At 51.0% G+C, this 123255-nt stretch overlaps 7 protein-coding genes and 1 pseudogene across 9 annotated transcripts; 3 read left to right on the top strand and 5 right to left on the bottom strand.

The window, feature by feature from the left end:
* Window positions 1–1606: 1606 nt before the first annotated feature.
* Window positions 1607–1759, bottom strand: LOC121145039 (annotated as a pseudogene).
* Window positions 1760–7324: 5565 nt separating this feature from the next.
* NPR2 (natriuretic peptide receptor 2) lies at window positions 7325–26124 on the top strand. 3 transcript variants are annotated; one of them, XM_040963173.1, is made up of 22 exons: window positions 7325–8096; window positions 8849–9054; window positions 14524–14637; window positions 14930–15065; window positions 15316–15410; window positions 15594–15726; window positions 15942–16026; window positions 16466–16586; window positions 16753–16827; window positions 17017–17094; window positions 17291–17395; window positions 17503–17574; window positions 21666–21825; window positions 21937–22092; window positions 22198–22366; window positions 22516–22662; window positions 23041–23164; window positions 23322–23390; window positions 25082–25256; window positions 25337–25435; window positions 25600–25691; window positions 25822–26124. In XM_040963173.1, the coding sequence occupies exons 1-22, from the start codon at window positions 7430–7432 to the stop codon at window positions 25885–25887; spliced, it is 3144 nt and encodes a 1047-aa protein (XP_040819107.1). In that variant the 5' UTR covers window positions 7325–7429; the 3' UTR covers window positions 25888–26124. The 3 variants fall into 3 exon arrangements, with proteins under 3 accessions (XP_040819107.1, XP_040819106.1, XP_040819108.1); XM_040963172.1 differs by having other exon boundaries at window positions 7430–8096; window positions 16457–16586; XM_040963174.1 differs by lacking the exon at window positions 16753–16827 and having other exon boundaries at window positions 7430–8096.
* Window positions 26125–26258: 134 nt separating this feature from the next.
* On the bottom strand, window positions 26259–28740 carry SPAG8 (sperm associated antigen 8). The gene is given in 7 exon segments (XM_040963586.1): window positions 26259–26496; window positions 26585–26647; window positions 26764–26878; window positions 26958–27003; window positions 27204–27378; window positions 27493–28408; window positions 28504–28740. Coding segments are annotated over 7 exon segments (1536 nt in total). The 5' UTR covers window positions 28548–28740; the 3' UTR covers window positions 26259–26319.
* Window positions 28741–29326: 586 nt separating this feature from the next.
* HINT2 (histidine triad nucleotide binding protein 2) lies at window positions 29327–31269 on the bottom strand. The gene is made up of 5 exons (XM_040963175.1): window positions 31147–31269; window positions 30010–30150; window positions 29801–29905; window positions 29626–29698; window positions 29327–29515 (listed from the first exon to the last, which is right to left on the bottom strand). Exons 1-5 carry the CDS (start codon window positions 31225–31227, stop codon window positions 29424–29426), a joined length of 492 nt encoding a protein of 163 aa, XP_040819109.1. The 5' UTR covers window positions 31228–31269; the 3' UTR covers window positions 29327–29423.
* A 3157-nt stretch (window positions 31270–34426) lies between these two features.
* On the bottom strand, window positions 34427–41169 carry FAM221B (family with sequence similarity 221 member B). The gene is made up of 7 exons (XM_040963694.1): window positions 40921–41169; window positions 40005–40431; window positions 39679–39819; window positions 35537–35647; window positions 35173–35370; window positions 34877–34996; window positions 34427–34546 (listed from the first exon to the last, which is right to left on the bottom strand). Exons 1-7 carry the CDS (start codon window positions 41167–41169, stop codon window positions 34509–34511), a joined length of 1284 nt encoding a protein of 427 aa, XP_040819628.1. The 3' UTR covers window positions 34427–34508.
* Window positions 41170–44958: 3789 nt separating this feature from the next.
* Window positions 44959–68863, top strand: TMEM8B (transmembrane protein 8B). Its single transcript, XM_040963161.1, has 13 exons — window positions 44959–45496; window positions 48139–48328; window positions 48675–48882; window positions 54872–55005; window positions 55199–55467; window positions 56059–56384; window positions 58770–58863; window positions 59048–59171; window positions 59261–59403; window positions 59605–59783; window positions 66701–66847; window positions 67000–67116; window positions 67356–68863. Exons 1-13 carry the CDS (start codon window positions 44959–44961, stop codon window positions 67689–67691), a joined length of 2805 nt encoding a protein of 934 aa, XP_040819095.1. The 3' UTR covers window positions 67692–68863.
* Window positions 68864–78279: 9416 nt separating this feature from the next.
* On the bottom strand, window positions 78280–79221 carry LOC121145044 (olfactory receptor 13J1). Its single transcript, XM_040963722.1, has one exon. The coding sequence runs from the start codon at window positions 79219–79221 to the stop codon at window positions 78280–78282; it is 942 nt and encodes a 313-aa protein (XP_040819656.1).
* Window positions 79222–103520: 24299 nt separating this feature from the next.
* Window positions 103521–104623, top strand: SPAAR (small regulatory polypeptide of amino acid response). Its single transcript, XM_040963655.1, has one exon. The coding sequence runs from the start codon at window positions 103743–103745 to the stop codon at window positions 103968–103970; it is 228 nt and encodes a 75-aa protein (XP_040819589.1). The 5' UTR covers window positions 103521–103742; the 3' UTR covers window positions 103971–104623.
* Window positions 104624–123255: the final 18632 nt, after the last annotated feature.

Here is a 123255-nt window from a genome sequence, read left to right as displayed (position 1 = left end):
GCATGGAACCAAGCGCCGCGGGGCCATCTGCCGCTGCTTCCAGCTGTGTTAGCAGAAGCGGAGCTGTTGGCAGTGGAACTGGCACTCTGACATGTGATGCCAGTGTTACAGGTGAAAGCTTTACCAACTTGCCACAACACTGGCTCCCAATATTTTGCTTTTAATACTTTCTACTGATTAACAAATTGTGTGTTATATGAAGAAAGGAGTTTGTTTTTCATGTTTAATTTTGATTCTGTGATACTGACAATACATTTAACTTTTTAATCAAATGTTTGTTTTTATTTACTGCTGGCTGTGCTGGCGTCTTCTATACAAACCCTACCTTGAGTCCTGGCTGCTCTGCTTCTAGTCCAGCATCCTGCTTAGGGGTCTGGGAGGCAGCAGGTGACAGCTCGAGTGCTTGGGGGCCCTGCTATCCATGTGGGAGACCTGGGTAGAGTTCAGGCTCCTGGCTTTGGCCTGTCCCTGCTGTTGCAGCCGTTTGGGGGGTGAACCATTAGATGAAAGATTACTTTCCTCCTCTGTTTCTCCCTCCCCCTCTCTGTTGCTCTGTGGGAGATTGCCCCTGGATTTCTGCCTGCTTGGCTATGTGGACGGTCATAGGCACGTGGCATACCGTGTTCCTGGGGGAACCTCCTGACAATGGTTTTGGCTGAGATCTCAACCTGGCATGACCACTGGTCATATAGGCAAGAATGGTGGGCTGCACCCCAGTCTCTCTTCTCTGTCCTTGGACGAGCTGTTCTGGGACTTCCTTGATAAGCAACTCTGAGAAGTCAGGTACAGTCTGTGTTACTTGCCAGCCTACCTGGTATACATGAACCATAGCCTACCTGCCAGCTGTGAGTGTTATATGTGACCTGTGACATGACTGGAGGGTCTAGAGAGATAGATGTACTTTCTAGTCAATTGCAGTGCCATTTTTGTGTGGGATGACTGTTGTGAGATGCCCTACTGCCTTTCCCTTTCGTAGTCTATGTAAGTTTGTGCTTGCATGACAATAAAAGGACATGCTCAATTATACTGTCTCCAGTGGCTCATCCTAAAGAACACCATCGCCTCATGCCCTTGGTAGTCATAGGGGCCTTTCAAAGAAAAGTAAGTAATAAATTTCTAAATATTTATTTATTTGTATTAAAATTTTTTATTTATTTGTATTGAAAAGGTAGATTTACAGAGAAGGAGAAACAGAAAAAGCTTCCGTCTGCTGATTCACTCCCCAAATGGTCACAATAGCCAGAGCTGAGCTCATCCAAAGCCAAGAGTCAGGACCTTCTTCTAGATCTCCCATGGCAGGTGCAGGGGCCCAAGGACTTGGCTTATTCTCCACTGCTTTCCCAGGTACACTAACAGGAAGCTGGTTCAGAAGTGGAGCAGCCAGAACTTGAACTGGCATTCCCCTCTAAGATGTCAATGTTGCAGATAGTATATTTTTTTCAGAAGACTTCACATATTATTACTGAACTCACCCACTAGTCACAGCCCTCACCAAACAGGTTCAGCTGTCCCGACGATGGTGACATCTTCAGCCTGATACTGTCAAGAAGATGGTAATGTTGTTACAGCACAAATACGTGTGCCATCTATTCAAATGCAGTTCCTCTTAGAGCAGCTTGGTTCTTCTCCAGTTTCTCCTTTTGGAGTTACACCTGATGATTTTATTGCCAATTTTCATTCAAATCGTTTGGGAAATGTAGTGATTTTGTGTTTGTATTTTGGCTAGGAATCTTTTGATCCTGAACTTATGAGATGACATGGTAGAGAAGGCTCAAGTACACGCATCACAATGACAGAGTGAAGGAGGAAGCACAAAGAGTGTCTTAATCCACGGGCTTCAACTTAAGTTCCCTTTTTTGTTTGTTTACTTGTTTATTTGAAAGGCAGGGTGGAAAAGAGAGAGGTTGGGCTTGGCGCAGTGGCCTAGTGGCTTAAGTCCTCGCTTTGAATCTACCAGGATCCCATATGGGCTCTGATTCTAATCTCAGCAGTCCTGCTTCCCAACCAGCTCTCTGCTTGTGGCCTGGGAAAGCAGTCGAGGACAGCCCAAAGCCTTGGGACTCTGGACCCATGTGGGAGACCTGGAAGAAGTTCCTGGATTCTGGCTTCGGATCGGCATAGCACCGACCGAAGGTGTCACTGGGGAATGAATCATTGCACGGAAGATCCTCTCTGTCTCTCCTCCTCTCTGTATATCTGCCTTTCCAATAAAAAATAACAAATAAATCTTAAAAAAAAAAAGAAAAATAGGGAGTTTACTTTTCTTCTTCTACTCCTCCTCCTCCATTTTTTCCCTTGTTTTTCTTTGTGTGTGTGTGTGTGTGTGTAGGTAAATGTTTTGATGACTTGCAAAGCTTTCCATTTATATTTTTCTGGTTTTTTTTTAATACCAGGTTGTTGAGGCATCATATATACTTATTAAACCCAACCTTTGTAACATATTCTAGAAGTTTCAAAGAATTCATCCTACTCCTGTTCTCTCTGACTACACTTCCTACAGGACATCCTGATCCAGACTCAGCCTGCCATGCTAATGCCAAAGTTTAGCTCTTACAGAATGGAAAAGGCAGGAAACCTATTAAGCTAAGGCGCTTATTCTAATTTCTGTATATATTCCCCAGGGCATAGCAGGTAAAGCTACCATCCCAAATAGGCACTAGTCCAAGTTCTGGCTGCTCCACTTCCTATACAGTTCTCTCTTTATGGCCTAGGAAGGCAGCAGAGGATGGCTCAAGTCCTTGGGCCCTTGTACTGCCATAGGAGACCTGGAAGAAGCTCCAGGCTCCTGGCTTTGGACTTGTCCAGCTCCAACCATTGAAGCCATTTGGGGAGTAAACCAGTGGATGAAAAATATATCTCTCTCTAATGCTTTCAAGTAAATAAATAAATCTTTTAAAAAGTTTTCCTTAGACTTGAATGCATCTATATTTTTATTGGTTACCCCCAAAATCTTTTAAAGCCTGAGAGAGCTTGTTACAGGAGGATCCTGCTGGGGTGCCGGGCACCCTGCAGGCAGGCGGGTCTGGGGTGTAAGTATGTCTGGAAGTTGGGGGTCTGCAGTTGGACTGAGGCAGGACCAAAGCTCCCTGTGCTCCCCAGTTTGCAGGCCACCACCCAGAGCATCCCTGAAGGTGGCTCAGGAACTCCATCGGAATGGAAAGGGCCAACGAGTTCTAGTCCTACCATCCGCTGCTTCACCTGGAGCCCTTGGGATCTCATCCGGTCTTCTGTTTTGCATTTAAATTTTTATTTGAAGGAAGGGTTTGGCAGCTAAAAATAACAGCCTGCAAAACAACTTCCACGGGAACCATTTAAGGATTTTAAGCAGGGAAGTGACATAATTAGGTTTTTGTTGCAAAAGGTTGCTTTGGCATCTGGACACATTGTGGAAGCTGGATTGGAGGAAGGTGAGAGCCGAGAGCCTGAGACTTGAAACAGACCGAGGTGGCGGTCACAGGGCTCACAGGGACTGGCAACTCGGGTCGCCATCTGGGCATCGCAGCACCCGCCGGGGTAGGAGGGGGTCTTCCTGGTTTGCCAATTCTCACCTCACTGCTCGTCCTGTCTGCATTTCCTGCTTGGCCCACAAGGGCCCTGGCCTTTGTGACCCTTGCCATGGAATACGTGGCGTGCAGTCCCAGTTTGCGTCCGAGTCCTACTGTGTTCCTTTAAAGAACCTTAGGTTTCTGCAGGATACCTGTTGTCCTACCCTTTCTTTCCCTCGTTCTCTTTCACATGCTCTCTCTCCCTCCTTGTTTAAAGAAATATTTATGTATTTGAAAGGCAGAGTGAGAGAGACAGGAAGAGACAGAGAGATCTTGTAGCCACTGGTTTACACCTAGTTGTCTGTGACGGCTAGAACTGGCTCGGGCCGAAGCCAGGAGCTGGAAGCTTCTTCTGGGCTCTTGCACATGGCTGTAGGGGCCCGAGCACATGGGCCATCCTGTGCTACTCTCCCAGGCGCTTGAGCAGGGAGCTGGAGCAGAAGTGGAGCAGAACCAGGACTCAAACCAGCACCCATATGGGATTCTAGTGTGCAGCCAGCAGCTTACCCTACAGCACCACAGTGCCGGCCCCACCCTTGTGTTTCTCCCAGCTCCTCTTCGACCCTCCTGCTCTCAGCTGGCCAGCCGAGCCATCCTGTCCTGCCACAGCTTAGCACCTCATTCTGTTTGTCGTGGTGGTGAGCACAGGCCCACAGCAGGGCAGTAGCCCCTCTTTCAGCCTTCGATTCCTCTAGAAAATTCTAAGCAGGGTTAAAGATAAGAACAGTGTGGAGTCCACTTCGTTGGAGAATGTTGGATTGGTCGTGTTTGCTCGACTCTTTTACGAGTGAGATGTTTGTAAGAGGAATGGGAATGACAAGATGCGGGAACACCTTTCCCTTCTGCCTCTGGCTTTTTTTCCCCCTCAGTGAACAATTTTGTGAAGGAACTAGATTTTTTTAATGTGAGAACGTAACAGGGCACCTTACACAGGAGACTCTTTGCTCCCAGGGGTGGTGAGGGACTCCCGGGGCTCAGCTGGTTTTAGGAACACGGGTAAGAGAGGTGTGCATCTCGCGAGGGGTGGGAGAGAAAATGGGACCAGGCCTGGATGGAGGGCACAGGTGAAATATTTTTACTGAAAAGGCAGATTTACAGTGAAGAGAGACACAAAGAGAAAGATCTTCCATCTGCTGTTTCACTTCCCAAGTGGCTCTCTCACAGAGCTGTGGTTGGTGACTTGAAAAGCAGTCATTGGGCTGATGGAGTCTAAAGTTGGGCAATCACATCTTTTTCAGCTTGTCCCACCACCCCCTGGGCTGTGACAGCTTTCCATTCCTTGCTCAGATAGGCCCAAAATATTAAAAAAAAAAAAAGATTTATTTATTTGTTTTTATTGGAGAATCAGACATACAGAGAAGAGGAGATGGGGGGAAGATCTTCTGTCCAATGATTCACTCCCCAAATAGCTGGAGCTGTGCCGATCGGGAGCCAGGAGCCAGGAACTTCCTCCAGGTCTCCATGTGCGTGCAGGGTCCCAAAGCTTTGGGCTGTCCTCGACTGCTTTCCCAGGCCACAAACAGGTAGCTGGATGGGAAGTGGAGTTACCGGGATTAGAATCAGAGCCCATATGGGATCCTGGTGTATTCAAGACGAGGACTTTAGCCACTAGGCCATCACGCCTGGTCCCAAACTATCTTTTTCCTAACAACTTAGGGGAGCCTGGAACCAGAATTCTGAAAGGAGCTGTCCTAAGGCTTGGCTTTCCACTGGGCTCCAGGCCAGAGACATGGCCACCGGGGATAGAGAGGAATGTGCCTTTGGCCTCTGCACCCCGGCGAGATTTCAAATGTGTGCCCTCAAAGGCTCACGGTGGGTTCTTCGGCTGTCATTGTATTCCTGCTTTTTAGCTCGTGCCAGGCAGTCACTTGGAATAAACAGACCCAGTGCCCAAGAATAAAGGCACCCTCCTGCACTTCCCCGCCAGCACCACCAGGGGCCGCCTTCACCTCAGAGAAACGGGGCCGGCGCCCGCGCGGCGCAGCCCGTCGCCTGCCTCCCTCGGCTCCCCGAGCCCTTCGCGTTTTTGGCACTTGAAAAACCGGGTGGAAGCGGGGGAGAGGAGCGGTGGCTCCCAGATACGGGCCGGGCAACGCTGCTGCGTGCGTGTCCTTGATGACAGCTCGAGAAAGCTCACGCCTAGGACCCTCAGCCGCCCCTCACAAGTCAGCTGTAGATCCACACCCCAAGACTTGGATTATCTGGGGCGGGGTGGGGCTGGAGCTAGGGTCCCGGTGAGCCAGAGGTGGGGTGTCAGGAGTTTCCATCGCTGTCGGGGAGCGGGGAAGGTTCCGCATCGTCACTCCTCCGCTTTCCTGTCACACTAGCCTAGTCGTGTCTGTGGCAGACAAAAGAGCCACCAAGGCCCCCGAGCAGATGGCGCGCCGGGGGGAGCCGAGTGGGCCTTGGGGGCACGCGCGCAGGCCACCGGGGGCAGCGGGGAGGGCTGGACGCCTCGCGTGGGGGAGAGCCACGGACGTCACGGGGCTCCCCAGGAGTGTGTGTGGGTGCAGGGGTCGTGGGCCACCCCCACCCCGGGGCGCTGAGAGGGGGGCACACCGCCCCGAGGAGCACGCCGGGTCCCCTGCCACCAGGAGGGTGGCACGGCTTACTGGGGAGAGGGGGTGTTAGTGGCCAGTATACCGAAAAGAATTCGGGGTGTGCATGTGGGGGATGGTGAGGGGTATCCTGCTAGCTTTCTGTAGACAAGTGCGTGTGAGGGACCCGGGGAGCTAGAGCCCAGCTCGGTGTGTGTTTTGGGGGGGCGTGGAGAGGACAGGCCCTGGGCGTCGCTGGAATGTGCCAGATGGAAAGGGGCTTCCCCGGAGGCCCCGGCAGGGAGGGGACGCCCAGGGTCCGAGGGCCTCGCCGGCCTGCCAGGCCCGGGCCTGGAGCCCCCCGGGCGCGCACCCGGCGGCCGGTTCAAGTCGGAGGTCCCCGGGCGGCCGGGCGGGGGGCGGGGGGAGACGGCGGGCGCCGGAGGGTGGGGCCGGGTGGGAGGAGGAGAGGCGGGGCGGGGGCGGGCGGCCTGCCCGGGGAGTCACACTCGGCCGCCGCCGCGGGCGCAGCGAGCTCGGAGACGGCCCGGGCCGAGGCGACCTGACCCGGACGAGCGGCGCGCGCGGGGGGCCCGGGCGGGGGGCGGGAGGCGGCGGCGGGCAGGCGGGCAGGCCGGCCGCCGGTCCCCAGGAGCAGCGCGGAGCCCGGCGGCGGAGCGGGGGGACACGGGCGCGGCCGCCGGCGCTCCGGAGGGGCCCGTTAGTGGCAGCAGGAGCTTCGGGAGAAAAGCCTTCTCGGGAGTCTCGCCCCTGCCTTTCCCTCCTCCCCTCCGGCCCAGGCCTAGCTTCGCTCCCTTGCCGGCCCATGGCCCAGACCTTACGCGCCGCGGACGTCCTCCCACCTTGTCTCCCCTTGGTTCTTGTTTTTCGCTGCTTGCTGGCCTCCCAGCGCTTTCGGGAGCCGTGAGGTCCTCCTCCCCCCCCAAGGCCGCTTCCTGGGACCAGTCTTCCCTCCACCCCACCTCCACCGCCAGCCCCATCCTGGCCTCAGAACCTCCCCCGCCCTTTCCTCCTGAGCCACTTCCCTGTCGTCCCCATCCCGGTCGCAGACTCCCTGGATCGCCCCCCTTCTCCAGCTACGCTCCACTCTCCCTGGGGGCTCAGTCCTGGCCCTAGGCTGGCGGTTCAACCCGGGCTGGGGGGCGTCCTCCCCTCCTCTACTCCTGCGGGGTTCCCGTTGTTATTTTCCGTGCCCTCCCAGCCTGCTTGTCCTATCCCCACTTCTCTCCCTGGCCCTCTCCCCCAGGCTCTGGCCTGGGTGCCTCCCGGCTAGACCAGAGCGGCCCCAGAACCTGGGGCTGGTGGTGGGGCTGCTGCTTTATCCCCATGGCACTGCCATCACTGCTGCTGTTGGTGGCAGGCCTGGCAGGTGGCGTGCGCCCGCCAGCGGCGCGGAACCTGACACTGGCGGTAGTGTTGCCCGAACACAACCTGAACTACGCCTGGGCCTGGCCACGGGTGGGTCCTGCCGTGGCCCTGGCTGTGGAGGCACTGGGCCGGGCACTGCCCGTGGACCTGCGCTTTGTCAGCTCAGAACTGAATGGTGCCTGCTCCGAGTACCTGGCCCCACTACGTGCCGTGGACCTCAAGCTGTACCATGACCCTGACCTTCTCTTGGGCCCGGGTTGCGTGTACCCAGCCGCAACTGTGGCCCGCTTTGCTTCTCATTGGCGCCTGCCCCTGTTGACGGCTGGTGCTGTGGCCTCTGGCTTTGCTGCTAAGAATGAGTATTACCGCACCCTGGTTCGCACTGGCCCTTCAGCACCCAAGCTGGGTGAGTTCGTAGTGACGTTGCATGGGCACTTCAACTGGACGGCCCGCGCTGCCTTGCTGTATCTGGATGCGCGCATGGACGATCGGCCTCACTACTTCACCACGGAGGGTGTCTTCGAGGCCCTGCAGGGCAGCAACCTGAGCGTGCAGTACTATGTGTACGCCCGGGAGCCAGGAGGTCCGGAACAGGCCACCCACTTCATCCGGGCCAATGGGCGCAGTGAGTGTGGCCCCGGGCAGGGGAACTAACTTGTGGAGGTGGGGTGGTGGAGGGAGATGGGCAATGAGGAGCTGGCATGGTGGTTGGGAACAAAGGCAGATGCTGACAGAGCACCTGTGTGTGATAGTGCCATGTGTTTTGCGGGTACTATTGGCAGATGTAAACAAGGCATGAAAGAGTGGGGTGGGGTGCAGCTTGGACCAGGGAGAAGTTAGGGCTGGGGGCAGCATATGGGGTTGGGGAGCAAGAAGGGGTACCCTGGGGCAGCTCAGTTTACTCAGCAAGGCTCACCCATCTGGCAAGCAGAGGACTCCCAGACTGTAGCACTGGGACATCTTGGTGGCCCCAGAAAAAATACATAGAATAAGCGTGGCTTGGGGCTCGGCAGATTCAATTGGGAAAGAACAGGCTAAGTTTGCACCAAGACACTCGCAGCAGCCAGTGCCTCTGAGCCCAGGGAGGAGGCAGGAAGTGGGGAGGCCACCAAGTGAGGGGGCAGCAGCAGGCAAAGCCTCCGGGAAAAGGAGGGACTGGAGAGTGGCTGCTCCATTCTGGAGTGTGAAGTCAGGCTGTCTTCTGCCATATGGTGCAGATGGCCCCAGGGCCTTGAGGACCTACAGTGGCTCCTGGGGAAGGGATGGGGAACATCTGCTGGAGGGCAGTGGTAGTGAATAGGCTGAGGTGCCTTTGCCCTGACTCAGGGAGGGTGGGGTGGCAGATGCTTGCTCAGCTGCCCTTCTGCCTGCCCCCAGTTGTGTATATCTGTGGGCCTCTGGAGATGCTGCACGAGATCCTGCTGCAGGCCCAGAGGGAGAACCTGACCAGCGGCGACTACGTCTTCTTCTACCTGGACGTCTTTGGGGAGAGTCTGCGTGCAGGGCCCACCCGCTCTGCCGGCCGGCCCTGGCAGGACAATCGCACCCAGGAGCAGGCCCAGGCCCTGCGTGAGGCCTTCCAGGTATCACCGCAACCACATCTGACCATGGGACCGGCATCAGGGCAGGCAGGGTGCTTGGCCAGAGCTTCTTGGTCTTACCGGACCCCCCGCCTAGGAACCCTAAGGGCAGAGTAGCAGCTGTGGGCCACAGAAGCATATCTGAATCTAGTCTCCCTCTGGGACTCTGTGCTTTGCTGCTTGAGACTGACTTAGGCCACCTGCAGAGGTTTCAGATGCTGGCTTTGCTAAATGCCAGCCAGCAGGAGCCTGGGCTGGGGGCCCAGGACAGGACCTTGAGCCGACTCCCCTGGCAGTGCCCCCACCCATTTGGAGAGATAAGGTGTCACGTGGTACAGTTAGGAAGAACATGTGCAGGGGCAGGACCAAGTGACTGGACCTGGAACAGGGTGGCTGGACCAAAAGGTTCAGAGTGGGAAGGGTTGTCGCTGGGGTGTGAGTTTGGGAAGCCCTTTTGGACTGAAAGTTGACATCCGACGGTGACTAAGATGCCCCTGGAATGGGTGGGGGCATCCAAGCTGCCAAAAGGAAGAGTTGGCTCTCATTAGATGCACAGGATACCATGGGGCTGATGGGATAAGGAAAGCTCTGGAACTTGCATCTGGGGTCTTCATAGCATTTGTCCCGTTGTTAGGGTTGATCTAGTGACAGAAGTCAGGTAGGGTGAGAAGGGAAGACGAAAGTCAGCGAGTCCACCTGCGAGAGTTTAGAGACGTGTGAGGCAGTGTGCAGCCAGAGCTGGGGTGTTGAGAAAGTAGGGGTAGAAGAGCGGGGTTCCAGAAAGAATGTGGAGGGACGCCTGGCATGACGGTGCTCCCTGCACTCCTCTGCTCCCAGTTGCAGTGACTTGTTCCCTGCTGGATGGCGTGCTGAACCCTCATGGCGGTTAAGGTGCTCCGTGCTTTGTACTCGGCCCTACCCGCGATTGTAGTCTTGACTCACTGGGCACTCCTGCAGAGCCCCCCACTGGCAGGCCCCTGATCCTCAGGCCTCTGTGCTCTGTTCATTTTGTCTGTGCTGCTCTCCTCTCCTCGCCCCAAAGCTCTGCCTTACACACAATCCCAGGAATGGTTCCCAACTCCCCTGCTGATTTCCCATTGATTTAAATATGGAAGTATTTGCTGTTTATCCATGCAAGCCTTTCCAAAGATGATTTGAAGAAGTAATGAAATAGCCTTAAGCTCCTTTTCATCCTAAGTTAGCTTGTTTCTTTTTTTTTTCTGTATTTATTTTATTTATTTGAAAGGTGTAGTTAGAGAGTATCTTCCATCTGCTGGTTCACTCCCAAATGGCTGTAGTGACCAGGGCTGGGCCAGACTGGAGCCAGGAGCTTCTAGGTTTCTCCTGTGGGTGCAGGGGCCCAAACACTTGGGCCATCCTCTGCTGCTTTCCCAGGCTATTAGCAGAGGGCTGAGTCAAGAGTGGAGTAGCTGGGACTTGAACATGTGCCAGTATGGGATGCTGATGTCACAGGTGCCACAATGCCAGCACTATAATGAGTTTTTGCGGTTGTATGTGAGGGCTGGACCCAGGTAGTCCTTGCCCTGGAGTAAGTAAGGTTTTCTGTGGCTGTGATTATGCATTTGGTTGGGGCTGACAAGTGAGTCCTCCCAAATGACATTATCTGTTGGCATGCCTGAATGGGAGTCTGTGATGGTCACACTTGAATGGAGACAGTAGCAGGGACAGTAGCCTTCTTACCTTTGTCTGGGTAATGGTGCCATGTTCTTGAAGAGTAATGGTGCCCTTATTATCCCTTTTGGGGGACAGTCACTCCCTGGGCTTGCCAGGGTGCCCTGTGCATCAGTATGCCCACTGTGGAACTAAGCCTATTTCTCAGTGTATGTTTGCATGTCTGAAAGCTGACCCATCCCATTGGTGTTTGCTAAGCACCTGAGAGGTCACCACTGCTGTGCCAGGTGCTGGTGGGCAGGGAGAACAGATGAAGTCCATGCTTTTGGAAGATTATGTTTGGCAGGATAGACAGAAAGTAGATAAATACACAGCAAATACTGTTACAGGAATATATTGTGATGTGTTATTGAAAGACGAAGAAGAGAGTTGTGTGAGAAGAGCATAGCCAAGGGGTTATGCCTTGCCTGGCATGGTCAAGGGTGGGCTGTGGTTCTTCCTGATGTAGGGCTCCAGAACCTTCTTGTGTGAGAATTCTTGTTTGCCAAGGGACCCCAGTGCTTAGCGTAGGGGGAGGATTCAGTTATCTGTTAATTCTCAGCTCCCCATCTTGCTTTTGGCATGACTTGAACAGAACAAGGAAGAGGGGGACTTTGTTACAGCACAAGAGGAAGGCACTGGGAAGTGAAGACCATGTCGAGAGGCAGACCAGGGCGTCGGATGGAAAGAGGAGGGAAGCGGCAGCAGACTGCTTATCCTTCCCCAGCGTGGAGGCAGGGCAGCTGTGGAGGGAAGCTGGGAGGCCAACACCAGTCAAGGGTGGCAAGAGCCCTTCCCCAAAAGACATTGTCCTGCAGTCTCAGACCAGGCTGGCCTGGGAAAGGGGGCCAGGGACCTGTGGCTCCTGGGACAAAGAGCCATGTCCGAGTTGCATAGCAGCTCCCAGAGGAGAAGGCTCTGCAATGAAGGGTGTTGATGCGCTTTCCCTCTTCCGTTCAGTCATAACCACAAACAGGTATTTGTGAAGATTTATTTATGTATTTATTTGAAAAAGCAGAGTACACAGAGGAACTGGGCGGGTCGAAGAAGGAGCCTAGCATCGGCCCCAATAGGTATATATAGATGCCAGTGAAGGTGTGTGATGGGAAGAGGGAGTGTGGGTCTAGGAATTAACCTAGCTAATAATAGTGTTGGCAGATACTGGACACCAAGGTCATCAAGGAAGGTAGGGGAGAAGAGCAGACACAGTGCAAGGGCCGACATCAGTGGCTGGGCCCTGGGGCCTCAGAGGATGACTGGCAGAACTCATTATGCAGGGACCAGGAGGAGAGCACCTCACCAGCAACAGTGGAGGGTGGGGGAGGCACGATCTCTTCATGCCGAACATCCCTTATCTCTCTGGGCCATCATTGGCAGCACCTGCCACTGTGACCCAAGCAGGTCTTAGAGTGGGAGGTGCACATGTGTCCCCTGCCAGTACACCTTGCCAAATGCAGGCCTGGCTTTTGCCCATTGCCAAGACCAGCATTGACAGCCCTTGCTCGTTGGCTGTCCATCTGGGGTGCACAGCTGCCTAGCTTCTCCTTCTTCTAGCTCCTCAGTAAAACCATTGGGTTTTGTTTCTATGTTTGTTTTGGTTTGGTTTGGTTTAGATTTTATTAAGTAGCTAGGAGCCCCAACAAAACAGTGTGGCCTAACATTTCAAAGCATGGTCTTGGGATTCTGGGGGCTGCTGAGATCCTTTAGGGAGTCCTATAAGGTAAAACCTGGAAAATAATACTACATCATTCTTTGCCTGTGTCATTCATTCTTCTGTGATTGTACAGTGGAGTTTACAAGAGGTTACATGTCGTGGGATAATGTCATCTCTGACAGCCATGCTGTTATCACTTTGACAAATACGGATGGCTCCTGTGCTACTTTTTTAAAAAGATGTATTTGTTTATTTGGAAAGCAGAGTTACAGAGAGCAAGAGAGAGAGAGAGAGAGAGAGAGATATTCCATCCATTGACCTTACCCCACATGGCTGCAGTGGCCAGAGCTGGGCCCAAGTCAAACTGGACCCCAGGAGCTTCATCCAGGTCTCCCATTGGGTGAGCACTTGGACCATGTTTCACCAGTGCCTTAACAGGGAACTGGATTGCAAGTGGAATAGCTGGGATGGGTACTGCTGGTGCTCATATGGGATGCCAGCTTTGCGAGAGGTGGTTTAACCTCCTGCACTACAATGCTAGTCCCTTGTATGTGCTTGTGTCTTTATGATTTATGAGTTTTAATTTATAGATGAACTCCACATATACAAAAGGGTTTTTGGGGTCCTCAGTATAGTAAGAGTGCCAGGCAATCCTGAGACCAGCTGGTTGAGAGCTGCTAGCCGAGCAAACCAAATAGCCAGAGTTATTAAGTGTTAAAAAGGTATAAAATGCCCTTACCATCAGCCTTAAATGGATTATAAATTGTACTAAACTTGATCTTTTCTATTACTTTTGCTGACTTTAAATGTTGGTCAGCAGTGCCCTGTTTCTCATTCTTCTTATATTCTGGAACAAATGTTGCCTAAGGAACCCTTCCTTCTGAGGCTTGATCCACTTCTCTCTAAGATGTACTGAATTATGCTTGAAAGGCAGAGATACAGGGGCAAAGAGAGACAGAGGCATCTCCCATTTGCTAGGTCACTCCACAATGCCTGGAGTTGGACCAATTGGAGGCCAGGAGCTTCTCCCAGGTCTCTAATGTGAATGCAAGGACTCAAGAAGTTGGACCATCTTCGACTGCTTTCCCTAGCACCTTAACGGGAAGCATGATCAGAAGTGGAAAAGCAGAGACCCAAACTAGTACCCATATGGAATGTTGGCACCCCCAAGTGGAGGTTTAACATACTATGCCATGGTACCAGCCCCCTCTTCTTTTTTATTTTGTCTGAGATGGGAAAAATTAGAAGTGTCTGATCAAGCACACATATACTCCAGCAATATTATCCACATCTTGGAGAAAGCTCTGGTCTAGTACAGCGAGTGCATGTCAGAAGCTGGCTTCTGTATCCTCATTCCAGATAGGTACGGTGATCGTCTGGATGTAGGTGATGTGTCATAGCTCACATGTGCTTTCTGTGGCAAGCATGCACAAAACAGGAAGAATGGCTAGATTTCAAGAGACCAATTCACAGAGATACTCTGCACAGATGTGTTGAGCTGAAGTCCTCCTGACGTGGGAAGGTTCAGTGATGGGGACACACACCTGTGTGGCCCCTGGGAGCTGGGCAGGTGCTTTGATGACAGATGTGCAGACATGGGCTGTTTGCTTATCTGTGATGGTGTGACAGTGACACACGTGTCTGAGATAGATGATGATGCTTGGGGTAGGCGTGCTGCACACGTCAGGAGAGTGAGCTCACAGGTCTTCACAGGAGGAGTCCCTGTGTCAGGATATTTCTGCCCCAGTTGTCCCAGGACCTGGGATTCCTTTCATTCAGGCTCACAGGATGATGTCAGCATTTGGTTGGAAACATGGATGGCTATGAACACCCCAGAGGGGAGCTGACAATCAGATTGTGAGCATACAGGAAGCTGAGGATGGGACTTGGCTGTTATTGCCAGGTCTCCACCTTTGCAGAACCAGTGGGGCCTTTCACGGAGGAATGCTGCTAAGCACACCACACAGGTGTGAGCACTTGCCCGCACATGTGTGCACGCACACACACACATGTGGAGTCTAGTATCCTTGGAGCCTTCCAACTCACCCATGTATGTTTTAGATCGTGTCTGTCTTCCCCAGTTTCTCCATCTCCCCCAATGCCCATCCTGAACCCCGTTCATGCTCCCCCCTGTTCTGCTGGTACAGACTGTGCTGGTGATCACCTACCGAGAACCCCCAAATCCCGAGTATCAGGAATTCCAGAAGCGTCTGCTCCTAAGAGCCCGGGAAGACTTCGGCGTGGAGCTGGCTCCCTCTCTGGTGAGTAGCTCCCTTCCCTTGAGAGAGTGAGGGACCCACTTTCCAGAAAGAACTCCTCCTCTGAGCTCAGTATCAAGGGTGGGCAGTGAGCAAGCCCCATGGGGCAGGAGGGTCTGTCCACTTCCATCTGGGGCCCCTCCTTCCCAGGATTAGTGAAACAGGGATGGTGCTTTAGGAAGGAGGGGAAAGGTACAGCAGAGGGGGGAAGAGTCAGTAGGGGGACCTAAAGATGGGGCCAGAGGGTTGGAGCAGGACCCTTGGCAGGGTGTTTGCAGAGAGCCACCATCCCCAGATGAACCTCATTGCTGGCTGCTTCTACGACGGCATCATGCTCTATGCCGAAGTCCTCAACGAGACAATCCAGGAGGGAGGCTCCCGGGAGGACGGACTGCGGATTGTGGAGAAGATGCAGGGGCGAAGATACCACGGTAGGTTCCTTGTGGGGAGGCACTGATGGGACCCTAAGGGCTGGTGGCGGGCTTGAGCATGGACTGGATGGACAGCGGAAGAAGCAGACCTGGAGCTAGTTGGGGGCTGGAGCATGTGGCATGGGTGAGCTTATCTCCGGGGAACTGGGGTGGGGATGGGCTCTGAGGCACTTGGAGGTACTGAGGGATGGGACAGGGGATTAGGGTAGAGCTCAGTGGAACAGGGGGCCTGGGCTCCTTTCCATTTAAGGTGTGACTGGCTTGGTGGCGATGGACAAGAACAATGACCGGGAGACCGATTTTGTCCTGTGGGCCATGGGAGACCTGGATTCGGGGGACTTCCAGGTGATGGGGGAGGGGGCAGGGAAGGGAGCAAGACCCTGCACAAGTCAGTCTTCAAGGGTCAGGGAGGCAGTGACACCTCCTAGCTGGGTGGGAGGCTATTGATGGGGGGAGGGGCAAAGAGAGGTCCAGCAGGTGGGTGCCGGGGGAGCAGGCCCGTGGGCCCAGTCTTCTGCTTCCTCACAGCCTGCAGCCCACTACTCAGGAGCCGAGAAGCAGATCTGGTGGACAGGACGGCCCATTCCCTGGGTGAAGGGGGCGCCACCCCTGGACAACCCCCCCTGTGCTTTTGACTTGGACGACCCATCCTGTGATAAAAGTGGGTGTGTGCAGGGAACGGGAGCTGAACTTTCTGCCCCGCCCCCTGCACCCTCTCCCCGCCCTCACTGGCCGCCCACCCTGGGCTGTAACTTCTCTCTCCACCCTGACTCCTTTCCCTCAGACACCTGCCAGCTCCCTGCCCTTGAGCCTGGTCCTGGCCAGCTCTTTAGTCCCCTCCCCCAGTCTTTCTCAGGGTCTCCTTCTGCCCCTCAGCTCCTCTCTCTACGCTGGCCATCGTGGCTCTGGGCACAGGAATCACCTTCATCATGTTTGGTGTGTCCAGCTTTCTCATTTTCCGGTGAGTTCTGGGCTTCTCGCTGAGCAGCACCTCCCAAGGCCTCCCCAACCTCTGAGGACAGGGGATCCTGATCACTCGGGAGAAGAGCAGCAGGTGTCCGTTGAGACCTAGCAACAGCTTCTCTCTGTCGTGGCCTTCTGAGCAGCAGTTCATTCCACTTGGGGTTGGGTTTTAGGCTGGCTGTCCTAACTGGTCATTTTGAGGGGGGCTGAACTCCAAGGTGATTTTTTTTCTTCTCCTCAGTTGCACCATGTGTTTGGAAGTGTGCCCAGGGCACACACTGGCATGTAGAGAATGCCACATCCTTCTAGGGTGGCCTCCCTCGCGGCATAGCGGCTGCAAGAGGTGCCAGGTTGCCTGGCCACTGCCATTGGCATTGCTGGCTGTGGGGGTGGTGGGGCCAAGCTGGCCGGTCAGCTGAGGTGTGCAGTCCTTACAGGAAGCTGATGCTGGAGAAGGAGCTGGCCAGCATGCTGTGGCGCATCCGCTGGGAGGAGCTGCAGTTTGGCAACTCGGAGCGCTGCCATAAAGGTGCAGGCAGCCGTCTGACGCTGTCACTGGTGAGCCCTCGCCCCTGCCGGCTGGCCCTCTGCCTCCCCGCCTGCCACTATCCGTTCTCACCCTGGACCTCTCCCAGCACATCGGCCTATAATGCCAGCCCCTGCACTCCCACCACCATCTAATGTTCCTTTCATCCTTCCGCCTCCATGTTGCCCTTGGCCCCAGCGGGGATCCAGTTACGGCTCGCTCATGACAGCCCATGGGAAATACCAGATCTTTGCCAACACCGGTCACTTCAAGGTGAACAGTCGTCCGCTTGTTCTGGTCCCCCACCATCTCATCCAGTCTCATCCCCATCTGCCACCACCTCTGTCCCTCTGATGACCCCTCTGTGTGCCCTGCTGAGCTCCTGGGTGACCGGCTGCTCTCCAGTGCTGTCCAGACATGCCTGACACTCGCTTTCCCCTTCCTCTTCCTCCTCACCATCAGGGAAATGTGGTCGCCATCAAGCATGTGAACAAGAAGCGCATTGAGCTGACCCGTCAAGTCCTCTTTGAACTCAAACACGTACGTGATGCAGTCTGGCTGGAGGATGAGGGTTAAACATGGTTGGGGTAGGGAAATTGGCTAGAAGGGCTGGGTGATCCTCGCAAAGTGATCTTGGCGTTTACATGCAAGTGATTTTAAGCTGTAGGTACAACAAGAGAAAGGTCTTCTTGTCACTCTTTTGATTCTCTTGTCCTTCCCGGTGGTTTTCTGGCAGATGAGAGACGTCCAGTTCAACCATCTCACTCGCTTCATCGGGGCCTGCATCGACCCTCCTAACATCTGCATTGTCACTGAATATTGCCCTCGGGGGAGTTTACAGGTGACAAGACAGGGCTAGGGAGTGTGGCTCCACGGTAGATGGACTGTCTGCCAGGTGACAGCTAGTGAGATGAGAACAGCCATAATCTATTCCGTGTCCCTTACCAGGATATTTTAGAAAATGACAGCATCAACCTGGACTGGATGTTCCGTTACTCGCTCATTAATGACCTTGTGAAGGTAAGTCTCCCCCATGCCCACCTGATGGCTCTCTTCCTTCTCATCCCTGATGGTCATGTTCTCTCCGTCACGTGCCATGGCTGGGTAACCATGGTTAAACCAGAGATTTCAGATGTGTAATGGCAGGCAGGGGAGTGAGCTTTATCTGCTGCCAGGAGGCTGATACCTTCGGGGAAGTCTTGTCTTTCAAGTTAGATATCTCACACCTCTCTGCATTGTCTCCGTGACCTCCAGAAATGTGTATGTGACAATCCCTCGGCTGGGGGCAGGGTGGCATCTAGCTGATGAGGAGGCCTGTATCTGAGACCTAGGTTTTTGGTTCCATGCCTGGCTCCACTTCTGACTCTGTCTTCCTGTTGGTGCAGACGCTGAGAGGCAGCTGTGATGGCTCACGCAGTTGGGTTTCTGGCCACTCACTTTGGGAGACGTAACTTGAGTTCCTGTCTCCTGGCCACTGTGGGTGGGCATGGGGAGCGAACCAGTGGATAAGTGTGTGCCCTTCTTTCCATTCTGTTTTTTTTGTTGTTGTTGTTGTTGTTGCTTCTCTGTCTCCCTAATAATAATAATAATAAATTTAAAGTTCAAATCCCTTGGCAGAGAAATGATGAGTGGGGTGTCTGAACATGCTTATCTCTTGTTTTTCCTCTCATCATTGGACCCTCTGACCTGTATTTGGCATGTCTATTCCTTTGTTCAGAAAACTGAAATTTTTGAAAGAAAATTTATTTGTAAAATAAACCAAAAAAAATTGTACTAAGCCTTTAGTATCCTGCCATTATACTAGGTTTTATCTATTTTCAAATAACCTTGAAAGGCCTATGTGTTAATGGAGGTCTAAAATTAAATTTTTCCATGGGTTGGACAAGTGGGCAGGTGTTCTAACTTTTTTGTTGTTATTTAAAGACTTTATTTTATTTTTATTTGAAAGGCACAATTACACAGACAGAAAAGGAGACCATGAGATCTTCCATCTGCTGGTTCATTCCCCAAATGGCCACAGTGGCGAGTTGGACCAGGATGAAGCCAGGAGTCAGGATGTTCTTCTGGGTCTCTTACATGGGTGAAGGGGCTAAATGACTTGGGCCATCCTCCACTACCTTCCCAGGCACATTAGCCAGGAGCTAGGGTGGAAGTGCAGTAGCAGGGACTTGAAGCAGTGTCCCTGTGGAATATTGGCATTGCAGGCAGAGGTTTAACCTACTGTGTCACAGTGCTGCAACTAAAATTCTTTTAAAAGTTGTATTTTTTACTTATTTGAAAGGCAGAGTGACACAGAGAGAAGGAGAAAGAGAGATAGATAAACAAAAAGATCTCTCATCCACTGATTCACTGCCCAAATGGTCACAACAGCCAGGGAGCCTAGAATTCCATCCAGGTCTTCCATGTGGATGTCAGGTGCGCATGTACTTGGGCATTCTGTTGTTGTTTACCCAGGAGCAATAGCAGAGAGCTGGATTAGAAATGGAGAAACCAGGGGCCCGGCGGCATAGCCTGGTGGCTAAAGTCCTCACCTTGAACGCACCAGGATCCCACATGGTGCCAGTTCTAATCCCAGCAGCTCCACTTCCCATCCAGCTCCCTGCTTGTGGCCTGGGAAAGCAGTCGAGGACCGCCCAAAGCTTTGGGACCCTGCACGCACCCATGTGGGAGACCTGGAAGAAGTTCCTGGATCCTGGCTTCGGATTGGCGCAGTACCGGCTGTTGCGCTCACTTGGGGAGTGAATCATCGGATGGAAGATCTTCCTCTCTGTCTCTCCTCTTCTCTGTATATCTGACTTTGTAATAAAAATAAGTAAATCTTAAAAAAAAAAAAAGGAAAAAGAAATGGAGAAACCAGAGCTTGAAGATGTCATCTGATATGAGCTTCTGATGGTCCAGGCAGTGGCTTAACCCCTGGGCCACAATGCCAGCCCTGAACAAGTGGGTTCAGAAGCTGGTCCCAACCAAGGAGCAAGCCTAGAGGATAACCACTCACTGCCCAAGGCTGGGTTTGGTTTGCTGCCAAATTATCATGAAGTTATTTCAAAAAATATTTGTATGTGAGAGAGAGTAAGTCAGCCATCATATGAGAGATAAAGTATTAGGTCAAGCCGACATCATAGTCAACTACAGGTGTGATGATAAATACAAGAAAAATGTGACCCCTGACAACAGCAATCGATGGAAAAGCGACTTTGAATAGAGCCAGAAGCCTGGCCATTTCTGTGATGTTTCCATTGAGTGAAATTCACAGATCTGGTGATTCCTGAAGGTTTTGCTGATGACCAGAAGAAATAAAAGAGGAGTGGTGAGGGGGATTAGGTCATTGCATGCAACTCCGGCATCTCTTATGCACACTGGTTCAAATCCACTTTTGATCCAGCTCCCTGTTAATGTGTTTGGGGAAGCAGTGGGAGACAGCCAAAACGTTTGTTCACCTGAAGGAAATCTGGATGGAGTTCTGGGCTCCTGGATTCAGCATGATTTAACCCTGGCCATTACGACCATCTTGGGAGTGAATCCAAGGAAGGAAGAGTTTGTTCCCCACCCTCCTCCTGTTTTCTCTACGTCTGTCCTTTTCTCTGTGTGACTGTGCCTTTCAAATAAGTAAATAAGTAAGTAAGTAAGTAAATAAATATACATAATTTTATCTTCATCAACAAAAATAAATGAAAGGGAAGAATTCCCATAGACTAGAATGATCAATTTTTTAAGGCCAGAACTAACCATTTGGACTGTGTTTAGGATCAACAAACAGAACCCTAAGTCCTTTTTCTGCCCCACCTAGAACTGATGTGGAGGGGTCCCAGCGTTTTGGCTTGGGAAACACTACTTTAAGACCAGGCTTCTTCAGAGGCCACAGCCAGGCCAAGTTCTCTCCTCTCTGGTCCCACTGTGTCTTCTGCCTTAGCTTAGCAGTCATCATCTACTTTTGACCACTTTCCAGGCTGCCCTGATTTATCATTTACCCCACCTTTTCTTGGAGCCAGCACTCCTGTAGTAGATCATAGTCCTCCACCCCAACTGGCTTGCCTGCATATTCAGCTCCTCTTGGTGCCTAGGTCAAACCTTGGCTTCCTGGTGACCAGCCCCATTGCAGACCTCATCTTATTCTTGCTGTTCAACCTCACAGTGAATGTGCCTTTCACTATTGTCCAGTGGAATCGCCTTTCTCAGGAGACTGGTTCCCTTTCTAGGGTAATAATTGATAATAAGCTGCTCTTATCCTTCCTCTTAAGAATGTTTCCAGAGCTAGTGCCATGGAACAGCAGATAATTTCTCTGCCTATGGTGCCAGCATCTCATGTGGATGCTGGTTCTAATCCCAGCTGTTCTGCTTCCCATCCAGCTTCCTGATAATGTGCCTGGGAAAGTAGCAGCAGATGGCTCCAGCACTGGGCCCCTGTACCTATGTGGGAGACCCAGAAGAAGCTCCTGGCTCCTGGCTTCTGACCTATTCAGCTGTGACTGTTGCAGCCATTTGGGTGGGGAGTGAACCAGCAGATGAAAGATTTCTCTGTCCTCCTCTCTTTTCTGTTTCTGTAAATCTGCCTTAAAAAGAAAAGACTGTTTCCTATCCCTGGGTGTCTATATGTAGCTGTCAGCTAGTGAGGAGGGATGTCTTTCCTGTTCTGCTAACTTCCTTGGGTGGAAATTGTGCAAAGGATGCTGTCTGAAATCAGTTTGCCATGTTTACTTATTTGAGAGGCAGAGAGAAAAGAGTAGGGAGCGAGGCAGTAAGAGCAAATTCCCACCTGCTGATTCACTCCCCAAATGCACTGTAGAACCTCTAGCTGGTAGCTGGAGCCTAAGTCTGGAGCCATGAACTCGCTTGGGGTCTCCCACATGAGTGGCAAGACCCCAACCACTTGCACCATCACCACCAACCTGCAGGTTGCAGGCTCTGTATCGGGAGGAGAGTGCAGTCAGGAGCTGGAGGCATTCTGAAAGGGCATGTGGGTGTCTTCACTGGTGGCTCTCATGCCTGCCCCTCAACCTGCCACGTGTAAGACCTCCAGATCTTTAAAGAGCTGCCTAGAGACCACCTTCCGGAGAGGGGCTATTCTACGTCACAACCGACCCAGTTCCACATCTTGACTTGTATTCTGCTAGGGTATGGCCTTTCTGCACAATAGCATTATTTCATCCCATGGGAGTCTCAAGTCCTCCAACTGTGTGGTGGATAGCCGTTTTGTGCTCAAGATCACGGACTATGGCCTGGCCAGCTTCCGGTCAACTGCTGAACCTGACGACAGCCATGCCCTCTATGCCAGTGAGGCCTGCATATGCATTATTGGGGAGCATTATAGAAATGAGCTGGGTGGACTTGGGGGTGCATTGTTTGGGAGGCCCAGCTAGCCTGTTCCTTTTATTTTTTTCTCAGAGAAGCTGTGGACTGCCCCAGAACTCCTCAGTGGGAATGCCTTGCCAACCGCCGGCATGCAAAAAGCTGACGTCTACAGCTTTGGCATCATCCTGCAGGAGATAGCACTTCGGAGTGGTCCTTTCTACCTGGAAGGCCTGGACCTCAGCCCAAAGGGTGCGAGTCAGCCCACTGCTCTGGGCCTCTTCTTCCCACCAGCCCTCCAGCATAGGGGGGTCCTCTGTTTCTCATCCTAACCTTTCATCACCGCCCCCCCCCCAGAGATTGTCCAGAAGGTCCGGAATGGTCAGCGGCCATATTTCCGGCCAAGCATTGACGGGACCCAACTGAACGAAGAGCTGGTTTTGCTGATGGAGCGATGTTGGGCCCAGGACCCAGCTGAGCGGCCAGACTTTGGACAGATCAAGGGTTTTATACGCCGCTTCAACAAGTGAGAAAGTGTAAAAGGGGCAGGGGCTCCCAGGGCTTTAGTGGGTGAGGTAGGACTGGGAACAGGGTTGCGGGGGTGGGCCAGGAGTCCTGGGAGTCTTGGCAAGGGTGTCAGATCCTGTTCTCCCCCCACACACCCCACCTACCCAGGGAGGGTGGCACTAGCATACTGGACAACCTCCTGTTGCGCATGGAACAGTATGCCAATAACCTGGAGAAGCTGGTGGAGGAACGCACGCAGGCCTATCTGGAGGAAAAACGCAAGGCTGAGGCGCTGCTCTACCAAATCCTGCCCCAGTAAGACATTTGTCCCCCTTCCAGAATTTTCCTTTGTGCCCCTTCTCCATTGGCTTCTGCCTCATCAGGATCCCAGGAAAGCTGCACCCCGATCTTCAGAACACCTTGTTGGTGTAGGTGCTCTGGGCTGCTTTCTCTCTTGGCTTCTTGACCCTTAGGACCCTGTGCTGGCCTCAGTGTGTGTGTGCTCAGCAGCCCCACCTTGATCTGCACAGGGATTCCATTGCCACACCTCACTGTCCTTGCACCTTGCCTGGCTTGTAATGTGTTCCCAGCCACTGTCCCTTTCTGTTGCTGTCCTACTGCAGCCATGCCCCCCTTGCTGCTTTCCACCCTCTTTCTCAGAGTTTGGCTCATAGCTGCACCTTTGCTTCCTAGCTCAGTGGCCGAGCAGTTAAAGCGGGGAGAGACCGTACAGGCGGAGGCCTTCGACAGCGTCACCATTTACTTCAGTGACATTGTTGGCTTCACAGCACTGTCAGCAGAGAGCACTCCCATGCAGGTGAGCAGAAGTGGGCAGGGCCAGGGCCAAGGAGCCTGGCTGGGAGAGATATATGTTTGTTCTAGAATTCCTATTGTCTAATTAGGGCCCATGGATTAATTATTCCTGAAAAGTTGGGTACAAATCTCAAAAACCTCTGCTTGTCCATCCCTGTTAGGTGGTGACACTTCTTAATGACCTGTACACCTGCTTTGATGCCATAATTGACAACTTTGACGTCTACAAGGTGAGAGTGGAGAGAGCCTTCCTATTGAGACCACATGGGCAATGGGCCTACCTGTCCAGATGCCCATGTCCCACATCAGCAGGCGTGGGTTGGAGGCCCGGCTTTGGTACCTGTCTCTAGCTCATGCAGACCCTAGGAGGTAGTCATGATGGCTCAAGTTGTTGGGTCCTGGCCACCCATGTGGGAGACCTGGATTGAGTTTTTGGTTCCTGCCTGTGGCCCATCTCAAGTCCTAGCCCTGATGAGCACTGGGAAGTGAGCCTGGGGTGACAACCTTCTCTGTCTCTTAGATTTAACAGCCAACAGAGAAGTAACCTGTCTCTGTGGACCTGACATAGCCTATCTCCTCCATAGCTGGTTCTTGCTTCAGGATCTCCTGCAGTCTCATGCTGGTGTGCCCTCTGCGGGCAGATGCGCTCAGCACTGCAGCTCTTTGCTCTAGTCTGGTGTCTTGGGATGGTGTAGGCTTCCTTAATCAGAACTGTTGTGTGATTGAGTCCCTTCCCCCAACCCAGGCTGATGCAACTTGTCGGTCATTTCTTGCCAGTCTCCTCCAGACATGGAAGAATCACACAGGGGGAGGTACAGCTTGGTTTAGAGAGGTGAAGGGCAAGAGTGAACACATGTAGTCAAGCTTGTTGAAGTAATGGAACTGACAGAGGGCAGGGTTCATTGTCCTCAGGAATACAGAAGATCTGATCTTGAGTAGTGGCTCTGTCACTGTTGCCTTCAGTAAGGAATAGAATCTCCTTGAATTTCAGTTGTTTTATCTGTAAGATGCGAATAATGGATTTGTTCTTTTATTTGTGAGGGAGGGGAAAGATGGAGAGGGACAGAGAAAGACACAGATCTCATGTGTTCCAGTCACTGATTTACCCCTGAACGCCACAGCAGCTGGGACTTGGGCCAGGCTGGAACCAGGAACCTACAACTCATTTCAGGTCTCCCATGTGGGATGGGCAGCAGGGAGGGGTGTACATCATCAGGAAGCAGAAACTGGGGCTTTAAACCAGGCATTGTGAGGTGGGACTCGGGCATCCCACGTCTTACCTGCACCACACCTGCCCACTCCTGCACTGATTGAATGGAAATGTCTATTACTGTGTTTACACATGGTGGTCTACCATTTTGGTTGTTTCTATAATAAAGAATATGTATAAGCCAGTTACCCAGATCCATTAGTTATGCCTTCCTCTATGTGATACATTTTACAAAGATATATGTCCTTATGATGTATTTTCTGAACCATGTGAGAGTTCCATAGTACCCCTTTAACCCTAAATGGTTAGTATTTCCTTAAAACAAGGACTCTCCTCACTAAGTTTTGTTAAGTGTCTCAAGTTGAGTGTGTGCCTTCCACCTCTGACAGCCTTTATGCTCTTCACTTGAGCTTGCTCCCTCACTGCACCTCGCATGACAGCACAGCCCCTGGGTCCAGGTCCCGGGACAGGTGGAGTGACCTTCCATTCAATCAAAGGGTTCTGAGTTTTCCCCAGGGGGTGAGATGAAGAGGGAGAGGGGGTAAAGATTTTGTGACCTCCCCACTACTTCCTTACAGACCCTCAGGCCATGACATGTAACCCCCTAGGTAATCTTCTGGTCCCCAGTGGTATCCAGCTCATCTCCCTCTCCCTCCCCTGCCCCATGAATACAGAGAGAGGTGACCCCTTTTAATGCTTGCTCTCAATCAGGTGGAGACCATTGGGGATGCCTACATGGTGGTATCTGGCCTCCCAGGCCGAAACGGTCAACGCCATGCACCAGAAATTGCCCGGATGGCCCTAGCATTACTAGATGCAGTTTCTTCCTTCCGTATCCGCCACCGGCCCCATGACCAGCTGAGGCTACGCATAGGAGTCCACACGGGTAAGGCTGACTCTTGCCTGCCTTAGCCCTGGTCTCCTCTGCCTCTTCCCCAGGCGCTCCCAACCTCTTTCTTCTCCCAGGACCAGTGTGCGCTGGGGTTGTTGGCTTAAAAATGCCCCGCTATTGTCTTTTCGGAGACACAGTGAACACTGCTTCTCGAATGGAGTCGAACGGTCAAGGTGAGACCTCACTTCTCAGCCCTAGCTCGACCCCAGTCCCTTCAGAGTTCTTCCCAATCTCTAAAGTGGACAAATGATAGTTCTGAGGTGCCCAATCCTTGGTTTTGGTCATTTCTTCTCTGATTCTTCTTCCCACCCTCCCTCTGCCTACCCTGCTCCCACAGCCCTGAAGATCCATGTATCCTCTACCACCAAGGATGCGCTGGATGAGCTAGGGTGCTTTCAGCTGGAGCTTCGGGGGGACGTGGAGATGAAGGTGATGACAGGCCACAGGGAAGGGCTGCAGACAGGGAGGACAGGAGTGCCCGTGGGTGTATGGGGGGGAAGGAAGCAAGGGGTTAGGAAGTAACAGAAGAATCTGAATTGTGTTGGCTGCCTACTTGCAGGGAAAAGGAAAGATGCGAACCTACTGGCTCTTAGGAGAGCGGAAAGGGTCTCCTGGACTCCTGTAGAGGCCACTTCTTCCCAAGTCAGTCTCCTGCTGCTGGTACCTGGGCGAGCAGTGGCCACCACCATCCCTCCACCGATGTTACTCCATGCAGTGAAAGTGTGCACGGAACCCTACCACAGCTCAGCCTTGTACATAGACCTGCCCTGACCTGCCCTCCCTGGCTGGTCCCCTTCGTCCCTTCCTACTGTAAATATCTGTATCTAAATCAGAATATTTTGGCCAAATATAAAAACAACAATAACAAATCATGGTGTCCAGCCAACCCCAAGGGGAAGGTTCCAGGCTGTGGACGAGGTAACTGACAAACCCTGAATGCACAGCCTTGGGCTGAGAGAGAACCCTTTATGTCACACCATCTTCATCAAGCACAGAGAAAATGAACTTCATTTCCACCTCTGCATTTCAAACCTAGGGAGAGCCCATGTGCCGCCCCTTAGATGGGAGCGGTTCTGCCCGCTCCCTGACAAGCGAGGGAGGACACAACTCCTGGTCGATAGGGGTGACTCTCATCTTCATAGGGCAAAGGCTGGCCCAGGGACAGCGGCACTGGCGTGGAGAAGCTGCAGTTCTTCCGGAATGGGGTGTCCAGCGTCCTGATGTTGCTGACACCCTACGGGAGTGCCAGGGTGAGGCCAGATCCTAGTCCATCTCCCCACCCCAAGCCAGCACAGAACACAATCCCTGCCTTGGACACACACCGTCACCTGTGGTGCCCTCTGCTTCCAGAAGGTTTCAGGTTGTTCCTTTCGGTAGTCATGAGGCTGGGAGGGAGAAGGGCCTTGTAAGTGACTCTTGGTCTCTGCTGATGGCCTATGGTCCCCCACCCTTCTCCCCCAATCCCCAGCCTCGGAGGCCCACTGTGTGGGTGAGTTCTCACCTTCGTTGGGGCAGGGGGCCCTGCACGCACCAGCTCCATTCGGTAGTCCTGGTGCGTCACAGACTGGACTTCATACAACTTCTTTGTGGGCTGCTGCTCAGCCTGCACTTCCTGCCTACAGTCCTGAGGGAGGTCAAGCCATTCTCTCTCAGCTTCCCCCTACTCCCCAGCCCCCTGGCTTCCCAGGCTCTCACCAGATCTGTTGACGTAGGAGCAGCTCCACCATGGCTTCACGCTTCCCTGGGCGGGGTGGGGAGACAAAGCAAGGGGGCAGTGAGGGGGTCGCGCTCAGAAGAGACCCACTGGAGAAAAGGAAGGAACCACTGGGGATGTTGCCCTCAGAGTCCTCAAACCACCCCCTACCGCAGCAGAAACCCCCAGCTCTCATTTGTCCTGCAACTGATGGGCTCATTCTGCCCATGTCTCTCGTGCCTTCACACCTCGAAGTGGCTGGTGAAGGTTTGCTGGGGGCAGAAAAGAGTCTTTGTGGGTGGTGCTAGAAGACATGGGTGACTGCGGGTGCAAGGTCAGCAGCCCCAGGTGTCCATGCCGGAAGAAGAAACTCTCGGAGCCATCATGCAGGCTTGGGACTTGATCCAAGTGGTTGGTGGCTCTCTGTGGGCCCAGGTTGAGTGGCTGTGAAATCCCTTCCCTCATCATTAACCGCCTCCTTCAGGAAACTGGGAGCAGCCTCCAGAAAGACAAGGAAGCAGGCCAGACTTTTCCTACCTCTTCCTCCCAGTTGTGGAGGAGACACTGGCCCCGCGGTGGCACCTCCTTAGAAACCCAGGGCTTCCTTGCGGCCTGGGAAGGCTTCCATGGTCCACGGGAACCTGGCTCTGAGACTTGCAGAAACTCCCACTGTCGTGGTTTCTCAACTTCCCAGGGGCACTGGTCACCCGGGGAGGCATAGTCAGGAGTCATGTCTGTCCCAAGGCTTCTGAACTTCGGAGAGGTGCCAGAGGCTGGACCAGGCTGAGAGGTAGGACCAGAGCTTTGCCCAGAGCGAGAGCCAGGGACTGAGCCCAAGCCGTGGCTAGGACCCAAGCCAGAGCCAGAGTCAGGATCCAAATCAGAGGTCGTGATACAGACATGGCCTTGACCAGAGCTGGAGCCAGGGGCAGAGCCATGACCTGGACCAGGCCTGGAGCCAGGGACCGAGGTGTGGCCGGGACTAGAGCTGGAGCCAAGGGCCGAGGGGTGGCTGGGACTAGAGCTGGAGCCAAGGGCCGAGGGGTGGCCGGGACTAGAGCTGGAGCCAAGGGCCGAGGGGTGGCCAGCACCTGAGCTGCTGCAGAGACCAGGCCCAGGGGTGGAGCTCTCAGTTGTAGTATAGGGGTCCCGAGCCACGTAGGAGATGTAAAGTGGCTCAAGGCAGAGACCCCCGTGGCCTATCTTGCGGGGAGGGCTGGGTTGAAGACTGTCAGAGGAAGGTTCTGTGAACCCAGAATAGGGCGCCCTGCTCTTGGCACACAACGCAGCTGCTTTGGCGGTGGAGGCGGCTGTAGCAGCTGATGCAGCTGATGCGGCGGCTGCAGCTGCTGAGGTGGCGGCTGCCAGGGCAGTCCTGGGACCGCCATCCGAAGAAGGGAACTGTTCTGAAGTGGACTCTGGCCCTCCGGAGCTGGGCTGAACTTCTGAAGAACTAAAAAAAAAAGTGACATGCAGATACCCGCCCCCCCCCCTCTTTTTTGGCTGGTCTCCCTTGTTCCCTTGACGCCAGTAGCCAGAACTACAAGCTCTTACCGTAGGTGCGACCCCTCGGTAGACTCGGTGGTGTCCATCTTCCAACCCGCGCTACCGGGTTGCCATAGAGACTGCAAACAATTCCCGGAGACTGCGCAGAAGCAGAGCCGGGGGAAGCAGGAGGGTCGCAGGGGGTGGGGCGGAAGTCAGCTTTGGTGCTATCTTCCAAAGTTCCGGCCATTCTGCTCCAGCAGGATTTTAAGGTTCCGGTGGCCCAAGACCCCCTGACCCCATGAGCCTTTATGGTTCTGCAAGGCGTTTATGGGACTATGCTGAAGACAGATGTGGTTGTAGATTAAAAATTAACGCCTGTTTGATGTGTTTGTGGTGGAGAGGCAACCGTAACTTTGCCATAATTTGCTTAGTTCATTCCCAAAAGTTTGGTGGGGGAGGGTGGTCTAAAAATGTTTAAGGTCGAAAATATGTGACACAGCCTAAGAGAAACCTGGTGAGCCTCATGGAGCTGTGAGAAGGTAGCAGCTTTTGTGTGTTTACTTGTTCTCCAAGAGAAAGTCCTTAACATGATTTTCCCAGTGGCCCTTAGAAACGGCTCTGGGCTCTGAATATGAGCCAGGATTGAGCATGCCTCACACTTGGGTTTGAACTACTTAGACTCATTGCAGTTGCTACTTTTCAGGCAGCATGGCCTGGGACAACCCCCTTGGACCTGGGAACTCACAGAACTGCAGGCACAGGGTGGACACCTGACCTAGGACAGTCCATTAGTTCTGCTCACACAGCTGCAAGCACAAGGTGAACCACTTCAAGGGACAAGCACCATGTATTCCATTTTTTGATTAAAGATAAGGATGCAAGGTTAATAAAGAAAATGTTTATTAGAATCACAGGGACAGCTTTTCCCACAGCCAGCCAGACAAATATCCAGGTCTGGGGTCCCGGGTCCACTGGCAGGATCAGCCTGGAGGCCACAGGAGCTGTCGACCCCCAAGGACGTGAATGTGCAGGTGATAGACAGACTGTGCCCCCATCTTCCCGTCGTTGATCACTGGAAGAGAATTTGGGGGATTAGGCTTACGGGAGAGGTCAAGAAGATCCTTCTGAGACACAGGGATGAGAATGCACAGGTGAGGGGTCCTGGGGCCAAAGCTCACTCACCAAGGCGGTATCCGTCGCCCAGGCCCTCAGCCTTGGCTGTCTTCTTGGCCACAAGGAGTAAGTGTCCTAAAAGCTACAGGGAAAGGAGAGGGACGGGGCAGCTGCATTCCCAGCAGCCTGACCTGAAGCACACCATGTCACCACCCAGCCAGACCCTGGCCCCTAGACTTCCCACCTGTTGATCTTCTTCTTCGGCCTGGCTAATCCGAGGAATGGGTTTCTTGGGAATGACCAGGAAATGCACGGGAGCCTGAGGGGCCACATCCCGGAACACCAGACACTGGGAGTAGTGACAGGCCAGAGGTCACCAGGTGACATCAACAAGCTGGGGAGGGGGGCGTCTATGAAATCCCTGAAGGGGTTGGGTCCTGCGGGGCACCCCACCTGCTGGTCCTCATAGAGAATGTCAGCTGGGAGGCTTCGGTCCAGGATCCGGGAGAAGATGGTGGGGGCTGCTCCCCCGGGAGCTGCCTGCTGGGCCTTGGCCACTTCATCCCCATCGGTCATACTTGCAGCTCCCCGGACCTGAAGGGCAGGAGGGAGCTGGAAGGCCTGTCTTGCTGACTCAGCCTGGGCTGGCAGAAGCTGGGTTGCCTAGTCATTCCTTTTACTCTGTTAGTGGGGTCTGCTCAAGGGAGAAGCTCCTGAGTTTCAGAGCACCCAGCAGCAGGGCGTTGGGGGCTTGGCTAGGTAACAGGGTTCTGATCCTAGCACGATTTGGCTGTGACACCTTCCCCAGGCAGGAGGAAGGTCCTGGAATGGACCCAATCACCTGACACATCCCTTCTCCAGGCTTCAAATCTCAAAGCGGTTGTTGGCAACACTTCTCTGGCCGAAAGCTGTTTACACACACCATTTATTCCCATGACTTGTTTTCCAGTTCTTTAAGGCCTTGCTGGTTTTATTTAGGTTTTAGTGCCATTCTGCTGTTAGACACAAGTTGATCCCTTGTTGGGATGTCACATCTGGTCTCCTACTGTGGAATCTAGCTCGAGTGACTTGAATCAGTGGAGGTAATAGTTGAGCTAATTGGACTCATGTCCCCCAACCCCAGGTGATTTAGGGGTTATGAAGTCCCAGTCTCCCACGGGCTCACAGAAGGAGAAAGCAGGTGCATAGCGTTGAGGGGGACGGAATGAAAAAAAAAACAGAAACAAAAACCCTAGCCGCTTCTGGCAATGAGGAAGAGAGATCCACCTAAGTGTTCCTTAGAAAGCCACAAATGCCTGACTGACAAGGCTCACTTCCTGCAGGGGCGAGTGCACGCGAGGGGCCCGGGAAGGCAGCCGGCATGCTGCAGGAACCCTGTCCCGACCTGGGCGCCCGGGGCCCGTGCTGCAGGGGGGTCATCGCTAGTGCGACTCACTGCACAGCCCCAAACTTGTCCTTCGGAACGCGCGGCGACTGCAGCCGGGCGCAAGGCCAGCCTGGCCTTCCGGAGCCGCGGAGGAACGCATCTCTCGGCCCCGCAGGACGTCAAAACCTGCAAGACCCCTCCTCGCCCCCGAGGCCTCCTCTCACCTGCGACCCCCGCGGCCCCGCGGCCGCCAGGGCCCTGCGCGCTACGCGCAAAGCGGCGCTCAGCGCCACGGCCGCCGCCATCTTCTACTCCCCGGCCGCACTTTGGCCTCACGGCGGCCATTGGCTCCGCCCGCGGCCAGGGAGCGGGTCCTGCCATCCCATTGGAGCGCGCTTCTGGGCACGCTGCGTCCTATTGGCTCTCCTGCCACTTTGGAGGCGGAACCTTCCCATCCCACTGGCGCCGAACCGCGCAGGACCCGTCTCCCACTGCGTGAACCTTTACAGCGATGCCTCCTTAAATAGTCTCGCTATGAAGTAAAACTCCCACTCAACGAGAGTGTTGAGGAACTTGGAGGTGGGAGTTTTCCAGTGAAATTGTACTAGCACGACGTGCTGCGCAGGTGAGGTGTCCTCGCCCTGGGCGTGTCCTGCGCAGGCCCCGCCCCGGGTGGGCGCGGCGGAACTGGGCGGTGCTCCTTCACCTGCCACTCGGTGCACTGGCAGGTCCTTCCGCCGCATTGGCCCGGAGGAAGGCGGGGTTCTGAGGACTTCCGGCGCTTATTGGCTCCAGGGGCCAGGAAGGCAGGGCTAAAGGTGACCTGACATAAGGGGTCATTCTTTTGCTGGTGGTTCTGTCGCCAATATTTTCGCTACGAGGCTGATTTCCGTCTCCGAACATTTAGAAGAGTTTGGACACATTGACTGCATATGTTAGAGAATCTTGAGTTTTCACGGCAGGTTTTTTCCCCCTAATATTTTTATTTGAAAGATTTGCGGAGAAAGATCTTCCATCCACCGATTCACTCCCCAAATGGGCTCCACGGCCAGAGCTGAGCTGATCCAAAGCCAGGTGCTTCTTCTGGGTCTCTCACGTGGGTACAGGGTCGCAAGGCTTTGGGCCGTCTTCTGTTGGCTTTCGCAGGCACATTACCAAGGGAGCTGCGTGGGAAGTGGAGCAGCCGGGACACGACCCAGTGCCTATTTGGGATGTCGGCACTGCAGGTGGGGGATTAGCTTGCTAGGGCCACCATGCCTCTTGTAAAGTTTTTGGCATAAGAAGCCTGAGTTCTCTAACACCCTCTGACATCAGCCAACTTTCATTCTAAGGTTGAACACAGGCCTTGTGTTATCACCATAGCTGATTGCCCGCCTCAGTTTGATTCACTGGAGTGTGTTTCAAGAAGTTGGTCAGTTTTCATGCATTTTCTGAGATCCCATTCACATGTTTTTTTTTCCCCCACAATATATATTTCTGCAATCTTTTTTAAAATTTTTTTTAAAGATTTATTTTTATTATTTTTTTTATTGGAAAGGCGGAAATACAGAGCAGAGAGACAGAGAGGAAGATCTTCCATCCTATGATTCATTCCCCAAGTGAGCGCAACGGCCAGTGCTATGCTGAACTGAAGCCAGGAGCCTCTTCCGGGTCTCCCACATGGGTACAGGGTCCCAAAGCTTTGGGCCGTCCTCGACTGCTTTCCTGGGCCACAGGCAGGGAGCTAGAAGGAAGTGGGGCTGCCGGGGATAGAACCGGTGCCCATATGGGATCCCGGGTGTGCAAGGCGAGGGCCTTAACCACTGCGCCACCGCGCCGGGCCCAATATATCTGCAATCTTTTAGAAGATCCCACATATAGATGCTAAATCATGTTGAATATGGTATTCATTTTCATTTTAAATGACAGGCTATAGTACACATTGTATTCTACTCACATTTTTTCTTAGGATGATATAGTCTATGTAAAATTTCTTTGTGATGGTTGCATAGTGTGTGTAATGTTTGTGTGAGCTTAGTGTATCAGCATCCTTCCTCTGTGGTTGACTGTTAGTTTTAGGTGCATGGTTATGGTGGCACATACAGCCAGTGTTCAGGGAGATGGGCAACCTGCTTTGTATCGCTGTTGGAACATTATGGTTAGTGTGTTCCCCAGAGGACAGGCATGCGAGCCTGTCATTTCCCCCAGGGATCCTGTCTGCCCAGGCTGGAAGGACATGTGGTCTCCCAAATATAAGGAAACATGAGATGGGCTCTTCTCCGTGGACCAGAGGCTGCTGGTTGGCTGGCTGCCAGGCCCCCCAAGAACCTCCCTGGAGAAGGCTGCACGGGAAGTAGAGCTGGGATCCAGCAGCCCTGAGGGTGCGTGAGGACAAAGCCTGCTGAGACAGGGTCTTTCTTTGGTTCCCACAGAGAGCAGGCAACACAGGGGTTGGGCTTGTTTTACAGATCCAGACACGGTGAGGCCCAAAGGGGGAAAGTGGCCTGCCTATGCTCTGGGCTGGGTGACGGTCAGGACCTTCAGGTCACACTGACGGCTGGCCAGCTTGCTGCCTTCTGCATGCTGCACACGTGTCACGCAGCAGCTGCTCCCTGCTGAGCCGCAGGCGCCGGCTTCTGCGTCTCCAGCGCGTCCAGTCCTGACCTCACTGGGGACTTTTGGCAGTCTGCCACTGGCGTCCTGCATTCACTCTCCTTCCCTGTTGCTGTGGCCCACTCCTTGTACATGCTTATGCACACTTCTTCCCTTCCTCAGCCTCCCGGGCACTCTCCCAACAGTGTCCATTCAGCTGCGTGTTTTGCTTCCCCACAGTCGGGCTCTCACTTTCAACTGCACCTGAATTTTCACCCGCACAGTGATCCGGTTTTTCTGCAGTTCTCTGCACTTTCCCTTCTCCTCCTCCCTTCTCTCACCTTCCTCGCTAGCAGCTGATCCTTAGCTCCTAGTCCACAGAGGACACGGAAGCCATCAGAGTGGACCTTGCAGAGGATGCTGCCCCGAGCACCCAGCGATGGCCCAGACTCTGTTCTTCCTCCTGGTCTTAGGAAGCGATGCTTGTGTTTGTTGTTTCCTCCTTCCCGCTCCAGCTCATCTCACCTCTGTTCCGTATCCTTCACTTTTCTTTTTTTGTCTTTAGCCTCACCCCCATCTCCTTTTCTTGACACTCCACACACACCTTCAGGGATTGTCTTACTTCCTTAGTGACTTTTCTTCCAAGTTTCTGGAAGACAGGCCTTAAAAGTCAACTGTACTCAGAACCCAGTCCCTGAAGACCTAATTGCCAAACCCGGCAGATGCTTTTCAGTCCTTTGCTCACTGCGGCCTCAGCTGCAGCTTAATCTCACTGCTTGTCCAGCTTTCTGGGCGCCCCCTCCCCTTCCTTGTCTTTGTTGAAGCTATTGATGTTAGACTCAGCAGTTTGAATATTGGGGTGGTGGGGCAGGTAAGTTGGATCTATAGCCTCTCTCCTGCTTTTTGCTGACTTCAGGGTCTTGGGGATTCTGTCCCTCACCCAGGCTCTACCTGCCCCATTATAGAATCAGGTCAGATTCCAGTGGTTCCCCTTTATTGCTGGTTCAGGCGGGACTCATATCGGCCTGTGCCAGTTGCTGAAAGCGTGTGACCCTAAAGGAGACAAGAACCAGGTAAAAGCGTCAGGTGTGGAGGCCAGGCCAGATGCAGATGCTGTGTCTGAGGGAGGGAGCCCTGGGGTGCCCTGGGATGGCTCAAGGCCTCTCTCTGTGTAAGCCTTCAGGTCAAGCTGTGGATGGCTTCTCAGAGCACCTGTATCTCTGTTAAAGGCACACAGACTATTCCTGGGAGTGGAAACCAGTGCCTGAGTGGAATGCAGGGGAAAGGATGTTGGTGCCTTGGCAGGGGCTGAGGGAACATGGTGAAGGGCCCGGATGCCTGCCTGCTGCTCTTTCCCACTCCTGTGTCATATTGCCTCCTCACCATGAGGTCTCCCTCTCCGCCGCCGGGTCTCCTCAGTCTCAAAGAAGGTCTCATGCTCCTCCCAGCGCCGGTCACAGGCCGCACACAGGAAATTAGACTCAAAACAGCTACAGCAACAGCCTGGGGCCAAAGGGCAGCCAGAAAAATATAAGGAATTGGGGTTTCCCCCGGAACTCTTCCCTACCCATCCACAAGCTCAGTGTCTCCTGCTGGCTCCCCAGCCTCAGCCCCAAACTATTGGCATCCCAGCCCCTCCTCAGGGCCTCCCCCCAATGTGCCCCAGCGCTTGAAGTTACCGTGATGTCGGCAGGGATGGGGCCCCATGGCCGCATGGTCTTCATGGCTGTGTTTGCAGCGACAATGTGCTCTCCAGGCCTTGGGGTCAAATGTGGCCCGTCTCTTGAGCCAGAACTCACCCACCTCCTCAGGGCGTGACGGGATAAAGCAGAACATGAGGCAGCGGCACTGGCTCACACGGCAAGGCACAGATATGTCTGTGGGCATGAGGATGGGTGCTGGGGTAAACCTGGTTCCTGATGGGGTCTGGCTTTCCTATGGCACCCTTCCCACTGTACTGCCTACCCCCAGCATGTGTATATACACTCTCATATGTGACGGTACCATTTCTTCTCCACACCCCCATAGGGTCATCTCCCCTACCTGACATGATATGATGCTCTCTCAGCAAGTGTCCACAAAAGCACTTGGATTCATCTCTGATCCGGAAACAATCCCACAGATAGTGGGGGCATCGCCAGCCAATGTACAGGCCTAGGGGTGGAGGCATTGAGCAGTGAGAAAAGGTGAGGGGGAGAACAACTCTAGGTTCCTCTCAGGTGGTCCCTGAACTGTGAAGCACAGAGCTCTTGCCCCACGTTTCCTCCACAAGTCCTCGCCTCTCCCTCATGCTTTTTTAACCCCTTAAGCTTTTCTCATCACCTTCCCCCCACCCCAAGTGTCTCCAGCCCCCTTCCCTACAGGAGCCACTTCTTGTTGGTCACTGTCAGTGGTGACCAAAGATCCTGACTTTCTGAACTGAGGTACTCTAGGTGGCACTTTGGTGTAGCTGAGTTGGCTGGGACTGTGGCCTTTCTTGTCTCCCTCTCACTCAACTGTTTCCCAGCGTTTATTTCTTTGATGTGTCTGAGGGAGAGGGAAGCTGGTGGTCCAGGGGTACAGCAAATGGCGGGGCTTGGCTACTAAGCAGAGGGAATGCTGAGGGTACCTGTTGAAGAGGAGGGGGGAGGGGGCTTCTCCTCACTTGTCCACATTTCCCTCCTGTGTACCTGGTGTTCCTGAACAAATGCCCGCTGTGACCTGGCTTTTCAAGGGTCAGGAGAAAAGAGCCAGGCCAGTGGTTGTGGATAGTAAAGATCCAAAAAATGTTAAGTTGGGAGGCTAAGAAAGGAGGAGTGAAAAGGAAGGAGGGGCTAAGACACAGTCCTGGAAGCAAGCACCACCTAGAGGCCACAAAGCTCGGTCTGTCTGGTTTTCACGGCCAATTTCATCATGAGGCTATGGTGGGGCCACGTCAGTGTAGGGGAGCCTCCAACAGCCCCTCCTTCTCAGACCCCAACTCCAGCTGAGTATCCTGCGGGCATCCCTAAGGAGAGGGTGACACAGCAGCTGGTCCCACATCCAGGATCTGAGACCACCTCTTCCAGAACCTTGTATCTGATGTTCTGGGTTTTTCTTCCTGGGACCCTTCTCTAGTTCCTGTGTTCTGCCTGTAACACCACAGTTCCTTAACTCATTTGTATTCTCAGTTAGACTATGAATTCTTAAAGGGCAAGGTCTGTCTTTTCAATCGTACATCTAATCCCAACATAGGGCCTCACACAGAATAGGCACATGTAGACCGAAGCCTGCCTAAATGAATTAAGTTGAGCAGATTCCTTCAGGGGAGAAGAAAGATCCACTATTCCTGGTATATTCTGAAGTTACATAACAAACCTAGGAAAGAAAGGGAGTTGGGGGCTGGTGTGGTGGCATAGTAAGCTAATCTGCCACCTGTGACACCAATTCTAGTCTTGATTGTTTTACTTTTGATTCTGCTCCCTGCTAGTGGCCTGGGAAAGGAGCAGGGGGTGGCCCAAGTACTTGGGGTCTACATACAGGTGGGAGACGTGGAAGAAGCTCTTGGCTCCTGACTTTGGCCAGCCCAGCTTGGGCCATAGCAGTCATTTAGGGAAGTGAACCAATGGATGGAAGATCTGTCTCTCTCACTGTAATTCTGCTTTTCAAATAAAAATAATTTTCTTTAAAGGAATTGGTGTTCTGTTATCTGTGATTAGCGGACCTAACCTACCCTCCTGGGCCTCCAATGAAGCTTTCTTGTCTTACCCATCGTCTTTGTGGAGCTAAAGCGTGTTCCAATGCCTTTTGGCTCTGCTGCGTCTGGGTGCCAACAGCCTATGGTGCCGGTACCCTACCACACCGAGGGAGTTTGGTTGAGATGACAGGGTCCAGGCAGAGTCATAATGGGCTGGGCATGAGGCAGGATTCTACTAGGGGGATTCTGAGCTCTGGGGCAGTAGCAGGACACATCGGGCGGGCAGGGAAGATGCAGAGATGAGCAAGGGTCAATGTCTGCAGGGGAGGACCAGGCCTGGCCTGAAGAGCCCTCAGACTCTCTAGGCATTACAAGTGTCAGGGCCCTTTGAGTGGACCAACTGGCATCAGGCTGTGGATTCCAGCATGGGACATTCCATTCTCCACTCTTGCTCCAAACCCCCTGCCTGTTAGGAGAAAATAAGCACCAACAAGGGGAGGAGCCTTTGTCTGGGATGCCATTGTAATTCTCTAGAACTTTCCAGTGCCTTGGTCACGTGATTTCACTTGCAGAACAACCTCTCCTGTGTACAATGCCTGTGCACAGCATAGGAGTCTATAGGAAGGATACCTCCAGTCCAGTTCTCGCCCCTGAGCTGCAGACCTACATAGCCAGCTGTCTACCAGATTCTTCTGTTTTTTCTTTTTTCCTTAAAGGTTATTTATGTGGAAAAGTGACAGTGAGAGAAAGAGAGGGAGAAGGAGAGAGAAGAGAGGGAGAGGTCTTTCATCTGTTGGTTCACTCCTGAAACAGCTGCCATACCCAAGGCTGAACCAGGCTGAAGCCAGGAGCTGTGTGTCCCACCTAGGTGGCAGGGTCCCAAGTCCTCAGGCCACTTACTATCCACTGTCTCCGCAGTTGAGTTGGCAGGGAGCTGGAGCAGAAGCAGAGCATTCAGTCTGAAATCTGCCCTGCACTAACCCCTCAACAGCCAGCTCAGTGCCTGGCCATAGTTGGTGCCTGGTACTTTTTTTGTAAAATGAAGAAGTGAAAAGCATACATGCACTATTTCTTATCACACAGATCACCATGGAGCCCTGGCTCTCCAGGGAGTTAAGACGCCTCAATTTTCAAAGGGCATCCCAAATATCTGCTCAGGATTGAAAACACTGTAATTGCTGTATAAAACTGCCTGTTTAGGGCCTGGTGGCTTGGCCTAGCAGCTGGAGTCCTCACCCTGAATGTGCCTGGGATCCCATATGGGCGCCAGTTCTAATCCCAGCAGCTCCACTTCCCATTCAGCTCCCTGTTTGTGGCCTGGAAAACCAGTCAAAGACGGCTCGAAGCCTTAGGACCCTGCACCTGCATGAGAGACCTGGAGGAGGTTCCTGGCTCCCGGTTCCTGGCTCCCGGCTCCTGGCTCCTGGTTTGGGATCAGCGCAGCACCAGCCATTGTGGTCACTTAGGGAGTGAATCATCAGATGGAAGATCTTCCTCTCTGTCTCTCCTCCTCTATATATATCTGACTTTCCAATAAAAATAAATAAATATTTTTTTAAAAAACTGCCTGTTTAAACAGGAAGAAAAAGAAATTCAATGTGAAGAAAAGGAAATGTAGAGGCCTTGAAAGGTGGGGAGTAGATGGATTTCAAGAAAGGGAATGAGGAACTCAAGAGATACTAAGTTTGCAAGAAAATGAATCAGAGAAATGGAAGATGTGAAAATAAGCAAAAGTCACCTTATTGAAAATTGAGTTCTTTGTGACTTTCTTGACCAGAGGTATATGGGGAAGGTCCCTGGCACAGGGAAGGAGGAAGGGATAAGGGTTTGCAATGATTGGGTTGTGTTTACAGCATAGACTTTTTGACATACTCTATTCTCATCTTAAGGGGAAAGGTGATATGAAAGAGCAAAAAAAAAAGAATGCGGTGCTACCTGTGGAATTCAGTCTAAAAACTTCCCCCAGACTTCTCATGTCTCTCCTCTAGGGTGAGGAGACCCATACTTTATGGGTACTCAGATAATCATGGACCTGGTATGCAGAGGTGACAGCCTTATAACATCGTTATTTATTTTCATTTATGAGACACACAGAGAAAGGCATCTCCTGTCTGTTGGTTCACTCCCCAAAATGTCTGCAACAGCTGGGCTGAGCTGGGCTAAAGCCAGAGCCAGAAACTCCTACCTGGGTCTCTCAAATAGGTTGGGGAAGGGGAGTAGGAGCCCAAGCACTTGAACCATAATCTGCTGTCCCCCAGGACATGTCCTGGGCCATGTCTGGTACAGGCATCTAGTGCCAATCTGTGGCCCTTTTACTTTATATATATATATTACAATTCTTGTTCAGCTGCTTGTCCTTACCTGGGTTGTTTATGAATAGCCCCACTGTGGTAATTCCTGCCCACCTGTCTATAGTCCTTCCAGATTCTAGGCAGTTGGCACAGCTGCTTCCACAGGCTCCCCAGATCCTGTGGGATTACAGGATGACTGTGGACCTGTTACAGGTCTCAGGAAGGCTCCCTGGGCTCACCTGACTGGATGGCATTCAGGGCTGTATTCTTCTCCCATTGGAAAATATAATTCACCTGAGTACCACATTGCTCTCTTTGCATTGTGTTAGCTGCTTCCACCAACTCTGCCTGATTAGCAGGGTCCACAGAGTGGCCTGTGTGACATGGGAAGGAAGGGACTGAGTAACCAGGAGGAAGCGAGAAGACTCTAAAGCTAAGAGAAGGGACCATGTTGCATAGTAACTCAGCCCCCCCCTTCTGGTAAAGATCAAGGACAGTGGACAGTGAGGAGAACAGAGGAAAGGGCAGGGACAATTACAGACAATGTCTCTCCTGGCCTTCTTCTTGCCCAGCTGATGTTCAGGCTGGCCTGGGTGAACAGTGATGTCACTGGTGTCCACTTCCTCCTCCTCTTCTGCATCTTCCTCTTCCCTCAGCTTGGCAGATATGTCCACAGAGAAATGGGCTGAAGGGCCCAGAAGGGAGTGTTCTGGAAGGTATTCGACTTCAGGGCCCTGGGTGGCCCTCCTTGTGTATGAGCTCTCGCTGGAAGAAGGCTCAGAGAGGTCTTCCTTCAAAACACCAGAGGAAGACCCAGAGGCAAGACTTAAGGATGAAGGCTGAAAGGAAAGGTGTTTCTCTGGGACTTCAGAGCTCTGAGTCCCTAGGAGGATCTCAGAAGTAGGGGTCTTCAAAGGGGTCTCAGAGTCATCCTGCTGTAGAGAGATGGTGGGCTCCAAGGGAGACCCAGAAGCATGGGATTCCAAGGGGCTCTGGGAAGTGGGTGGTATGGGAGGGGTCTCAGAGACATCCTGTTGTAAAGAGATGTGAGAGGTGGTGGGCTCCAAGGGAGACCCAGAAGCATGGGGTTCCAAGGGGCTCTGCAAAGTGGGTGGTATGGGAGGGGTCTCAGAGACATCCTGTTGTAAAGAGATGTGAGAGGTGGTGGGCTCCAAGGGAAACCCAGAAGAATGGGGTTCCAAGGGGCTCTGCGAAGTGGGTGGTATGGAAGAGGTTTCAGAGATGCCCTGTTGCAGAGAGATGTGAGAGGTGGTGGGCTCCAAGGGGCTCTGGGAAGTAGGTGGTATGGGAGGGGTCTCAGAGACATCCTGTTGTAAAGAGATATGAGAGGTGGTGGGCTCCAAGGGAGACCCAGAAGCATGAGGTTTCAAAGGGCTCTGGGAAGTGAGTGGTAAGGGAGGGGTCTCAGACTGTTCTAAAGAGATGTGAGAGGTGATGGGCTCCAAGGGAGACTCTGAAGCATGGGCCTCCAAGGGGCTCTGGGAAGTAGATGGAACCAAAGGGGTCTCAGAGAGGTGTGGCTCTAAAGGGATCTGGGAAGCGGATGCCATAGTAATGTCCTGAGAGGCCTGAGGCTCTACAGTGGCCTCAGAGATAGAAGGTTCCAAGGGGGACTCCTGCAAGTCTTCCATAGAAGGGTCTTTTGAAGAGGGGTGCTGTTCTGCATCCATGGTGGTGTCAAGCTCTTCTGTGGCCTCATCTGCTTCCATCTAGTGGTAGAATAGGGTACAGGCTTCATTAGGTTGGGACTCAAGGGTCTTCAATTTTGGGTAGGGGGGGGAGGGAGGAATCACAGGAGGGTATGGGATTAGCATAACGCTCTCAGTGCACCTGAGATAGAAGAGGGAAGCAAGATGAGCTCTGGGTCTCAGGATGGGATGCTAGATGGTTCGCCCACGTGCCCAGACCTCATGGGCATGCTACTGTGAGCCATTAATCGGCTGGGACATAAAGGCTGATGAGAGGAGTGAGGGGGACAGCATGATGGCATATCAGGCTGAGCCTCTGCTGATGGTGCTGGCATCTCATATGAGCATCCATTTGAGTCCCAGCTGTTACTTCTGATCCAGCTCCCTGCTTAGAGCCTGAGAAAGCAGCAAAGAATGGCTGAAGTCTTTAGGGTCCTGTACCCATGTGGGAGACCTGGAAGAGGCTCCAGGCCCCTGGCTTCAGATCAGCCCAACTCTGGCTATCATGCCCATTTGGGAATTAAACCAGTAGATGGAAGATATGTCTTTCCTTTTCTTTCTGTAACTGACTTTCTAATAAAAATAAACTAAGTCTTGGGCCTGGCACAATGGCTTAGAGGCTAAATTCTTGCCTTACACACACTGAGGTCCCCTGTGGGTGATGGTTTATATTCTGGCTGCTCCATTTTCCATCTGGCCCCTGGTAATATGCCTGGGAAAGCAGTGGAGGATAGCCCAAAGCCTTGGGACCCTTTGCCCGTATCGGAGTCCTGAAAGAAGGTCCTGGCTCCTGGCTCCCGACTTTGGATCAGCTCAGCTCTGCTGCTGTGGCCACTTGGGGAGTGAACCAGTGGATGGAAGATTTTTTTGAACCTCCTCTTCTCTATAAATCTGCCTTTCCAATAAAAACAAACAAATATTTTTAAAAAGCTGAAGTAGTCAGAATTCCTGTTCTCCAGGAGGAAGTCAGAACACAACCCCTGGGGTAGTCCAAGAGAAGGGGCCTAGGGCATGTCCTCCTTGGACCCAGCAGACAAGGTTCCAAGGGGTTCCAGAGACTGGAACTGTCAAGTGAGTGTCGTGGTTGGTCCTGTGAGCACCACAGACTACCATTATGCATCAGCAGGACCATGGTCATAGTCTGGGGATCCTATTCTCTCCCTCCTTGATTATATCATTCATGTTCAGGACTCCAGCAGGGTGCTGCTGACTTTCCAGCCCACATTCCCAGCCCAGACCTCTTTTCAGACTCCTGCATTTTCACCCCCATAGCTTGCTGCCTATTGGACATTTCCAACTGGATGCTCTACATATGTCCAGTGGGGCTCTGGGAATCAGCCCAGTCTTCCTCTTTCCCCTTAGTGCTCACCTTCAAATAGCACTAAGAGCTGTGTTACTTGTCTTCTACACGTTCCCTGGATGCCTCCTCTCCTCCCTGTCCCTTCCACCCCTGCTCTTGCTATCATCATCATCTGCCTGGATCGTGGACTCACTGTGCCTCTCCATTGCCATCCCCAGCACAGCCCTCCGCTTGGCAGTTCTTTCTGTTCTTTATACAAAGAGCCTGATCCTATACTTCTACTCAGGCACCATACTAAGTGCTGGACTCGGCTGAGTCTGGGAGAGAGACAGGTTCACCAGCACCACTCATACAAATGGGTTGAGTCCAGGTGCTATGGGGAGGAAATAGGCCTAATTTATCCTCAAAGGATGTCTAAAAGAGACAGTCCTCCTTTCTGATCCAACCAGAATCTTTTAAAATGTGCAAGCTAAGGGACCAGCACAATGACTCAATAGTCTAATCCTGCACCTCCAAGTGCCAGTATCTCATATGGGCACCAGTTCGTTTTCCAGCTATTCTGCTTCTGATCCAATTCCCTGCTTGTGGCCTGGGAAAGCAGTAGAGAATGGCTCAAAGCCTTGGGACCCTGCACCCATGTGGGAAACCTGGAAGAAGTTCCTGGCCCCTGGCTTTAGATCAGCTCAGATCAGATCAGCTCCAGCTGTTGTAGCCATTTGGGGAGTGAACCAGTGTATGGAAGATCTTTCTCTGTATCTCCTTCTCTCTGTAAATTTGCTTTTCTAATAAAAATAAATCTTAAGGGCATGGTGCGGTAGCGTAGTGGTTAAAGTCCTCGCCTTGCATGCCTGGGATCCCATATGGGTGCCAGTTCTAGTCTTGGCATCCCTGCTTCCCATCCAGCTTCCTGCTTGTGGCCTGGGAAACCAGTCAAGGACATCCCGTGTGAGAGACCTGGAGGAAGTTCCTGGCTCCTGGCTCCTGGCTCCTGGCTCCTGGCTTCGGATCGGTGCAGCACTGGTCGTTGCGGTCATTTGGGGAGTGAATCATCGGATGGGAGATGTTTCCTCTCTGTCTTTCCTCCTCTATGTATGTCTGACTTTCCAATAAAAAAAGTAAATCTTTAAAAAAAAAAATACAAACCCAGCCCTGGTATTCTCCTTGCTTAAAAACTTTTCATTACCTCAGCCTAAAGGGTTAAGTCCAAATTTCTTGGCCCTGATATTCAAGGCAACACTACCTGAGAACCCCAGCTTTAACTTTCTCTGCTCCCCACTTTCCTATGCTTCTGACACCAGATCTGTCACTCTTCAGATCCCTTGTGGATGGGAAGTTTGGGAAGGATGGTGGGGGAGAAGATAACCAGAGTTAACTTGGAGGGAAAAGATTTCAGAGAATGTAGAATCTGAGGATGGGAAGAGAAGAGGTGGTGGGAAGGAGATGGGGTAGCAGACATGCCCAAGGACGGACAGAAGATGTTGGGGGGTGGTCAGTGGAGAAGCTACCTACCTCTGGGCTTCCGCTTGGTTGTTGCTAGTCTTTGGGTCACGATCTTGCCTACTGATGGGATGTGCCGAGGGATTGGGAGGTTCGGCTGCGGAGGAGCCAGGCCTGCAGGTGCTGAGTGGTGACCGGTCTGGCCTGAAAGTCACTTTGGGAAGGGGATCTGGTCATCTGCGGGACTTCCGCAAAGGAGCTCCCGCTGAATCAACCTGGGGGGAGGGGAGGGAGGGGGAGGAATAATAAGCGATCTAGGGTCGAAGAGGGGGAGGGGCTTGACTGCAGCCTTTGGAACCCCAGACTGGAAGGAGGGGAAACCGCCACCAGGGTGACCAGAATGCCCAGTGGTCTCTATGGCAACGATAGTCGGGTCACTTTCTCGGTGGGTGAGGCCTGCTGAGGGAGCTGCCTTGGGCCTGGAGGGGGCGAACCTAGCACGGTCACTTCAGAAAACGGGGGTGGGGGAAAGGTGTGTTGTGGGATCTCTCTAAGCGAATCTCTGGGGTTGGGTCTGAGAAAATCTGGGGCTACGTCTGTGGGGAGTCTGGGTTTGAGAAGGTTTCTGTAAGCTTCGCGTGAACCCCCTGTGGAGAGGTCAGCGGAGGGTTCTGAGGATCTGAGGGGGGTTACCGGAACTCTGTTTGGGGTGAGAACAACAGGGTCCCAGGTAGCTTGGGACTGGGGCGGAGTCTGTCCGCGAAACCCCGCGGGGCTGAGAGACCAATAAAAATAGGTCAGGGGGCGGGCGTTACTGATAGGGACCAATGGAACTGGCCGAGGGCGGAGCGTCGCACCGACGTCAGGCCCAGGCCGCCGCCGCGGGGCCTGGTTATTACCGGTTCCGCGCAGCCCGAAGTCGTCCAGGCCTGAATTCCCACCCGCGTCCCGAACCCCCGGCCCGGGCCCGCGAGGACACCGGAGGCCTCCCCGCAGGGGTGGGGAGCGGAGCCGCGGGTCAGCTCTGCTGACGTCCCGCGCTGGCCTGGCCGGCCCCGCCCCCGCCCCGGGCCATGGCCCAGCCCTTGTCTCGGCCTCTTGTCCTATCCCAATCTTGGCCTTGGCCTCCGGCCCCGCCTTCGACCCGCGTCCCCAAACGGTCCCAGCCCTGGCCGGCATCCCAGCGAATGCCAGGGTCCAGGTTCCAACCCAGACCACCCCTCCAGCCCCAGTGCCTGCCCCTGGCCTTTCCCTCACCTCTCCCTCGGCCCGCGTTCCACCCCCTGGCGCAGATCCCAGCCCAGCTCCTCTCCCAGCCCTGTAGCCAGTGTGTACTTAAGCCCCTGGCCCAACCCCAGCCCTTGCTGCCGTCTCCAGCACAACCTTGTCTTCCATCCCACTCCCTGCCCTTGTGCAAGCCCCAGTATGCAGCCCAGCCCAACCCGCTGTCCCGGAGGCTGCCCTCATCTCTGTGTGTCACCGAGTCTTTCCCACCGGGTCCCCCTCGCTCTCATACTCTTCCCCTCTCCCAGCCTCGACTCAGGTCTGGGCTCCAGCTGCCACCAGCCCTATTGCTGCTGTTGCTGTTCTCTGTCCTTGGTCCCGGGGCCGGTGAGTTGCAGAAGCAGGAAAGATGGCAAGCGGGGATGTGGGGGTCAAACTGAGTGAGTGGGCTGGAGAGGTTTGGAGGCAGGGGAGCTGGGAACTAGATTACTGGGGTGAAGGAGTGGGGATCAGAAGTCTTGGGTTTGAGGCTCAGCAGGTATCGCATAGTCCCCAGGAAAGAGATTTGTACGGTTTCTTTCCTGGTGTCCCCTGCTTTCTCAGGGAAAGTCTTCAGAGCCTCACTTCTTGTTCTCAAAAAATATAGTCAAAATCTGTGAGATCCTGAGCATGTGTTTCAAACTGTGAGTTCAGAAAAGGATTTCATACATAACAGGAAACACAACTGGATGTGTTTTTGTTGCCATTTGCAATGAGTTTTCTCCTAGTGACTCTGGTTTCAAAGTACCTTGAACTGCCCAGGGGTAATTCTTGACAAGTGTTATAGCCAGGGTGGGAACTCGGAGATCACGTCACAGATGGGGAAAATGAAAGGCTCGGCAGGGCAGCAGTTTGTTTGCAACATGTGAGTGGCATTACCGGGCTAGAAAAGGGGTTGTCTGTGTTTGTGTTCCCACTGCGGTCTGCATCCCAATAGTGAAACAGACCCAAGTGGAGAAGTGTGTAGAGCACAGCCTTTCTTCTCCCGGTCTGCCCACAAGGGGGCTTCATTCACAAATTGTTCCTCACTTGCCAGGTGTCAGCCTCAGGCCACAGTCCAGGGAGGATGTGACTGGGATGGGAGAGGGAGAGGCCCAAGTTTAATGGTTGGGATGTGGGAAGAGGATGGAGTCTTGCTGGTAAAGAAGGCCTCATCACAAGAGATGACTGTTTTTTCAGTCAGTGTCGCGTCCGCCTCTCCTCTGCTCCTCCCCCCCACCTCTATTGACAGGCGGCCCCTCAGGAGGATGGAGATGTGCCTGCTGGTGTCTTTGGCAGGAACAGCTAACAGAGCAGCTGGGGCTGGGGATGGGTTTCAGTGAGTTCTGGGGGGTCTTGGTCGGCATCCAAGCTTGAGACAGAGGCACGAGTGTCACCGGCCCTGTGGAGACAGCTGGGCTGGGACATTTGTGTGTCTTCGAGGGCTCTGTGGGGACGCTGGCATGCACAGCATGTGTACTTGCTTGCGTGTTTGTGAGTGTAGGCATGTGTGTATTGTGTGTGGGGTGCACATGAGCCAAGGTGGCCCCTGAATGCCCAGGTGGTTGGTGGGGGGAAGGGGCATGTGTGGCCTACGAAGGTTTAGCTTCAGCTCAGTCTGTTCCTCCAAGGAACGGATTCTGGAAGTGGAGTGTTCTTAAGGTTGAAAGTCATGTTGGGTGTCTCCCACCGTGCATGTGAGGGTACTTCAGAAAGTTGGTGGGAAAATGGAATCAGAAGATAAATTTATTTTGGTGCAAAAACGTCGAAATCATATCTGAAGTGTGTCTTCCAGGATTCATGGAAACTGTGTATTATGAAAAAAAAAAACCTGCACATATTGCAAAAAATTTTGTACCAAAATAACTTCTTTTTTAATTCCGTCTTGTACAGGCTTTCTGAAATCCACTGGTATAAGTCAGTGCATCTGCTGCCAGCCTGTCATCTTGAAGGGAGGAGCTTTGGGGGACCAGATGCTAATTCCTGCTGCCTGCCAGTTGGGTGCTCAGCAGAGGCAGGCACCAGGCAGGTTCTCCGATCTGGCAAGGGAGCGTCCACACTGCTGAGGCCAGCTCGTAGTGTCCATCCCTGCTATCATGGCTTCTTGGTTCAGGGCCCATTGAACTGAGATAGGAGGCAGGATCAGAGCATGGGGATCAGGTGCACTGGGGAGAACTGCAGTGGCATTGGAAGAGGGCTGAGTAGACCCAGCGGCAGGCAGGGCTGTACTGAGTGCTGCTCAGAGGCAGTAGCTGCTGAAGTTCTACTGGTCACCAACTGACTGCTTCGTGGGGCCTCCCTCTGGGGGAAGGCTCCCCCTCCCTCAGCTGCTTCTGCTGACCCTGGAGGGCCTAAGGATTCTTTTCTTCCTTTCCTGACTCTGATGGTGGCCTGCCTGCCAGCTCCTGTTCTTGCCCCTGCCACCCAAGCAGGCCACTTGCAGCCTTGCCACACCTTCCCCTCCCCGCTCTGCCCTGCGCTGGTACAGTGATGGCTCTTGTGAAGCTCCTGAGAGTTTTTGCTACTCCTGACCACAGCGGGGCAGAAAGGGGAAGAAAACAAACAAGGAAGTTACACAGTGCCATGCTAATTCCCCAGCCCCACAGGTGGAGTTCTAGCCTTCTCAGCTGCTTAGGAGGTCCTGCCAGCACATGCGCACACATTTCACACACACCACTTCCACACTTCTGTTTTGTTAGGCATGGGCAAAGAACAATGGCTGCTAAGTGCAAGGGTGGCCGTGAGGTCATCTCATAGATTGAGACAGATTTGAATCCCTTAGTTTGGTGGAAGTGGGAGCCTCAGTTTCCTCATCTGTAGAAAGAGAGACTTTTGTCTTTAATAAGGCCACTGTGAAGGTGATGCCAGATGATGACTGGTGCCACACATGCCGCAGCTCCTGCCCAGCGCGTCTGTGGCGTGGCGCTCTCAGTGAGGTGGACTGGCATGGCTGTCACCCGGTGGAAGTGCTCTCTGTTGCTCCACTCCTCTCTCTCTCCTGCTCCCTGCAGGAGGCCTTTTTCTGACAGACTACTCCACCTGCTCACCCCGCAAGCTGAGTCCTTTCCGCTCCTTTGCCAGCACCGAGCTCTTCCACTTCCACATTCCTGAGGACACATTCCTGGCTGTTTGGAACCTCATCATCTTCAAGGAGCAAGGGGGAACCTTTGGAGATCACTGTCCAGACCAAAGTGTGACTGTGTGAGTGTCTGAGGTAACCTTGCCTTCCCTCATTCCCCACCTACGTATGACTTTTGAGTATCTGTTGACTCTTACCTGACCTTCCTCTAGGCTGAAATGTGACTGAATGTGGACTGTGACTTGGGTCACCTGACTACTTCCTGACTACTGTATAACTGTGTGGGTGGCTGAGATGACCTCTCACCTCTATGGCCTGACCCTTGACCTGGGGGGGGGACCACTTTGTTTATGTGTTGCAATGAAGAATCCACTTGTCTTACTGGTGATGAGTGACAGTTCTTTCTCTCCATTTTCTGCCTCCCACCCCATTGCCTGTTTTCCTCCTCTCCCAATTCTGGTCCTCCAGGTATTTCCGGTCTGGAGCACCTCCTGTCATCAATCCCCTACACACACACTTCCCAGGGGACACAGCAGTGCCTGGGGTTTTCTCACTGACCCTCAGCTGGACACTGCCCAACCGCACCTCAGGCATCTTCAACGTCAGCAGCCCCTTACCTGGGGACTGGTTCTTGGCTGCCCACCTTCCCCAGGCACATGGCCACATCTCTGTCAAGGTGGGTGAATGCTACCCAGGGCTAGAGGGGCCAGAGCTGCCTTTCTGTCTCTGCTGAAAATTCTCTCTCACTAGGCTGCCTAGAACACCAGCCTTTTACCAGGGTGGGCAACAGCAGAGGGTGATTGGGCTGAGGCATCGCTAGGGACCAGCAGGTCACTGATGGGTCAAAAGGCCAGGCTCTGTAGGAGGCAGTTTGAGAGTCTTGAGGGGACATAGGAGGGTCCAGGTAAGCTAAAGGAAAGCCCTGGAATCAGAGGCTTTGGCACTGGAGAATAGCGTCCCTTCCTACCAGAAGTCACAGGGTGCATCGAGATAGTCAGAAGCCAGCTGGGGGACTGCTTGAATCAGTTGGACAAACCCAGGATTGGTGTTGATCTCCATCTTGATGGAGATAGCCTTAAGACCCTCTTAGGCCACCACTCAGTCGTTAGTCCATTTGAGAGAATATGTTCCCTTTCCTTCATGGTTTCAGATAGCTCTCCACCCCCTACAGTGGATAGGAAGAGAAGCCCTTTCTTATTCAAAGAATGCTTTTGGCAGTGTCCACCTAACTGATGTCCCTTCTTCTGCAGTCAGCATTGTCACCATAGTGTGGAGGCTATTACATTCTGAAGGGCAGGCTCAAAGGTTAGGAGACTGTTTTTTTTCTTTTTTCTTTCTTTGTTATTATATTTTTGATATTCTTTACAGAGTTAATTAGGGTAAAAAGGTTCAAGGGCTATAGGAAAGTGGGTAAGACTATTATTTCCATATTGTTTCATTCATGTTTAATGGGGGATGTTAAGGGAGAAGGCCCACCCAATTTCCCACCCTCCCCAGGTCCCAGATATAGGGCATGCTCTGAGGTTCTTGCTCAAGTGGTTTTGATAGTTCACCAGTTATGAATTGCTGCCAATCTTGTCACTCCAAGCACTATGAGGTCTTTGAAGAATCCGCTGGTTGACATAGTCCATCATAGAGTCTAGGAGACTGTTCTGATTGGAGAGGAAGGAGATGTCTCCGTGCATTCTGCCAGCCTTTTTTTTTTTTTTGAAAATTTATTTATTTTTATTGGAAAGTCAGAGGAGGAGAGACAGAGAGGGAGATTTGCTGTCTGCTGATTCACTCTCCAAGTGGCCACAATGGCCAGAGCTGAGCTGATCCGAAGCCAGGACCCAGGAGCATCTGGGTCTCCCACACAGGTGCAGCATCCCAAGGCTTTGGACTGTCATCAGCTGCTTTCCCAGGCCACAAGCAGGGAGCTGGATAGGAAGCAGGGCCGCAGAGATTAGAACAGGCACCCATATGGGATCCCAGGTATGCAATGCAAGGAATTTAGCTGCTAAGCTGCTGCACTAGGCCCCGTTCCTGCCAGTGTTAGGTGTTCAGCCAGACCTCCTACTTGTAGGGAGCGAATCTCCACATTTCCCGTTCTTGTTCACTGGTGGAGAGGGAAGATGCAATGAACAGGCCATTGTCAGAGTGGGATGGCCATCCATGTTGGCCCTGTGGTAAGGGTAAAGGTTCAGGTAGGAGCAGAGCAAGGATTTCAAGAACAGGATGTTATAGAATGCGGTATGGCATTGAGAATTCAGGACAGACATGCCCCTCCCAATCAGCTGAAGATTTGACTCGGAGAGCTCGCTTCAGGGTAAGTCCCTTCAGAGTGGGGACTCTGGGACTGCATTAGATTCACCTGTCCCCTGCTGATGCAGTCCAGTGTCCAGAATAGGTGCTGCTAATGCCTTTGAGCAGGGAATCACACAAGGACAGGTATGCCAGCCTTGATCTTGGCAGAGGTGGGAACCAGGCCTGAGGTGGTCCTTGGAGGCTTTGGTGGTACCGGACCTGCTTTTTACCTGGGAGTGATGTATGAGGGAATTTCATAAACTTCATGAAAAAAAAAATGAAATACATAGAAGTTTATTTGGGTACAAAAAATATGACATCCATGCATAATTTTTTCATGATATGTGTTTTCCATGAGCTTTCTGAGCACCTTCCTTCAAGGGAATGTTCTGTCAAGGCCTGGGGACTCCTTGGATGAGAGCATGTATGGAGCTCACCTGAAAAAAGCTCTGGGTTCCAGGCAGGCTTCGGCTGCTGTCCAACCAAAATCCCCTCTCCGTCTGTAAGGAGCAGTATCTCCATCAGTTTTTGGCTACATCCCAGAGAGTTTGTTCCATCCTGGCTCTGATGCTAGATTCACTTTGTAAAAGCCGATGGAGACTTCTCCCGAATGCTGTTCTAGTTATCTCGAAGGATTTCGGAGGCCCAGGCCTGGGCTGGAATTCTATGAGAGCTGAGGCCTGGTGGGGAATGGTCAGGGTTGTTCATGGCTGTCATATTGCAACAGTGGGCAATCAGGAGAACAGTACAGAGCAAGTCTGCTCAGAACTGAAAGGGAGACTCAGCAGTGTCCAGCTAAAGGGAGCTAGAGAGTAAGTGAAGAACCAGACCTGACGTGCCCTCTAATAGCACATAGGATCCGAGGCACTTAGTACCACAGCTGGAACCCCCCAGGTCCAGAGTTCCCCAGGGGTGTGTTAAGACTGGGGAACCGGCACAGTTCCACCTTGTGGATGAGCAGCAGCACGTCTGGACATCATGAAAGATACAGCTTTTTAGTCAGGCCTGTCCAGAGCTTGACAGGGCAGGAATCTTGTATGAGGTCATTGTAAGAATTTGCATGCCTTCTGGTATCTTATATGGGCTTCCAAGTATTCTTCCAGGTGTGGCTAATTTCTCAGACTCAAATTCATTCCTCAGAGCATTATTCCATCTCCTTGATTTGCTTTCTCCTGTACTACTCTTGGTTTCCTTTGAAGCTTAGCAAACATGGGAAGTTATCTGGGCTCAGTGATATCCTTGGGTGAGGGCCAGTGAGTATCAGGGATGAGAAGGCTGCACTGTTTCTGGGGCCTTCTTCAGCTTTGAGGATAGGCTCAGGTCTTCCTTGAACCCATGGTCTTTTGGTACCGGCTTTGTGCCAGGCCTTGGATTGGGAACTATGAACACAAGAGATAAAGAAGAAGTAAGCTAGTGAGATATGGGCACTGTTTCAAAGGCACAGAGGAGAGATGGCTCAGCTTGTGAGGATGGTGGCAAAGAAACTGCAAACTGCTAGGAAGTGAGACCTGCAGCTGAGGAGACTGGAAGAGGTATTCCAGGTGGTGGAAGTGGCTTGCCAAAGCTTAGACGGGAGAATTGAGGCAGTTCAGTGTGGGATGGGAGATGGGGCACATGAGGATGATGCGGCAAGCAGAAGCCAGGTTATTGAGAGCCTCTAGGAGTTAGAACTTTGGCCTGAGAGTGATAAGGATCCCTGAATGGTTGGAAGAGGGAAGTACCTTATCTCGCCTATTCCCCTCTCCCTGGGCTGTAGTCCCACATTTCTGCTGGACCCCGTGTCTGTGTTACTGTACCTTCCTAGCACTCAGTGCAGAGCCTGGCATGTGGTGAGCCATGGCCATTTTTTTTTCCCTCCTGACACCTGACACCTACCAAAATTCATGGTTTCCCAAGCTGATCTCATTTCTTTTCCTTCTCCATATTAACCACTTCTGTCTTGCCCTCCTGCCCCTTCTTTTTGCCTTTTCTGTCTTGGAGCTTATGCCGTGGAGGACTCCCAGGTAACATTTGACACCCAAATAGCACACAAGGGATGTGTTCTCCCAAATGTGGGCCACAAGTTTCCTTTGCAGTCTTCTTCCCAAGTCTAAGATTTGAAAAGAATGAAAGCAATAAGAAGGAAAGCAAGGAAACCAGTTGTGCTTCTAGAAGGACTAAGCATGACTTAGTAACTCAACTAAAGTATATAAAATCGGCTAATGGTGCTGCCTCTGCTGTTCTTCCTTCTAAGTTATTTTATTTATATTCTGAATAGGTAGCATAAGAACCTGGTACAACATTCGAAAGACACGAAAGGCAGACAGTGAAAAGTAAGTCTTCCTCTTCCCATCTTTCTGAGAGTTAACTGCTGACTAGCTGTTAACTAGTTCCTTGTATTGCTCTTTCTGTCTTGACACACTTTCTCCTCCTGGCCATTGTGACCTTACAAGACTGTCCTGGCTTTTCTCCTGTCTACCATCCACTCCTCTGCTTCCTCTGTGGCTTCTCCTCTGCCTGGTCAGTGTGATCATAGTGGCTTCATGCTTTGTGCTGGGACAGCTTTTTTTCTAATTTCCCTACTTTCTAGCTTGGTGAATCCAGCACAATAGTCTTAAGTACCAGGTAGGAGTTGGTGCCTTCTAGGAGTATTCAGCCATGCCCAGTTTCCATGAATCTCAAATTTTAATTGCTTGCTTGGCATCTCCAGTTGGGTGTCTTAGACTTAAGAGGTATCTCTAGTTTAGTATGTGCAAAGATAAGTATGAAGCTCTTTGATGCTTATTGCACTTCTAGTTTTGTTTCTTAAATGATCTTTTTGCAGGTTCTGGGCTGCTCCTATGGAGAAGGCTGCATGCCTTCAGGCATCTTCAGCCTTCAAGCCCAGACACAGTCCTGGCCCCTCCTGCAGGCCTTTCTCAAGCCGCCTAGTCTGCCCCAAGGAGGACAGGCTAGGCGTGCTCCTGCCTTGCCTTCCACTTCCGGATCTGTCATGCTACCTCCCTTCTACTTCTCCTGTTTTGACCTTCCTGGTTCTCAGGCTTCCTTCTTTGGCTGCTCATGTTTCTCTGTCCTTGCTGACTCAGTTTGTACTCTTGCTTGGCCTTGGAAGTTCTTGAGGACCCGACTTCTGGTACCATTCCTCTGACTTCAACATGGAGTGGAGTCACTGCCACAGCCCCGTCCTGGTCTCCATAAGTGGACACTTCCTCCCCATTAAAGGAGGGTACTGAATATGTCCACTCTATAGTTAAAGGAAAGAGCACTTCTTAGGTCATATGTATTAATCCCTTAATTAAGCCAATAGAAAGCAAACATGGACAAAGTATTTCCTCCCCTAATGATCTACCAACAAATAGGCACCTCCTGAGTGGGAGCCCCACTCTTGGACTCATTCACCCCAAATGTTTCCAGTGGTTATTGCCTTAGACGGTAAGATCAATTAAATGACTTATGAAAGCATTTCATTTGTTTTTGAAGATTTATTTATTTATTTGAAAGTTAGAATTACACACACACATACACGTATCTTCCATCTAGTTGTTTGCTTCCCGAATGGCCACAATGGCAAGGGCTAGGCCAGGCTGAAGCCAGGGACTAGGAGCCAAGAGATTCTTCCTGGTCTCCCACATGGGTTCAAGGACCTAAGCACTCAGGCCATCTTTTACTGCCTTCCCAGGTGCATTAGCAGGGAGCTGGATCAAAAGGAGAATTAGCACTGCAGATAGCAGTTTACCCACTGCCCCACTGTGCTGGCCTTGTGAAAGTATTTCTAACCTTTACAGTTTGACACTAAAAATGAGGGACGTGGACTTCAGTTATCAGAGGGGGAAGCTCCTGGGCACCCAGGTTGGCTCAAGAGCTCCTGAAAGGTGCTCCCTCTGACACCATTCTTTAATGCAACAGCATTTTCTTGGCACTTATTGTGCGTCAGGTGCTGTTCTAGGCATGGAGGATGCAATGATGCAAGAGGCAGAGAAATCCCAGGCAGAGGATGCTGAGCTGTCCAGACTGGCACTTGACTGGTCCTCCCTTCAACCTGTGGAGCTTTGGTGGAATTCAGTGCCTTGCCTGACTCCATAGCTGAGACTGAGTAGGATGCTGGGGTTTGGTGGAGCAAGGTTTGGGGATTCACCTTGATCAGAACAATCCTGTAAGTGAGTAGTGGTCTTCAGTCTCAAAGTCATTTGGTGTTGAGGGTCCCAGCAAATCATGCAGACCAGGGTAGCGTGGAGGTGATCAGCGATGACTGCTTAGGCAGGAAGGCTCCTGGGCTCAGGGATGCTTCAGTCAAGAAGCCTGGGAGTTTTCTCCTGGAATCTCCCAGCAGTTTTGGTTTGCCTGGGCATAATAGCACTGTGCTGACTCTTGCCTTCCCACCATCGCTGCTTTTGTATCAGGGTCTCCAGGATGAGTGTCAGTATCTCCTGCAGCCACAGCTGATTGTCCGGCGCTTGCTGGATGTGGCTGTGCTGGTGCCTGGTCGTCCTTCTGAGCAGACCCTCTCTGCCCACAATCGCTCAGCTCTGTACAAGTAAGTCCACTACCCCCAACAACTTCTTCCTTCCCTGGCTCATACGTGTTTTGCTAAGGTGTATCTCCTCGGCTTCATAGCCCACCTGCTTGGCACTGGTCTCCCTCCAGTGTGGGTTGGATCTGTGCCCTTCCTAATGTCCCTCTCACCTCTCTGTTCCTCCTTTCTCACCCCCGACCTCTCCTCTGCCCAGGGTCTTTGTGCCCAGCTTCACCTACAGGGTTTCAGCGCAGCTGGTATGTGTGGGGGGCCGTGGGGCATCCGTCTGCCCACTGACACTGCGCCTACGTCCCAAGGCCCCACCGTTACACAACTCAAGCTCGGTAGCCTGTGGCAGCACCTCAGCATGCCAGCTGGAGCTGGCACTGCCCCCATGGGGGCACTGGGTCTACGTGCGTGTGGAGACACCACCCCGGGGCCCTGGCAGGACCATCCGCTTCCAGCTTTGTGTGCGCCTGCAAGGTCAGAGCCCCCACATCTGCCCCAGCACCCAGCTGTGCAGACATCTTTTGGAAAGTGACCTTCGGCCCTGTGGGCTCCCTCATCCCACCTAGGCTCCTTCATTCTATCAGTTCCCTCTTTAAATTTTTCTTTTATTTTTAATATCGTTTGCATAGTTCAGAGGAATGCACACCGAAGTAAGCTCTTTTGTTTTCTTTTTGTGTCTGACTCAGGACAACCATAGGCCCTCATTACTTTCCTTGATGCAATCCTAGGGTAGAGATGAACAGCCAAGACCTCTGGGACATTGTCTTGGCCACAGCCTGTATGACTTCATACTCCAAGTTACCTGTTTACACTAGTTATGCTGAATAGTGTTTTCGCTGCCCTTGGAGAAGGACAGATGACCTTGACTTCCCTTCAGCGTGACATTCTATTAGCTGTGGCCACTAGAAACTACTGGGTGCCCACACTTCCAAGGACATCACATTCTAGTTTTTACCCTCCCTACCCTTTGCTAAGTTTTGTCTGGCTCAGATCTGGTTTATTAAGTCAGGGGACAAGGAAAGGGGTAGCTGCAGGCCCTAACTTTGGTTTCTTATACCCACACAGAGTGCCCACAGCCCAGCCTGTCTCGTGCTCTGGTCCCCGGAGCTGCTATGAACATGCCCCAGTCACTGGGCAGCCAGATCCTGCCACCAGAGCTGCCATCCTTTGGGACCTCAGTGGTGGGGTCCGGGACCATGTCCCCACCTGAGCACTGCTGGCCTGTACGTCCGACCCTGCGCAACGAACTGGATACCTTCTCTGTCCACTTCTACATCTTCTTTGGTCCCAACGTGGCCCTGCCCCCTGAGCGCCCAGCTGTGTTCGCCCTGAGGCTGTTGCCGGTGCTGGACAGTGGAGGCGTCCTCAGCTTGGAGCTCCAGCTCAACGTGGTACTCTTGGCTGGTTGTGGGGAGGCTACCCTGTGGGGAGCTCAGAGGAGAAGCTGTGGGGGGCGTGGGGCTCACACATCCTCCAGGAAACCTGCAGGTTGTGTGTCCAGCCATCCTTACGATGAGGGATTGTGTCTTAGCTCAGTTCCGGTCAGCAAGCATATCCAGAGGACTGACTTTGCTGTAAGTGGGCTGGGTCAGCCAGGATGACACACAGTGGTCTGTGTTTTCCCAGTTTTGTGTCTCTGGGGCAGATTGCTTGTTCTGGTGTATCTCCTGTGATGGAACATTCACCACCTGAGGCCAAGCCTCCATGTTTGGACCACTGATGTTACAAAAGCAATCCTGACATTCCATCAACATCTGCCTCCGTGTTTTTGCCCACTGGTTTCTGTTTTGTCCAGAAGCCAAATCCAGTGAATCTATTCCTGTCATTAAAAAATTTGTTTTATGATGCATTTCCATAGGCTCCATGATTTGCCTACTCTCTTCCTATTTCCCCTCCCCCCACTGATTTCCTCATATCTGTAATTTTGTTTTTAACAACGAAACAACTTCTTATATCAGTTTTAGGTTTAGAGAGAAATTGGGCAGAAAGCACATTCCCCCTTCCTTGGCCCCCATTGTGGTTCCCTGGCTTACCCATGTCTTGCCTTGAGGCATGCTCCTTATTTCCCTAGCTCACTGTAATGACCCTTCTCCCATTCCCAGCCTCCCAAAGGTTGAACAGCCTCAGAGACCTGGGGTCCCTGCTGTCCAGAGCTCCTCTCTTCTTGAGTCTCTCATAGCATGTCTGGGATACTCATGGCCTGCTGTGGTCTGAGCAGGGCAGTGGGCAGTAGGACTTGCCTCCATTATTACCTGTGGGATCATCTCGGGCTTGCAGCACACTAAGATCCTTGGATCTTTGCCCCTTTCTCTCTGCTTATTTTCTTTAAAATAATTGAATGCACTTAAAAATATTATAAAAGAAATAGGAAGGCAAAGCACTTTGAAAATAGTGAAGGGTCATCCCTAGCACAGCTGTTTATCTTTTTGGTGGACATCTTCACAGCTTGCCTCTCTGGTTACTGCCTGCCTGTCTGGGTGTAACAAAGAGGCACACACATTTTGATGCCCTTAGCCTTGAACAGTAGCAACTTCCTGGCTTGCAGATGTTTTAAAGATTTATTTGAAAGGCTGAGAAAGAGATAGAGACAGAAAGAGATCTTCCATCAACTGGTTCACTCCTCAAATGGCTGCAAAGGCTGGGGCTGGGTCAGTCCAAAGACATGAACTAGAAGCTTCCTCCAGGTTTCCCACATGAGTGCAGGGACCCAAACACTTGGGGCCATTTTCTTCTGCATTCCCAGATGCATTAACCGGGAGCTGGATTAAAAGTGCAGCAGCTAGACTCAAACCTGTGCCCAAATGGGATGCCGGTGCTACATTGGGTAGCTTAATTGGCTATACCACAACACCAAGCCCTATTGGAGACCTTCTTTTGCTTGACTCTGACCCATTAGCTTACGTACTGTTTCCCAAGCCAGAGATCCTGATCTTTCTTTCCAGATATTTTGGCTTTTTCCCCCTCTTGGATAAAAACAAAAAACAACAAACAAACAAACAAACAAATAAAAAAAAACAAAAACAAACCTGGACATGTATTTTTCCTTTTGGCTCCCCTTTGGTTTGACTTTAACTGAGTAATGCTTTGGTATACTGCCCTGGGCTGGCCTTGAGGGAAGTTATTAGCAAGGTGCACAGAACTCACCCTTGCAGTTGAGGGCAGGACGCATGACAGCACACAATGATCAGTGATTGAGAACTAGCTGGGTGCTGTTCTTCAGAGATACTGATTGACTTGGGTCTTACTGACTCACAAGTCGCGAAACCCAGCAGGCTTCCTTCTTTGTTTTGATTGCCCAGAAGTAAGTAGCAAATGTATGGCCCATCTCTGGGACTGACTTAATTTTCCTCTATGGGTTTAAACACGTCTCCATGCTATGTCATTCCCCACCCCTGCCACCTCGGCATTCCATCCTGCCTCCAACCCCAGGTGAAGGTGGCCAAGGACCTCACCATACTCCAGTCATGCTAGTTTCCATGTGTGGTAACAACTTCCCTTCCCTGAAATAAAACTAGGTAGGATTGAAAAGGGGGGCGGGGAACGGGGCTTCTGTTTTATGAGTCAAAGATTCAGAATCTCCAGTCTTTGAAAGCTCTCTACTGGGAAGGGTCTGACATTTTCAAAGTTTTTAATTTTAGGAATGGAAGGAGAGAGCAGCCTCGGGGGGAGCACCTGGAGGGATGGGCTGTCTAGGGGGATCAGCAGGTGTAGGGCTGTGGGGCCAGGAGACAGACTGGAGGGTGTGGCAGCCCTGTCTTTGTATCTGTCCTCTCCAGAGCTCCTTGCAGCAAGAAAATGTGACAGTGTTCGGCTGCCTGACACACGAGGTGCCCTTGAGCCTGGGTGATGCAGCAGTGACATGTTCCAAAGGTAGAGTGAGGCCTGGGGGAGGGGAGGAGGCAGGAAGGCTCGATGGGATCTGTGGGGGATAGGGTGGGGGAAGGACAGGCCTGGGTGTCTGGGAAGAGGGGCAGGTGGCTGAGGGTTCTTGGGATCTCACTGTGCACTGCTCTCTCTTCCCTGTCACTGATCTCCCTGTTCTCCCTTCTTTCAGAGTCTCTGGCTGGCTTCCTTCTCTCTGTCAGTGCCACCTCCAGAGTGGCCAGGCTACGAATCCCATTCCCACAGACCGGCACCTGGTTCCTGACTCTCCGCTCGCTGTGTGGGGCAGGGCCTCGGTGAGCAGTGACCACTGCTGTGTCCAGGATACTGGAGTTGGGGATGGGAAGGCCCCAGAGGGCCCTAGGTGACAGTGAGTGTGTTGTAGGTTCGTGCGGTGCCACAATGTGACAGCCGAAGTGCGGCTGCGCACCTTCCTGTCCCCGTGCATGGATGACTGTGGGCCCTATGGCCAGTGCAAGCTGCTGCGCACACACAACTACCTGTATGCGGCTTGCGAGTGCAAGGCTGGTAAGCTGGTGGGCAGGGGAGCAGCTGTGTGGGCTGCCTGGGCTCCTGGAGGGGTGGCCCTGCTAGGGCAGGGTGGGCTTGGAGAGAGTGGGAGGGCAGAAAGCACTCTTGCTGGCCATGGCGAGAGCTTGGCAGGCAGAAGCATCTGCTGATCCCAGGACAGCCTTTGCCCCATGCCATCCTGTGCCCTCATGCTTGCAGGATGGCGAGGCTGGGGCTGTACAGACAGCGCGGATGCGCTCACCTATGGATTCCAGCTGCTGTCCACCCTCCTGCTGTGCCTGAGCAACCTCATGTTTCTGCCCCCTGTGGTCCTGGCTATTCGGAGCCGATATGTGCTGGAAGCTTCTGTCTACACCTTCACCATGTTCTTCTCCACGGTACGCAGCGGCATCTTGTCTTCCCCATGCCCCTGTCCTCCACAAGTGGCTGGTGCTTTGAGCATGTCCTCCACAGACTGGGGGATGTTGGGGCTGCCCTTCCTGGCCTAGCCTCACAGAGGGTGGTGGCTTTTGGAAGACATGTTTGGATGAATGAACAGAGCTGTCTGCCATGTTATGCAACAGTGAGGGAATTCTGGCTGCCTCACTCCATGCCCTCCTGGAGGGCCTGGCAACTTTAACACTGCTCCCTAAGTGACCTGTAGCATACAGTCATGTCTCCCCCATCAGCATGTTCTTTGTATGGGGCACAGCTCTGTAGGAAGTCTTCTCCTTCATCCTGACCTGACATGGTGTGAGGAATAACATCTTGGAGTTCCTGTTCTCCTTGCACTAGGGGTTTGTGCCTCTTTAGCATGTTTGTTTATGCAAGGAAAAGGCCCCTTCCCCCAAGTGCCATTCAGGAGCCGTGGCCTCCTTGGTTTCTCTTGGGAACTTTGGAAGCTCAGAGACTGTCTCTGTAGTGGCCACTTTATCCAACAGTCTGGCTTCCAGTGACCTGAGAAGCTGAGATATGAAAGTCCCAGCTCAAACAGGCACATTCTGGTGAGGGTTCATGTAGTTTTAAAACCCCTTCATCTCCATTTCAGAATAGTCACAATCCTCTATTTTCCCCTCCAGAATCAGTAAAGTTCATAGTGCATCCTAGGTATTACAAGGAAAGGCACAGAAGTGAGTCTGCTTGTGTGACATGATCCCAACAGGTTTATTTTCCCTTCTGGGAGGTATCACTCTGTTGATCTTTTTATCTCACCCTGAGCTTTTGGCATCGTGTGGCATACAGTGCCTGCCCATGAGAACTCTACAAATGTCCTATGGACTCTCCTCATGTCTCAGCAACAGGTTATCTCATGAGAAGGTCATGGAAATGCAGGGGACCGTGCTATGGTGTAGCAACAAGGCCACTGCCTGTGGTGCTGGCATCCCATAGGGTGCTGATTTGAGACCTTGCTGCATCACTTCTGGTCAAGTTCTTGGAAAAGCAGTGGAGAATAGCCCAGGTGCTTCAACTGCTGCCAAGCTCCTAGCTCTTGCCCTTCTGCTGGCCCAGCATTGGTTGTGGCAGCCATCTAGGGAGTGAAGCAGAGGGTGGAAGATCTGTCTGTCCTTCTCTGTCTCTCCCTTTTTCTAACTCTGGCTTTAAAAAAAATAATGTCTTTAATAATATATATGAATCTCAGATCTTTTTCTTGTGCCAAAATAAACATTCAGAAACCTGAGAGGGAGAGCACGGTGAGACAGTGAAAGCACAGGTGCAGAGGAGAGTGTTCCTGTTTGTAGGTTTGCTTCCAGATGCCTGCAGTAGCTGGGGCCATCCTGGGCCAAAGCTGGGAGGGGAGAACTCAGGCCATTGTTGGGTGGAAATAATCCAGGTACCTGAGCCGTCACCATGGTCTCTCCACGCCATCTGCAATAGCAGAAAGCTGGAGTTACATACTGAAGGCAGATGCTTTAAGATGGAATGCAGATGACCTAGCCAGCATCTTGATTGCTGAGGCCAAATGTTTGCCTCTAAACTTAGCTCTTAACTTTTAAGTTTTTCTTCTTTTTTAAAATTTATTTTTATTTGAAAGGCACAGTTACAGAGAGAAATAGAGGTCACACATCTGCTGGTTTACTCCCCAAATGACCTCAATGTTCAAAACTGAGCCAATCCAAAGCCAGGAGCCAGGAGCTTCATTGCGCTCTCCCATGTGGACGCAGGATTCCAAGGCCTTTGGCCATCCTCTACTGCTTTCCCAGGCAATAAGTAGGGAGCTGGATGGGAAATGGAGCAGCTAGAATATGAATTGGTACATATGGGATCTTGGCACTTGGAGGGGGATGATTGGTCAGTTGAGCCAATGTATTGGCCCCTTTAACTTTATTTTCCATGAATTTTTGGAAGGACACTCATACATGCCTCCCTACTTTCCAGCATAATTAGGTTAGAATTATGCCCATATTTTGCAAATCTTATTTATTGTTTGGGAGAGAGTGGAGGTAAATGTACTGAGACCCTGAGGGTCCCGGGGCTATCTGGGATGTTCACCTACAGACGAGGAGGAGAAAGCTCGACCCTGGAAGCTGAATGAGGTGAGGAGGGTACACTCCAGTCTTTTCTCACTGGACCCTTCTTTGGGCCCTGCTCTGATGATGCTGCTTTCTATTTTTGTATGAGACACCATTTCTCTCTGTTCTTGCCAGATGCCCTTTATCCTGTTGCTTGCCAAATCCTTTAGCGACAGCTGTTCCACCAGCCCACCCTTGGCTACACGCAGATCTGAATGAGAGTCAGAGTGACTGAGAGTCCCATAGTGTAACAGGAGGGAACATGCTGGGAGGGCATCTGTGTTCTCATAGCTTCCTGTGAGCACCCTGAGCATCGACTGTGGGACATCTGGTGCTGGACAGCTCTTCATTGTCTGGATGCAATGGCAGGCCTATTGGAAAGGACCCGCTTCCTAGTGGGAACCTGAGGGCCCCCCCCCCCCCCCACGTGCTGGCACCATGAGGACAGCGCCTGCTTTCTTCATTGAGGAAATAAGGATATGGAAAAGCTGTTGGCTTTGGGCTGTTGGCTGAACCCAGATTTAACTCCAGTTCTTTCACGTGGGCCAAAACACAGAATTGTTGGTCATCCAGTTTGCCAAGCAGGTCACCTGTGGTCCCTGCTTTGCCACTGTGTCCTTCGCATACACTTGTTTCACTTCACAGTGGTGTCCACTTAAAGACTTCCTGGTTGTAGTGCAGTTGTTAATGCCAGGACAGCAGGTGACAACCACTTTTCCTGTCTGCGAATCTAGCGCTGCCTAACCAGGAGACAGGAGCAGACAGCAGGTTTGTAATTCAGGGCTCACAGATATACTGTATGTTCAAACGCAGACCAGAAACCAGCATTTGATTTTGTAGTAGGCAATCATTTCAGGTATTGCTAAGAGCAAAGTGGCATCTGCTGTGTGGTAGATACTGCTGATTTAATATTTGTAATACCACTGTAATAATAGGTACTTTTATTGTTACCTTTTTTTTTGGTAAATGGGGGAAAATAAACCCTTTGCTGAAGGGGGAGGCAAATGGGAGAGCCGAGGTTCCCCACCTGACTTCCAGTGCCTTGTGGGTCATTGCTGAGTTCTGTGGCTCCCTTCGCAGGGTAGGGAACATTGACTCATTTTTAACCTGACTTTGCTTCTTCAAAGTCCTGGAGCCAATAGCCTCAGCTTAGTAGTTCTCTATAAAAAATTTTAAAATTTGTATTTATTTACTTGAAAGGGAGATTTACAGAGAGAAAATTTCTATTTGCTGATTCATTTCCTAAATGGCCACATTGGGTGGAACTGAGCCAATCCAAAGTCAGGAGCCAGGAACTAGCTTCTTTTGGGTCTCCTACATGGGTGCTTTCCTTGGTACATTAAGAGAGAGTTGGATCAGAAGTGGAACAGCTGGGACTCAAATTGGTGCCTATATGAGATGTTAGTATCATAAGCAGAAGGTTAGCTACTATGCTACTGCACTGCCTCCAGGATTCTTATCAAATAAGCCAGTCTTTTTTTTTTTTTAAGATTTGTTTATTTTTATTGGAAAGGCAGATATACAGAGAGGAGAGACAGAGAGGAAGATCATCTGTCTGATGGCTCACTCCCCAAGTGGCTGCAATGACTGGAGCTAGGCCAATCTGAAGCCAGGAGCCAGGAGCTTCTTCCAGGTCTCCCATGTGGGTGCAGGGTTCCAAGGCTTTGGGCCATCCTCAACTACTTTCCCAGGCCACAAGCAGAGAGCTGGATAGGAAGCAGGGTTCGGGATTAAAGCCGGCATCCATATGGGATCCCAGCATATTCAAGGCGAAGACTTTAACCACTATGTTATTGCGCTGGGCCCAAATATGCCAATATTGATATAAGAAAACAACCAAACCAAATATTAACAAGCCACTAGGCAGAAACGTATCTGGCACTGCCCTGCGATGCCTCTAGGCCTTTTGCAGCTCAAGCAGGTCCTGTACAGTGCCCTTGACCGGAGCTGCTCATGGGCCTACCTACTGACACCCTGACTGGGAGCCTGTCTTCCCCAGCACTTGGCTGCTCTGACCATCTTAGCTAGTGCTCGGGGGCCTTGACAAAGTCTGGAAAGGTTGCTAAAAGAGAGTGAAAACAGGAAACATAAGATGAGAGTGCAGCTGCAAGTTCTGTTATAGTCTGACGTAGATATCCCAGTCTTTGCATGGATTAAAAATGGTCTGTTTTCAGTTTTATCCCATCTTGAGGCTTTAGATGAACTACACAGTCATGTTCTAAAAATGTCAAATCCCACACAACAAAACAATTTGGGGTAATTTCTCCAGGTTATCCTCTATGCAATCTACAAAGCTGAGGAAGTCATAAACTTAGATTAGAATTAGTTGTATTCTATTTCAAAAAAAGAAGATAGCTTTTAGTCCCAATTTCTTAAGCTCCAGTTTTTCTGTTATTTCTACCAGTTGTTTGTTTATTTTTGCTGTTGACAAGGGAAGTACTAATGTAAAAACTGGCCCACAGATTTCAGTGGGACAGCCGCCCTTGCCCTGTCATTTTGGTTTAACTCTATTTTGGATTTTCCACAGACACCCACAGTTGCTGTGACTCGTTAGCATGACTGGTGAATATTCACAGACTGTCAGTGAGGTGATTTCCCTGAAGCCTTTCCAATCCAGAGGCAGTATCCGCATTTCTCCCATTCTTTTTATTCTTTACAAAATTTTATCTCCTTACAAGGCAGGGGGAGAGGGAGAAAAAGAGGGACAGAAGAGAGAGCTTTTTTGTCTGCTGGTCCCATTCCCCAAGTACCTGCAACATATGGGGCTGGGCTGTGTGCAAACCGGGAGCCTGGACTTCAATCTGTGTCCTCCAGATTAAATACAGGGGCCCAAGTGCTGGGGCCGTCACCTGCTGCCTTCCCAGGGGCATGAGCAGGAAGTAGCTAAGACTTGACCTTGCAATCTGACATGGAGTGTGGGCATCCCAACTAGTGGCTTAATCTACTGTGTCACAAAGCCTGCTCCAGCCCCTGACTCATTTTTGGTTGCAGAGAAACCTCTTGGAGAAAGTTGGCCCTCAGTCACCTCCTAGATGTATGTATCTTCAATGTCTGTGGACTCTGCCATTTTTCTTTTGGGTTGTCTCTTGCCTTCCTTCAAATTTAAAGATCTGCAAAAAGTATCTTTTCCAGAAATCTTGGGCGTTTCCTTTTATAAAAGTGAAAAGTATGTGGAGCATATCTGGTTGGGCCTAAAATGTAAACTCAGTGCTTTCAAAGAAGATTACAGTTATAAAATAGTATTAAGTAACTTAGTTGCCTACAGTATTTACATCTGGTTGTCGAAGTGTAGAGATTCATCAAAAGCCTGTTCCTAAAATAGCAAAAGACTCGAATATTGATTTGTTTAGGAACCAGATTGACTCTCAGTGGAATCAGCACATGAGAAAGAGCCCAGCTCTGACCTCTTGACCAAACCCAGACCCGCCTCCCTGTGTCCCACCGACCTTTCTGGCATGTCCCGGTTTTCCCTAATAGTTCATACTCCATGAGCTTCATCCACAGGTCTAGTACTATCTAGCCCTCTTCATCCCCTATTTCCAAAAAAAAAAAAAAAAAAAAAAAGATGGGGTGGGGAGGGCAGACCTCGAAGCCATGGTGAAGAGCATGGCCTTGTTGTATATCCCCAGAAAAAAACTGGAGACAGGATGGGGGCTGGGTCCCTGTGTCTCTCACTGCGGAGAACACAAGGGTAGACTGAGGAGGATGTTCGGGGCGGGGGGACATGGCAGCTGGGCTGAGCTCTTGCAGGCACCTTAGCCAAGGAAGTAAAAGATGCCCTCAGCCTCCTGCTCTGCTCTGGATTCTGCGGTTGTGACAGGGAGACTTGGGGTCTCGCTCAGCTGTCTCAGGGATCTGGACTGGAAATCTCTGGTCCCTGCTTGCTCTCCTGCCCCAGCAGGCCTGGGACCTCTGTCACTGAGGCCTCTGAAAGGCCGCCTCTTTGACAGACACACGGTCCTTGTGACTTAAGATTGTCTTAGTAAAGTGCGAAATCGATGCGGGCCCCTCTGTCCATCATCAGGCCACCCAGGTCACCTGTGGATGCCACACTTAGCCTTCCTGCCCCAGCTTCATTGTGAGCTAATGTTGCACACCTTGTCCTGCACAAGAGGTCCTTAGGAGCTGTGCTTCCCAGAGGAGCTGGGGTGGCACGTGGCGGGTCAGAGGTTTGGGCTGAATCACTGAATCTTAGACTTTTTGTAAACTAATGTCTGCTGGTCTGACCCAAGCTCAGCTCCTATTTTGATAAAATGTATATAGGTCAAAACGCCTTTTCCTCCTATTTTAGACTTTTAATTTTCTTCTTCACCCTGCTGCTGTCACTATCCTAAGCTGTTCTGCCTGACCCAGATACTGTCCCTGCTTGTGCTTTTCTCCATGGCTTTAGGGCTTGCCTTTTACCTTACTGCCCCTACCCTGCATTGAGTGAGAGGAGGTAAAGGGCCTTGGTTAATGCAAGGCCCAGGAGCGAAGCCCAGCTCAGAGTTGGGGCTACCCCAGAAAAGCCATGTGCAGAGAAGGCAGAGGTCTGGGTTTGGCCATGAGGCCAGGGCCAGACTCCCCGACTTCACCCAGCCCCATGTGGTCATGAGCTGTAAGGGAGGGGCCAGGCCTTTGCTTGAGTGGTCCAGAGCCCCTGGCCTGGCATTCTGCTCAGCATGGGCCAGGTGCAAGGTGAGGACCAGGGTCCAGGTTGATGAAGCAGAGCATGCCTTACCATCTAATACTTTTCACAAGTCAGGTTTCTTCCAGTTCTGGCCTGTGACCTTTGCTGAGTGTAATACCTGTTGTTTTCCCCCCAGTTCTATCACGCCTGTGACCAGCCGGGCATCGTGGTCTTCTGCATCATGGACTACGATGTGCTGCAGTTCTGCGATTTCCTGGGCTCCTTAATGTCTGTGTGGGTCACTGTCATTGCCATGGCTCGCTTACAGCCTGTGGTCAAGCAGGTTAGTTAGTCTGGAGTGGGCCCGGGGTTCAACCATGGCCGGGGGCTCATTAAATCCACTTCTCACCTCTCTCTGGGGGTTGTGTTCTGGCCTGTTCCCCTGCAGCACCAGCAGCTGGCCCTAGCCCAGCCCTCAGAGTTGTCTTTCTATAGGTGCTGTACTTGTTGGGGGCTATGCTGTTGTCCATGGCTCTGCAGCTTGACCGACATGGACTCTGGAACCTGCTTGGACCCAGTCTCTTTGCTCTGGGGATCTTGGCCACAGCCTGGGTAAGGGTGAGGTGGGTTGTGGGAGGTGTGTTGGGAGGTCAGCCCCAGCAGGACACAGGTGCAGAACCCCACCTAAAGATGGACTTGGGATCTGTCACCATCACCTGCAGCTCTTGGTGCCTGACCAATTTAATTTTGGCAGGTGCCTTTGGGTCACCAGTAGGGTCTAAGGGAGACCTGTGAGTGACTTGGGTTCTAGGCCCTCTTGTTTCTGAGTGCCCCTTCTCTGCCTTCCCCAGACAGTCCGCAGCGTCCGCCGGCGGCACTGCTACCCACCCACGTGGCGTCGCTGGCTTTTCTACCTGTGCCCAGGCAGCCTCATTGCGGGCAGCGCCATCCTGCTGTATGCTTTTGTGGAGACCCGGGACAACTACTTCTACATCCATAGCATTTGGCACATGCTCATTGCTGGCAGTGTGGGCTTCCTGCTGCCCCCGCGTGCCAAAGCTGACCGCCGGGTCCCATCTGGAGCCCGGGCCCGGGGCTGTGGTTACCAGCTGTGCATCAACGAGCAAGAAGAGCTGGGCCTTGTGGGCCCAGGAGGGGCCACTGTCAGTAGCATCTGCACCAGCTGAGGGGAGCTTTGGGCCCGTCTCTGGGTGGGGCGGGCCTTTCTGAGGGCGTGGAGCCTCCCCTAGGGACCAGGGACAAGTGAGCCGAGCAGTGAAGTCTTTCTCAAGGACACAGAACTCCAGGAGCCTGCCCCAGGGTGTGGGGAGTGAGGGTGTGGAGTCCTGCATCCATGGAGTCTTCAAAGACAGGAGCCTGTGCAGCACCCAGAGCCCTTGCACAATCAGGGAATCCCTGTGAAGGATACGAAATGCTTCCAGGGATCTGGAGCCTTCCCAGGGAACTGGAGTCGTGTCAGAACCAGGCATCAGGCTGGAGCAGATGGAGTCTACCTCCAGGAAACAGGGTCTTGAGATTTTCCCAGAGGTTCTGTGACTCTGGCTTGGGCTTCCTTCCCGGAAGTGGGGGCTGGGCTGGGCCAAGCTGAGCTGCAGAGGGCGATGCAGGACAGACAGGTGGAGCGGAGACTGGGGCGCTGGCATCCTGTGTTGGTACGGGTGGAGTCTGGTGTGTCTCCAATGAAGTCCGTGCTGGTTCTCTGCTGGCTCTTTTCCTGGGATCAAGGTGGGGAAAGGAGGGCAGGAGGGGCCTTAAGGGAATCAACAGGGAGGTGGGAAGGCAGCCTGAAGGAGCTACTGTCCATGGTTTTGGCTCTACCATTCACACACCTGTGTCCCCCTCCCCCTTCCCCAATTAATTTGGCCCCTGATTCATTCCCAGACACTCCGTAATGCTCATTTCTTAGTTCTGAAGGAGTCCAGTCTGCACTAACTGTTAGTGTGTATGCATATGAAATGACTTAAACCAGTGACATGGACCTTCCCCTGCTGCACAGGGAAGGAAAGCAAGAGCGTCTGAAGTTGGAGTAGCAGGTAAAAATCTTAGTGTGCAAGAAAGATTCAAGAACGTGACTTCTATTTTGAGTTTCTATTTTTTTTTTCCTGAGTGCTAAAAATAACCTTTTGTCAATTTGAGATTTCCTCTTTCCACACAGTCATAGCTGAATTTTTTCTAAACTAGTTATTTGAGAGGCAGAGGGATGGAGAAGGAGAGTGAGCGGGTGAGTGTGTGGGTGTGTTCCCATATGCTGCTTGGTTCTGCAGATGCCTACAGCAGCTGGGACCGTGGCCAGAAGTGAGGCACTCAGTCTGCATCTCTCATTTGGGAGACAGGGATCCAATTACTTGAACCATCAGAGCCAACCCCTAGAGTCTTTATTAGCACAAAGCTGGAGCCTGGAGCAGAGCTATGGGGCTTAGGCACCCTGATATGGGAAGCAGGTATCTTAATCACTTGGCTAAAGGCTCATCCCCGAAGCTGAGTCCAAGGGTCTCATATAATGCCCAGATACTGACACAGTCTTCTCCCTAGTCACCAGTGTGCATACTTTGTCTGTGCCTCGAGACGTCCTCCTCCTGTCGTGTCCCCAAGCAGCGGTGCAGACAGGCCCTCTGGGATGTAGGGAGGCAGTGGGCAGGGGCCTTGCAGCCCCAAGGTGCACTCTACCATTTCCCTGTATGTAGTGTGTGCTTGTCCGAGGCCTTGGGTCTGTGGGCACACATTAAAACCATTTGGGCTTTGGGTTTTACTCGATGATCAAGGCAAGAGCTGCACATATTTTAAATCCTGCAAACTTCTCCAGGGGCTTTGCCTGGGAAGTGGGACTCACGGGCTCCTCCCTTTTGTGCTTTTACTGCATTCTCACTTATCTCTCTTCTTTCCCCCTTTTTGCCAATCTGATTTATACTTATGTTTTTCTTCCCAAATATTGTCTCTCTGTGCCTTAACTCTTAACCCTGTTCCCTTAAGGGTCTGTGCTTTTGCAGCCCCCCAAAGCCAGTGGGTTATTTCTTTCTTCTCTGCTGTCTGCACTCACATCTCTTCTTGGAGGTTCTATGAGCAGATGTAGCCAACTGGGCAGTGAGGAGGGGCTGGCTGGGGTGGCTGCTGTTGTATGAGACATTTGTCACATCTAAATGTACAGAACCAGGTCACCTGGACACTGAAACCCAAAGAGCTGGGGTTCAGGACAGAGGTTCACTGGCAGAGGGCAGACTGAGCTGGGACACACCCAACTAGAAGGGAGACCGCAAGCTGATTCCTGGAAGAGAGGCACTTGGCGAGGAATAATGGACTTGCCAAGATGCCGGGAAAGTGCTCTCAGGGGCACCAGGGTTGTCCATATGGCATCATGTCCCCTGGGATTCCTATCTGGCCATCTGCTCCCCAGCCAGTAAAACACTTAGAGCATGTAGTGACTGTGGTGTGCAGCCTGCTACATGATATGCATTCAATATATGACAGCCGAAGGCCTCCACATGTTTGGACATGGGTAGGGAGCAGCCAGGGAGAGAAGGAGGCAGGAGAGACTAACATGGAGTGAGTGACCTGAATAGTTGCACTGTGTGTGTGTGTGTGTGTGTGTGTGTGTGTGTGTGTGTGTGTGTGTGTGTGTGTGTGTGTGTGTGTGTGTGTGTGTGTGTGTGTGTGTGTGTGTGTGTGTGTGTGTAAGGGTCCGCAGAGTCAGGCAGCTTGGTGGCAGTCTGATGTTTGGTCCAATGGGAGAACAGGTATCTGAGCAGCAGGGTAGCCTGAGCCCACTGTCTTATTGATGCAGAAGATGGATTTCAGAGAGAGATTTGAGAGTGAGAATACAGTGACCCAGATGTCTTTCACTGCAAATTGTCGTTAGGACTTTCAGGGCCCAGTAGGTTACAGGATTGTGGGGAGGTGGGCTCCAAGAGAAAGCCTGGCATGGCTGTCACCATGTTCCTGACTTGGAGGTGATAGTGAGATTCCACAACTTGGTGACCTCACTTTGCTAGGGACTGGGGATGATGAGATTGGTTTTGGATATTTGGAGTTTGAGGGCTTGTGGGTTTCCAAGGGTTGCGGAGGCAGAGACAAAGCAGTGCTGGACACAGAACAGAGGGGGCAGGCCTAGATTCTGCTTTTCCTTGTTCCCAAGGTGGGAAGCTTATGTTGTCCCCTGACTTGTTTCAGCAAGGGAGAGAACTTGAGATACAGACAATGGCGGCCTGCCTGGACCCCGGGCTATGGTCAGAGCACCTGCCACTGCTTTGTACACATCTATACACATGGCTGGACTGAGATACCTGACCCCTTTCTGCTGCTTGCAGCTCCTGAAGTAACACAGGACTCCATTCCCAGATGGTGACGTGCATGCTGCTGAGTGACAGTCACGTAGCTGAGCTGAGATGGCTCACGTGGTGGCCAAATGTGACTACAAGTCAGCAAGGGCCAGGTCCCTGGTGAGGGGCTATGACATCACCTCAGGATGCAGAGGACCAGCTGGTGACCAAGTGAGCTTTCATTTAAAAAAAAATTCTTTTTGAAAGGCAAAGTGGGCAGGGAGGGGTGGAGGTAGGGGTGGGGAGAGAGAGAGCAAGCAAGCATGCTCCCATCTGCTAGACCACCACCCTCCCCCAATACTGCAACAGCCAGGAACTGAGTGCTCCATCAAAGTCTCCCACGTGGGTGACAGAACCCACACTGCCTGAACCATCACCTCTGCCTCCTGGCGTTTGCATGAACCAGGAGCTGGAGCTGGGGGTGGAGCCCAGGCAGATCAGGCACTAAGCCAGATACCTGCTTCATCTAAGCTGGCTCTGAAAACAGGTGCCATGTACCATCAGAGAACACTATGAGTGAAGATATGGAGGCATAGCCTGGGCAGATGATGTGATAAGGGGGTGAGCCAGGTCAAGGGTCTGGAGGAAAGCCAGGCACTAGAAGCAGGTGGACCCGGATTTCAGAGGGTCTTGATGGCTTAGCTGTGGAATTAGACTTAGTGCTATAGTGACCAGGAGTCACCAGAGGCCCTTGGCCAAAGGAGTGATGAGTCAATTAGGGCTGGACCCAAGTGGGAGAACCACTGCGGGTGCTGCAAGCAATTCATGGTAGAGATTAGACCTCAGGAATCTTGGGAGAAATTGGGGAAACCTATGCCAGGTTGTCACCTATGCACTTGGGGCTGAGCCCAAAGTGGCTACGTTCTAGCTATGTTGGCGGCCAGGAGGGAAAAGTATGTGAGGGAAGGAAGAAGAAGGGTCAAGTCAGGAAGATGAACTGGACCGTGAGTCTGGCTCTTACTGCCTTCAAGCTTAATGACAGCGAGCTGCAGGAGCTGGCATCTCTCCCCATGGAAGCTTCCCTTGGGCCTGGGAGAAGGCTGTGGCCGGAACTGGTTGAGGGAGCTGGTGAATTAGCTACTCACTTGTGAATACTCCCCAGTGTCTGGAGCTGCCTTACTTGTGCTTTTCAAATCTCATGTGGATTTCTTGCCTTGGCAAAACCTAACCAAGCCCCACTCAGGTCAGGAAGTACTGGGAGCACACTGCAAGTGCTTACCAGAGCTTTCTCGGGGCAATTGATGTGGCAGCAACCCACGGAGAACAGTTGGGTTGAGAGGAAGCTCTACCTCTTGGCATGCTCAGGCTGACTCTGTGGGACGTGGTGTTGGTTGCTAGGCTGGTCCCAGACCTTCAATGCTCTCTTCCCTGTCAGACATGTGCTTGCCATGCTCATCTGTGGGCACGTGTCAATTCTGTTGGCCAACGGCATGTACAGGTGACAGGTATCACTGATAAGCAGAGGTTTGAGAGTCATGGCAAGCCTTGGCCTTGTCTTTTCCTTTTGTTGTGCCCAGCATTGTTCCAGATTCCCGAGGTGGGGGTGGAGTGAAGATGAAGCAGAGCAGAGACCCCAGCCACAGCCACTTCCCAATGGACCTATCTGTAGTATTGAATGAGAGACCCACTTCTGTTGGCTTTAAGCCAGTGGCACTTTGAGGTCACAACCACAGCACAGCCTAACCCATGCAGACTCAGAGGGGTGCAGAGCAGCATGGAAGTGGGGGGCACTTTCTTGGAGAGAAGTCCACCCCCCAGCAGCACTACTATTACTGCTTTCACCTCCATTCTGCAGGCTATATTTGATGGGGTTAAGAAATGGCATCACAACACATAGAAGAGTGTGATAATCTGATCCATTTCAGGTTCCTTGGCCTTGAAGTACATGAAGAAGATGATCCCACACAATAGCATTGGCTGACAGCAGGAGTGACCCAGAGGGCGGTTGCCAGAATGAAAATGTAGGAGAGGCAGATGAGCAGGTGCAGCAGGGTCAGTCCCATGACTGCATCGGCCACTGTCAACACCAGCATATTGAGGGAGATGTCCCAAAGGACAGCTTCAGCATGGCCAGGATCTCAAAGCAGGAGTGGTTGATGATGTTGGAGCCACAGAAGGGAAGTGCCACATGCAGATGGAGTGCAGTGGCAACCCCCAGCTCGGCATCATCAACCGCATATACTTGCCAACTCATGAGCTCCAGGTGCCTAAGTGTCTAGCAGATAGCAACATCATCACAGCCAGGAGCAAGCACTTGGCAGAGCCCAGTACCAGGTGAGGGTCAGGTACGTCTGCAGGGCACAGGCAGGGAGGGAGATGGTCCTAAGGGTTTGTAGGGCATTGACTAGCATGAGTGGCATGAAGGAGGTGGTGACACAGAGGTCTGTTAGGGAGAGATTCCTCGGAAGGAGTGCTTGGGGCTCTGCAGCCTGGAGACCCAGTATGTTCAGCCCTGAGGAGGCTGTTGCCCAGGACAGTCACCAGGCAGATGCCCAGGCAGAGTGCCAACAGCGCCATCTCGTGCTGGGCTGCTCCTGGAGCCCCAGCCAGACCTGTCCACTTAGGGCCACACAGTGTTCGGTTGGCCTGAGAGCCAAATCACCTCCGTGAGTGATGCGCAGCCGCTCAGCCTGCCTCTTTGAAATTGAGTTCCTCATCTGTATCACAAGAGAGTCGGACTCTTCAGAAAGCATATTTTTTTTCTTTCTTTTCTTTCTTTCTTACATTCTTTCATTCTTTTGTTCTTTCCTTCTTTCTTTTAAAAATTATTTATTTGTATTGGAAAGTCACATATACAGAGGAGGAAGAGAGAGAGAAGATCCTCCATCCGCTGATTCATTCCCCAAGTGGCCACAATGGCTGGGTCTGAGGCAATTGAAAACCAGAAGCCAGGAGCCCTTTCTGGGTCTCCCACATGGGTGCAGGGTCCCAAGGTTTTAGGCTGTCTTCTACTGTTTTCCCAGGCCACAAGCAGGGAGCTGGATGGGAAGCAGGGAGAATTAGAACCAGTGCCCATATGGGATCCCGGTATGCGCAAGGTGAGGACTTTAGCCACTAGGCTACCGAGCCGGGCCCGGGGGCGGGGTATATTTTCTAGGCTGTAACTGAATTATACCTGTGGTATTTCAGATTCATTGGTTGAATACTGTGAAGGCCTAATTGGATATTGTCTCAGCCTGGGGTTATGATAATAGAGTGAATGGACAGAAAGATTCTGTGCCCCCTTGCCAGTACAGGAGTAGAGGGGAGACACGGTTTGGAAGGCAGGTGTTCGATGAGTGATGCCCACTGGTGTTCCTTGGGACCGTCAGGATTGGACCATAGCAGCATGAGAGGTGCAAGTCTGATATCTGCTTACCTCTTCTCTGCAAATTTCACATGTTTTCTCATTCTTTAGTTTTCACGTACTGTTTTTCTCTAATTCCTGTGTTGGTATGTGCAACACAAAGATGATTTTCCATCAGGACGTAAGGATTGGGGAACTCTTCTTGGAAGGAGGTAGACCCACTCCAATGGGCTAGTCGTAGGGTGTCCTGGGGCTGGGTCCATGTTAGACATGCACAGCAGAATGTCCAAGTGTGCTGAAAGCCCCGTTAGTCCTGCTGGGACAGGGCTGCTGGTTTATCCCCCAGGTGGCATGGTCAGACAAAGAAGAAGCTGTATGTGGATTCTCATAGTTCAGAAAAGATACTTGGACCTGGTGCCATGCTCAGTGGCTAAATCCTTGCCTTGCATGTGCTGAGATCCCATATGGGCACCAATTCATGTCCTGGCTGCTCTACTTCCCATCCAGCTCCCTGCTCGTGGCCTTGGGAAGCAGTCAAGGACAGCCCAAAGCCTTGGGACCCTGCACCCACTTGGGAGACCCAGAAAAAGCTCCTGACTTCTGGCTTCAGATCGACTCAGCTCTGGCCATTGAGGCCACTTGAGTGAACCAGCAGATGGAGGATATTTCTGGCTCCTCTTTGTAGATCTGCCTTTGCAATAAAAATAGAATCTTAGAAAAGAAGGAAGGAAGGAAGGAAGGTAGGCACAAACTGGTGCTCATATGGGATTCCAGAGCTGCAGACAGAGGATTAGCCTGTTATGCCAACACACTGGCCCTAGTGTTCTGGTTTTTCAGATTTCCTGAGAATAATCTTCATGCCAGATGCATGTCTGTGTGTGGCATGCCTACATGTGAGGAACTGTACCGGTGAGCTGCCTTGAGACTTCAGGGAAGGGAAGCAGAGGGGAAGGCCCGAGTTCATTATCAGCAGGTACACTCCACTGGCATGGACCAGGACCCAAGGGGTGCCTTGGAGGGCCGCATCCTGGTCTCCTGTCACATGGATAATTCACTTGCTCCCGCTCTCGGGGACTTCCCAGTCCCTGCCCAATTTAAAGTTCTGACTCTGCAACTGCACCAAGTTGCAGGATTGCAGCCAGGGAACCTGAGGTTCCAAGAGTTCAGAAGGCTCTCAGGAGAGCTGAACTGGGCTAAGGGGCAAGGATACCGGGGAGGCCCTGGACAGAGAATCTGAAGGTCAAGCCTCATTGTCCCCAGCTTGGGTCCTGGGGTACCCTCTCACCCAGGCTGGGGTCTGTGCTGGGCAATGAGCTATCTCCTTCCATGTGTGCTGGGCAGCCTTGACGTCACCGAAGTCTGAAGGAATTGGTTGCTTTGTCCAGTGAGACTTGAGTGGCTGCAGGGGCCTGTGCTGAGCCAGGGACATCCTCAGAAACATAAGTTATTGTTCCCCCTTTTTTGTTCCCCTCCCTCAAAGTCCTTTTATTACACCCAAATAGCAGCTTGATGCAGATTAGAGGGTAAAACATGACAGTGAGGCATATTCTGTGAGCTCCCCTAACTCAGTAGGTCTGAGATGAACCCATTGTCCCCCACCTCCTACAACCTGTTCCCACCACTGGGTCTCACTGGGTGGCCCCTCTACCCGCCCCCTCAGCTTGCTACTCATCAACCCAGCTCCCCTGCTCCCTCACCTGCTTCTGCAGCCCAAGATATACGTAGTGTGTTTTACACATGCAGGCACAGACTTGAGTCTGTCTCCCAGATGCTATTTCACACACACACACACACACACACACACACACACACACACACACACTTGCAAAAAGTGTGTGGAAAAATGGGATTGCAATACATTTATTTTGCTGCAAAAATTTGGAATGATCTCTCTATAGCATATTTTAATGTATCTTATTCATCTATTTATCTATTACCCTGTATATTTATCTCCATCTCTAGTTCTCTCCCATGTTTTTGTCAGTTTCACCTTTCCCTTCACTGTCGTCTGGTTTAGGCCTCCTGTGGGCCATGATCTGTGTCGCCATTTCCTCACTGCCTACCCTGAGTCCTGGCCTCTTCATCTATTTTTTACTCTGCAGAAGTGATCTTCCATTTCTAAAAAGTAAATAGCATTTTTTGAGAGACATACATATATATATATATAAAATTGGAAAAGCAGATTTACAGAGAGAAGCAGAGACACAAAGATCTTCTATCCACTGGTTCACTCCCCAAATGGCTGCAACAGCTAGAGCTGAGCTGAGCCCAAGTCAAGAGCCAGGAGCCTCTTCCGGGTCTCCCACATGGGTCTGGGCCACCATCAACTGCTTTCCCAGGCCACAGGGAGGGAGCTGGATGGAAGTGGAGCAGCTGGGAGACGAACTGGTGCCCATATGGGATCCTTGTGAGTGCAAGGCAAGGACTTTAGCAACTGGACTACTGCACTGGACCCAAATAGTAATATTATTATTTTAAAAAGTATTTATGTGGAAGTCAGAGTTTCAGGGAGAGGGAAGAAGAGACAGTAATATCTTCCATCTGTTGGTTCACTCTCTAAATGACAGCAATGACAGGAGGTTGGCCAGTCCTAAGCCAGGAGCCAGGAGCTGCTTCCGGGTCTCCCACATAGCTACAGGAGCCCAAGGAGCTGCTTTCCTAGGCCTTAAGTAGGGAGCTGAATGGGAAGTGGAGCAGCTGGAGCTCAAACTGGGACCTACATGGGATGTATCCCACATCATAGGGAGTGGCTTCACCCACTGCCCCACAGTGCTCGCCCCTGGAAGCTTTTAAGTCAGGCTCTTATATTCCCAATGTACTTTTCAGGAAGTTCCTGTGAATGGATTCCCATCTCTCCTGGCAGCAATGACTCTGGGTCCTTCACTGCACCTTACTGAATAATAGGATAGAGAAAACTTCTGCTCCAAGTGTATAGCTGAAGAATGGAGTTAAATCAGTAACTGGACTAAACTTGAGTCTGGCTATAAACCACCTGTCTCTCCCACAAGGTGCACAGAGGGCAGCCCCAGCTCCAGGGCTGGCAGCGCGGCCCCAGCACCCACCGTGTGCACCTACCGTGTGCACCTCATGCAGTGGCGACCACATGCTGCTGGGTGCATTGGTTGTCCATCCCTCCCTGTGTCCTCTCTTCTTGGCAGAGTGAGCAGGAAGAAGGCTGGGGAGAGGGGCTGAGGGGAATTGAGGAGGCTCCAAGAGGCTGGGCTTCTCTTCAGCCCCCAGGTTCTCCCCTTGTGCAGATGGCACTGCTGGGTTCAGAGCAGGGCGAGGAGTGGGCTTGCTCTCTGATTTGGGGTTGAGTCCCACTGTGCTCAGGATGGGGATCTGGGGCTGGGTCTTAGCATCTGGAATAAGGAGGGGGTAGGGTAAGTCTGGCACAACAGGGTGAAGGCTGAATGCCCTGCAGGAGGCCCAGGAAACTGCTGGGCAGCTCTGGTGCTTGGTGGCCCAGGGCTAAGCAGCTCTGGAGAGCACTGAGCTCTGGGAAGCGTTCGCTGTCATCTGTGGACCCTATCCCAGCTTGGCCATGACCACTTCTACGGAGACCTGCTGCTTTGTTGTGTGTGTATGTGCAGGACCTGAAGGGAAATCTGATACTTCCTGCTTTTAAGCTTATTACTGCCATGTCAAGGACACAGGCATAGAGAGAGGAGCAAAGCAGAGAGGGCTTCCTGGTAGGGGAGGCCTTTGAGCTAGGCAGCTCTTTTTAACTCAGGGAGTTGTGTGCTGGGAAGTGCTGTCTTTTGCAGAGGATTTCAGGAGAGCTCAGGGCTGGGCAGACAATGGAGAAAGAGCAAAGCTCTAAGACATATGGGATAGGTGGTTGGGGAGTGAGGCAGACAGTGCCACGAGTGAGGGTGTCCAGTGCCCCATGCAACAGCCATCACTGGTGCCCTTCAAATGGCCTTTGTGAGTATGGGGCAGGCTCTGCATTGGGGTGGTGGTGGTCAGGGCAGAGAAGGGCATAGAGAAAGGAGCCAGGAGGGCTGGGAAAGTGACTGCAAGAGCCACCCTGGGGCCATGGCGGGGGAGGGGTAGAAGGTAAGGCCAGCAAGGGTCAGTGGGTTTGGGGGCTCCCTTGCTGGGAGACCTGGAGTTGAGTGCCCCCGCCTATGCCCTGACCTTGCAGACAGACCCTCACCTGCAGGCGCATCTCTGGCCCCACACTTTCCGGGCAGCTTCCCGCACCTCCTTGTTCCTTAGGCTATAGATGATGGGGTTTAGCATGGGGGTGACCACGGCGTAGAGCACTGTGAAGGCCTGGTCTGAGATGCGTGCCTCCTTGCTCCTGGGTCTCATGTACATGAAGCTGACAGTGCCATAGAAGAGCAACACGACGGCCAGGTGCGCAGAGCAGGTGGAGAAGGCCTTGCGGCGGCTGGCAGCTGAGGGCGTCCTCAGCACGGCAACCAGAATCAGTGTGTAGGACAGGCAGATGAGAGCCAGGGGCACAGGCAGCAGCAGGATGGCACCCACCAGCAGGAAGGCCTCATTCACCGCCGTGTCACCACAAGCCAGCTTCATTACTGCGAGGATCTCGCAGGTGAAATGGCTGACGACACGGTGGCCACAGAAGGGCAGCCTCATGGCGAGGACGGTCTCCGAGGTGGACTTGAGCAGGCAAAGGCCCCAGGCAGAGGCCGCCAGCAGCCAGCACAGCGGACGGCTCATGAGCACCGGATACCGGAGGGGCCGGCAGATGGCCAGGTAGCGGTCATAGGCCATGATGGCAAGCAGCAGGCACTCAGTGGAGCCTGTAGCCAGGCTCAGGCACATCTGCACGGCACAGCCAGCGAAGGAGATGGTCTTGCTGGGTGACAGGAGGTGCACCAGCATCAGTGGCACAAAGGAGGTGGTGTAGCAGATGTCCAGGACAGAGAGGTTGCCCAGGAAGAAGTACATGGGCGTGTGCAGGCGGGCATCCAACAGGCTTACCAACACGATGGCCGTGTTGCCCAACAGCGTCACCAGGTACATGGCTGAGCACAGTGGGAAGAGCAGGTGCTCCAGGATCGGAGAGCCAGAAAAGCCTTGCAGAAAGAACTCCCACACCTCCTCTGTCCTGTTGGCTGGCTCCATGCTGTGGCTTCTGGGCTGGGAGGAAGGAGAGGATGTAGGCAGAGGGGATGGGCCACACGGGTTGCTGGGGTCTCTTCCAGATCAGACACACTGCCTCTGTGGCTTGGGCAATGCCTTCACCCTCTGCAGGCCTCACTTTTTAATGTGAGCAGTGAGCACTGGGTTGCATCTGCATTCCCTAAGACAGTGGTGGTGGAAAGTTAGTCGGCAATCTGAAGGTGACGGTGGATGAGCAGTGGGAAGGGGAGGGATAAAGCTCCTTACTATAGGACTTCATTGGAAAGGTAGATTTACAGAGAGAAGGAGAGACAGAAAGAAATCTTTCATCTGCTGGTTCACTCTCCAAATGGCCTCAATGGCTGGAGCTGAGTCGATCCGAAGCCAGGAATGCAGGATCCCAAGGCTTTGGGCCATCCTCCACTGCTTTTCCAGGCCACAGGCAGGGAGCTGGGTGGGAAGTGGAGAAGCTGGGACATGAATTGGTACCCATACAGGATTCTGGTGCTTGGAGGTGGAGGATTAGCCAATTAGCCATGGCTCCAGGCCATCTCAGAGCCTTTTATACACTGATATGCTCCCTGAACTCAGATGTGCTCAGAGACCAATCGATCACATTGCACGCTCCAGGGACACGATTTGGGAAGCAGGAAGCTGGGTGGAACATCCTCAAGCTTTATCATGCTCCAGAATCACCCAGAAAGTGCTCAGACACATGATGGTGCTGGAGTGGGGGAGGGGCTGGTGTCTCATATCAGAGTGCTGGTTCCAGCCCTGGCTCCTCTGCTTCCAGTCCAGCTCCCTGCTTATGGGAAGCAGCAGAGGGTGGCTGAAATGCTTGGGCTGGGCCCTTGCATGCAGTTGGGAGACCACAATAGAGCTCTGGGTTCCTGGCTTTAGTGTGTGTCTTTCTCCCCCTGTCTCTCCCTCTTTCTCTTTGCAACTCTGCCTTTCAAATTTAGCTCTCCCTCTCTTTCACACATGCACACAATGGTTGGGCCCCATTCCATTCCCAGAGCATCTGATTCAGAAGATATGGGTGATACTGCTAGGTACTCCACTTTGAGAACCGCTAGACTGAACAGTCTATGCAGCCTGCCTTTCCAAGTCTGCCCTTCTCCATGCACAAAACCACATGTTTGGGGCTTTGCTTTGCCTGGGCTGGGCCCTCTTAGTTGCCCCTGATATGTTCACCTGTCCCCTTGTCCCATCTCAGGACCTGCTTTGTGGTTGCTCAGTATGTGAGCCTTCAGAATCCACAAGCATCCTAGCAAGAACTTGATGGGCTTCTCTGTCCCTGCTGTGTCCACACCACAGCCAGGGCTACTTGAACTTGAACTACCGGGGCACTGATATAGACAGGGACCCTGAGAGGTCCATTCATGGGATTTTACCTGGTACAGGTAGGAGAACTGAGGCCACACAGTGGTTCTCACCTCCTCCACGCAGGCTGCCCGCATTGGTGGTTCTGATCCCACCCCAGGGATGCCACTCTCCCCAGTTCTCCCCATGGTCATCTTGCCAGTCAACCTTGACTTCAGCACTTCAGGATAGCTGGCTTGGGCCCCAGATCCTTGGGGGACATTTGGCCAAGGTCCTGCCTGAGCTGAGTACCAGCGATGCCAGAACCTTGCCTGCAAGAGACTTTTGTCTTCTAGAACCCAGAGGTGACTATGCCCCATGCTGGGCTGTGGCAAGGACTGGGAGAGGACAGGTGTGGTCCCAGGTGGTGGCCTACTGAGCCAGGAAGCTCATTACTAAAATACACACGTTCCCTCTTCTCTCTTTGCTGTCAGGAGTCATTCTGGGCCTCTGCTGGGTTGGTAGCCCCCATGTCATGCCTTGCTCTCACAAGGGAGAAGTACAAGCCCATGGCTTAGCCTTGCCTCTGGAAACTGAGGCCCATGAAGAAGAGGTCCCCTGACTTAGCAGAGAGCTAGAGGAGGCAGGTGAAGGACCATGGCTGGAGCGGGGCCTGGAACCAGCAGTAAGCTTTGCTTCAGCTCATGGGATGGCAGTGGGTCACAGCCTCTTCTTTGCAAGGTTCCAGACACTTCAGTTTCTGTGCTAAAGTCACCCACAGCACCCACAGCCACCTACATGGGGTTACCACACATGAGCCACCCACTTTTGAGCACCCACACACCTGTTTTCCTAGCAGGCCTTCACACATGTGCCTGTTTTCACATATATGGCTCATTAAAGCACAGGCTCACATATGACCACATATGTGGTAAGCTACATGCACAGGTGCACCTGGGCATCAGATTGTCTTGAAACTGTCTCATGTGCATATGAGTATCCACACACACACACAGACACGGGCAGGCACGGAGAACTCCAGGGCAGATCCTGCAGAAGGCTTGGCAGGACCACTCATTCCAAGATGGTGATGCTTGGAGGTCACTACCAGGTAAGGGCCCCAGGAGGATCACTAGGGAGGGAGCAGTCCTGGGGGTGAGGAGAGCAAACTCTGACCAGGAAGGACTAGGGAGCCCCAAAGGAAATAAAAAGATTCCCCAAACCTTCTTAGTGTCTTACCCCACCTGCTGGCCAGGGTTCAGTGGGAAGATGGCAACTGGGGGAAGGGGTGGAAGAGGACCAAGTTGAGTGCAGAGTCCACAGGTGTCTTTTGCCTTCCTCTCTCTCCTGGCCTGGTGCTACCTAAATAGCCAGCTCAAATGACACCTCCTCCAGACAGCCCTCCTTTAGGTTTTCTGGGCCACCCCGAGCCTCTCTGCTTTGTTTTCCATGGCACCTCAAGGATACCACCTACCCCTTCCACTACCTGCCTACAGCCTACCCCTTGCCAGTCCACAGGAATGGTATCTCCTTTTCCCTCCTCTCCCAGCTTCTCAAGGTCCCCAGCCTGGCCACAGCCACTTCCTCCCTGCAAGTTTTTGGGGCTAACGAGCATCTGGCTGCTTGCAAAGGGCTCTCTCCAGCCTGGGAGACCCTGGAGGAGGTGGGAGAGGTCTCACCCAGCAGCTGGTGAGAATTCTTACGCACAGGGAAGCTGAGGTCCCAAGATGAGACAGGGCTTGCTCAGTGTCATGATGTGAGTTGGAGGGGAAGCTGCGGTCCTTATGGTTGTTCAGAGAGACTAGTTTCTTTCTGTGCCTCCACCTTCCCATTTCTCGCTTACGCTCTGGTTCTTCTTGGTCCATGTCTTTGGCTACTCAGCAGGTGTTCTGGAGGGTTTGAGATCAGAGATGACCTTGGGCTAAGGTTACAGGGTACACAGGTCAGGGGGGCAGCACACAGGGTTGAAGCCCAGCCCAACTTTGCAGAGCGTGGCACCTGTTCTCAGAGAGTTCAGTGAAAAGCCTCAAACCTGATGTGAGTAATGGAGTGATCCTAATTCGGCAGCAGTGTAACAAGTGTCCAGAATCCAGTAGAATGCGCAGAAGTGTTTCGAGCTGGGTAGAATCACAGGTGGAGCAGTCATTGACTGAGAGCAGCTCGCAGCTCCAGCCTGGCCAACATCCTCCAGGGGAGCAAGGTGGCCGCATGGAGACAGCACCTTTCCAAGCTCCCTTGGCCCCAGGGACTGGTGCAGTCCCAGGAGGGTGTGAAGGGCAAGAAAGTGTGCCCATCTTAGAAACTTTGGGGTGCTTTGGGGATGATGTCCCAAAGACCCAATTACCAGGAGTCTGCTTTGAGATCTTAATTGGTGCAGAAAAGTTGGAGATGGCAGCTGGGGACCTCACAGGGCGGCCTCCAGCAAGTGCTGCTGAGGAAAGTTCATCAGATAACTAGAGAATGGCTGGGTGGACAACTGAATGAATGAAGAAGCAGTTTTTGATGAATTCTTTTGAAGATAAAGAAATGAGGGTGGGGAGTTGCTTTCTGGAAGTGGAGTTAGAGAGCTTGGTTCTGCCCTGCCAGGGATTGGCAGGGCTGCAAGATGAAGAAACTGCCTAACAGGGAAGTGACCTAGGGAGAGAGAGGGAGAGGGAGAGTCTTCCTTCTACTAGTTCTCTCCAAAGGCCCATGATGGATGAAAGGCAGGAGCCAGACCCACACGCTCAGTTAAGGGTTGCCGTGTAGGTGGCAGGAGTCTGACCACTGGAGCCCTCACCACTGCCTCCCAGGGGCTGGAGGCAGGAGCTGGGGCTGGGCACAGAATCCAGGCACTTGTCCAGAAAGTCTCCTTCATGGTCCCCCTAAAGTGCTTTCTGGTTCGCAGACCATGCCTCTGCAAATTTAGGAGGCTCTAAGAAGACAGGGTCATTTACTTTGGAATTTAATATTGCTTAATTTTATTTCATTATTTTAAAGTCATAGGTAATTCCATTCATGTTTTATCTAGTTACACCAATACAAGCTCATTCTTGTGAAAAATGTAGAGCAAATAGTGTGAAAGTCAATCTCCCTTTCAGTGATCACCAATTCTCAGCCCACATTCTTTCCCTTTAAGTAATCAACATTAGTAGCCTTTTAAAAAAAAGCTTTATTTCTTTGAAAGGCAGAATTAGAGAGAGAGAGAGAGAGAGAGAGAGAGAGAGAGAGAGAGAGAGAGAGCTTCCATCTGCTTGTTCACTCTCCAAAGCAAAGGGCCTCATCAGCTGGAGCTGGGCCAGTCCAAAGTCATTAGCCAGGGGCTTCTTCCGGGGTGCAGGGATCTAAGCACTTGTGCCACCTTCTGTTTCCTAAGGTTATTAGCAGGGAAACTGGATTGGAAGTGTAACAGCTGGTGCTTGAAATGGCATCCATAAGGCAGGCAACGGCTTTACCCACCATGTCCCAACGCCAGCTCCAGCATTGGTAGTCTTATATATGTCTCTGGATGCTTTCCTGTTTATTGGCATAACTGTGCATAGAAATAGATCTTCTGGGCCTGGCATGGTAGCCTAGTGGTTAAAGTCCTTGCCTTTCACACACCAAGATCCCATAAGGGCACTGGTTCATGTCCCAGTGGCCCTGCTTCCCATCCAGCTCCCTGCTTGTGGCCTGGGACAGCAGTGGAGGATGGTCCAAAGCCTTAGGACCCTGCAACCATATGGGAGACCCAGAAGAGGCTCCTGGCTCCTGTTTTCAGATCTGCTCAGCTCCAGCAGTTGCAGTCACTTGGGGAGTGAAGCAGCGGGAGATCTTCCTCTCTGTCTTTCCTCCTCCTACATATCTGACTTTCCAATAAAAATAAAATAAATCTTAAAAGAAATAGATCTGCTCATGGTACATTTAGCTTTTTGACATGCTGATTTATCGCAACTTCAATACAACTGTACATGTGTCACATGGCTTGATGAGCTTTAACATACATTCTATCCACAGCCCCTATACACATCAGAATAATGCGTCACCCCATTTTCTATCTGCTCCATTTAACATTCCTGTCATTCCTCCCAATTTTCCTCATGCCCCTTGGCCATCCCCTCCTATATTTTCCAACCAGGCTGCCATGAGCTAGCTGTCCTCTGTAACTGTGGATTACCTGTATTTTCTCACCTTTTTTCACCAGTAAAACTATGCAAAACTCAGTCTTTTATAAACCCTAACTGCTGGTCTCCTACCTCTCTTTGTAGCTGCCTTTTGTTATTTGCATCTTTATTATTATTAATATTTCTAGAAGGTATATTATGTATTTATTTGACAGGCAGAGTGACAGAGAAATAGAGGAAAAGGCAGAGAGTGAATCTCTGTGCACTGACTCACTCCCCACATGGGCTGCAACAGCTGGCTTACAGGAGTCCAGAACTCCGTCCGGGCCTCCCCTGTGTGTGGCAGGGGTTGTTTGCTGCTGCTTTCCCAGGGACCTCACCAGGGAGCTGGATTGGAAGCAAAGCAGTCAGGACTTCAGCCAGCACCCATATGAGATGCTAGTGTTGTAAGCAGTGGCTTAACTGTGCCACATGTTGGCCCTTAGTGTTGGCCTTTTTATACCCACTTGGGTTTTCATTTGGGAACCTCTGCCGCTTCCTCCTGGGCAGATGCAACCACTCTGTGTGCACTCACCTTGGGATATGGCTGTGTTGCAGTATCTCTCTAAGCCTGCCTGCCTCTGCCCACATCACAGCCAGCGTCAGGCTCCACCAATTACCATTGGCTTGCCCCATTGTTTTTGGCTTTGCTCGGGGGTAGTAAGCTGCTTCAGTCTGATCCAATTCAGTTTTGGCAGGAGTGATTCTCCCCTGTGAGCCAGCCAGCCTGGAGGCCAGTCCCCCACTCTCACAGAGCTACCCATCTCAGCGTTTACCACCAATGTCTCCATTGTTTTCCAGAGAACTCTTAGGACGGAATTTCTCCACTCTGTTTCCAATGAAGTCCAGTCTTTTGGAGCAAAGTTGTAGAGTTCTCAGTTCTTCCAGACTGCCTCATTCACGGGCAAAGGCTGAGGGCACTGGAGGAGGGCAGCTTGTCCTTCTCCATTGTCTGTGGGCTACCATGAGTGAGTTGGGACCCAGATATCCTCTCCCTGCTGCACCTGGGGCAGAGCCTGCACAGTATGAGTAGGGGCTCAGTGAAGGAAGGGTGTTTCCAGTCTCTCAGCAGTATCAACTATGAATTTAGTCTGTGCCACTCAGGCAAGCTAGGGACCTGCCTCTCTTCTGTGATAAATGTTCTCTCTGCACTTGAAATAAATATGTATTCTGCCATCACTGGGTGGTGTTCTACAAATGCCAGTCAAGTTGGTTGAGAGTATTGTTCAAGTCTTTTGTATTCTTGTTTTTCAATTACTGAGAGATGTTGAAATATTTGACTGTAATTATAGGCTTGTCTATTGATCCTTTCATTTCTATCAGTATTCTATCAGTATTTGCTTTATGTATTTAAGCTGTGTTAGTATTGTCATGTCTTCTTGATGAATTTATGCACTTGTCATTTTCTTTTTTAAAACAAAGTTTTATTGATTTGCAAGGTAGTAAAAGAGAAGGGGAGAGAGAGAGGGAGAAAGACCTTCCATCCACTGGTTTACTCCCCAAAGGCCACAATGATCAGAACTGTGGTTGAAGCCAGGAGCCTACCCCAGGCCTCCCACATGGGTGCAGGTTCAAGGATGGAGGCCATCGTCCACTGTCCTCCCAGGCACATAAGCAGGGAGCTGGATCTGGAGCTGCAGCAGAGAGGCCAGGATTTGAACCAGCACCCACATGGATGCTAACACTGAAGATAAGAGTTTAACTTACTATACCCAAATCGATCTTTCAGATTTAAGGAAGAACTTCATCTGGGTTTCTTTTTTAGGTAGCAGAGCCCCAAACACTTGGATAGTCTTTCGCTGTCTTCCTTGTTGCCTTAGCAGAGAGATAGATCCAAAATGAAGCAGCTGGGACTTGAATCGGTGCCCATGCAGGATGCCGAGGTAATGGGCAGCAGCTAAGCTTGCTACATCACAATGCTGACCCCATCTTGTGATTTCTCAATTCACCCTCTTTATTATTCTTAATACTCTTTGCTGCAAAATTACTGTCTGGTATTAACATGAAATTGTATCTTTAAAAATCCAACAAGAAAGTCAGCACTAAAAAAAAATTGTTTTTATGGGAAAGTTAGAATAACAGAAAGAAAGAGAGACAAAGAGAAAGATTTTCCATTTGCTCGTTCACTCCCCAAGTGGCTACAACAGCGAGAGCTAAGCCAATCCCAAGCCAGGAGCCAGGAGCTTCTTCCAGGTCTCCCACGTGGGTGCAGGATTCCAAGGCTTTGGGCTGTCCTCGACTGCTTTCCCAGGCCACAAGCAGGGAGCTAGATGGGAAGTGGACCAGCTGAGACATGAACTGGTGCCCTTATGGGATCCTTATAAATGCAAGGTGAGGGCTTTAGCCACCAAGCTACTGTGCTGGGCCCAGTCACCACCTTTTAATTTAGATGTCTAGACCATTTATATTTCAAATGACTGTGAATATGGTTGGGCTTGGGTGTTTCATCTCACTGTTTATCGTCCCCTCTGTTGTTTTCTGCATTGAAGTTGTGCATTGAGTTATTTTGATTATTTAGCTCCCTACTTTTATCTTCCCTCATTGCTGTAGTAGTTGTTTTTTTTTTTTTTTAAATTTTGGTGGTTGTTTTAAACATAATGTACCAGTTCACTTTTCATTAATATTAATTAATATTATACCAATTCATTTATCGTATACAAAGTTTACCAAATGCACTTCCATTTATTCCCCTTCTTTTGGATTTTGAACTATGGTTTTCATGTATTTTGTGCCATAAATTCTGTAATGTATTTCTTGTGCTTCCAACACTCAACTATCCTTAAAAAATTTAAAAGCATGGGTAAAAATTCTTTTAGAATTATTTACATATTTCTGTCTTCCAGGTCTTATTGCACATTTCCTTCTGCCTCCGTTTGTCTTTACCTGAAGGAGTTAACATTCTTACAGATAAAGTTGGTGATAAGTTTCTCTAGTTTAAGTAGCTGAAAATATTTCTGTTTTACTTCATCTTTGAGAGCTACTTTTGCTTAGTACGCAACTTGGATAGTTTAATGTTCTTTATAGTGTTAGATTTCCTGTATACTCTCAACCCAGCTTCTCATGTGGGCGTCTGTCTTAGCCCATTCTGTATTGGAATCACAAAATGCCTGAGACTGGGTACTTCATAAAGGATGGAAGTTCCTTTTGCTTATTTTAATTTCTTTTTTTAGTAGGAAAGGCAGAGAGAGAAAGAGAGCGAGGGGAAGCGTTCCTACCCACTGGTATACTCGCAGATTCCGGCACCAGCTAGGGTGGGCTTGAGCTGAAGCCGGGAGCCCGGCTCTCCCTCCAGGTCTCCCGCCTGAGTATCCGGGACCCAAACACTCCAGCCATTATCTGATGTTCCTCCAAATGCACATTAACAGAAAGTTAGATCAGAAGTAGAGTAACCAGGACTCGAACCAGAAACTCCAGTGAGTGACACAGGTGTCCCAAACGCTGACTTAACCTGCTGTGCCAAAGACCTGCACCTAATGAGGTTCATTTTTGCTAGCATCTGTCTTGGTCTGCCTCAGCTGCATTATCATGTACAAACTCCTATTTGAGAATCTCTTTTCTTTATAACTGTTACGTTATAAAGAAATTTTTAGCATCTCTTGCTGTCCTCATACCATACTGTTTTTAATTACTCTAATGGCTTAATAGTGATTTATTGCTTTATATTGTATCTGCAAGACCAAATCTCTTACCAGCTTTTTTCAATAATCTCTTGGCTATTTTTGCACATTTTTTTTCTTGAAAATATTGCAATAAGCTTGTCAAAGTTCATGAAAAGCCTCTGGGATTTCGTCATTAATTTACTGTCTACTTTGGGAGCAGAACTGACTTTTTTTTTTTTTTTACAAAATTAAGTCTTGTCACCCAAGGACATTGTTGGTCTCGCCGTTGACCAAGTTTTTTGCTGTGCCCTCATCGTATGGTTGCTCTCCAACTAATATGTGGATGGGGCTATGGGCACAAACCTAGTTTCTTTTTCTGATGTTTGGCTTTCTTGTTGTTTTGGCGGTAGACCCTTCTTCCTCCTTACACTTTATTTTTGTCCTGGAACTGGATTAATTTGAGGTGAGCAGTGCTGCTCCGGCTCCTGGGCTCCCCCTGGTGGCCACTATCCCATTCGCCATGACATTTGGGCTCCCACCCGGGAAGCTCTCTACAGCGGTAGGAAGACACACCTCCGATTGAGATGGGCATGAGTCTGTGCTCCAGGTGGGTGGTCATCTACCTTGTCTTTTTGGGCTCTGTCACTTCCTGATTGCTACAAGACCCTGAGGAAAGAGTCCATCCCTGTGACTGCAGCTCATTCACAGACCTTTATGTTCTTTTCCACGAGAGTAAACATAAATACATTTTCACTTTTACAAATAGGGATGACTTTTTGGATTAGTAAGCTCAGAAGCTGAAAGCTCTGTCCCAACGTAGGTCGACAAAGTGAGATGTTGAGTCTCTGGCACCAGCAAGGTGTTTGGTTTGTGAAAAGCTGTGGAAGATAGAACTTGTACATGTTTATATGAAAATAGAGTGTCAACAGCACTGAAAAACAGGAGTCACTTCTGCCTGCTAACCAGAAATTTTGGGAAACTCTTGAAGAATGATCAGCAGGTGAGATTGGATGGTTGGAAGAAACCACAAGGATTTCTGCACATCAGGAGGGGTGGGGTGGGGTTGTGATGCTGGAGGTAGTGTTGTCTCAGAGGCAGCTGTTACAGGAATAGCAAGAAAAGCCTGCGGCACCCACGGCCATGACCAGTCACAGTTAGGTTTTCTTAACTGACAGGTGCAGGAAATGGACACTTCCTATTTGCTTGAGAGGGAGACAGGGGAAGAAGAAGGGAGGGAGGCCATGCAAGAGAAAGCTTTGATTGGCTACTGCCACACTCCCCAAATGCCCAGAAGAGCTGGGGCCAAAGCTGAGAGCAAGAAACTCAATACAGGTCTCTCACATGGGTGATAGGAACTCAGCAATGTAAATCATAACCACTGGTGTCCGTGGTCTGCACCAGTGGGAGGCTGGAGACAGGAGCCTGAGCTGGGAGCTGAATCCAGGCACTCTGATGTGGGGTGCAGGCTAAACACCAGCCAGGAAACTTTGGAAAGTGGTGTGGTTGCGCCATCACACAGTCAAGATTGAATTTTCATCCACGGAAAATAGCTAATGAAAATAAAAACAAATCAGGGATTCCGGGGGTATGGGATGAGAAGAACAGAGGCTGAGGGAGGAAATTTCCTTTCCACTGCATAGAAGAAAACGTGTCAAGCTGATCAGAATTGCATTGGATCTGTAAATCCCTTCGGGGTTATGTGGTATCTCTTTGTGATACTAAATCTTCTGGTCTGCAAACAAGGTGTATTGCTCCATTTATTTTTATTGTCAACAGATTAATTTTTTCCTGACAAAAGTAATGCACATTATTTTTTACAGTGAGAATATATAATTGTAGTAAAGGAGCAATTTCAGAAACTATGCTTGCTATATTTATTGTTATACTGGAGTGTAATTCTTGTTCATTGAATTTTAAGGCCAGTGGAATTGCTACACTGGATTATCAACTCTAATAATTTCTTCTGGACAATTGCATCATCTGCTAATAAGGGCAGTTTTGCTTCTTCTTTTCCAGTCCTTGTTACTGGTGATCCATTTTACATTGTGCTTTGAGGAAGCTGGCAAGAAGTGGTGATAGCAACCGGCTGTGCTTTGCTCCTGACCTTAAAGGGAATGCTTTCGAATAAAAGAATGATGCTTCATCAAGAAAACTTTCGTCTGCTCCTAATTCACTAAGGCTTTTTACAAATTGAATTTTATTATTAAATTAAAGCTATTTTAGTGGACTTATTCTTGTGGTATGATTAAAAAAAATGTTGAAAAATAAATGTGTCATTCACTTTGTAACCTAGTTCTCCTACCTGGACACACTAAACAAGGTAGGCATGAGGGAGACTTTGCAAACGTCACACACACACACACACACACACACACACACACACACACACCCTCTGTATTTTTCACCTAAATGGAGATTTCAATGTTACTGTTCTTCATTTGAATTTTTTCCCTCTGAGTCTTAAAATCATGAATGAATACTGATCCAAAAGATTTTATGCACCTTTGGAGACAATTTTCTTTATTCTGTTATTATACTGATGTGGGTTAGTTTTTTTTTTTTTTCTTTTCTTCTTTTTCTTTCTTTCTTTCTTTTTTTTTTTTTTTTTTTAGCAGTAACTTACCCTGGTACTATTGGAAGCTCAGTTTGTCACTTCAAATTACTTCTGGATTCAATTTGCAAATACGTTTTTAGGATTTTTCTGTCTATGTTCATCAGTGTTGTTGTCTCACAGTTTCCCTTTGACTGATGTCTTGTCGTTTCTAGTTGTGAGGTGGTGCTACTATATGCTTTTTGAACTGGAGTAGCTTGTGCAAGTTGGAACTATTTGTAGCTAGAGTTATTTTGTGAGAAGATTTTTCACCACTGACTTAATGTTTTTGAGTGGTTATGTTTTCCACTGTATTACAAATCCGTGTAGACAGATGACATATTTTTAGAAACTTCCCCTCCTCCATCTCAACTTTCAAGTTGATTTTGATCATATTTCCTTTTTCATTTTGGGGGATATAGTTTTATTGTGATAGTCTTCATGCCATATAAAGCATGAAATACAGTCCTCAGGCCTTATAATGCAAATATTTAAAGTAGGCAACTCATTTATTTTTAATAAGTTCACGGAGTTGGGCAGCTGACATCACAATTGATTTCAAGGTGACATTTTTGTCACCTAGAAAAGAAACATGGTGTCCCTCAGCCATCCGCCCGTGCTTCCCTCTCCTTGCGCCATCCCTCCCTTCTGGCCTGGCAGGGTTGTTGCTCTGTACACTCGATGCAAGTGGAACCACAGACTCTGCACCCGCTTTTCCTGGGGCACCAAGTCTCCACAGTGTGCCCCATGTTGCAGCACATGTCAGTACTGCCTACTCTTTTTTTATACCCAAGTCACAGTACCCACTTACTGGCAGAGGAACATCTGTGTTGCCTCTACTTCTGAGCTGTTAAGAATAATGTTGTTACAAACATCTGTGAACCAATCTTCATGTGGCCATTTTGCTTGGGTTTGCACCAGGAATGGAATGACTGGATCACGCAGCAGTGCCATGTTTCAGCTTTCGAGAAGTTGCCAGGCTGTTTTCTAAAGCAGGTGTATAGTTTTCCATTCCCATAAGCAGTGGCTGAGATTTCTGATTTCCCCACATCCTCAACCTTGTTATTTGCGTTTCTGTTTTCAGCCATTCTAGAGGATGTGAAGTGAACTCTCATTGAGGCCTGACTTGCATACCAATAACTAATGACATTACACATTTCTTCCTGTGCTTATTGGTGATTTAAAAAGCATTTATTTATTTGAAAGACAGAATAACAGAGAGAATGAGAGAGAGAGAGAAATCTTCTATCTGCTGGTTTACTTCCCCCAAAGGGTCTCAATGGCCAGAGCTGAGCTGATCTGAGGCCAGAAGTCAGGAACTTCTTCCAGGTTTCCCACATAAGTACAGGGTCCCAAGCACTTGAACTGCTCTCCTCTGCTTCCCCAGACTACAAGCAGGGAGCTGGATGAGAAGTGGAGCATCTGGGACATGAACCAGCATCCATACGGGGTGTTGGCACTAGAAAACAGAGTATTAGTCTGCTGGGCTACCATGTTGGCCCCCCTAGCTAGTCCTTTTCATATCTTCTTTGTTGATACATTTATCCAGATCCTTAGTCTATTTTAAAATTGGATTGTGTACAATTTATATGAGTTCTTTATATATTCTATATATAAATTCTGTGTCATATCTTATTTGAATTCTTTTTATTTGTGGATTGTCTTTTTCTTTTTTAAATGTGGCACATCAGGTTAACCTGCTGCCTGCAAAACCAATATGTCATATTGCAGAGTCAGGCTGAAGCTCATCTGCTCCTCTCCTGATCCAGCTCCCTGCTAATTCTTCTGCAAAGCGGTGGATCATGGCCCAAATGCCTGTGCCCCTGCACTTTATGTGGGAAACCAGGGTGGAGTTCCTGGCTGCTGGCTTCTGTTTTGGCCCTATTGAAGCCATTAGAGGAGTGAACCAGCAGATGGAAAAATGAGGCTATCAGAGAAGGTGACAATTGTGTCTGAGTGTCTGAAATAAGAACAGCTTAATTGGCTGAAGAACAAGATCTAAGAATATCCTGGCTACAGGATCCAGAATCCAGGTTGGATAGTCTCTCTGTGATATCTTAATAATGCAGTAAGGGACTGATTGATTTGGACAATCAAATTCTCACTGCTCTTTTTAACCTGTCAGTTACTTAGATATATACTAGAATCTTTTTCCCTCAATTTTTATTTGTCAGACAATTTTTATTTGTTTATTTGAGAGAAGGAAAGAGTGTGAGGAGAGGGAAAGGAACGGGGAGGGAGAGAAAGAGAGAGAGAGAAATATCTCTTCTCTTGGCTCACTACCCCAATTCTGGCGATGGATCCTGGCTGCAGCTAAGCTGAGAGCCAGGAGCACAAGTCAGGGCTTCCTTGGGGTTGGTAAGAGCCCAACTTCCAGAGTTGTTATTCCTGCTTCCCATGGTTCCCATTAGCAGGAAGGAGTGTCAGGAGTGGGTCGGGTGTCAGCACTGAACCCAGGCACTCTGATAGAGGATGTCTTAATGACTGGACCGAATGTCCATCTTCTAGTTCTTAAAAGTTTTGCTTTATGTATTTTGAGACTCTGTTGTAAGGTTCATACATGACTAAAACTGGCAAATCTTCCAAGTGAAAATGATCTTTTGGAGCTAGTGCGGTAGTTCAGTAGTCTAATCTACTGCCTGCAAGCACTAGAATCTCATTTGGGTGCTGGTTCATGGCCCAGTTGCTCTGCTTCCCACCCAGCTCCCTGTTTGTGATCTGGGAAAGCAGTGGAAGATGGCCTAAATCCTTGGGACCTTGTGGGAGACCTGGAAGAAGCTCCTGGCCCCTAGTTTCACATTCACTCAACTCCACTGTTGTGGCCACTCAGGGAGTGAATCAGCAGATGGAATATCTTTCTTCTCTGTCTCTCCTCTCTGTAAATCTGCCGTTCCAATAAAAATAATGTTTTTTAAAAAGAAAATAATCTGTTATGTTGATGTGGAGACATCAATATAAAGGTAAGGCTTTTTGCCTTAACATGTCCATTATTACTAGAATTGTATCAGATTTCTTTTGGTTAGCATTTGCCTTAAAATTTCTTGTATCCTTTTTCTTTCAACTTTCCTAGAACCTTATGCTCTAGAATTTTCTAGGAGACAGAATGTAGCATAATTAAAACACAGCACCACATCACCACCACCTGTGGGATGCAGAAAGAAGAATGAGCCAAGGCATATCACTTCCGGGCTCTCTCGACTGGCAGGTTGATGGCACCAAGACCTGAGACAGGAAATACATCTCAAAGCTTCCGCCCTGTTTGGTGAGCTGCCTCTTCCTTAGAGACACATTCCAGGAGTCAAAGCCCTCCGCTAGTAGCTACTCTGAATCTGAAACTCTATCTTCCTGAATCTCTAAGATCTTCTTTGGCATAATTTTCTCCTCCAACTGCAGCCCATTTCTCTCCTTCTCTTGACTGGCAAGTTTCCTAAAAGTCAGTCGGTTGCTCCATCCAAACACGTAACAGTTGACTTGACTCTTCCTTCCCCTCATCAGATGACTCAGAACATCCTCTGAACTCCATCCCCCAGGTACAGGTCAGTCTGCTGCACCTGCTGCTCTCCCTGTGGCTGCTGTGCCACAGCTGTTCGTCCTCTCCTGCCTGGACCTTGCCACCTGCTCCTGGAGAGGGCTTCTGATGGTTTCGCAAGCTGGCAGGGACCTCCTCCATCCCAGTCCCTGTGCCCTCATCTGTTGCTCTATCAATGTTCTCTGGGATCTGTGGTTTGGGTGCTCCAAGTCTTCTAACCCGCCCTTCGTGAGTCACTCACCCCTCTGCTCTACTCCCATGGCTCTAGCCCCTGAGATTGCACCTGAGTGTAGACTCATTGTCCTTGACACTGAGCACCAGCCCCAGCATTGCCCCATAGCTACAGCATGGCAGGGCTGGCTGCCAGGGGTTGGCATGCGGAGCTCTGGGGAACAGCTTCCCAGCAGGCCAATTAGTCAGAGCTTGTTGTACCTTGCTGTTGGCAGGATTCTATTGGTAGCCAAGCTTGTTTGTGCCCTTGTGTGACCCGGGTGTTTTTCCCCTACCCGAGAAGGCTTGGAAATGGATTATGAGGCTTAGTATCCCTGGAAGCTCCTTGTCCCACCTCCAGAGCAGTCATGGTGTTGCCCCAGCATGTGTTGGGGGAACAGACCTCAGAGTTCTAAGCCTGAGGACAGAAACAGGTATGTCTTCTTGCCTCTGCCTCTGCTTTAGAGTTTCTCAACAGATGCCCTCCTGGGGTGTGGACAGGACAAGTCTCCTCCCTGCCGGACTGCTCCACTCAAGGCAGGACACATGGCATCCTTGGCTGCTACACACTAACCATGGGCCCTGCCATTCCAACCCTACATATTCCCAATGGTCCCATGCAAAGGTGGGTTTGCACCACACTTATCCCTGCTGGCAAGGAAGTCCCGAAGAGTGTCAGGTGTTGGGATCATTTGATGTTCTCAGGCCTGTCAGGCTTGTCACTGGGACCTAGACCTTCACCAGCTTGAGCTTGGTGACTGTGTTGGCTCTGCGTGCCAGCTTCCCACGATGGAGCTTGGTCCAGGGTACCAGGTGTGAGATGTGACACTATCTGGTAGAAATACATTACTGGCCATATATGTGCAATTTATTTATTTATTAGATTTGCTTTTTAATTGGAAAGGAAGATTTACAGAGAGAAGAAGAGATATATGGAGAAAGATCTTCCATCTGCTGGTTCACTCCCCAAATGACTACAATGGATTGAGCCAAGCCAATTTGAAGCCAGGAGCCAAGAGTCTCTTCCAGGTCTCCCATATGGGTGCAGGCTTTGGACCATCCTCTACTGTCATATGCAGGGAGCTGGATGGGAAGTGGAGCAGCCAGGACACAAATTGGCACCCATATGAGATGCCAGCGCCACAGGCTATGCCCCATCGTCAGTACTGCACTTACTCATCAAGCTCTCTGTGAGTTCTCTAGTGTGTCCTGCATTTAATTCTCTTTCCTCCATCTCCTTTACATCATCCTTTGGGATTCGCTTGGCCCAAATATCACAGCCACCATCCATCTGGGAGCCGGTTGGCTGTTCCCCAGCACATGAAGAAGCTGAGTGTTAGACAGTGAAAGCCGCAAACTTCCCACCCAATCTCTGCCATCTCTCACTCGTCTGCTTCGCTGGCCACCTGCCCCCTTTGACTTTGATTATGGCCCTTTTGAGGTGATTCTTCCTTTGGTGTGTGGAGAATCTGCTGGAAAATCACGCAGACAGCTGTTTTCTCTCGGAGTGTTGTTCTACAACCATATGAGGAGTTTCTCAAAAGTTCAGGGCAGAAATCCTCAAAAGGTTCTGGCCTTTTTCTCTTCACTGTCCTCTCACAGTCCCGCTTGTCCTGCTTGTCCTGTCCGGTGGGGCTTGTCATGGCCTTCCGTGGGCAGGCTGTCTGAGCCGAGCGCGGTATCTTGCTGGCTTCGCAGGGGGCTCCTGAGCCATTAGCTCCCTGTGAGCCAGAGCAGCAGGTGGAGGCAGTGTTTTCACTCACTCAGCCTTGTCTGTTCTCTGTAGACAATGCGCCTGTTGTGAGGTTTCAGTGAGATAAGCTTGCAGAAGGCAACCATTGTAGCAATTAGTTAATAGTTGGGGAAGACAAGGAAAGGAGTTGATCACTTCGGAATGTCTTGTCGTTGGTGTGCTTGCCGTGTGAACGCTTGGGACCCAGAGCATGTACAGCACACTGTGACCCTGTCTATTTCTGTCTCCTATCTTATGGGAAAAGTCCCCAGAGAACAAGGACTGTGTCCCATTTTTCTTCCCAGCATGAAACCACAGATGGTGGGCAAGTCAGCTGAAATGTGACACTGAAGGTCACACTTAACTTTATGTAATGACTTCTTAAAACTGCAGACTGCAGGGCCGGCCTGGTAACCTAGTGGCTAAAATCCTCGCTTTGCACGTGCCAGCAACCCACATGGGCACTGGTTCTAATCCTGGTGGCCCTGCCTCCCATCCAGCTCCCTGCTCGTGGTCTGGGAAAGTAGTTGAAGACAGCCCAAAGCCTTGGGACCCTGCATGCACGTGGGGGACCCAGAGGAAGCTCCTGGTTCCTGTCTTTGGATTGCCTCAGCTTTGGCCTATGCGGCCACTTGGGACTGAATCATCGGATTGAAGATCTTCTTCTCTGTCTCTCCTCCTCTCTGTATATCTGACTTTCCAATAAAAATTAATAAATCTTTAAAAAGTTTTCTACCTTCGAGTCACATCATTTTCACTATTTTTATCTTTTATTGTATGAGCTTGTTGAATTGCCCTAAGCTACGTAACAATGGTGAGAGTGAGCATCCCGTCTTTTTCTTGGTTGTGATGGAAATGGCTCTGCTTTCCCCACCGTTAATCACGATGCTGGCTGCTAGAGATATTCCAGCTGTGCTGAGAGAGCGTTCTTCCAGTGAGACACTTCTTTCTTTACTTGAGATACAGCGAATTATCAAATCCTTTGTCCTCTATCGAGATGATGACAGTTTTACTCTTTTCATCTGATTCTATAATTAATTGCAACATTCGATTTTTAAAAATATGAAACCATCCTTCATTTCTAGAAGAAAACTGGTTTGTTTAAGGAGTACAATTGTCTCTGCTGGGAAGCAAAATGTGCTGTTCACTTGAGCACATTAACACGGCCATTAGTCCGTAGCATTCCTGTGTCACGGCTATTCATTTGGCATGGGTTACACTAGTTTTATAGGGTAAATTACACAAACTTAAAAAGGAGCAGGTGTTTGATTTAGCTTCTAAGCTGCTGGTTGGGATGCCTGCATCCCAGGTCATAATGTTTGGGTTGTCTGAGCAGGATGGGAGTTATTCTCTCTCTCTTTTTTTCTTTCTCTTTTCTCTCTGTCTCTTTCTTCACTCCTCCCATTCTCCCGCTGCTTCTCAAAAAAAAAAAAAAAAAAGAGAGAGTAAAACAAGATCTGTTTCTATTCTTTGAAACAGTTTAAATAGCTTCTACTTTTGTTTGTAGGGTTACTTTCTCTCGCTTAAAAATAGAATTTTTAAAAAAGGATTTGTTTTGTTCGAAAGGCAGAATTACAGAACGAAGAAGAGAGAGAGCACACCATCATCCCTGTACTTTATCGCTTCCCAAGTGGCCACAACAGCCAGAGCTCAGCCAATCCGAGGCCAGGAGTTGCTTCCGGGTCTCCCACATGGGTGCTGGGACCCAAGGACTTGAGCTATCTGCTTCTGCTGCTCCCTCTTCAGGCTGTAGGCAGGGACTGGATGAGAAGTAGAGCAGCCAGGATTAGAACCTGTGCTCATATGGGATGCCGGCGCTGCAGGCCCTATCCTATTACATCAGCATGCCAGCACCTTAGAATTTTTTCATTTTAGGGCAGTTATAGGATCACAGCAAGATGGAGTGGAAGATCTAGAGGCTTCATGTGTCCTCCCCTGCCTCCAGGTATTGATAGCCTCCCGGGCAGCAGCATCAAGCTCCAGAGCGGCACAAGTCTGCAGGCAACATCCTGCACAGACCCATCCTCGCCTCCCGGGCCTCACACTCACCTCTGGGTTCGTTCTTGCTGATGCGCGTCCCATGGATTTTGACAGCTGTAAGGGCGTGTCCCCATCCATTGGAGAGCCCCACGAGATAGTTCCACTGCCCTAAAACCATCTTCCTCCTCCTGTTTGTTCTTCTGTCCCCTGTTCCTGGCATCCTTTAGTATTGTTATGCCTTTGCCTTTCCCACAATGACATAGAACTTGATGCAAGGGTTTGATGACTTCCAAACAAAAAGCCAGATGCCCATCAATTTGAAAATACAAAAACTGAGTCATTTACAATGTTACCACTAGGTGGTGCCACCATTTAGTGAAAACAATGTGGTTGCTGTTGGTGGACGCGGTAAACCTCTGCTGAGGGTTAGGGCTGCGCTGGTGTGAGTGAGTGAATGTGTGCATTCAGGAGCAGAGGTGCGAGAAGCTGTCTGTAGAGCAGCGCTGGTATTCCGGGCCACCTGTGCATGCAGGTGTGTGCATGAATCCGTGCACCGTGGTGTACCAAGGCTGGTGCACCTGCCCTCCTTCAAGCAGAGAAGGTGCAAGACACCTGCCCCTTGGGGCTCCAGGAAGCTTCAGGAACCATTCCTGCTCCAGGCGCTGCTGGGGAGAGGGCGTCTCCTCAGAAAGTCCCTGTGGCCCTCAGCCCATGCCCCCAGCTCCCCTCCTTTCCAGCTCCAGGCCTTAGGGAAGGCAGCCAGGCTCCTGGGGCCCTAGAAGTCGGCAGGAGGAATTCTTAGCTCCAGCATTGTTAAAAGTTCTAGTGATTTCTCCCAAAGGCCAAAGAAATCCTAAGAATGATTAGACTTGGGATGCACTGGGCCAGAGGCCATGGTAGGTAGTGCTCGGCTCTGACATGTGGTGGGGGTTTGAGGCCTCCCTGGGGACTTGAACTGGAGGGTCCCTGGGCCCCAGATGTAGGACTGGGCCTCTGAGGAGGCCCCTACTGAAGGTGAGCAAGAGCTTCAAGAATGGACCCATCCTGTCCCCGGCAGAAAGGACTGGCGTGGGAGAGTGCGGGCGCCTGTCCCCTTGGCTGGACTGTGGTGTACAAGCGGGGAACACGGGGAATAGGAGGAGAGCAGGGACCATCTGCCTGGGTTCCCTGGGTGGGAGAGCATTTACAGACAGTGACAGGAGGGGAGATGTCTGCTCCTTATGGCCAGTTGAGGCTGCGGGACGGGGCAGTGGGGGGCTATGGGCTGGCACCCAGGACCTGGGCTTCACAGTCCCTGTGGGAAAAGGACCTTTCTGGGTGCTGGAAGTATGTTGAAGGCTCCTGGAGCCCCCTGAGTCTGACCTGCACCCTGAGGATTTGGCAAGTGCAGGCTGGGGAACCCCAGCCTCCCAGATGATGACTCCCAAGGCGAGGCAGTTCAAGCCTACTGCAAAGTCACCACGGCAAGCACTCTAAGGAGCTAGGTGGTTCCAAAGCCCATGCACTTGACCTCTGGTCTCTGCACAAAGACCCAGAAGCCCATGGAGTGGTGGTGGGGTGCCTTGCTGACCTAGGCATTGGCAGGAATGGAGCCAACCTTGATCTTGCTCTCAAAAGCAGTTACTGGGAGGAGGAGGAGAGAGAGAGAGAGAGAGAGAGAGAGAACTTCCATCTGTTGCAACAGCCACAGCTGCACCAGCCAGGAGACTGGAGTCTTCTGCATGGATAGGAGCCCAAGCACTTGAGACATCTTCCACTGTTGCTTTCCCAGGCGCATTTGCAGAGAACTGATTGGAAATGGAGCAGCCAGGACTCAAACAGGAGCTCCTATGGGATGCTGTGTCACGTATGGCGACTTCACCTGCTGCACCACAGCACCAGCCCCAGGTCTTGATCTCTTCTCTCTGCTCCTTTGTCCACTACCAGGCTTCCTCAAAGTTAACTGCTCCTGGCGTGGCCCCAGGCCAGCAGCAACAGTCCAAACAGGCCTCGCCCACATTCCCCGGGCTGCTCTCCAGCCCACAAGGGCTGGAACCAGAGTTCATCGGCCCAGGGCTCTGCAGAGGCTGCCGAAGGACAACAGGAGCCAGGAGCCGCGAGGCTGGGAGAGGATGCCCAGCCTCCAGATACTAGCCTCCCTGGGAAGCATCAGCCTGCTGGGCTGCGTCACAGGCGTCGCAGTGGCCGTGGTTGTGATCATCCTGCTGCTGGCCACCTGCCTCTTCCCCAGAGGGCGGGACTGGGATGTGGAGAGAAGCCTCCGCTCTGGAACCCATAGCCGACGGGTCCAGCCTCGGCTCTTCCCAGGCCGGGGCCACCTGAGGACCTTCCACCAACACCATTCTGCGGGCCATGTGTCTCACACGCCCAGCGCTGGCTTCCATCATCACTACCGTGGCCAACACCACCACCAGGCTCACTGGGGCCGCCGCTGATGCCTACAGATGGCCACCCTGCCCTCCAGCACCAGAACGAAAGCCCCCAGGTGGCAGGGGGGAGAAACTGCATCTCCAGGTCCTGCGTGGAGGGTTTCCTTGGAGTGCCAGACCCTAGCAGAGACTAGTCCTGAGGTAGCCCTGAGGCTGGGGGTGGACAGGGAGGAGGGGAAGGGGGCAGGACTGGACACTCCACTTCATGACCGATTCCCAAGTGGGCCCTGGAGGTGGCCAGGGTGTGTGGTGAAGCCAGTGCAGAGATGGATGGCAATGTGATGGTACCTCTGGCCAGGTGAGGGGTACCCTCAGCACAGGGAAGTAGAAAGCTCCCCCACCCCCACTGGGAGCAGCTCTGCAGAAAGGGCTCCCGCCTACAGCCTGGGAACAGTGAGAGGCCCTGGTCTGGGAAGTGAGTGGATGGAGCTGGCACCTGGGGCTGCAGGTGAGTGGGGAGAGAGGCGTGCGGGGCCATCCGTACACAGAGCAAGGGTTGGGCGAGAGAGTTGCAGGCCTAGGTTCCTTCCAGCCTATGTCCAGGCCCTGGAAGCTGTGGAACCTCAGGGAGCCCTGCCCCATGAGGGCTGCAGGTGATGGTGGTGGGGTCGTCTGGGAGGTCTCATGGGCTGTTAATGGTAGGCTCCTGCCCTAGCCTGGCTGGCCTGTTCCCTAAGCAGAGGAGGTAGGAAGTTCAGCCTGTGCTTGCTCAGGAGCTGGGGAAGGAGCCAGGGGCAGGGGGGAGGGGGGAGGGTCTGGAGGAAGGCCCAAAGGGGGATGCCTGGTGACTCACGGGAACAGAATGTCCTGGCTCCTTTTTAAAATGTATTTTTAATTTCTGCACTGGGTTGAAGGGGAGGTTGAGGGAGGGGAGGCAAATTTCCATTATGGACACATTAGGTTTCTGGGACCATTGGGTACCTGTGTGTGCATATGTGTATGCCTATGTGCACACGTTCCTGCGTGTGCAGGTATGTATGTGTCTGTGTGTTGTTCATGCATGCCTGGTGCCCACACATGTTTGTACATGTGTATGCATTCCATTGTATGCACATGTGTTTGTGTCTGTGTCGTTCATGCATGCCTGGTGCACATGCATGTGTGTGGCTGCTTCTAACTCCACACTGGCCTTCACAGACTCCTCCCCTTCTCCACTCCCATACCTTCCCCTGGCGGGGGCCTCACCCCCACCCTGGCTGGACTCCTGACCATCTGTCCATCTTTCCACCTTCAGCTCTGCCCCTTTCGGGAGCACCTCTGCGCTGAGGGCAGGAGGCCTCCCCCAAATACCAGAGAAGAGAGAGGCTCTCTGGACCAGGCAGAAGACACAGGCTCCGCAGGTTATCCACACGAGGAGTCACGGAACAAAGAACCGAGCCTCAAGCAGCGTCCCTAGGACCCTCCGTGGCCACCATGCGCGCACTCGCTGATGATGGGAATTCAACCTGCAGTTCTGGCACTGTCCTTGAAGCTCAGACAGATAATCTGCCTGTCCCAGTGGCCCCCAGCTCGCTCCTTCATGGAGAAGGAGCCCAGATGCCAGCCTGCCCGTTCATCTTAGGAAAACAGAGGGAGGGTCTGACAGGCCACCCTCCAGCTCTGTGCAAGGGCAGCCTCCTGAGGCAAGTCCCTCAGGCCTTGGAGGCGTTGACACGGACCATGCTGGGCGACCTTGGGCCAGTCCTTGGCCCTGCCTGGGCCCTTGCACCCCGACTGCTCAGCGGTTGCATGGCGCCTCCAAAGGACAGTAGCCAGGCGTGCAAGTGGGGAGCTAGCCCCCCCGCCCCCCGCCCCAGGCGTTTCAGCTTCATCTTAAAGCAGCTGTGGCCTTGGAGCGGTCACTGCAGCCCACACAGGCCTGCTGGGAAGCTCCTGTGTTCTACATCTGTTTCTCAGAATACAGGCAAAGCAGGGCTCCTGGCAGAGCTCCTTTGTGGAAGTGGGGTGTGTATGCGGGTGTATGTGGGGGTTGCGGCTCCGACCTGCAGAAGGGCTTAAGCACCGAGAAGGAGGCCCTTTCTGGTCCACTTCACTCGGTGGCCTGAGCCTGGCTCATTTCCCGGACCCCCCGGCAGGGGGCAGGGCCGGAGAAGCTTGGGGTGTTACGAGAGGGGCGGGGTAAGGCCTGTCCCCCGAGGAGGAGGCAGCTGCGGCGGAGGGGCCTGGGGCCTGCCTCACAATTGGAGGAAAGGCTCCAGGAAGCGCTCAGACGACTCGGGAGCCAAGTCTCCAGCAGGACCCCCAGCCGGCCGGCCGCCCCGGAGCTGCCGGGGAGGGGGTGGCCGGGCCAGGGGGAGGCCGCAGCATCAGGTGCAACCCCCGGCCAGCGTGCGGGGAGCCCAGGGTGAGTCCTCCTGCGGAGCCGTGAGCCTGAGCAGAGAGGGTGGAGCGGGGCTGGCAGCCAGAGTGCTTCTAGGGGGAGCGCAGAGCAAAGGAGCAGTCAGCCACACAGCATGTCATCCAAGGCCCAGGCTACACTGCACTTGCCCAGCCATAAGCAGGAACAAGGCCAAAGGCGGCAGGCCCTCCTCTCCACTTCCTCTCCCCTCAAAGTCCCCAGTTAAGGCCCCTCCCACCTGTGTGGCCTGTGAGTGCTCCGGGCCCCCAGCTGTCCACTCGCCTTTCTCAGCACCTGCTTTGCTGTCCCCAGCACGGGCTGGAGACTGGGAGGCTGTGGACTCAAGGACTGGCTCAAGGTCCCTGCCGGGCAGGGGAGGATCCCAAGACAGGAGTGTCTCTTCTCTTGTCTGAGTGTCCTGTTGCTTCTGAAATGTGCAGGCACCACAGGTGGCCCCGTGCTGTCCAGCCTCGCTCTGAACCCACCCCTTTCCTGCGCTTGGTGTCCAGGGGATCTTGTACCCCATCTTCTGGTACCGCCCTGGCAGCAGCACCCGCGAGCCTGGTGGAAGATTCAAGAGGTTTGAGGTGGACTGCGCTCCCAGCAGCCCCGTTACTCCGATGGGTGGCTGAGGCGCCTACACACTCCGTGCTCCACGGTTGCTCAAGGGCAGCGAGTCAGTGGTCCTGTGGCCATGGAAACGGCAGTGATGGGGGTGGTGGCTGTGTTGTTCCTGGTGACCGTGGCCATCACTTGTGTTCTTTGCTGCTTCAGCTGTGACGCGAGAAGCCGGGACCCTCAGGAACGCCCCGGCCACAGCTTCACGGTGGCTACATTTCGCCGGGAAGCTTCCTTCTTCACAGGACCCAGTCGTCCAGCTCAGCCCATGCCCACTGCCCGGGACTTCTGGTCTTTCATGTAGTGCCTCATGGCACAGTGTTGGGACCTGGATGGGCAGCCAAGGGAGGGAGACAGCACTGACCCCTGACCTAGTAGCAGGATCTGTCGCCTGGAAGGGGTGGAGGGGTGAACAGCCAGCATGTGGGACGCGTGGTGGGACCGGCTTTGTGGATTGCTGCATGTAACACTTACTGGAACTGACTGGCAAGCCGTGTGCCAGGGAAAGGATTTGTATTGCCCCAGCAGATGCAGCACCCTCCAGTGGATGCAGGAAGGAGGCACCTCCCCCGATGGAACAGGATTGCACAGAATCCTTTTCCTCCTGGCCTGTGCGAGATAGCCCCGAAGTTCAGAAGCCACACAGCTGCTCTCTGGGAGCAAGTGGTCCAGTGGACACTTGAGAAAGTATGGCCTTTTATGGGTCTTTGCAAGTCGTGCTTGGGAAAACCACAAAAGGAAAAAGAGACACACGAGTCGCACAAAGTCCAAGATGTTTTATTCACAGGAAAGCCAGAAAGCTGACTTTTCAGCCAATTCTGGGCCAGTCTTCATTACCGCTCTCTAACAGGTCCCATGGGGAATGTGAGTGATTCTCGTTACTGAGGAAGGTCACAGAATCATGGTGAAAAGCTGATTCTAAAAGCATTGAAAGGTTATGTTCCATTGGAAGCTTGAAAACCGGCTCTTGTCTTCATCACAAATAAAAAGATATTTGGTTTCTATTCATAGGAAATCTGTTCTCTCTCAGCCCTCAGCAAAAGTGCCCTGGCAGGTATTTAATGAATTTGGATGAGGGAGTGGATGAGGTTGCCAGGTATGCACCAGGGAGCCACCGCTGGGAGGGCTGTCAGGAAGCAGTCAAGCCGCCCTTGGTGTCCCCACCTCCTTTCTGAGTGCCCTCTCCTCTCAGTCCCTGGCTTTGACCTTGGGCAAGGCAGCTCGCTGCAGCCCAGGAAGGCTCTGAAGTCTGTCCCGGGTGCCTCTTTGCACCCTGACCAGCCAGAGGTGGGAGAGCATCTCCAGACCTAGGGAGATACACCTGGGCCTGGAGCCACTGGTCGGGGAGACAGCCATCAAGGGGCCGGGCCTCGCTCTGCGGGGATGGGAAGTCCACGAAGCCCGGAGCTTCCATATGTGTTCATTTGCTCATGTGTCCATACATCTACTTACCCACCTACACACCCACATACCCACCCTTCTACCCATCCACCCTCCCATCCTCCCACACTCTTCTACCACTCCGTACCAATTTGCCTACCCATCCTCCCCCTCTTTCACTCCCATACCCCCACAATCCCTTCCCACTCTTTACCCACCCATCTGCTGACCCACCCTCCCACACTCATCCATCTGGCCATCCACCTACCCACCCTTCTACCACCATGCATCCATCCACACCCACATCCACTCTTCTGTCTACCCACCCTCCCACCCACCTGCCCACTCCCACACATTCCCATCTGCCCACCTACATGTCCACTCGCTCCCCTAGGCCTCCGTGTACTCACTGAGTTGTACTTCCTCGCGTTCCTGTGCATTCCTTCCTTTGTCCCATCACTTGCTCACTTCTCCAGCCATTCACACCTCTGTTCAGTGAACACGGATCCAAGACTGTCTCAGGTCCTGCCCAGGGAGTGTGGGCTCCAGTTGCTGTGGTCCCAGTTCTCAGTGAACTCTGGGTTAAGGCTGTGGATGACACAGTCTAGGTGTTTGTGGGTGGGAGAAATGACAGAAGCAAGGAATCCTGGGTGGGGGCACTGGACTTGAAGAAGTGAAGAGTGTCAGGTCCAGAATGAGGCCAGGTGGGGAGGAAGTGGCTCAAGGGGCCAGCTCCTGGGGGAAGCACTTCCTGCAGTGTATGGCCAGGAGGGCCCTGGGTGTTAGGCAGCTGCCCTGGGAACCTTCCGTGTGGGTCCCTGCTAGCACACACATTCATCTCTTACACACACGCTGCACGCCTGTTACATATACTGCTCACACTCATGTGACTCGCCTGCTTGGAGTTCCCATTGCATTAAGTGTCCTGTGCTGTGGATTTGCTGACCAGCATCCCCATTCCAATTTTTTTTTTTTTGCACCTGCAGTGACAAAGGCTGTGCCTTACCCCCAGGTGGGTCCTGCTTGTCCTTCACTTCTTGGGACTTCCCCTTAGCCTCACCCCAGCTAGGGCAAAGTTCAGAGAGGCCCCAGCCCCAGTGGGCATGGTGGAAAGTGCACACTTGCCTCTATACAAATTGGTCATCCTCAGTTTCCCTGGTTGAGCAGAGCACATGAAAACCTCATTCTGCATTATCTAGTGAAGTCTGAGATTATCAAGATTCCTGAACCTGCTCCCGGGAGGAGGTGGAGAAAGAGGCGTGCACACACACACACACACACACACACACACACACAACCTGTGTGTGTGCTGGTGTGTGTTCTTCACCACATACCCTGGCCTAGAAACCAGGGTGGTGTTTTCCCTGCAATCAAGGCATTCCAGGGCTTCCAGCAACATGTCCCAGACAAGCACTTTGCTTGAAGGAAACCACTTGTCCTGAGGAGTGGAATGGAATTGCTAAGCATTGCCAGGGACATAAAGGAAGACACAATGGAGATGGGGACTGACCATACCACCACAAGCTCATTCTATGTGTTTGCAGAGCAAACACTGGGGGAACAGCCCAGGAACACCCCCACACACCCGGAAAGGGCTGGCCTGGAAGTTCTTAGGTAGGCCTTAAAACCAAACACTAGGTAGGCTGGGATGTGAGGAAGTTAGGTTAAATTGGCCAGCCCTAACGGCTGCTGAACATGTGTTGGTGAGCAAAAGGCAGATCAGTGAATGTTGCTGCATGGTAAAAAGTTCTGTTATGGGGAGTCTGTGCTGTGGTATAAAAGCTAAGCCTCCGCCTGTGGTACCAGCATCCCCATGGGCGCTGGATGCTCCACTTCCCAGCCAGCTCCCTGCTCATGACCTGGGAAAGCAGTGAAGGATGGCTCAAGTCCTTAGATCCCTGCACCCACATGGGAGACAAGAAGAAGCCCCTGGGATCAGCTCAGCTCTGACTATTGTGACCATCTGGGGAGTAAACCAGCAGATGGAAGATCTTTCTCTTTGCCTCTCCTTCTCTCTGTAAATCTGACCTTCAAATAAATATTTTTAGAAGTCCTACTTTGGTTATGATATGCTTTTCTTCATAGGAGACAATGAGGAGGCTGCATACGAGGGGGGTAACTAGTGGTTGCCTGGGGCAGGAGGCTTAGGCCCTAACAGTAGGTTCACAGCCCAGGCCAGGCTGAGGGGCCTCTGAAGGCAGGGACCCCTTTCCAGCTGTGGAGCAACATCACAAGGCAGTGGTTGAGGCTGGACTTCCCTTCACTTCCTTCTGGCTTCCGGGCCTAGACCTTTGAGCAGCCACAGGAAGCCAACACTATGGTGGATCACCCAGGCCCTCTGTGACCTAAGTGGCAGTCTTTCAGCCCTTGGATGGGGTCTAGTCCCAGGCAAAGGTGTGCTAAAGCCTGGGAACCAAGTCAAGCCCATGCAATGAAGACTGCAGGTGGAATTCCATTGGTTGTTCAGTTGACCTTCAGTAGGAAAACGATGATTCTGGATGATGTGGGTGGGCCTGATGCAATCAGAAAATGCCTTAAATGGGGCAGGCAGAAGAAAAACAAGGCAAGAGTGATGTGATGTGAGAAAGACTCAAGACAGAGGGGCCACCCGTCCAGGAGTGTGGGTGGTTTCAGAAGTTGAAGACAAAGGTAAGGGCAGGCAACATTGTCTCTTCCAGTCCATCCCGTTAGTGATTGCTGAGTAGCAGAGACGAGGGCTCCTGAGGGGATGTAGACTGACAGCTAAACACCATTGCTGGGTTGGGGGATGGGAGAACTGGCCTGCCTCACAGGTTAGGTTGGGGAGACAGAAATTCTACCTCCCAGGGAAAATGGTGTGGCATTGCCCTGCCCTGTGCTGCAGGGCCAGCCATAGTGATACACAAGCATCTATAAAAATGCTCAGGGAGAAAAAAAAAGAGAAAGAGAGACAGAGAGAAAGAGACAGCACTCCCATGATGGATTCTTCAAATGCCAGGACTAGGCTAGGCTAATGCCAGAAGCCTAGAACTCAGTCTGGATCTCCTAGTTGAGCCATTACTGCCGCCTCCAAGGATTCGCATTAACAGGAAGCTAGAGCCAGGAGTTGGAGCAGGCATCAAACCCAGGTCCTTCGATATGGACCATGGGTGCCTTAACCAGTGTGCTCACTGCTAAGCTAAACACCTGTTCCTGCACTATTATTTTTATACTTGATCTTAGCCAAAAGGCTGAGAAGCAATTGTACTATTATTTTTAATGGCAAAATATTATATAGGTCCACGTTTCATGAGTAGGAAAATACATAAAGAAATTATGGTATATCTGCAAAGTGGAATAATCAGTTCCCTTCACAGAGAGGTATTGACTTGGGAATGACACGCTATAGAGGGAAAAAATTTACATAATTATTTTAATTAAAAACAATACATAAGGGGCTGGCATTGTAACCTAGCAGTGTAAATGGCTTTCCACAATACCCAGCATCCCATATGATTGCTCCACTTCCTTTTTTTTAAAGATTTATTTATTTATTTATTTTATTACAAAGTCAGATATACAGAGAGGAGGAGAGACGGAGGGGAAGATCTTCCGTCTGATGATTCACTCCCCAAGTGAGCCGCAACAGCCGGTGCTGTGCCGATCTGAAGCCAGGAACCAGGAACCTCTTCTGGGTCTCCCATGCAGGTGCAGGGTCCCAAGGCTTTGGGCCATCTTCAACTGCTTTCCCAGGCCACAAGCAGGGAGCTGGAAGAAAAGTGGAGCTGCTGGGATTAGAACCGGTGCCCATATGGGATCCTGGCACATTCAAGTTGAGGACTTTAGCCGTTAGGCCACGCCGTTGGGCCTGATTGCTCTACTTTCAATCCAGCTCCTTGCTAACACACCTGAGAAGGTAGCAGATGATGGGCCAAGTGCTTGGGTCTGTGCAACTCAGATGGAGCCCCAGGCTCCTGGCTTAGGCCTGGCCCAGTTAGTGAAAAATGGAACTAAAACACAACACAAGTTTTCCAGGAAGATCCCGCCTTCATGCACGTGTTTATGTGAATGCAGAAACAAGTCCAGAAGCCCAGGGGGCCTCAGTGGGCCATGCTTGGGGGCGGGGGAGACTTGCTGGCACTCTGCAGCCTTCTGCCCGTGGGCCTTATTTGAGCAAGCACGCATTGTGTTTTATGGCATGTCATCACGTCTTCAGACGCTGGTATGAAGGTTAAGGAAGGTAAACTTTGCTATGACCATTCTGGGATAAATGGCTGCACAGACACATCCCGGCCTGACAGCTGCGGGGGCCCCACTCCTCCAGCACACCCGGGCTGTGAGACCCACGTTGTGTCCTTCTGTTGGGGAGCTCACCCCCTGGGGTGGGGAGACAGTGGGGACGGCAAGGCAACATAGATCCCCAGGGGAAAACTGCATCATGCAGACTCTCCCAGCGCGTGACAGGTGGCAGAGCTCAAGTGGGGCTGGCGTCTCTGTCACACTTTATGGCTCTTCCAGACTGAACTCTAACTCCCCGGCTCCCCTGACTGAGGCCCCAGGCTGCCGCGTAAGTCACACTCTCCTTTTGATAGGGGTGAGGGGTGAAATGAGTCTGCTTTACTGCCTGGTCCTGACAGGTTACGACTAGATTCTAAACCCAAGGCCTTGTTTGCATCTTGAAGCCCTTTAAAAGGGTAGTCTTGTCGAGATAGGCTCCCAAGAGAAAGCAGCTAGGATGAGGTGTCTTAGGGAACTTTCTCTGGCAGTGTAACACACACCGAGTTTACAATTTTGGAGGTTTACAGGCTACAGCTGGGCGGGGCTCAGGTGGCTGGGGGTTGGAGGAGAGGTGGGGAGTGATTGCAAGGCCAGCAGGAAGCAGTGAGATGGGAAGTGAGTACATTTATGTGGTCTCTCTGTCATAGAGTTCCACACTCAAAACCTAATTCAAGCCAATCACTTCCCAAACGCCACACCTTGGGATACCACAATCAAGATTTTGCAAGTTGAAAAAATGCATGAGCTGGGGAGGCAGATCTTGTCCAAACCACAGCAATGGGATGCTGGAAGCTGGGCTTCCAACCTCAGGTCACATTGCCAGGACTGTACCCAGTGGGTGGCTGTCCCTTACTCCAGGGCACCCTCTGTCCCTGTTTTCCAGCATAGAGCCTTGGCACAGCAACACTGACACCTGCTCTTCGGCTGCTATGGGGGTCACAGCTCCGTGTACCCCAGTATAAGCCTGGGGGATCAGCAGAGCTGGCTGGAGCCACAGTGTACAGAGGAGGAGATCTGGACCAGTGTGCCCCACCTCTGTGATTGCCAAGATCAAGACACAGAGGCATCTCCTTGGTCCCCCTCGCCACTAGCTGAAGGTGCATGCTCTTCTCTTTTTTATCTTCCGTGTCTGAAGTTAATTTTATCTGATAAAGAGAGAATTGTGGCTTAAAACCTTGAAAGCCAGTAAACCAGAGGGCTGTTTCTGAATATTTGATGGAAATTAATGTTCAAGATTTCAGGAATGAGAAAGTGAAATTTCTGGGAATTGTGACACCACGTTTCATATTTTTCATAACGTTCTATTTGGGTGCCTCGACACAGTAATGATTGACCACACCAACACAGCAGATAGTCTTTTATGACAGAATGGAGTTAAAGCTTCAAGGTTTCTGCAAAAAATGTGATTATATAGCTTATTATTGTTACCAATCAATATGTTTGAATTTCGTCTTTACCTGATATAGACATTAGATGTGGGAAATTTTGAAAGAACGGAGGTGTCCACACAAAATAATCAAATAAAATTAAGTTTTAAAATGGCAAGATGATAACACAAATGTTTCAGTTATTTTAATTTTTTTAAGATTTATTTTATTGTTATTGAAACATCAGATATACAGAGAGGAGGAGAGACAGAGAGAAAGATCTTCTGTCTGATGATTCACTCCGCAAGTGACCACTACATTCGGTGCTGCACCGATCCGAAGCCAGGAGCTAGGAGCCTCTTCTGGGTCTCCCAGGTGCAGGGTCCCAAGGCTTTGGGTTGTCCTCGACTGCTCTCCCAGGCCACAAGCAGGGAGCTGGATGGGAAGCAGGGTCACCCGGATTAGAACTGGTACCCATATGGGATACCAGTGCTTGCAAGGTGAGGACTTTAGCTGCTAGGCCACCGTGCCGGGCCCTATTTTTATTTTTTAAGATTAATTTAACTTATTTATTTGAGAGGCAGGATTTGAGAGAGAGGAAGAGAAAGAGATCTTAACAGGAGGTCATATGCACAGAGCAGGGGGGGACCCCAGAGTGGAGCAGGAGGACAGGAGGAGGCTTGTATCCCAACCCTGAAGACTCCCAGATCCTCACCAAGGACCATCAGTACGAGCACCGAGGACTACATCCCAACTGCCAAGGAGACCACGGGGAAGTGGAGTGCCTTCGGAGGCCAAGAACTCTGAGGTCACCCACCCCCATTTGGATCTACCACATGGGATGGAAGAAGCCCAAATCCTGCCTTGTGGGATCCAAGGTCATCGGAACGACAACCATGAGTACTGAGCGGTCCGCAGAAACAAAAGAACAGTAAACTTCCTTTGGGACTAGGGAGAGGAGCTTTCTCTGGTCCTTGCCTGGTTCCAACTTTGGGTCCCCACCCTCTCTTGTAATGACCATCAAGATCAGTCCAGAAACCCCTCAAAACAAACAAATAAACAAACAAAAGAACTAGAATAAATAGATAGAGAACAACAAGGAAAGCTTAGAAACAGGCAGGAAATGGTCAGCGGGGATGCACTTATAACTCACTGGGTGGGACACAAAGATTAGTTACTCCTCACTGGGGTATTGGAGATTTCTCTGCACACCCCTCCTAAAACTGTTCACCTAAACTGTTGACATATGTCTTGTTAGAGTTTTAAAGTTACACTACCTGAAAAACAGCCAGGTTCAGCAAAATCATGCTTCAACGTTATAAATTGCTAAACACTAAAATTAAAATAGACATGAGACATCTGAATAGTAACCTATAGTCATTTTAAGGTGTATAGAACCTGGTTGTATATAAACAAATAACTGAAATGTCAATGTAAAGGTCACAGGATGTGGTTCAGAACTTACATTCTTTTTCTTTTTTCTCTTATAACATATTGGTTACTCAATACCATGTCAACTAATTCCATAACGTTATAAATTATTACTGATGTAATGTCGGGGCTTTTAATTGATCAGGATGATACTCTGCCGGCTCTACCTTCAGACCAGAGATGGTCTCCCCAAGAAACCATTGAACTTATCTGGACAATAAGATGCTGGACTCTATGCTTGGTAGATGCTTGCAATGAAAAAAATCTCAACTGAATTTGAACTGTGGTAATGCAACAAGGTGGAGGAATCCACCATGGTGGGGAATTGGGAAGGCGTGGGGGGAATCCCAGTGCCTATAAAACTGTGTCACATAATGCAATGAAATCAATAAAAAAAATAATTTAACTTATTTATTTGAGAGGCAGGATTGGAGAGAGAGGGAGAGAAAGAGATCTTCTGTGCACTGGTTCATGCCCTAAATGATGCAGTAGCCATTGCTGGACCAATCTGAAGCCGGGAGAGTCAGTATCCTTCTCCAGTCTTCCATGTGGGTACAGAGACCTAAGGACTTGAGCTACCCTCCACTGCTTTCCCAGGTCATAAGCAGGGAGCTGGATTGGAAGTGAAGCAGCCAGATCTCCAACCAGTGCCCACATGGCCAGTACTGCAGGTTGTGGCTTAATGAGGTATGCCACAGTGCCAGACCCCCAAAAATCATCTTTTTAAAAAGATACATTTACCTATTTATTTTCATTTTATTTAAAATGAAGAGAAACACATACAGGCAGAGCTCTTTCATCCACTGGTCTGCTTTGCAAAGCTTGCAACAGCCAGAGTTTGGCCAGGCGGAAGCCAGGAGGAGGCTATGACTCAATCCAGGTTTCTAATGGCGGCAGGGACGCAAGTGCTGAGCTGCCTGTAAGGGTGTGTGTTAGCGGGAAGCTGAAGCAGAAGCATGGGAGTCAGGACTTGGGCCAGGTATGTATGGGGTGCAGTGGTTCGCAGCAGCACCTGCTCGGCCACGCCACATGCCCACCACCAAGCCTTCCCTCCGTCAGGTTTCAAATGAACACTGGAAACAGGAAGTTTCAATTGTTCACTCTGACAATCCTGAGATTTTTATTTTCTGCTAAATATTCTGATGTAGAAAACTCTTTCACAGTTTTCACTGATATTGGGTGAATTTCTAACCCAAATATTTGCACCTCAATTGTTTCAAACTGTGCACGAGGAAGCAAGTTGCTTCAGACACACATTTTCTTTTTCAGTGATAACTTTTTTTGTCCTCTCACCCTTGGCTTGATTTTGCTGTTGTAATCAGTATTCTCGATCATTCAGATTTTAGCAGGTGCTGATTGCCAACTGAGGAACCTTACAATCACACTCGTATCTTCTGCTTGCCTCTCATTTGTTAAAGTACTTACAAAGAACAGGAGTGGGTAGTGGATATCTGAATGGTTGGGAATGTCAGTGACTGTTATTGGTAAGCTTTCCCATAACTATAACATAACATTGTTATAATCCATAAGGTTAATGGAGTCACTTTCTGTTTCATTGAGATTGTGAACGTAAAGATTTATCTTTGTTTCCCAAATGTGTTATTTTTTTCTGGCGCCATGCACAGAATCCACGTATGTGATTAGTATTTGTTCTTTGCAAATCTTGCTTACCATTAGAGGCAGACCAGACCACAAGCACACACTTCACAACCAGTGTGTGCTGGTCAACCAGCTGCCCTGGAAAGAAAGAAAGGCCCTGTTCTGCCCCGTTCCAAAGGGAGGGTCAAGGCCCCCTAGGTGCGGTCCATGCCGAGCTTGCAAGGTGATGTCATTGAGCACCGGGAAGGGACAGGCATGGCCCTCTCTCCCCCAGGCTTTATGAGTCCACACTGGCGCGCCAGGGCGGAGGACGTGGCTGCAGCTGATGACAGGATGTCCACAGGTCTCCTTCCTGTCCCCACCCTGTGCAGGGACCAGCTGCATTCCTACTCCCGCCTCAGCCTGGTGCCTGTGGATTCCTTTACACGTGGGACTCCCTTCCCCACCCCCCATGTTGATGGGTGAGCTTTCACCTCATGCGGGGAACACTTTCCCAGGTTTCTAAATTTCTTGATTATTTTCCTCAGGATTTGATGTTCCGGAAAATAACAGTTTTTGCAAAATGCTAGAAGGGATTCCTTCATGGGGAAAACCAGGAGATGGGACTTAGCACCCATTTGTCTAAATGATCTTCATCCTTCTGGATATCTTCTCATGGGTCCGAGTTTTGGTCATTGGACATTTTTATTGCTCTCGTCCTAGGGAGTTTTAGTCTTTTACGACTTAGTGTTAAATTGAGCCTTTTCTAGAAATGCTGGTTGCCAAGGTGGGATCAGTGAGCCTACATCCAACTTTGTGCGCAGGTGGCACACACAGCTACTTATAGCTCACCCTCCGTTTCCCCTTCCTCCTTGAAGATGACAGCTGTCCCAGGAGCTGGGAATGGCCAACAGAAGTGGTGCGTGACTCCTGTGCAAGTCCTCAAAGAGTGGGGAGAACTGTTCTTTATCCTTCCATCTGGCCAGGTTTAAGTGCAATGGCCACAGACACAGGAGTCACGCTGGCGCACAAGGCCACCTTGGCAGTGAAGCTGATCCCAGTCTGGAATCCCGGCATTGTGGGGGTTGACCTATCAGCCTGGAGAGTCCACTTCCTGGTTTTTATAATGAACACACACACACACAATGACCTTATCAAAATCACTGTTTCTACAAGGGTTTCTGTTTTTGTTTTGTTTTGTTTTGTTTGTTTGTTTTTAAGATTTATTTATTTATTTTTATTTGAAAGGCAGATTTACAGAGAGAGGAAGAGACATAGAGAAAGGTCTTCCATCCATTGGTTCATTCCCCAAATGGCCACAAAGCCAGAGCTGATTCAAAGCCAGGAGCCAGAAGCTTCTTCCAAGGTCTTTTACATGGTTGCGGGAGCCCAAAGATTTGAGCCATCCTCCACTGCTTTCCCAGGCCATCAACAAGGAGCTGGATGGGAAGTGGAACAGCCAGGGCACAAACTGGCTCCCATATGGAATGCCTGTGCTGCAGGCAGAGGATTACCTTGTTGAACCACCACACTATTCCCAGGATTTCTGTTACAGTCAAAGCAAATTAAACAACCACGAGTGCATTTTGCTCTGTGAGAGGAAGTGATAGGAGGCCTTTGCTTTTGGACAAGCCTCCTACCCTAAGTCCCAGCAGACCTGAGCAAAGCAAAATGGAGTCACTTGGGCTAAGAATCATAGAATCAAACTGAACCTTCAAACAGGTCTGTTTAAAACATACACACACACACGCACGCACGCACACACACACACTCCCCACCTGGAATATTCCTGTCAACCTGAGCTAATACAATAATCAAGTCTGCTCCATGTTAACCCTATGAGGAAAGCAAGGAGTCTCCCACATCACCAGTTTACATGTTGGTATCTGTCCTTAAGATTTTTCAGGCCTCCTTCTCCCAAGGAAAAAAAATCTGAAAACACAGTATGATACATGTTTAAATAAAGCAAGATATCTGCTCTTTGAGTCCGTTTCTTTCATTCTGACATTATACCCTTTCTGTTTTGGGTGGTGTTGGGGAATTCTGTTTCATTGGCTTCTCTGTGGATATTAGTTCTTTATGTCGTTTAATGTCCTCACGGAATAAAATAAAAACTTGTCCTCCAGCTAGAAAATCCTCCGTAGCCATCAAGTCTGGATATCCGACGACTACTGAGAGCCGAGATGAGGCGACAATTCAGCTGACCCGTCTCTCTGGGCTGACCCGTCTTGACATATTTGATCTGCGGCATATTTGAGTGGCTACTAGATGCCATTCTTGAGCACCGATGGCAGCTAGACAATTACACACGCCAATGAGAGAAACCAGACCTGAGATCCGCTTGCTGATGGGAGATCCGCTGTAATGGATGGCTCACTGAAATTCACTGAGCAAGCATCCATTTCTGTCCTAGAGAGCGACCTGGTGATAGGCAGCAGCATTTGAAAGTACAACTCACGTTCAAAGATCTACTTACCTACTCAAAGTGATTGTGCTCCGGAATGCTCTTTACGTAAGTCTCTGTGACTCACCTGTTTCCCTTGGTCGAAGACTCTGTGAGCACCTTAGTCAGCTGCCGTCTCTCTGTGGGAGCGGAGACTGGGTCCTGGCATTAAAAAAAAAAAAAACTGATTCACTTATTTGAAATGCAGAGAGAATCTTCCATCCGCTGATTCATTGCCCCCTTCCTCTTGCCCCCAGATATCTGCAGCAGTCAGGTTGAGTCCTAACAGAAGCCAGGAGCCTGGAGCTCTATCCCAGTCTCCCACGTGAGTGGAAGGAACTGTCATCCAGTTTTCCCTACCGCCCACCCCATCACCTGCACACTACTAGCGTGAAGCTGGATCAGAAGCACAGAGTTGCTGGGCTTGAACTAGGAACTTGGATGTGAGATGCAGGTGTCCCGAGTGGCTGTTTAGCATGCTGTGCCACAAAGCCCATCCCTATGAACATAGTCCACGGCATCTAACATGATGGCACGTAACCATGATGCACTGAATTTCTATTTGTCTAGAGGTTTATGTTTTACAAACCCTCATAACTTACTATCCCCCAGGGGTACTATACATCGAAGGGAATGTCCTTTTCTTTGTCCTCTCTTACCAGCTAAAGTAAAGGTTAGGTGCAATATTCTTAGTGATGGATTTCTACTTCACTCACCCACCCATGCAAAAAAAATACATATACTGAGCTTTACTCGATATTACACACTGTACTGGGTTCTATGCCCATCACTCTGTGTTATAATAAATGCAGTGGGTGAGACCCTTCCCTGAGGGTGAGGACGTGCTAGAGGGGAGACAGTCACTAACAAATGTCGCTTATCTGTCAGGTGGTGAAGGATGTTATAAGAATAAAGCAGAGTGGAAGTCAAAGCCACAGGAGGATGCCTGAGGAAGGGGAGGGAGGAAGCATACTGCAGAGCATGGGCAGAAAGGAGCAAGCTGCTTGAGAACCAGTAAGGACTTGAGTGTGGCTGGAGGCAAAGGGAGGCCAGGTGGGAGATGGGCGGTGGAGTTGAAAAGGCAGAAAGGGCACATGCTGGCCGTGTGGGAGTGAGGATTCTGTTCCTGGGACGCCATTGGAGGATTTTGAACTGGGGACAGGCACTGAGATGGGGAACAGGTGCACCAACAGGATAGGTTCTGTTTGTGTTGCAAAGCAGCAAGATAGGACTCCTGGACATGTGAGGTGAGAATAAAGGAGAGAGCAGTCATGGATGACCCGTGGCTGCTGGTCTGGGCACCAGGTGAGTGATGGTGCCTCCATTTATCCAGATGGGGAGAACTAGGGATGAAGTGACCAGAAAGAGGGGCCTTGAGAAGCTGAGAGTCTTATTACAGACTTGGTCAATGGAGGACTCCATTACACATCAAGTTTAGATGTCAGACAGGTAGGTGGACTTGGTGCAGTCTAGATTTCAGAAGATGAGCTGGGACTGGTAAAGTTGCTGTGAGACCCATCCCGGGGACTTCTGGCTCTTGGGTAGGAACTGCTTAGGCTGATGGCACCTGGAGTCTCATTGCATCTTTGTCCTCTTGTGAGCAAGTACTTTGAGAAACCCAGTGGGGAGAGCATTGGGGTGTGGATGCCTGGTGATTCAACAAATCCCTTCTGGAGCAGACCTGAAAAAACAGTTCCAGAAGTAAATGAAATTTGCTTCACAAAGATGCTTATCTCATCATTATTGTAAGAGAAATACAGGAAACAAAATAACTGTCCACCAATGAATGGCCCTAGATGGACATGCTCATGAGCAACTGGCGTATGCTCACAAAATGGGAAATTATTCACATGTTAAAATGATGCCAGTGAAGAATTTTGTTGGTAACATGGTAGGAATAGTCATGATATAAAATGAAGTGAATTGTAAGGCATAAATGTGTACATGCAATATTAAATCAATTCCACAAAAAAATACATACATATGAAAATGACTGAAAACAGAGATATTACTTAAAACTGTTTAGGGTAGTTGACCATGGGGGAGGAGGGATGTAATTCTTTCTTACACAGATTATGGGTTTTTTGTATTTCTGCAATGACTATGTGTCATTTTGTGCTGTGAAAACCAAACTCATCATTTGAACAGAGAACAATGAAAACAAAATGGGAAAGGGGACAAAGATTGGTTTTGGCTCAGCAATCAGGTAGGTGGGAGTTTGGGTCCAGGATCCTGAGCACCCACTCTTACACTTAAGTGTGGAGAATTCTGTTCTTTCCTCTGAGCCACATGTTGGTTTCTTGCCAACCTGCCTCTGTCTGGGGGCTGTTAAGAGATGGAGCAGCTCCGCCAGTCAAGGGGTCTACAGCAGAAGCAGTTCAACACCAGGAATGTGAAGTGTCCACTCTGAGGCTCCGGGAGAAAGGGCCTGCATTCCTGGTGAGTGCAGTGGGGTGTGGGGAGGAGAACACAGATGGGAAGCAAAGTTCACAGGTACAGGAGGTCCCTAAGCACCTTGTCCTGGTCCCCGGAGGAAGTGGGACTTGTAGTGTCCACTCGGTGTGGGCCTAGCCCTTTACTCCTGCAAGGTTTTGAATTTGGTCGTTGATACAATTTGATAATACCATGAATTTCATAGTTATTGATGCATAAAGTTGTTGTCTGTTTCTGTTATTTTAAAAATACTTGTTTATTTATGCAAAAGGCAGAGCACCAGAGAAAGAGAGGAGAGAGAGAGAGAGAGATCTTTTCTCTCCCCAAAGGCCTACAACAGGTAGGGTCAGACCAGGCAGAAACCAGGAGCCTGGCTCTCTGTCCACACCTTCCCTGTGGGTGTCAGGGACACATGGTACTGAGCCATAATCCCTTCTATACAATGCAACATTTGTGTTTTAGCTAAGCCTATCCTCCTGTATGCTTTAAAGTGTCTCTAGATTATTTACAAGAGCAAAGTTCTGTAAATAGTTGTTGTGCTGGATTGTACAGGAAACAATGGCAGGGTACCAGCACAGGGATTTGGTGTGTCTGAAACCCCAGCGGGCTTCTGGGATCTGGCTCTGGGGGGCAGCAAGGACTCCTGGGCTCAGGGGGACCGTCACGATGCAACTGTTCAGAAACAAGTGTCCAACGGCTGGGCTTGCTATGCGTTCTGTGGCATTGGTTAATGAATGAGTTGTTGATGAATTAATCTATATTTGGCTTTTTTTTTAATTTAAAAATAAATGCACAGAGATAAAAAATTTGAATTTGTCATTGGGGAAAGATAATAAGAGGAGAGATTTTATTTTAAAGATTTATTTTTATTGGAAAGTCAGATTTACAGAGAGAAGAAGACACAGAGAGAAAAGCCTTCTACCTGCTGGTTCACTCCCCAAGTGCCTGCAATGGCTGGAGCTGACCCAATCTGAAGCCAGGAGCCAGGAGATTCTTCCATGTCTCCCACACAGGTACAGGGTCCCAAGGTTTTGGATTGTCCTCAACTACTTTCCTAGGCCACAATCAAGGATCTGGAAGGGAAGTAGAGCAACTGGGACAGTAATCAATCCTGATATGGATCCTGCTGTGTGCAAGGTGAGGACTTTAGCCACTAGGCTACTGTGCTGGGCCTACGAAGAAAGATTTCTTTTTAGAGATCTCAAATAAAGGATACATTCACTTGTCAAGAATCAGTTTGGGATCTTCTATTTTCAGACTGTATCACTGATTTCCACTTTTATGTGTGCTAGCCACTATCAAAGAAGTAAATTTTTTACTTGTAAAATGAAAAGGAGGCTGGCACCACGGTATCGTAGACTAAACCTTAACCTGCAGTGCCAACATGCTATATGGGCACCGATTTGTGTCCTGGCTGCTCTATCTCTTATCCAGCTCCCTGCTTGTGGCTGGGGAAAGCAGTGGAGGATGGCTCAGAGCCTTGGGACTCTGCACCCACATGGGAAACCCAGAAAAAATTCCTGGCTCCTGGCTTTGGATAAACTCAACTCTGCTATTGCAGCCATTTGGGGAGCAAATCAGTGAATGGATGATCTTTCTTTTAGTCTTTCCTTCTCTGTGTAACTCTGCCTTCCAAATTAATAATAATAATAATAACAATAATAAAAGAAAAAGAAATAGATTTTTTTCTGCACTAATCCTGATTGCTAATGGGCATGAGTTTCTTAAACAAACAAACAAGCAAAAACAGGTAAAATGGAGATAGTTTCGCCATGTGCAAAGGTGGCGCTCAGTGGAAGTAAGCGCACTCCCAGGTCTGTGTGACAGTTACCAGTGCCCATCCCAGAATGCTTTTCAGATTCCCAAACCTAGGCTGCGCACAGTGAGACGGTAACTCCCAGCTGCCTCCTCCCCAGTCCTGGCAGCTCCTCTCCCTTCTGTCTCCAGCTCAGCCTGACTCAAGGACCTCATGGCAGGGCATGCATCCATGGCAGGGCTCAGCTGTGGCCTTCGGAGAGTGGCTTTTTGCACTTAGCCTAATGTAGCCAAGATTTTCTACATGGCAGCATCAGACTATTTTCTCTTTTTAAAACTAAGTAATGGGCCCAGTGCAGTAACCTAGCCGCTGAAGTCCTTGCCTTTCATGCAGTGGGATCCCATATGGGCGCCGGTTCGTGTCCTGGCTTTTCCACTTCCCTTCCAGTGCCCTGCTTGTGGTCTGGGAAAGCAGTCAAGGACAGCCCAAAGCCTTGGGACCCTGCACCCACATGGGAGACCTGGAGGAAGTTCCTGGTCCCGGCTTCAGATCAGCTCAGCCTCTGCCATTGTGGCCACTTGGGGAGTGAACCAGTGGATGGAAGATCTTCCTCTCTCTCTCTCCTTCTCTCTGTAAATCTGGCTTTCCAATAAAAATGAATGGGTTTTTAAAAAGATTGAGTAATATTCCATTGCTGAGCATGTGCTCACATGAATGTGCGTGCACACATACACACATAGTTTTAATCTTCTTAAGGCAAATTTCAAAGCTACAATTCTCCCCGCACCCCACAGTACACTATATGACATGCTGTCGGGTGCCTGTTACCCCTTCGACAAGCTGGCTTCCTCTGTGGCGGTCACATGCTCCATTCTTTGTTTTGGAAAGCTCAACTGGAAATACCATTTAATCTGTAAGTATTTCACTATGGATCTAAAAAACATGGGCTTTCCTTAGATAACATAACCACAATATTGCTACTAAGCCCCCCGAGTATTCAGTGATGATCCTGTAACACAATTAAATCAGCTTCCACATTCCTACAACACGCTTCGTGTTGGATCTGCTTGTACCATGTTTCTCACTGGCCATTTTACGCTTTGAAAGCTCTGATAGAGGTAGGGTTTGATTCAAGATCAATGGGACATGAGCTAATCAGGCTCCACTACAACTTTGGGGACTTCAAAGGGCCTTTTCCTTGCCTATCTGTTCCAGGAAGGGTGCTTAGCCAGAACATCAGCCAGACCAGCGAAACGAATTGTTCTCTTGTGGTTCAGAGCCTTTGAAACATCAAGCCTGTTATTTATTTGTACACTCTGTTCTGGATTTGGGTTCTTACACCCTTTCCTGGGAAAGTTCAGCAGTTGTTAGCTTTGACAAGAGTGAGAAAAAGACTCTTGGATATAGCTCAAATTAGCTGCTGCTTCAAAATGGAAAGGTTTCTGAGTGATGAGAGCTCCTGGAAGAGACTGTAAGATGAATCTGAAGCTTAAGATGAAATAAGGATTAGCTAGTGAACTCCTGTGATGGAGGTCTGAGAGCTGTGCATAAAAAGAGAAGGTTCAGGGCCCAGAGCAGGAACCTAGCAGCTAAGGTTTTGCCTTGCCTGCTCCAAGATCCCATATGGGTGCCAGTTCATGTCCCAGCAGCCCCACTTCCCATCCAGCTCCCTGCTTGTGGCCTGGGAAGCAGTCAAGGACAGCCCAAAGCCTTGGGACCCTGCACCCGTGTTGGAGACCTGGAGGAAGCTCTGGCTCCTGGCTTCAGATCGGCACAGCACAGGCCGTTGTGGTTACTTGGGGAATGAATCATCGGACAGAAGATCTTCCTCTTCTGCCTCTTCTCTCTGTACATCTGACTTTCCAATAAAAACAAAATAAATCTTTTTTTAAAGGGGAGGGGCTTCATGGTAGTGTCTTTTAGCAAGAATGTAAGAACCTTTCGCTATTACTGCTGTTTTGTATTTTGTATTTGGATAGGGCTACCAGATGAAACACGGGTGACCAGTGAAACTGGAATTTCAAAAATGTAAGCAGGGGTTTGGGGTTGTGGTATGGCGTAGCACGTAGAGCTGCTACCTGCATCTCCAGCATTCCACAGCGGTGCCAGCTCAAGTCCCCGATGTTCTGCTTCTGATCCAGCTGCCTGCTAATGTGCCCGAGAATGGCTAAAGCAGCAGAGGATGGCCGAAGTGCTTGGGCCCCTGCACCCATGTAAAAGATCCAGAAGAAGCTCTTGGCTTCAGACTGGCCCAGCCCCAGCCATTGCAGCCACTTGGGGGGGATGAACCACAGGATGGAAGATCTCTTTGTCCCTCCTTCTCTCTCTGTAAATCTACCTTTCAAACAAGTGAAATAAACAGGGGTGGCCATTGTGGCACAGCAGGAAAAGCTGTCACTTGGAAAGCCTACATCCCATATTAGAGTGCTTGATGGATTGTACTCGAGGCCCCATTTGAGCCATCACCCAGTGTCTCTCCAAGTGTGCATTAGCAGGAAACTGTACTGGAAGGACAGCCAGGGCTTGGGCCAGGCACTGCAATGTGGGATGCAGGCGTCCCAGCTGGTAACCAACCACTGAGCCAAACACTTGCCCCTGGAGCACTTCTCAAATGAGGCAACTTCTTCTTTTGTGATACCTAAGGTCAAGGTTTTGTTGAAAAAGAATGAAAATATTTTTCTATATTGTAAAATGTATACAATGAAATGTAATAAGTCACACTGCACAAGCTGCTTATAAATCCAACCTTGGATTTTTCCAACTCCCACAAAGCTGATCTTTTCTGTGCATACCTGTGTCAACATTCCAGAACGTCAACTTAGCTTTAGCAAAAGCAAATATTTAGATTTATAAAGAAAACATGCCAATTCAGAGTTCATTATAGCAAAAAAAAAAAAAAAAAAAAAGCAACAAACCAAAGATACCCTGTGAGCTGATGCCCCTGACGGCAATATCAAGTTTAGAT

Source organism: Ochotona curzoniae, unplaced genomic scaffold (genome assembly GCF_017591425.1).
Source record: "Ochotona curzoniae isolate NIBS_2020 unplaced genomic scaffold, NIBS_Ocur_1.0 scaffold_3208, whole genome shotgun sequence".
Taxonomy (NCBI): Eukaryota; Metazoa; Chordata; class Mammalia; order Lagomorpha; family Ochotonidae; genus Ochotona; species Ochotona curzoniae.
Note: the sequence above shows the minus strand (reverse complement) of the source record. Positions and strands in the feature narration are given on the sequence as shown.

Bases quoted from the DNA above. Each gene is read 5' to 3' on its own strand.
- NPR2 (XM_040963172.1), top strand. From the start codon at position 7,430: ATGGCACTGCCATCACTGCTGCTGTTGGTGGCAGGCCTGGCAGGTGGC. The intron at 23,391-25,081 runs GTGAGAGTGGAG...GCTCTCAATCAG, and splicing joins ACAACTTTGACGTCTACAAG to GTGGAGACCATTGGGGATGC. The intron at 25,257-25,336 runs GTAAGGCTGACT...TTCTTCTCCCAG, and splicing joins ACGCATAGGAGTCCACACGG to GACCAGTGTGCGCTGGGGTT.
- HINT2 (XM_040963175.1), bottom strand. From the start codon at position 31,227: ATGGCGGCGGCCGTGGCGCTGAGCGCCGCTTTGCGCGTAGCGCGCAGG. The intron at 30,151-31,146 runs GTGAGAGGAGGC...CCTGCCCTTCAG, and splicing joins CGGGGCCGCGGGGGTCGCAG to GTCCGGGGAGCTGCAAGTAT. The intron at 29,699-29,800 runs GTGGGAAGTCTA...CTTTCCCTGTAG, and splicing joins CCGAAGAAGAAGATCAACAG to CTTTTAGGACACTTACTCCT.
- FAM221B (XM_040963694.1), bottom strand. From the start codon at position 41,169: ATGGAAGCAGATGAGGCCACAGAAGAGCTTGACACCACCATGGATGCA. The intron at 40,432-40,920 runs GCTTCAGAGTCT...CCCACTTCCCAG, and splicing joins AGAGCCCCTTGGAGGCCCAT to AGCCCCTTGGAATCCCATGC. The intron at 35,371-35,536 runs GTAGGGGAGATG...TCATGCCCACAG, and splicing joins AGAGCATCATATCATGTCAG to ACATATCTGTGCCTTGCCGT.
- TMEM8B (XM_040963161.1), top strand. From the start codon at position 44,959: ATGGCCCAGCCCTTGTCTCGGCCTCTTGTCCTATCCCAATCTTGGCCT. The intron at 55,006-55,198 runs GTAAGTCCACTA...TCCTCTGCCCAG, and splicing joins AATCGCTCAGCTCTGTACAA to GGTCTTTGTGCCCAGCTTCA. The intron at 67,117-67,355 runs GTAAGGGTGAGG...TGCCTTCCCCAG, and splicing joins GGATCTTGGCCACAGCCTGG to ACAGTCCGCAGCGTCCGCCG.
- LOC121145044 (XM_040963722.1), bottom strand. From the start codon at position 79,221: ATGGAGCCAGCCAACAGGACAGAGGAGGTGTGGGAGTTCTTTCTGCAA.
- SPAAR (XM_040963655.1), top strand. From the start codon at position 103,743: ATGGAAACGGCAGTGATGGGGGTGGTGGCTGTGTTGTTCCTGGTGACC.